The sequence below is a fragment of the Coregonus clupeaformis genome, chromosome 30 (genome assembly GCF_020615455.1).
Source record: "Coregonus clupeaformis isolate EN_2021a chromosome 30, ASM2061545v1, whole genome shotgun sequence".
NCBI classification, from domain to species: domain Eukaryota; kingdom Metazoa; phylum Chordata; class Actinopteri; order Salmoniformes; family Salmonidae; genus Coregonus; species Coregonus clupeaformis.
This window is the reverse complement of record NC_059221.1, coordinates 32,932,022-33,055,140: the sequence shown is the minus strand read 5'-3', so window position 1 is coordinate 33,055,140 and position 123,119 is coordinate 32,932,022. Positions and strand designations below refer to the sequence as shown.

The following is a 123,119-nucleotide window of genomic DNA, read 5'->3' as shown; positions in this document are numbered from 1 at the left end:
TATCTAAACAGCCTGTTATAACTGTGTGATAACACCTCTGTAGTTACCTCTAAACAAATAACACAACTCTATATTAAGAGACAGAGAAAATAAATCTCTCACACGTACGTTGACATGCGCACGCGCACACACGCATGCACGCTCGCACACACAAACACCTCTCTCTCCCTCTCACTTGTAATCGTATTCCTGAGGCCAGGCGATACTCCTCTCATCCTCTCCTAGATTCTGTCTGCAGACATTCTCCTCCAGCCTAATCACATTCCTTACCATGAGGGATTCACATGGAGGAGAGCATTAGAACACTAGAGTCTTTATACACACACCATGAATCAGATTCAGCCTCTGACTGCCCTCAGACTGCATCCTGCACACCAGATAGCAGCCTGCATATCATTGAACTTCATCATCATCATTATAAGCCATTGTAATCATTGTCATCATCGTCTTCATCATTGTAATCATTATCATCATCCTCTGCACTATCATCACCATTCATAATCTTCGGCAGCACACATCAGAAACCAACTCATCTCTACAGCTATGGATCTATCATGATCACATCATCACCCTCACCAACATCTTCGTCATGCTTACCATATCTCAGTCTATAACTCCCCTCAACATCCTGTCCAGCAGATACAGTGCATTCAGAAAGTATTCAGACCCCTTCCCTTTTTCCACATTTTGTTACGTTACAGCCTTATTCTAAAATGGATTTTAAAAAATCATCATCATCATCAATCAACACACAATACACCATAATGACAAAGCCAAAACAGGTATTTATACATTTTTGCAAATTTATAAAAAATAAAAAACGTAAATACCATATTTTCTTAAGTATTCAAACCCTTTGCTATGAGACTCGAAATTGAGCTCAGGTGCATCCTGTTTCCATTGATCATCTTTGAGATGTTTCTTGATTGGAGTCCACCTGTGGTAAATTCAATTGATTGGACATGATTTGGAAGGGCACACACCTGTCTATATAAGGTCCCACAGTTGACAGTGCATGTCAGAGCAAAAACCAAGCCATGAGGTCGAACAAATTGTTCGTAGAGCTCCAAGACAGGATTGTGTCGAGGCACAGATCTGGGGAAGGGTACCAAAAATGTCTGCAGCATTGAAGGTCCCCAAGAACACAGTGGCCTCCATCATTCTTAAATGGAAGACGTTTGGAACCACCAAGACTCTTTCTAGAGCTGGCCGCCCGGCCAAACTGAGCAATCCGGGGAGAAGGGCCTTGGTCAGGGAGCTGACCAAGAACCCGATGGTCACTCTGACAGAGCTCCAGAGTTTCTCTGTGGTGATGGGAGAACCTTCCAGAAGGACAACCATCTCTGCAGCACTCCACCAATCAGGCCTTTATGGTAGAGTGGTCAGACGGAAGCCACTCCTCAGTAAAAGGCACATGACAGCCCGCTTGGAGTTTGCCAAAAGGCACCTAAAGGACTCTCAGACCATGAGAAACAAGGGATGTTTTTCAGTGGTAGGGACTGGGAGACTAGTCAGGATCGAGGGAAAGATGAACGGAGCAAAGTACAGAGAGATCCTTGATGAAAACCTGCTCCAGAGCGCTCAGGACCTTAGACTGGGGCGAAAGTTCACCTTCCAACAGGACAACAACCCTAAACACACAGCCAAGACAACGTAGGAGTGGCTTCGGGACATGTCTCTGAATGTCCTTGAGTGGCCCAGCCAGAGCCCGGACTTGAACCCAATCGAACATCACTGGAGAGATCTGAAAATAGCTGTCCAGGCGACGCTCCCCATCCAACCTGACAGAGCTTGAGAGGATCTGCAGAGAAGAATGGGAGAAACTCCCCAAATACAGGTGTGCCAAGCTTGTAGCGTCATACCCAAGAAGACTCGAAGCTGTAATCACTGCCAAAGGTGCTTCAACAAAGTACTGAGTAAAGGGTCTGAATACTTATGTATTGTGTGTAGATTGATGAGGGATTAAAAAAAAAAACCCATCAATTTTAGAATATGGCTGTAATGTAAGAACATTTGGAAAAAGTCAAGGGTCTGAATACTTTCCGAATGCACTGTACATGTCATTTAAACATCCTCATCTCAAACATCCTCCCATCCTCCTCCTGTCTCCCTCCATTTGATACAACTGTTTCCCTGTAGCCTAATAATCATAATCAGACAAAACACATAGGATAAAATGAGGAGAGGGAACTTTACAACAAAGAATACATTCATGTCTGTGGAGCTGTGCTGTGTGTGTGTGTGCGTGTGTGTGTGTGTAGGCCTGAGAGAAGGGCTGAGAGAAGCATATGCGTCTGAATGCGTGGCACGGGGGCAATGGTGACGTCAGAGCTGCTGCCACTTGGGGTTTGGTACCGATTTTCCCCTCTTCTTGTCCCGTCAGCTGCCCAACGACCTTGAAGGTGTGTGTGTGTGTGTTATGTGTGTGACATTTCATTGAATGGTAAATATGCTGCTATGCAGCCTACTAATAACGAGAATCCTTTGTTGTTGAAGTTCGTCTTTCTCTCACAGACAAACTGCATTCGCTTTTAAAGTTGCATTATCCCTAATACAACTTTAAAAGCGAATGCACAATACAAAGCAGAAGTTTGCGCCAAAACAATCCCCCAAAACAAGACACAGTTTCTATTCAGAGCTGCAAAAATATAAAGTAGCCCAACCAACTGTTGGCTTACCAGTTGTTGGTGAAACCCCCTGCATCTTGCCGACAGTTATCCTGCTTGGCTGAACCCTCCCTCTCCGACGCTAGGCTCACAGGAGATTGGAAACAGTGCTAACGTTACAGTAACTCAAACGAAGGAGTGTCCCGACTCGAAGTCCTCTGCTTTTTCCCTTATCTTGGCAAAACGCTCTAGCCTCCGCAGTTGAACATAACGGGCATTTAGTGCTTCTCTCACGGAGATAGGAGGGTTTCCACGAGGCGCTTTTCCGGCATTAGTGCACTGATCCATTCACTCCTCACGGCTCTGCCCTCCTTGCAGCAAAACTATTCCTTCCTCTGAGCTCAACTCGGCAGTTGTAAAGGAGCTGCGCGTTCACGCTGATGTGAGGCGCGCTCAAGACTACCATGGTTATTCAGTAGGAAAAAATAACGGGACTACGAGTTTTCATTTATTTTGTGTTTATTGCCATTGCTTTGTTCTTTAAAGAAAAACTAAAAATATATTTTACACAATAACCTACAAAATAGAGAGTTGAGTTTGCTGTTCAATTGTCTACCCATTGATTTTTGTAGAAATAAACTTGTAAGCTATATTCCTTAGTAGCCTACAACGGTATTACCATATTATAAGCCCAAATCTAAGGTTGTTTTACCATTGGTTATGTTTTTCAGTTTTTGTAAACAGTGTTTCAAAATATGTTTAAACAAACTATCATGTCAATCTCAGCCCCATCCAGCCCCATCCGGCTTCTACCAAACAAAGTGGCTGGGTCAGGCTGTTGAAACACAGATTGTTGTGCCTTTAATACTCCTTATCCCAAAACATGTGTCTGTTTTGACCGTTAAGCAAGGTTATTATAATGGTACATATTCTAAAATGAGCATCACTGTAGGCCTACATCCATGCTCCATTTGGCCATTTGTCTAAGGGTCCCTGGGTTTGGTTCCATCACTGCATTAATGGTTATCGTTGGAGTTGGGGGAGTTTCTCTTCAGTTGCCTGACTGTATCCTCCATGATGGTAAAGGGGAAAATACACTGAAAAACAAATATTAACTGGCATTTCTATGTCACTGCTCAGGCTGTCTCTCTCCCATAAATGAGCAGTGTTTATTCCTTTTCAATTCTCAGCGTGCTCAATAAACCTTGTCAGCTGTCCCTGCGAGTTACTATTCAGAGGAACGAGAAATCGATAGGGGAAGAAAGCCAAGTCGCTTGACTTAATGTCAAATTCTATTTCTGCTTTATGACCTATTGTTCATTGACTCCTCAGAATGAAACTGCAAAGTCTGACAGTTTGAGTTGACGGTATGACCCCCTGAGTTATAATTCATTAAAAAATCTACAACGCTATTGTGTACAGTAGGTTTGCAAAGGCATAGGAACAAATATATGATGCTGTAGCCTAAAAATTGATGATGTATTATGCTAATCTTTTAACAGAAATGTGGTCTGATGTAATACTGTGGTAGGTCCTTCTTTCTCTCTCCCTCTCTCTCTCCCCCCCCTCTCTCTCCTCCCCTCCCCTCCCTCTCTCCCCCTCCCTCCCCCTCTCTCTCTCTCCCTCTCTCTCTCTCCCCCCTCTCTCTCTCTCCCTCTCTCCCCCCTCTCTCTCCCTCTCTCTCTCTCCCTCTCTCTCTCTCTCTCTCTCTCTCTCTCTCTGAGTTAACCCGTGTCAACCCAGCCAAGCGCCATTAACCCCTTTTGTGCCTGGTGCTGTAGCTGCACACTCCTCACTGCTGCAGATATTTAAAATCATATAATAATTAATGTATAATTACATTTTAGTCATTTAGCAGACACTCTTATCCAGAGCGACTTACAGGAGCAATTAGGGTTAAGTGCCTTGCTCAAGGGCACATCGACAGATTTTTCACCTAGTCGGCTCGGGGATTAGAACCGGCGACCTTTCGGTTACTGGCACAACGCTCTTAACCACTAAGCTACCTGCCGCCATATAATAACACATTTCATTCACTAAGTGTTTTAATTAGATGAAAATCTTAATAGTATAAATAGCAGGGTAACATACAGTAAATCTGTATTTCATTCCACCATGCTTGTGCCTCTGTAAGTCTTTGTAGAGAGCTGTCAGCCAGCCAGCCAGTCAGTACCACCCATGCTGGCCCAAAGAATGCACAACCACAGTCCCCTTCGACAACATCCTCCGGTCCCCTGGGTGCTCCGACAGTCACAACCACAGACCAGAGCTAAATAACACCATTCACTGAAGGAGAGAAGAGAGAGTGAGAGGGAGAGAGGGGAAAAGAAAGTCAGAGGGAGGGAGATGGAAAGAAGGAAAAAGGATGGGAGGACAGAAACAAAGAAAGAGTGAAAATTGGGGGAGGGAGTCAGAGAAGTGAAGATGATTGGGGGAAGAAGAAAGGAAGGCAGCGAGAGAAGAGAGAGGAGGGAGAAAGGAGGGAAGGTGTGAGTTGGGCCATCCACTTCTTTCACACCAATTTCAAATCACACCTGCTCTGTTATCGAACCACATCACTCATCATAGAGTGTGAACTTAAAAATAAAGTCTCCTGCTGATCAACTTGTAGGCATGGTTTTTCATGATTTCAATGAGAACAACGGTAGTACCTGCACATAACCAAATATTTTGGGTTCACACCTACAGATTTCAGATAGCTCACTTCTGGGGTATCCATTTCTCTCATAAGCCTAGGAGAGAAGACACACCCCAGTCCAGCCAGACTGTGTGGAATGTTTGGTGTATGATGAGGATGAGGATGATGTCATACAGTTCGTCAGACCTGCTGTGTGTAGAACTTCCTCTATGCAGACTGGAAGATACAGCCCAGCGCTAAAGTATTCGAAGCAGGCAGCCATTTAAGTGTGTGTGTGTGTGTGTGTGTGTGTGTGTGTGTGTGTGTGTATGCAGCAGTCAGAGACACAGGAGGCAGACATGGTGCTGCTGTCTGTTCAGCCGTGTGGTGCATGTGTGTTCTGTTGTTAATCAGGGTTCTGTGGACCACCTGATGTGTTCGCTGGTCCTTCAGGGTCCTCATGTGTTCAACTTATCACATGCTAGGAGGGACTGAGAGAGAGAGAGAGAGAGAGAGAGAGAGAGGGCTCTTTGTGTTAGGATACGGTTTAGTAAACCCACTCCACTGACAGCAGCACACACTCACCAACACATACACACTCATATACACACACGCACGCACCCACACACATACACACACACGCTTGGAAAATTCGAAATCAAACAAGAGTGAAGAATATCATTGGATTCAGACAGTCACTGATTACCGCTGTATTTGTCAGTGTTATCTTGACACCAAGTGGTCAGAGAGAATACTGCACCAGTTGCAAAAACCACAGTGAGAAGATGCTCTCACCTGCATTCTGTTTCAGGTGCTATCATACCACCTGAATTTTGAAAGGAGCAGTGGGGTAGGACATATTGCACTGACCCATATTCCTTGATATGATATGAACAGGAAAGGGGGGAGATTTATGACAATGGAGTGTCCTCTCATAGGCTGCATTTACACAGGCGGTCCAATAATTATATTTGTTTCACTAATCGATCTTTTGACCAATCAGATCAGCTCTGAAAAAGATCTGATGAGAAAAGATCTGATGTGATTGGTCAAAAGACCAATTAGTGGAAAGAATATCAGAATTTGGCTGCCATAGTATCCTGATTCTGCAACTCAGACCTTTTTCAGTTGGGGCAAGCATTAAGGATTTTCAAACAGTCTCTGGTATGTAGTGTGGTTTATTGGTAAATGGTACACTGTAGCCTAATTTTATGTGATTTTTTTGTGTATGAATAGTGTATATAATAGTTTTTATGTTTGAGCCCTACATGCAAACCCATTGATTGTCTTGATTAGAGCACTTCTTCCATCACTCAGACATCACACTAACTGTTGGCTACACACACTGCTTTTCATGTGACAGAATGTGTTCAGTACTAGTGGGGTTTCTTGGCCACCACTGCAGAGACACAAAGCCAGTCATCCTCATCAGCGCCCCACTACAGAGAGAACTAGAGGAGGAAATCAGGTGTTGAGAGCAGATCACTGCCTGCAGCAGTTTCTCCTCTCTCCCACCATCTCTCGCTGTCTCACACACACGCAAGTACACAGCAGAGATGAATACAAAAAGGGAGAGATTATTAAAAAACTTAATGAATGGTCCTTTTGTTTCCATTCTGCTTCTGTCAGATGGTTATTCATGATAATTGCAAGGTGGTTGGTTGCAGTGCAACTCAAAAAATGCAAATAATAAACTTGTCACAGACATTATAATCAGATTAGGCACACTATGCACTGAAAATAAATACTCCTTTTTGTAGCATGCCTGCATCTGAATGGGACCGTTTCTTGTATAATTTGTATGTGAAGTTTCAAAGTTGCCACGTGCACAGGTATTAAACAGTACAGTGGAATTCATACCTTGAGAGGTCTTTCCAACAATGCAGTGATGATAATAATAATGATAATAATAGAAAATAGAATAACAAATTAAAGTACGAATAAAAACCACACAAGAACTATGATGAGAGTTAAATAAATGCGAGAATGCAGGTATATACAGGTCAGTGCCAGAACCTTATTCAATGTACAGGGGTACTGGAGTGGTTGTATATACAGGTCAGTGCCAGAACCTTATTCAATGTACAGGGGTACTGGAGTGGTTGTATATACAGGTCAGTGCCAGAACCTTATTCAATGTACAGGGGTACTGGAGTGGTTGAGGTGGGTTTATACATATCAAGTGACTGGTAATAGGATATACACTGAGTGTACAAAACATTAGGAACACCTTCCTAATATTAAGTTGCACCGTCTTTTGCCCTCAGAACAGCTTCAATTCGTTGGGGCATGGACTCTACAAGGTGTCGAAAGCGTTCCACAGGGATGCTGGCACATGTTGACTCCAATGCTTCCCACAGTTGTGTCAAGTTGGCTGGATGTCCTTTGGGTTGTGGACCATTCTTGATACACACGGGAAACTGTCGAGCATGAAAAACCTAGCAGTTTTGCGGTTCTTGACACACTCAAACCGGTGTGCCTGGCACCTACTACCATACCCTGTTCAAAGGCAATTACATATTTTGTCTTGCCCCTTCACCCTGTGAATGGCACACATATACAATCCATGTCTCAATTGTCTGAAGGCTTAAAAAAATGTATTTAACCTGTCTCCTCCCCTTCATCTACACTGATTGAAGTGGATTTAACAAGTGACATCAATAAGGGTTCATAGCTTTCACCTGGATTCACCTGCTCAGTCTATGTCATGGAAAGACATGTTTTGTACACTCAGTGTACATGTAAACAGGGCTTAAAAGTGAATGGTAGCATAAATATTTAAATACTTATGGTAATATACTAATGGTAATATATACATGTAAACAGGAGTAATAGTGACTAGTATCAGGATAAATAGATAGATACTAATGGTTATGGTAATCAGTAATCAATGGACAACAATGTAATGGAGTAATACATCTAATCAATAATCATTTTAGCAGCAGTAGATTGAGTAGAGGCCTGTGGATGGGCATAGAGTCAGTGTGGGTAGTCTGTTGGAGAGGGAGAGCAGTAGTTGTTAACCATTTAACAGTCCTATGGCGAAGGGATAGACGCTGTTTAGGAGTCTGTTTGTCTGAGCCTTGAAGCACCGGTACTGCCTGCCGGACCGGAGCATGGAGAACACCGGTACTGCCTGCCGGACCGGAGCAAGGAGAACACCGGTACTGCCTGCCGGACCGGAGCAAGGAGAACACCGGTACTGCCTGCCGGACCGGATCATGGAGAACAGTCCGGTGGCTCGAGTCTTTGGCAATTTTTCGGTCATTTCTCAGACACCGCCTGGCATGTACGTCCTGGATGGCTGGGAGCTCGCCCCCAGTGATCCGCCTGCCGTCCACACCATCCTCTATAGGGACTTCCAGACGGTGCAGTTGCCATACCAGACAGGGATACAACCAGTCCGAATGCTCTCAATGGTACAGCTGTAAAAGTTCCTGAGGATCTGAGGGGCCATGCCAAATCATTTCAGCCTCCTGAGGGAGAAGAGGCGCTGCTGTGCCTTCTTCACGACAGTTCTGGTGTGAGAAGACCATGATAAGTCCTCAGTGATGTGGACACCGATGAACTTGAAGCTCTTGACCCTCACCACTGCAGCCCCGTCAATGTGGATGGGGGTGTTCACCCGCCCATTTCCTGTAGTCCACGATCAGCTCCTTGGTCTTGCTGACGTTGATGGAGAGATTGATGTCCTGGCACCACACTGCCAGTTCTCTGACCTCCTCCATGTAGGCTGTCTCATCGCCGGTGGTTATCAGGCCTACCACCGTTGTGTCGTCAGCAAACTTGATGATAGAGTTGGAGTCATGCGTGGCCAGATATTGTGTATCTGTGTATGTATTTTGTCTAAATTCTTATTTTCTGAAAATAAATAGAGCTCTACATATTCTTGCCATATAAAACCTACCATATGTGGTATAAAACTGTTGCATGATCGGACAAACAGGGCAAGTCTTTATGGCTCATGGAAACTGGTCCTAATGGAGCATGGACAGGAAGTGGCTGGGTGTTGAGAGGTCAAGAGTCACAGGGTTCGTTTGTATGTGGGAGTGTCCTTAATACATAGCAGAAAAATAATGGATAAGAAGGACAGAAAAATTAAGTAAATTAAGAAAGAGAGGGATAGATTTATCTAGAGAGTAAAATAGAAAGAAAGAGGGGGGAGAGGTAGAAGACAGAAAAAAAGATGGGAAATGAGAGGAAGAAGAGGGAAGACAAAGGGTGAGTGCAGGGAAAGAGGGAAAAGAGGGGGAGCCAGACGGAAGGTGGGGGTGGAAGTGTTTTGTGCATAGTGTGAAATTTGATAATGTCATGGAGACTTTACAGACAGCTGGGAAGTCCCCTCTCAGTTATCCCCCACCCCTTGCTTCCCAGCTGGGAATCTTCTGGAGAAAAAGAAGCCTGCAGCATCAGACTGGCTCCACAGTTAACTGTTCATTTACTTAGAGTGGGAGAGTTTGGAATGAAAATACACACAGGACACTGTGTCTTTTCAGTCACATTTATTGATTTTAGCCAGTATGACTACCTTTACACAGACATACCACCTCTCTATAGGAAAACAAAACAACACTTTCATAGGATTAGTTCAGCAGTATTACATTAGACTAAACTCAGTTTTTTCATAATTTTATTTTTTCACTTTTTCAACTCTCGACATCTTCAAAGTTATAGGTTTGTTTTCGATTCTGTGTAAAGGTTCCCATGACTGATGAGCATGCATATGACATTAAGTTGTAATCAATATGCCACTAATCATAATGCACATTATTGATAAGAATACCGTACTGCATGACAACTCAAATAAATACCAACATACCGATGAATTCGTTATTTCATATAAAGGTATCAAACTCTCAATATGGATCAATACTGAAACCCAATATGACAATATAAAGTTTACACGGCTAGTGTAATATCACAATGCTATCGCTTCCAGCAAACAGAAAACGTGTATTTTCTTTGTAAAACAACATTTAAATTGCACTTTATTTTCTTATTTTGTTTTTGCTTCCCAACCGTATTGATAACTTTTTACGCCTCAACAAACAAGCATTGGCTATAATGGCACGATTCAAGCTTGTTGATGCAAAATCTGTTTTCTGTTTCCTGAAATCACAACACTTTAATAAGATGTAAAAAAAAGATTCGAGAATACAAAATAAAATACAAACTTAAAATGGACAAACAAAAGAGGAAATGCACTCTCTGCACATTTGCCAACAATACTATTGATAGCACATTACCTTAACCAGACAAAGTTAGAGATCACCTAGATGTTTCCAATAGTACACTGATCTGCCCAAAACACAGCAGTTGTGTTTGGAACATTTTGTTCAATAGGAGGCCAAAGGGATATATTTTGGTTCCCAAAGTTTGATAAAAAAGCAACCTTTTCTCAATACCCCTGAATTTTCTGTTAGGATCACTGACCTGCAGAATTCAATACAATATCAGTTGAATTGAGCTAATTTCCAAACTATCATCTCACCCCTGCAAAAAGGGCTCATCTTTGCATTTATTGCTCCTCACAAAGTAGTTTTAAACCCAAACCTCCTCACCTATAAAACTAACAAAAATACTAGTCTACGATTCTCCCTTGAAACAATGAAAGGCACGACTGGTCAGAACGAAGAACAAAACAGACCCAAAACAAAACCCGGGCAGTGCTAGGACAGAAAGCCACGGCCCCAAACTATACCTTTCTCACTGATGTACGGCTTGTCTTTCTTTCTGATTCTTGATTCTTTTCAAACCTAAATGATGTACCAAGATTTGGCACGATAAACAAAGAGAGAATGAAACAATTCCAATTTGGAATTTAATCGTTGCACTTGCAGAGAATTCTGTGAGCCAGTGATCCCTTATCAGTGTGACACCCTGGTAAGAAGCTGGGAAAACCAAAATAATTTTGTCACTCCATTTCTTCCCCAAAGAACTTCTTACCATTTTTGGAATCAGAGTGTCGTCAAGTTTCTCCGCGTTATCTTTGAACTATTCCTAGGAATAATAAATACATGAAAACCCCAGAATTAGCTCACCCTGGATTTTGTTTAGAACATGGCAGCAGAACATACATAAAATCAGACCGACAGCATAATAATAATAATAATAATAATAATATGATGATGAGACATAACAATAAAAGGATGGTTATTCAGTTGGATAAATTCTCAGAATCTTAATAGTAGGACTCTGGTTTGCGGTGTGACTTTAGGAGAGTAAATGGTCTCTGTGGATGGTACAAAGAGACAACATATAGGAGGAAATATATTCCTATTCATATATGTGTATACTTGACTAAATAACTCACAAACCATAGCACTAAACCTTTCCTAGGTTAATAATATAAAGTTATAATCCTATAATAAAAGTGCACAGGTTAAAGAAAACAAAAAAACTAAAAAGATCAAACCAGACAAAACTGTTTGTTGATTTACATTGAGGAAAGATCCCGGTTCCCCTGGCTTCTCATGGGAGGGATAACTCAGCCAATCACAAACTCTGATAATAATTTCACTAGGAGGGCAGAGTTCACTGTACTTGTGAGCATCGGCTTCCGGCAGCAGCACTAGGAAATGTGAAATACCTATAGACGCCATAGAGGACATATAGCTCATGCTATATAGTGAGTTAAAGGGCCACTTGGAGGAATATTTCATATTCATATAAGAGATTTTATTTGGTATTTTTAGTCTTGAAGTGGGTTTTATAATTTCGGCCTCTTGGGCTAGCTGTTTTTGGCACACTGAATGTGACGTCGGCAGTGTTAGAGGATACTGTGTTGGAGGATCCTCATCCGGGCAGAATTAAATTACTGCAAAACGAAGAAACAAAGAAATCCTCAAAATTAGCATTATTGGTCAATTTAGATGTTAACTTGGTCAGCAATGATGCCATTCCAATCAAAAACACTAAATAAGAAAGAGTAAAAAGATGAACGCCGAAGCTCCAGTTAGTTATAGTAGCTACTAACTACAGGTAGGTGCAAACTGGGTTAGTTGTCTTGAAGCAGACTGTCATATCAACACCATGTCAATATGTTTCAGAGGAGCTGATGTAAAAGCGCTACTGCATGAGGAAGACCATGCAAGTGCAAGAAGCCGATGATCTCACAAGTACTATGACCTTTGACACATGCAGGCATTCAACCAATCAGAAATAAAATTAAGAGTGTGTGAGAGAACTCAAAGTTGAAGTGGGCAGAGCCTGCAGACAGAGGTAGGAGGAGCTTATTCTGGTGGCATTCTATTGATGACACCAGATAAACGGACATTGATTTCAAACTAGACCTAGAGAACTATGGGGGATCTCTCTAGCCACAATCACATCCTGGATTATTAAATCTATCTATTGCTCAGTGAATCCAAAGAGCCAAAACAAGGGAAGGGGGATAGAGGGTCAACTAATTTGAATCAATGTCCACTGGTAAGATACCACATTTAGAGACAAAGTAGTTAAAGAAAAACCTCATATAAAAACATTTGTCATTTTTTTAAATCACCAGGGGTTTAGAGCATCTCCCTCAGAAAACCCTGGAACCCATTTCTCCAAACATAGTATCAAAATCATGATCAGCATTGTTTAAACACTAGTATTACTCCTCTGTCCTCTCCCAGTCTCTACACTCAGCGCAAACTGATATAAACAAAGTGTGACTCTATCGCTGTCGCTTAAGTGGAACAATAACAGAAGAGTGATTTTCCCTCCGTGGAGGTGTTTGTCTGATGTGAGCGATAGCACAGTCTCCATACTGTGTGATGTGTCTAAAGGCCTCGTAGGGCAGCGCAGCACATACTCAACTCAAGCAGGGTTGGGGATGTCCCTCGTTCTGAGGAACCAAAGCTCTCCCTCTCTATATCAGAGAGAGGGGGCCTAGGAGGATCCTAGAAGATTTGAACCTGATTACGATCATATAATTAAGAATATATAGTTTTATATAGGTTACTGGTAGAAAAAGCATAATTTGATTAATCTTCAAGGATTTCCTTGCATCAACCCTGCTTTTAGCATCATAAAGCTAACAATGTGTGGTTATGTACTACATGGATTTATTTAACACAAGCCCCACATTCATTTTTTTAAATCTGCCTGGCACAAGCTTGCAAGGGTTAAAGCTTTTTTGGGATAATGAAGAAGTATATTGGTTTGTCCTCTCGCATACAAACAGCATCTCAGAAATGAACTACCCTCCATTTGCAATATTTTTAGAAAACAACATACACACACACACACACACACACACAGTCTTGTACAGCTAACCTTGTGGGGACACACAATTCAGTCCCATTCAAAATCAAATTTTACCTAACCCTTAACCCTAAACCTAACCCTAACCCTAACCTGTACTCTTACCCTAACTTTAACCCTAAACCTAACCCTAGCTCTTAACCCTAAAACTAACCCTAGCTCCTAACCCTTAATGTAATTCTAACCCTAACACTAATTCTAACCGTAACCCTAAAAATAGCATTTTACCTTTTGGGGACTAACAAAATGTCCCCAGTTGGTCCAATTTTTGTTTGTTTACTATTCTTGTGGGGACTTCTGGTCCCCACAAGAATAGTTAAACACGTCCACACACACACACACACACACACACACACACACACACACACACACACACAGAGGCAGGGTTCAGAACACGCATACGCGTGAGGACATTACCTAACAATATTCAGAGTTTTTTTTCCCACAATCCCCCTCTCTACTTAAAGGGAGAGCGGCGTTTCAGGGCGAGCAAGCTGCTGACAATCTAAAAGAGAGAGAGGGGTTGTCATGACAACCAAGCAACGACACACAGGTTAGAGACATGAGGAGGAGGACAGGGTTTTCAGCCACATAACCACACATAGTTCATTTGAGAGCTCAAAAGGGCCTCCAAAAGAGAGGGAGAGAAGATAGAGGGAGAGAGAGAGATCAGCATTAGGGTGATAGACACAAAGACGGGGCTTTACATCGACAGATAGATATAGTTGATATCAAGTGTTTGAGTCGACAGGCACTTTGCCGAGGGTTGTCGGTTTTGTTTGCAGAATTATGATCCGGATCTGGGTGCCATTGATTGTTGTGCTCTTTTAGGATATTTTCTGTTACAAAAATCACCATCAATCAAAACTATATTGTATCTGTTCACAGTTATTTGATCATTTTCTAATAGAAGTTAGAACCTGAGGCACCTATTCTGAAGTGCACTTAATTTAGGTGTAGAGACCGTTTTGTCTTGCTTTCGTTCTCTAGTAATATGGCTCTGAAAGAACACCAATATGACATATACTGGGTTACATGGAATAGCCCTCCGTTTGTTTCAGCAGACGTTAAATAACTGCTCTGGTTAAAATGTAGAGCCCTGTAGTACATAGCTTGTGCTGTGCCACACACCTTTTTACATAGACAAACTGTTAAAAGCTCAGTAGCATTCTCAGCTGCAATGCCATGCAATTGGCCTGAATGAATCTACCGTGTTGGTGTACTAGCATCACAGCTTAAAGGATCCTGAAATTAAACACCTGTGGTCTTAGGTGCTCCTTTACCACCCACCTCCAACATCACTAATCATCAGCCAACCCGCTTCGAGAGTTTTAAAATTCAGTTAGAGAACCCAGCAAATCACACTGGACTCCCCTAGCAACAGCAGGGGGAGTTTGCATATTATTTTGTTTCATTCGTTTATGTAAACATTAAAGAGTGACCTGATTGGTCAGCGGGTTGCTGGGGCTGGCTCAGTCCTGGGGGGCCAGGAGAGAGAGGAGGTTGGGGGGCTTTATCGAAGGAGCACCAATGCCAACAGACGAGCAACACGAGGAGAGGACGTCAACTTCAGTCACATGAACCCGTAAAGTGACGCCCTCTTCCCAAGTCCCCACCCCCCAAACGCATTACCGTTACCAGGCAACACACTCAGGGGGGTCAGAACACACAAAGCACAAAAGCTGCCACCTTTTACATCATCATAAGTACAGCACCCCATAATATCCACAGAAGCCCAACGGCGGCTGGTTGAGACCCTATCCACATGCCATAAATTATGTCTATAACAGTCCCAAACTTCTAGTGCACACTGTACGTCTGCATTCCCCTAAGCGTTTACACTAGCAGGCGTGAGCGGCCATACGTGGCCATGGGCATACGTATGTACTGTAGGTTAGACACACACCAGGCCCTATGAGGCTGCAGGCTGGGCAGGCAGGGAGCTAAGCGAGCGTAGTGGGGCTCTTTAACATGAATGCAGGGGAGAGCCTCGGGCTCCTCCCCTCTGTACACAGCAGTCCCGTGCTGACAACGCAGCCGCTTCAGTCGCAGTAGATCTTGTACTTCTCGCTGCAGAAGACCACGGGGCCTCCACGGATGCCGTTGGGCATGGCGTTGGGCTCGTTGGTGCGGCCGATGCCGGCACAGGTGAGGCCGTGACTTACGCGGGGGTTGTTGGCGGTGTTGGTCTGGCCGTTGGTGGTTCTGCCGTTAGTGGTTCTGGCTTTTGGTTTGCCTCCGCGGCGGGTCTGCTCGGTGTCAAACTCCAGGTCCTCCAGGCGCTGGGTCAGGGCCAGCTTCTGCTGAATGGCCATACGGAGCAGGGAGTTCAGGGTCTTCTTCTCATCCTCCGCCGCAGACAGCTGTCTCTGCATCTCATCCAATTGAGTCACATACTCATCACAGCTACAGGAGAGAAGGAGGGAGAGGGAGAGAGAGAGAGAGAGAGAGAGATAGTGAGAGATACAGAGATAGGGAGAGAGAGGATGGAGGGAGAGAGTCGGATAGGAGGAGAAAGAGGGATAGGAAGGGAGAGAGAGAGAGAGAGAGAGAGAGAGAGAGAGAGTGAGAGAGAGGGAAACAGGGTAGAGAGAGGGGGATGGAGGGAGAGTGAGAGAGGGATGGAAGGAGAGAGAGAGATAGGGAGAGAGAGAGAGATCACATTAGAATCAGGCATTTGTCTCCAAAGTAAGTGATATTCCAGTCTTTGAACTTGAAGGACACCAGAGATGACATTTGCTACATTTTCACTGGCCATCCAGTAGGTGGCAGTAGCAACCTGCATTGTTAACAGCCAAAGGTACAGTGACGCAGTGACTGTGGTCTGTATGGTTCGCTACCATTGGTAAAGGTCTGGCTCTCCATTCAGACTGTTCATATTGTCTGTGGCCATTTCTGAAGGATTTTACTGCCCTTTGCACCCTCTGAAAACCAATGCAAGAAACACGTATTGACATATATTCATCTTGACCTTTGACCTACGTCCCCAGTGCCTGTCTTCACCACCAGCTAGAGACCTTGAGGTGTCTATCAGAGCCTTGAAGGCACTCTACCATTTCACCAGACTATCTCTCCATCTCCCCCAGCACCTGAACTGTCATCATCCTGTAAAACAACAGGATCTCATTTCACCCCCACAAGATTCACTCAAGTGTTGCACTGGTACACTAGAGAATGTAGAGATGTATTTACTATTCACATTCCCCCCCCTTCCCCCCTTAACCAAACGGTACACTCTTCATCCCAAGGCCCAGCTACACATTAATCACTTTGTACTGCTAATATCCAAACACAGTATGCTAATATATGCAGAGTTTATTAGCTTAACATACAGCCCATTTGAATGTGTCCCAGGTTTTCATGTGGGCTATGCTGATGAGGACTAAAAACCCTATGGGTGTGATTAACATTCATTCTGAATGCAGCTCTACCGTGGGCCTCAGTCTGTCTGTCTGCATGACAATATGAGGAGTCAGAGCACGGAGTGAGTTAATAATAGGTCACACACAAAGGGGGAAAGCTTTAACCCAGGGGACGGCTCCAAGATCCCTCCTGCATCACCTTGGGAGTGGGCTAAGGGAGAGAGAGAAGACGAGAGAGGTACAAGTCTCGAGGAGATACTTCTGAGTTCACAGATCTAGATTTACTGTCCTCTCGCTATCTCTTATATTAATCTGTCTTCACCTTTTCTCTAGCATCTATGTAATATAACATACAGTCTAAACTCTGCCTCTCACATTAGTGTGAAATACCTCAAGATATTAACTACTCTTTCGCCTTTCTCTCCCTCTCTCTTTCTATCTCTTCATTAGTTTCACTGTGCTGTGAAGCTAAACCTACCCTTTCTATACCCTTGTGATCTGGTGTGTGTGAATGTGTGTGTGTTATGGCCAGGCAGGTGCGAAAAACTAGGTCATGCTGCCCGGAATGTAGAGGCAGGGGTTCATATCACTGTCTTTCATCTGCTACACCCCTCCTCTCTCATTATTAATCATTATGCCATTTTCTCTTTCACTCTCTCTCCTTTCCCTGCATCCTCATATTAAATCTCTCCATCATCTCCTTCCCTCCCTCCCTCCCTCCCTCCTTCTTTCAAGTATCTCTTTATCATCCTTCCTCCATCCTTCCTTCATGTATCTCTTTATCATCCTTCCTCCATCCTTCCTTCATGTATCTCTTTATCATCCTTCCTCCATCCTTCCTTCATGTATCTCTTTATCATCCTTCCTCCATCCTTTCTCTTGTTTTCCTCTTCTCTCCCTCCCTCCATCTTTCTCTAGCCTTCCATCAAACTCCTCTATTCTAGCTTGACATTCCCCAGTAATGATGTTAGCCACACCTCTGCAGAGATATCTGCGTCCTACCTTCCCCTCCAGCTGTCCTTTAGCCTAACCCACATTGGCACCAAAGAAATGGCATCTCAAAGCACTCCCTCAATCCTGCCTGCAGGGCTCCACACATTCTGCAATTAGAACACTCCCTGGCACTGAATTATATCAAAGGAATTACTGACTCTGAATCTAAACCGTGGGACAAAAAACACTGCCTGTTCTATCTGGTGGATTGGAATGTTTTCCTCTACACTTCCAAGTGTCAATAACAATCTATAAAACAACAACACGACAACTATGTTGCTGAGGTCTGTTGTGGTTCTTACCATTGCCCCAATCAATGGCTGAAAGCCTCTTCTTATTGCTCACATAAGAACTCATTATGTAATTGAGTCTCTCACTATTGGCCCGTTGAGGTGTTGTGTTATTGCTCCTGTGATGTGTACCCTCTCTTCCCCCACATACACAAACATAGTCCCCGTTTGCAGTCTGATTCCCACTGGGACACACACCCAGACAATGGGGATCAGTGCAGCTTCATTTGACCCAGTGTGAGATGGCGAATGGGGGGGGGGGTCCCAGGAGTCGCAGTGCACTTTAAGACGGACCAGCCATGCTGGGGGGAGGGTGTAAGAGGGCGTGGGTTTTCCCGGGAAAAAATACAGGGTTCCATTCTGGGGATGAGGGGTTACAATGGGGCTATTCTTGGCCTGATAGAGAGGGGCCCTGGGTGTCTGGGGGGCGGCTGGCCCTTTGTAGAACAACAGTCTCCACATTCAGAGTAGTGAGGAACAGAGACCCCACGTCTCAGATGATCTACAGTAGCCAGGGGTCACGAAACACACATAGGCTCACTGCACACACACATACGCTCAGAGTATACATAATGTGCACAGCATATACCCATATCCACACCCACACACGCATGCGCTTACTGAAATATGACGACGCGTTCATAGGGAGGGTATGGACTACACAGACAGGCGCATACGCCCTAAACATACCGACATATGCGTGCAGGCACACAGCACTACAGCACATTTGTTTGTCACATGGACTGTGTACTCAGACCCACACACTCCCTTCAACTGTTCTATGGCTATGTGGGAACAGCACTGGTCATGGTGGAGGATGAGAAAGAGGACTCAGGAGGGAGGAGGGGGGAGAGAAAGAAGGAATAACATAACCAACAATGAAAGTAATAACAACATGGAAATCAGAGGAAGACAAAGATACTCTGAACAAAAATATAAACACAACATGCAACAATTTCAAAGATTTTACTGAGTTACAGTTCATATAAACAAATAAATTAGGTCCTAATCTATGGATTTTACATGACTGGGCAGGGGCGCAACCATGGGTGGGCCTGGGAGGGCATAGGCCCACCCACTTGGAAGCCAGGTCCACCCACTGGGGAGCCAGGCCCAGCCAATCAGAATGAGTTTTTCCCCACAAAAGGGCTTTATTACAGACAGAAATACTCCTCAGTTTCATCAGCTGTCCGGGTGGTTGGTCTCAGACGATCCTGCAGGTGATAAAGCCGGATGTGGAGGTCCTGGGCTGGCGTGGTTACACGTGGTCTGCGGTTGTGAGGCCGGTTGGACGTACTGCCAAATTCTCTAAAACGACGTTGGAGGCGGCTTATGGTAGACAAATTAACTTTAAATTATCTGGCAACAGCTCTGGTGGACATCCCTGCAGTCAGCATGCCAATTGCACACTCCCTCAAAACTTTAGACATCTGTGGCATTGTGTTGTGTAACAAAACTGCACATTTTAGAGTGGCCTTTTATTGTCCCCAGTTCAAGCTTCTTGATATGCCACACCTATCAGGTGGATGGATTATATTGGCAAAGGAGAAAGGCTCACTAACAGGGATGTAAACAAATTTGTGCACAACATTTCAGAGAAATAAGCTTTTTGTGCGTAAGGAAAATATCGGGGATCTTTCATTTCAGGTCATGAAACATGGGACCAACACTTTACATGTAGCTAATTAAAATGCCTTTATTTGTATGGCATGTTCAGTGGAAACCAAGATTAAAAACTCTGATGCGTTTCGGCTGCATGGCCTTCGTCAGGGAGTACCTGTCTTGTCTTGTGTGTATAGAGCTGAGGGCTGCTGAGAGCAGGCATGTCCAGACATGTCTTAGGAATGTAAGAGCCAGGATCTTACTGTAAACTGATACCACAGCTGGAGTAAAGCGAGCGCACACACGCACACGCACACACACACATTGGGAGCTTGCATTATACAAAACGGTCACACAAAGACTTGTACATTCATTCAGTCTCACTCTATTCACTCTAACTTCCTCACTCTGAGGCCAAACACTCCAAACTGAGGCAGTCCACTGAAAGTCTCAGAAATCCAAAAATCTACCTTTAACTCGACAGAGTATGTCAAAAATGGAATTACCATGAGAAAGACTCAAATTAAGTCCCTGTAGAGAAGCTGAAATGAAAGACCCCTCCATCCATCTCTCTCTCTCTCTCTCTGTAGGATGTTTTGCTGTGAGGATGAAGGACGGATGAGGGCATGGAGGGAAGAAACAGGGGGAGTGTGGGAAACGTGGGTCAGTCACGTCCCTCTGCCTCTTAAAGCTTCTCAAAGAGGCCTCCACCCCTTCTCCTCCTGCCCCACCATCATTCTATAGGGCAAAATTAGCATACCAATACATACAGGCTCCAGCCAGTATACTGACTGGAAACCACCACCAACACCAAGGCTGTACACAGCCCTGAACATACTGATGCCGCGTTCAAAATGGCTCCCTATTCCCTATACTGCACTATATAGGGAATAACAAAAAACGTTACATTAAGTATATCTAAGACACATAGCAATCACCATACAAGGTTAAGACTGAGGGGGAGGTTAAGAGCCAATTTTCTGAGGCCCCCAGAGCAGAGCTGAGCTATGTTATGTTTTGTTTAGTTATCAGCATCTTCAGTCTCTTACAACAGCAAATGAGGACAGGGATGGAGACCAGGGAAATAAACATTTAACATGCCCCTCTCTGCAGCTGCCCTTTTCCACTGTATCATATCGAACACCCTCGTTCTGCTGATAATAGCCACTACCTCTTAACGGCCACTTGGTTTGAAACCCCTGATTGTTCAGTGCCAGCAGAGAGGAAGAGGCGAAGTGAGAGGGTCCAAGTCAAAGTACAGTGATAAGCAGACCGATAAGCAGACCGATAAGTAGACCGCCTGCCTTCCTGCCTTTGGGACAACAACTCCCATTGTTAGGGTGGAGACAAGACCATCTCGTCATTATATACAGTATCTCTGGTGCTAGCTATTCTAAGCACAATGTCAGTTATTTTCTAAATGGTTGCCTCTGAGGTGCTCAGTGAGAGCTGAACTCTTCTTATGTCTTCAGAGGGATGGTTTAACACCTGCATCATCAGACCATCTGGCCCTGCATTGCACCAAATCATTATGACAACAGAAACACTCATATTTACAGAGGAAGACAGTTTTCTCCACCATGCTAATCGATTAGCTACTGCAGTTATATAGAGTTTCTCAATAACACCAGCTAATGGACTGGTAGTGAAGATATAGCATTACCCTACTGTAAAGATGAGGGGTGCTGAGTACACACACTCTGTGGATGGCGCAGCCCTCCCCTCCTCTCTCCTCTACTTTCAGCACAGCATGATATGAGCTTTGCTGTAAGCTGGGGAGTCTTAAAGACAGAGAGAGACTGCCTCAGAATCGCCATCTGGTCCAGGGAGGTTTGCAGGAGAAGATCAGAGCAAAAAAAGTACAAAAATAATGTGCAGTACATTCATATAGTGTACACACGTGTACCGATACTCATAGTCATTGTCACACCCATCCACCCACCAACATAGACCCCCCCCCCCCACCCCAAAAACACACCCACTCCTTCAGGAGGAAGACTACTGTACAGGGAGACTACGTTGAGACTATGTTGAGACTGTAGTACAGGACAGTGTATCTGAGGTAGTAATCCAGTCTAGACTGAGGTAGGGATTATAAGGGAAACCCTTTGGCCTGCTTCTTATGGGAATCAGCAGACTTAGCCAGCAAGGGGTTTTAACATAGCCCCTTCATCTGATACACTGGTCAAAAACACTGCTTCTCCATCATAGTAATTATCATACAGATTAGAGATGTGTCCATCGTATGGCCATCCTCCACTGGCCCAGATTCACAGAGAAAAACAATACTCCTATTAAACCTGTCTGATATTAAAAGCATGTTATGGACACGTCGTTACCATATGGTAAATATGGCATGTGCTGTTAAACAGAGATTTAGCTTGTTGTGAGTGTGGTCTTAGGATGGTGTCTCTGTGGTGTTACTGGTAGGTTAACATATTAAAAGTGGCCAGATGTACACCGGGAGTAATAGGTGTTTTGGTCAATCAATCTTTCCATTTAATCTCATGGCAACAGCTTTTTAATACATGTACATGCTAAATACAGGATATGTATGTAAACAATATACATGTATGTAAACACCATATTGCAATGGTATTGATATTGTCATGCAGTGATATCGTAACTACTCTTGTAATGTAGATAAGAGCTGGTGCTTATCTTTTGGTGTGGTGGGTTTATTTCATGATATGTGTAGGTAAACTAGGTACTTGTCTTGTACTGTAGCAAACATAAAGCATACATACAGTCTCAAACCTGATCTCATGTGCACAGATTCATCTGTTACCATTGTATACAGGGAGAGCATATGTAAATGTCTGTTCTTGGAGCATGGTTGACTACTCTCTTACTGTGTGGCCAAGGAGTGTGATAACTTGTTTTTAACGTGTGTTTTAAACTAGGAGTGTGATAGTGTGTTCCTAATGTGTTTTAAACAGGAAGTGTGATAGCGTATTCCTCTTACCGTGTGGCGAACATGGCTCGGAGCGAGGAGAAGGTGGCGGCGTCCTCCTTCAGGGCCTTGAGTTCGTTCCTCAGCTTCATCATGGTCTCCGTCACCATGGCCTTCTCGTTCTCATATTTACTCTTCAGGTTGGCCAGCGCCACCTCAGCCGTCTGCAGGGGGGACACACAACACAACAACGAGTCACACCAACTGCAATAGGTCATTTTGAGTCTTTTTCCTGCATATTTATGTCATTATAGTCTGTTTTAGTGCTGTGACCTCTGAAGGTTTTCTTGCACAGCAGTTCATTGGGGAGATGGCTGGATTTAAAGACTACAGGTGTGTCTTTTTACGACAGGCTTTCATCTGAGAGTCTTTCCACAGGTTCAGGAGCTGAGGAACACACACCATCTTCAAAGAGCTGACACCAGCAACTGGACACACACACATTGAGGCTCTGGGCTGGCAGGGTGTGTCTGCTTTAGAGAGCATTCATCTTTTCCTAACTCTTTCACATGGAAACACAGATACAGACACACACCCACAGCCACCAGCTGTCTCTACATGGTGTTTTGTAATGACTCTTGGCTGCAGTGCATTTGCTGTGACAGCTGAACAGGCTTTAGACAGCCACGTCCCTGCCTCAGTCTCCTGACTCTGATTATTAGGGGAGGGGAGGGAGATACAAACAGAGAGATTCAGTATCTGACCTGCTTGTTGGCTTTGAGCACGGTCCTCAGGGTGGCGATCTGCTCCCTCTTGGTGCTGAGCAGGGACTTGAGTTTGAGGATCTCCCCCATGCAGGCCTCCTTGTCCTTATCAGCCACGGTGCCCAGCTCCAAAGAGGCCATCCTCTGACGGGACAGCTCTGTGGTGCGGTCCACCGCCAGCTGCAGGTGCTTGATCTGGTCCCGGATGATGGCCACCAGGTTGTACACGTTCATTGGCTCCCGTGGTGAGGGGGGAGAGGAGACAGGGGACGGGGCGCTGTCTGCAGCTTCTGGGACGGGGAACAGGCCCTTAGTGAGCAGTATGGGGGAGCGGCGGCCGCGACCCTCAGGACTGGTGCGCCCGCCCTTGCCCTGCTTGTAGAAGTCGAGCATGACGCGGTTGGGAGTCTGGTTGTTGCACATGCACACGTGGTTGTAGAGGGTGGCCAGCTCCTCGCTGAAGGTGACCAGCTCGTCCTGTGCCACGCTCAGGCTGCCCTGCGACTCACCAGCCACGTCACTCACCTTTACAGATAGAAAGAGAGAAACTTTGTCAATTAATAAACCAGTCATTAATATCTAAGTGAGAAATATGGTTTGCAAGTATGAGAAAAATATATATACACTATTCATACACAGAGAAAAGGAAAAAATCAACTACAGATAACCATTCACCAATATAACACAAAAATATATATATGTTTCTCACCTTGCGCAGCTCCTTCTCCAGCCTGGCCTTCTCCTCTCTCTCCACGTGGCTAGTCTTCTCCAGAGAGGCCAGCTTCTCTCCAAGGGCTGTGACATGAGTTTCCAGACGGCCTCGGTCCTCCTCGTAGTGTGACTGACAGGACTGGTACTCCGCCTTCAGAGTTTTCAGCTCCTCCTTTAGCTCACCTGCCTCCGACACCGCAACCTGAGTACACCAGAGGCAGAGTTTCAGGAATAGCTTCAACATCTGTGAGTGTGTATGTGTGTGTGTGTGTGATTTTGGTTTTACTATCTATGTGGAGACCAAAATTCCTCACAATGATAGTAAAACAAGGAAAATTCAGAGAAGTGGTGACATTTCGCCGGTCCCCACAAGGAAAAGGGCTATTTTAGGCTTAGAGGTTAGGTTTAGGGTTAGAATTGGGTTTAGGGGTTAAGGTTAGGGTTAGGTTAAGGTTTAGGGAAAATAGGATTTTGAATGAGAATCAATTGTTTGGTCCCCACAAGGACAGTAAAACAAACGTGTGTGTGTGTGCATGTGCTTGTGTGTGCATACAGTATACAGTACCAGTCAAAAGTTTTAGAACACCTACTCATTTAAGGGTTTTTCTTTATTTGTACTATTTTCTACATTGTAGATTAATAGTGAAGACATCAAAACTATGAAATAATACATATGGAATCATGTAGTAACCAAAAAAGTGTTAAACAAATCAAACTATATTTTATATTTCAGATTCTTCAAATAGCCACCATTTGCCTTGATGACAGCTTTGCACACTCTTGACATTCTCTCAACCAGCTTCACCTGGAATGCTTTTCCAACAGTCTTGAAGGAGTTCCCACATATGCTTAGCACTTGTTGGCTGCTTGTCCTTCACTCTGCCGTCCGACTCATCCCAAACCATCTCAATTGGGTTGAGGTCAGGGGATTGTGGAGGCCAGGTCATCTGATGCAGCACTCCATCACTCTCCTTCTTGATAAAAGAGCCCTTACACAACCTGGAGGTGTGTTGAGTCATTGTCCTGTTGAAACACAGATGATAGTCCCACTAAGCCCAAACCAGATGGGATGGTGTATCGCTGCAGAATGCTGTGGTAGCCATGCTGGTTAAGTGTGCCTTGAATTCTAAATAAATCACAGACAGTGTCACCAGCAAAGTACCCCCACAACATAACACCTCCTCCTCCATGCTTTACGGTGGGAACTACACATGCGGAGATCATCCGTTCACCCACACCGCATCTCACAAAGACACGGCGGTTGGAACCAAAAATCTCAAATTTGGACTCCAGACCAAAGGACACATTTCCACCGGTCTAATGTCCATTGCTCGTGTTTCTTGTCCCAAGCAGGTCTCTTCTTATTATTGGTGTCCTTTAGTAGTGGTTTCTTTGCAGCAATTCGACCATGAAGGCCTGATTCACACAGTCCCCTCTGAACAGTTGATGTTGAGATGTGTCTGTGACAAGAACTCTGTCAAGCATTTATTTGGGCTGCAATTTCTGAGGCTGGTAACTCTAATGAACTTATCCTCTACAGCAGAGGTAACTCTGGGTCTTCCATTCCTGTGGTGGTCCTCATGAGAGCCAGTTTCATCATAGCGCTTGATGGTTTTTGCGACTGCACTTGAAGAAACTTTCAAAGTTCTTGAAATGTTCTGTATTGACTGACCTTCATGTCTTAAAGTAATGATGGACTGTAGTTTCTCTTTGCTTATTTGAGCTGTTCTTGCCATAATATGGACTTGGTATTTTACCTAATAGGGCGATCTTCTGCATACCTTGTCACAACACAACTGATTGGCACAAACGCATTAAGAAGGAAAGAAATTCCACAAATTAACTTTTAAGAAGGCACACCTGTTAATTGAAATGCGTTCCAGGTGACTACCTCATGAAGCTGGCTGAGAGAATGCCAAGAGTGTGCAAAGCTGTCATCAAGTCAAAGGGTGGCTATTTGAAGAATCTCAAATATAAAATATGTTTTGATTTGTTTAACACTTTTTTGGTTACTACATGATTCCATATGTGTTATTTCATAGTTTTGATGTCTTCACTATTATTCTACAATTTAAAAAATAGTACAAATAAAGAAAAACCCTTGTATGTGTATGTATACATGTTCAATTACCTTGTACTTGCACTCCAGGATCTCGGGTCCGTTGATGTCAACCTCATAGTAGTCCCCGTCCTCGTTGCTGTCGCGCTCCTTCTCATTGTCCAGGGCTGACTGGCGCTCCTTGCTGGCCTGTAGCCTCCGGATGGCGTTGAGGTTCTCGGTGAGACGGCTGACCTTGTCCTGGTGCTCCTCCAGGGCCCCGTGGGCCTGCTCCAACTGCTTCTGGGAGTCCTGCAGCGTGGACACCAGAGACACCTTCTCACGCTCCATCTAGACGAGGGGAGACAGAACATAAGACATATTTATTAATTTGGTAAGGTAAGTGTCTGGACAGAAAAGTGACTGACACAATTGATAAACATTAGAATTCAGACATAATTATGCAGATATAATCTTCCCATTTCCTAGTGTTGCTCTATCCCTTTCCGTCTCATACTGCCTAATGCATATGAATGTCCTGAAGGATGATGAAGGTGGCTGTTTTTCAATATAACAGATAACATCTCTGGTGGTTTGAGGGGCTCACTAAGGACGCTACAGTATGTAACCAAAGACAGTGTGTCACTGTGCCAATTCAGAGCCTGGGTGACCTTGGAGAAGTCTGGAATGGGTTCAACTCTGTGTTGGCAGAGGGACCAGAGCTGGGTCCACTTACACACACAAGCACTCACACAGAGTAGTGCAGGCCTCAGAAGCACCCAGCTATTTTCAGGGGCTGGTGGTGTGTGTCAATAATAGATGAGCATCACATTCCTGTTAATCTTACTCTATTATTCAGCTGTGATGCCTCGATGACAGGACTCAAAAGGAGGAAATGGTTTAATAAATATCTATCTAGAATATTTAGACATGAACAGTCAGGAAAGGTACTTTTAGCTCTCAGCATACTGTATTTTTAAGTAAAGTATATACAAACTTCATTATGTGATGATACTGACACTAAGAATACAGCTTGCCATAACCCGCCCCCCTTGCCACACCCCACCCTCAATCTGTCCCCCTCCCTAATTCCTGTTGATGACCTTGACAAGCATCTTGGTAATGCCAAGCTTGAGGAGTGTCTTAATCAAATTATTTCCTCAGAGTAGATGTTTGGCATGTTAAAGATGCCTGCTGCTTACAGCTAGGACTCATCTTCCATCCTCTAATGCAGACGGACGTGACCTAAATGTGTAAAGGCATATAGGCCACTGGGCCTACTGTGTAAAAGGGCAACTGGTTCGCATGAGTGGGCATCATACTCCCACGGCAGCCATTTTGGATCTGATTGCACAGTGGGAGTATGGATTCTGCTGTAACTGAGGAGTAGGGTGACCTGCTGCGAGCGGATGTCTGGGATTGATTAATCAGTCTGTGATCGACAGGATGAGGAGAGAGAGAATGGCATCGGAGCAGTTTAATTATTGAGTAGAGGTTTGGGTTTCCCTGTTGCGATTCCGGCCAGAGGAGGAGACCCAAAGGGCTGGTTGACACTATGTTGGCTTAATGCTGAACACCAAGGCCTGCTGCTGCTGCCTCTGAAATTCAGTATCAAAGGACCGGATCGGGTTAAATGTCATGGTACTCATACCAAGACAATGCTATGGTAACCTAGAGGCATCCTGGTGACAACCTCATTGTGATGTGTGTTAGGGGGGAGGGGGGGACTTGAGTCTTTTCACCCACAGGTATCCAACCAGTACACACTGGTAACCATGGAGACATCTGAGGCGTTCTGATAGATGGCAGATCCACCGGTGGTGGCGCCTCATGTGTGTGGCATCCCGGGGGATTAGATCCCCCTAACATAATTGAGATGCGTGTAGCCTGCATGAGTAGCCACTGGACACACTTGTCTGACTGACTGACTGACCGAGTCGACCGACCGACTTCACATTCCAACAAGAGGCTTGGCTTCTAGAGTAGTCAAGGAAATCGTTCTGATTCCAATGGATGATATGTAGGCTCTAAGAGTTGATGAGGCTATACAGAGATCTATAGTACATGACAGCCTGAGATAGAAAAACCCTAATCAGTATTTGCTATCTGTAAACCTAAAGTATAGGAGTTCTATGGTGTTTTATTGCTTTTGGCTCTATGCTGTAATTGACTTTGATCTCCCTTTGGCTTGTCTGGACCAATGACAATTAATGAATCAGTAAGTGATAGACTGAGCCTTCTCAACAGCTCTACTATTGAATTAATATCCTTCTGGACCCTTCCGGGGGATGACTGATGTACAGCGTTCGGGTGGGCCTTCGCTTCAGCAAACAAAGGAAAAGAGGGTGCACAACAACAATGACAAAAGTCATGAGAACGGCTTACCAAGAAAAACTTCCAGAAGGACTAATTCGACGCAGAAAGGATTTGGAGCACTCAACAAAAAAGGCAGATATTTTTTTGGGGCTCACACTAATCCATTGTACAGGATGAGAACAGAATGAGAACAGGTGACTGACGTTTCGACGTCAAGCTGACGTCTTCTTCAGAGTGACCTGACCATTGCACTTAGCTCCTATTTGACCACTAGGCTATACATAGGAGCTAACTGCAATGGTCAGGTCACTCTGATGTACACCGTTATTGGATCTCAGAAGTGAATATTGATCGGATCGCCATAACTAATTTACATAACTAATTTATGTTAGTGTGTGTAGACTGGGCCTTCAAATACACTGGGAAAGTGTATATTAAGTGAGTCTACACACAGTGTGCAGTCAATAGTCCATTCTTCTATTCCCCACTGCCAACAAACACTTGAATTACGAGGGTGACTGAGGGTACTGGGCACTACAATAACATATTACGACATTCCCATAGGCTTTGAAGATATCAACGTTTGTTTTGAACATTTCAGTATCAATGTGTAATTCAAACCTTGACGTCATTCATATCATACACAGTGTAAACAGATTCACTGAATGAATGACCCGCTATGGTTATACCTGCAGCAGCTGGATATTCCTGACTGTTATCCCTATCATGCACAGTGAACACAGACATACTCAAATTAACTGTCTATGTACCTGCAGCAGCTGCTGTTTGAGTTTCTGGATCTCAGAGATGTTGAGTTCACTCAGCAGGTCGTCTACCAGGCTGGGGACGGGGCGGAACAGGTCATTCTTGGGCGTGGATGCACGGTTGTCCTCAGTGATGGCGTTGGCCAGCTTGCTGAAGCCGTTCTCGTAACCATGGAGAGCCTCGTCGTTGTTGGGTTCCGTGGCTGCGTCATCGCTGAACTTGAGACCATCCAGAGAGATGCTGAGGGGGCTGGGGAGAGGGAGAGGACCAGAACATGATAACATGAAAACATGAATTTCACAGTTATTCTCATAACTGTTTTTATTATATTGTACAGGGTTTTGATGAATGCATGAGGTGTTACAGATGGAATTGGTGCCTTTGATTGTGTGTGTACCTGTGGTACATAGAGTCTCCTATGCTCATGTAGTGGGATAGCTCTTTCCTCAGGGCGGCCTTCTGCTCGCGCTCAGTCTTGATGGTCTCCAGGGCTTCCCCTAGCTGTCGCTCGGCGATCTCCTTCAGGCGGATTGCGTCCTCCAATTGGCTGTTCAGGAACTGGGTGTCTTCCTCCAGACGACGAATCTCGTGCTTCAGACCCTCAAACTCCACCTGTAGGGGCGGGACAGACAGGTAGCTGTCAATCAAAGCATAAAGGCGGGCTTATATGGGGGAAATGCAAATAGAATACCATACTGGTTTAATCAACTCGTTTTGTCACCATAAAAAGAGGGCTTTTAAAAGGGCAAAATTGCCTTATGTCTTGTCTTTTCATCTAAATAGGATTTGGTACTGTAATCTTATATTGGCCAATTAAAACTATAGCCGACAGCCTTCTGTTTTAAAATCATGCCTTTAAATTTAACAAACATAATCCCTGGATATAGGGCATGTGAAGAGTGTTAGCAGTTCTGGTTTTACTCTTGCCATTGGTGTGAATTAAAATCAGAGTATTTGCTTTGCAACACCGCATCTCTCTCCGTGTCTCTGTGGTCTATGGAGAGGGAAAGCTGGCTAGAAGTGGGGATTACCAGAAACACACCCATTAAACACTGTCACATTCAGAGACGCTCATTCTCTCTCTGGGCGCAAACAGGCCTCCACATAAAGGCTTATCTCTTTATTAAATCTGAACGTGGTTTCTATAATCTGAATTAAATCAGTGTATTCAAGGTTGATGTGAGCAGCAGAGACTGGAGGATGCAGACAGACAGAGGTCTATGGTGTGTATACATGGAAAACTGGGAGTCGCACATAGACTGGGGTGTGTAGTAGACAGTAGCGCAAAGCCTAGGTTCAGAGAGCCTGGGTTAACTGGGCCTAGTGAGCAGGTTCAGCTATCTGCAGTGAGGAGGGGTTCATAATGAAGTGTGAGTGGAGGAGTAGCCCACAGAAGCAAGAGAGTACAGTGGAGGCTGCTGAGGGGAGGACGGCTCATAATAATGGCTGGAACGGAACAATTGCAATGGAATCAAACACATGGAAACCATGTGTTTGATGTATTTGATACCATTCCACCTATCCCACTCCAGTCATTACCACGAGCCCGTCCTCCCCAATGAAGGTGCCACCAACCTCCTGTGATGTAAAGATGGGTTGATCTCTTCTCATTTCCCCTCTGTTGAGCAAGGAGACCCGTTTCTTCAGGAAGATGTTACCTATTCTCCTTACTATCCCCCATCCCCACACCCCAACATAGCTAACCCCCCCCCCCCCCTCCCCAGTGAATGGTGTTGATCTTCACCTGGGTCTGTTTGAGCCCGGAGACCTGTTTCTGCAGGGAGATGTTCTCCTCCTCCAGCTCTGTGTAGTCCTGCAGCAGACGTGCCTCCCGGAACTTATACTCCTTGATGTCATCACGCAGACGGGTCCGCTGCAGCTCCACCACCTGGCTGTTCTGTAGGGGTGAATGACAGGGATAGAGGGAGAAGAGGAGGGAGGGATGGAGAGAAAGGGACAAAAAATGAGAAATTGTCAGTTAACCATATTTTGGGCTTTTGTGTGAGTGTGTTTTAATACAGTAAATCTGCCTGGATAAGTGGGTGTACCCATTTGGCCGTGCCCAGCGTACAGTGTGTGTGTGTGTGTGCGTGGTGTGTGTCTAGGTGTCTCTATGGGCGTTGGGCCATGGGATAAATGTCTACCAGCTCTGATGGCACCATGGTGAGAGTAACAAACTTATCTCCCATATAGGGACAAAAGCTCTGAGACAAGCAGGCACAGCAACTGAGTCTAACACTGAGTCTAATTCACAATGACCTACTTCCTTCACACACAGGAATCCCTGCATATCAACGTATGACGACTGTGATCTAATCCCAATACGGAAGTAATTCACAATTCAAAGCAACACATCTGATGAAAGTCCTTAAATTCATTTATGTTAGAACAGATTTGAGTGTAGTAGCCCACATGTATTGACACATAAAGATGTCGGAGCAGTACAGATGCTAGCATTTGTTTTCAATACATGACAGATGAACATGCTTACTGTAATACAGATACAGCTGAATGCAGAATCTCCCACCTTGCAGTGAGCATGGCCTTGTCTCCATTAATCATTTGAAGGTAAGAAAGTAACGAGGGAGGAGAGGAGAGAGAGAGCTCAGAGATAACTCCCTGTTCCCCTCCTCCGATGACAGACTGACAGGCTCAAAGCCAACAGGATCAGATACTGTAAGCCCTGCAGAGCGGCCAGCCTGTGTCCTCACTGTCTCTCTCTGTCCCCCTGTCTGTCCTTCTCCATACCCCTTCCTTCCCTTCCGGTAGCCTCGATTGCCTCCCCTACCACCCCTTAAACCTTCCCCTGTCGTCCCCCATCACTACCCATCCCAGCCAGTTGCCCCTTAGCTTACAAATGCAGGAAACATAAGTCTGAAGGTTAGGCTACAAAAAAGCTCTGCAGTAAGGAGACACTCAGTAAAGGCATGTGTGTGGTGCTTGATCTGAATGTATACGTGTGTGACTTTGAGAGAGAGCATGTGCAATCTGTTTTCTGTAGTTATCGGTGTATGAATCCATTAACTTTGAGAGTAAGTGTGAGTTCAGCCATGCAGTGTGGTCTCTTTCATTATGCGTGCATGTGTGTGTGTGTGTGTGTGTGTGTGTGTGTGTGTGTGTGTGTGTGTGTGTGTGTGTGTGTGTGTGTGTGTGTGTGTGTGTGTGTGTGTGTGTGTGTGTGTGTAGCGTGACACACAACCTGTAATCCTTTCAGGTGACCGAGTTGAGGTGACAAAGGAGTGTCCCTCAACACACACGTCACTCCAGTCACAGATCAGAGGGATCATTATGTCTAAGAACAGGTGCAGAGTGTGTGCGTGTGCGTGTGTGTGAGTGTGTGGAAAGAGTTTGAAATGTATTCTTCGAAAACATCTCAGTAATTTGACTCATCAGTTTAACCAATTTAATCAATTTAACCAATTTAACCAATTGAATCAACCAATTTGTCTTTATTACTCTCTATTACCCAGCTAATAGGACTTCATGCTATTATTAGCTTAGCTTGCAGATACCATTAAATCTTTAGAAAAATGTGTGTCCACCGTTAGCATGTTTTCAGAGTGATGCTAAATCCCTGTTGAAGGAAGTAGATGCTCCTTATTAGCTCTGTGTAATAATTAATTACTAAGCGCATAGCCCGATTAATGCTGATGGTTGGATGAAGACTCATTAATATTCATGAGCTTTAAGTAACATCAAAACAAATATGGAGTTTATTTGAGTTGATTTCTGGTGATTTTGGTCATGCCCCCATCACTAACATAGATTTTTAGCTAGCGGTGGCTAAAGTTAGCTGAAGATTGTAGTGACTGTTTAAAGAAAACCGAACTATGGATTACAATTTCTCTTGGCCCATAGACTACTTTCAGGGTGAGGAAGCATCTAACATCATGTTGTAAAATAGTGAACTACTCCTTTAAGTCCAGGAGCAGGCTAAATCTATGCTAGCGCAATCTAGGTCTGTTTCACTTTTCTCTACAGTGATTTGTCATGTTCAGGATAGACAAAGATAGCCAGGTGGTCCAGTCTAAGTCATATGGAACGGTTTCTTCCAGCCCACGGTCAGTTGCCTCAGCTGGAGGGTCAGTGCTGTCTGGCCTTAATGAATACAGACCACCACACAAACGGATTAGGATGCAAACAAGGGTTTTGACCTTCCACCCTGCTGTCCGTAAGAGCCCACTCTGCTCCCGCTATCACTGACCATGCAGAGGTCCTCGGGGGTGAAGGGGTGTCTGCCATTCTGCCGGACAGAAAAGGTGAGCCGTAGTTACACAGTGGGGGTTATGGTGGCTGAGTGCGTGGCTGCCGTAAAACGTGAATAACATTTCATCAGGCGAATGAACGAGCCCTCCCCTGGGGATTTCTGGTTTTGTTGACATTTGACGTGCCACCATTAAGGATCCTGTCAATTGGAGGTCTCTGATTAGCATAAAGAGATGTGTGGTTTATGAAGACTTACTGCCTGCTGTCACTACAGGCACACACCAACTGCCTCACTCAGACACACACACTCAAACCCACCTGACTGGGGAGTGTGTGTGTGTTTGGATAATACTTAAGAGCATTAATGTTAATGTGTGCAAACTGTGCTTAAGTACAAGCATAGCTGTAGTGTTAGATTAAGCCTAATGTGCAGTATACAGTATGTGTATATATCTGTGTGTCCTCTGATAAGTCCTTGACTGTGGTCTAATCCTCTCTCTGTATGGGATGCAGTGGGTGCTGCTGTAAAGGATATGAAAGCACTGGCTCAGTAGATTCTAGAGGTCATAGCTCCCTCCTCTGAGCTGATTCAGTCATACTGGAACTCTACCCAACACTTCACTTTCACATCTACAGCTCCAATTTCACAACTAAAACTGCCTTTGACGGCATACTGAGTCTTAACCAGCTCATGTCTCAGCAAAGCTTTGAGTTAGTGCCTAAAGTGTTTGAGCTTTTCACAATAACCGCTATTGAAAATAGCTCTATAACTCGGTAAGTCACTAGGCTAAAGGTCACAGCTTAATACCGCTGTAGATTAGGTGGGTTTTGAAACTGTGGTTAGACTCTGGCTTGGTCTTAATACTATGGGATATCTGGTGTGTGCTTCCATGAAAATCCCACATTTACTACCTTTTCCCATTTCCCTTCCCTGAAAAGAAGGTACAAGATTCCCAGATGGCACGAAGCGGGATTACTGATATGAAAGTGCTGTCTGGCTCACAATAATGTGATTTGTACTGCATACAAGGTAATGTATTGCATTCTTCCCACCCCACAGTAAAACATAACCCCATTTCACTACCTTTTCAAGCTTTTTTTTATTATATGAAAGCAAGCTTTGCTTTTATACTTACAGCACCATCAGGTCAGTAGGTACCCAACATAACAACACGGTCACTCATATAGATATAGAGGTCTATAGAGCCTGTCTGCATTCCTGATTTCTGTAACCGTTAGCTTACCTGTGTAATATTGACATAAGCTCAGAACCACTTGTTTTTCAAACATGGTCCTGTTTTATCAATTGCTGTTCTGAACAATGGACAGTTCATTACCTCAGTCAAATGACTATGTAGCTTAAAGTTGTGTGTATTTGTATTTATTTTTGCAATAAAGATGATGACGCTACAATAATAAAAATGTACAATAGCCTAATGATATACACATTATTTTAATAGCAGGATAATGTAAAGTCCATTATCCCTCTGAAGAGTATGAATTTGGCTGTTTGAGAAGGTTTTAATCCTAAGCAACCTGCCTACACATTGTTGGAAGTACAATACACCAACATAGCTACTGCAGTAGGTCAAAGCTGTGTGCTGGAAAACCTTGGTAGAGCATGGGTGAAGTATGCATTGTTTTGCTCATGTGAATTTCCTTTATTTTTCGGATTCATACCAATGCCTACTTCTCATTTAAAACATATTTATTTGTTTTTAATTTCCATGGTTTTTACACCGGAAGGTGATTATGTAATATTATTATACAACATTATATGATACAGCATAACACAGCAATACTGTAAAGTAAAGTAAAAATACACAATGACAAATGTCAACAGAAATAATGTAGTTATTAGTATTTATATTAACAGCTGATTTTACAGAGGGAAGCGAAAAACCAGAAACCCATTTAAGCAAATATGGAGTAAACTGGAAAATATTTCCCTGATCTCTTTTAACAAGACAATCGCGCAAGCTCCTGGAAAAGACACAAATAATCAACATGTAGCCTACCCAATAACTATTTACATACATTATTGACTGTCACATTAGGTGGCTCAGAGTGTAAGGCATGAAGTGGCACAAACTGCTTGGTGTTCTGCGCCATCAGAGGGTCTGTGCTACTTCTACCCCAGACATCCCAGTCATCCACCTTGGTAGAAACAACTTGGGATACACCAAGGGGACGGCAGATGTGCTGATTTAGAGTCAAAACTATACACAAAAGAGAATGGTCAAAATGTCTCCTCCGAGAGGCGAACTCAGGACCTTTAGATTCCCAGATTAACCATTACTCTACAAAACCTGTCTTGAATGAATTATCTAGACACTCTATTTAAATGGACAGTCTGGTGATGACAGGAAGCTTTAGTTGCACAATGTTTTTGTTGTTCTTTCACTCAGTACTGATTAAACGTTTATTTATCTTGCTTGGTTAAAATAAATTGTCTAAAACAGTTGATTTGTTGAAAACAGTCACATACTGTAGCTAACCAAGTTAGCAAGCATGGCATTTTCTTTTGACTGCGCAAAGGTCGCGCAAGCAATGATGTTGGTGTTGTTTAACCTGGGTACACCCGCACCCCCTGGCTACTTTTTACTTGGATGGCGACTTCAGGTTTTCGGGAATACATTGCAAAGTAACTTGACACTGTGTTGATCAGTCAACACACATTTTTATTATAATGACAAGAAGAAAATTGCATTGACAGAGAAGGGAGCGTAACCTGTGCCCCCTCACATTGATTCTGTACCGGTACCCCATGTATATAGCCTCGCTACTGTTATTTTACTGCTGCTCTTTAATTATTTGTTATTGACTTTTTTGGTTATCTATTTTTTACTCAACACTTATTTTTCTTAAAACTGCATTGTTGGTTAAGGGCTTGTAAGTAAGCATTTCACTGTTGTATTCAGTGCATGTGACAAATAACATTTTGATTTGATTTGAATTAATGAATAAGGTAAGGGCTGTAACGTTAGCTAGCTACATTGCTAAGCAAGCCAGATTACCTATTAGTGGGGCGAACACACTCAAGTTCACATTTAAAGCTTTGAATAGAATGCTTAAAGAAAAATAACATTAATATTTTACTGTGTGGGTGGGTGTGTTGCTCTGATCTCTCTAGTGTGGTCGTTTTTATGTGTAAGTCTAGAGGGGTGATATCGTGCATGAATGCACATAAATGTGAATTAGTGTTTCGGTGTGTGTCCAGGGGTCATATTTGTGTGAAAATGCGTAGGCACATGAGCATGTATGTGCATTAGTATGAGTGTACATTTGTGTTTGTGTGTGTATGTATGTGTGTGTGTGTGTTTGTACTGGAGCATGTACTGTAGTGCGTGGCTGCAAGCCTGACAGCCCAATCGATCCAACATGAACAACCACTTTGGTGTTACTGGAAGGGTGGCTTAAATCAGTGTGACACACTCTCAGAGCCTTGCCCTTTAAATCTGATACGAAAATACAAAAATAATTAGGAATCAATGACAGATCTTTTAAAGGTATTTAAGAAAGCCATGCTCTTTGTGACTATACAGTAAATAGCCATTAGTCTGAGAGACATACAGAACTGGGCAGCGTGGGGAATGGGGGGAGGATGAGGTACATGGAGCGGGGTGGGGAGATTACCCAGGGAACATCTGGAGGGCTTAGTGCCCCTGGTTTCACACCAGCTCTGGGGAAACAGGGTAGGTTGGCTCCTCGTAAACTGATCTATTACCACAAGGTCAATGTCATCAGCTGTTCTGCAATGGGGAGAATCTGTATCTGTCTCTTAACCCCATCCACCCTTCTAACTCTCCCCTTCTCTCGTCCCCTTCTTCTCTACCCTTCACACTCCTCAGCTTCCCCTTTCTCTCCCTTCATCTGTTCCCTTCTCATCTCGCTCTCTCACCCTCTTTCCCTACCCTATTTACCCCTCTTGTCCTCCTCGCTCTCTCCCTCCCTCCTTCTTCCCCTATCATAGTACAGGAGGAGGTCATTCATGATGACAGTCCTGTCAGAGAGACAATAACGTTGAAGACACCCATACCCCAGGGCCTTCTGGGAGCTTTATTATATTGGGCTCATGTCAGCTAATATTTAGGGGGAAGAAAGAACCGCCGCCCCTATCATCATTCTACAACCATACACCATCTCCTACAAAGAGCTACTCCTCTATTATAAAAACCCTACATCAGTGTAACCAGTGTACCCTCTGTCATTCTAGAACCTCCATTCTTTCTTGGCATTGAGGATTTTCTAGGTCTGAGGTTGTTGATTGTTTAAAAGAAGGTGTTCCTAACTGTGCAAGCTGCAGGCTACACGACTAAGACTGTCTATCCCCATCCTCTACTGGGTAACTGTAAGGGGATTTCTGCTACCATGTCCGCAGACACTAAATAGTGTAGTGATAACGAATAAGTCTTTCTGTGGCTGTGAGTGAATTAGTTAAAGGTAGAGTCTAATGGAGTCACGGCCATTACCGTGCACCTCCTATCTGTGTTACTGGCCCATTGTGTGGCTCTAATCCTGTACTGTAGCTCGCACCATGGCAGATAAATGTGGCTTATCACTGCCCAAGGCTCTTGGTCCCATTCCGCCCTGCTCCAACTTACTGGCTGGGAGTCGATGGGCCTCACAGATGGCAGACGCTTCTATATGTGACGTATGAATGCTGTATACTAGCAGTATGTTCAACATGATCAATAGAAAGTGAGGGGGAGGGAGGAGGCTACAGGATTGAGCATGCATTCGTGGGCTTTCTCAGATAGTTATAGTCATAGACAGCTGCTGTTTCAAATCAAATCAAATCAAATTTTATTGGCCACAGGCGCCGAATACAACAGGTGTAGACATTACAGTGAAATGCTTATTTACAGCCCTTAACCAACAATGCATTTATTTTTTAATTAAAAAGTAAAATAAAACAACAACAACAAAAAAGTGTTGAGAAAAAAAGAGCAGAAGTAAAATAAAATAACAGTAGGGAGGCTATATATACAGGGGGGTACCGGTGCAGAGTCAATGTGCGGGGGGCTAGTTTGAGGTAATATGTACATGTGGGTAGAGTTAAAGTGACTATGCATAAATTATTAAGAGAGTAGCAGCAGCGTAAAAAGATGGGGGTGGGGGGGGCAGTGCAAATAGTCCGGGTAGCCATGATTAGCTGTTCAGGAGTCTTATGGCCTGGGGATAGAAGCTGTTGAGAAGTCTTTTGGACCTAGACTTGGCACTCCGGTACTGCTTGCCGTGCGGTAGCAGAGAGAACAGTCTATGACTAGGGTGGCTGGAGTCTTTGACAATTTTGAGGGCCTTCCTCTGACACCGCCTGGTATAGAGGTCCTGGATGGCAGGAAGCTTGGCCCCAGTGATGTACTGGGCCGTACGCACTACCCTCTGTAGTGCCTTGCGGTCGGAGGCCGAGCAGTTGCCATACCAGGCGGTGATGCAACCAGTCAGGATGCTCTCGATGGTGCAGCTGTATAATATTTTGAGGATCTGAGGACCCATGCCAAATCTTTTCAGTCTCCTGAGGGGAATAGGCTTTGTCGTGCCCTCTTCACGACTGTCTTGGTGTGTTTGGACCATGATAGTTTGTTGGTGATGTGGACACCAAGGAACTTGAAGCTCTCAACCTGTTCCACTACAGCCCCGTCGATGAGAATGGGGGCGTGCTCAGTCCTCTTTTTTTCCCTGTAGTCCACAATCATCTCCTTTGTCTTGGTCACGTTGAGGGCGATGCTTTATATGTCTGAGCAGTGTATGGGCCACTACTAGTATACCAATATAGCAGTAGGTTAACTGAGATTGATGATTATTGAGCGGAGAAGGTCACAGAGTTGCAGTAAGGTGGGTTATTAAAGGCTCAATGTAGACGTTTTTATTTCAATATTAAATCATTTCTGGGTAACAATTAAGTACCTTACTGTAATAGATTTCCATTAAAATGGCAAAAATAGCTTTTTAGCAAAAAACTATTCCTCAAGCAAGAATTTTGCTTGGACTGTCTGGGAGTGGTCTGAGTGGGGAGGGAAAACTAGCTGGCAGAGAGGTTTGGAACTCTATTCATTATTGGTCTATTAAAGCAATTGTACACGAGGGGGAGTGCTAAACAACTTTTTTAGCACGGCTGTGCTGTGGTCATAGGTACGAGGTGGAGCCGAGTACCGTAGATCAGCACAGCAGTGCTAAAAAAGTTGTTTTGCACAACGTTGAGTGTACAATTAATTTTCTACAACGGGTTACCAATTAAATAAAAAACTCTGCTGGCTGGCAACGCTCTCATCCCTTGCTTGCTAGCTAGCCAACTACGGCTAACACAGTTACGTCAAACTGTGCAGCTAGAATAACAGCAAAGTAGCTGTATTTCATTTCGTTTGGCCTGTTTTTCTACTGACATTTCTTTGTATATATCCATAAAAATGATACTGTTTCATGATTTCGACTGGCATGTTAATTCTCAATAGGACAGTGGAGATCGAATTTCAATATTGAAACAATGTTGCAAATGTGGAGACAGATAGCAACGTTTGTACAAACTCCCATTGTTGCAACCCAAATGTTAGGCTAGAAGCATTTGGGAAATAATGTCTAGCTGCTTTTTACAGTGGAGATCAAGTTAATGAATTGGCTGGCTGGGCTGATGGGACAGTGGATGTGCAGAGATTTCTCAGATGGAACAGAAAACAAGATTCCCATTTTAAGTCATAGGCTGACCTGTGCTAAACAGGTTTTTTAGTATGGCTTAGAACACGTTTCAACCAATCACAATGCTTGTTTTGACCAACCCGTTGTAGAATAACCAATTTACCGCATGGTGATGTCACCATGGAAAACAGTAACTCCTGCTCATGCAAACCTGCTGATTAAAAGGCCCTGTGTAGATTGTATTTTCAACCAGAAACTATCAGGAAATAACACGTATAACATTTTGTCACACTTTCACATTGTTAGTTTCGTCATCTGTGACAATATGATATAAAACACAGGAAAAACAGCATTTTGACTGCACTGGTCATTAATGTCTATGGGACATCATGAAAATGACCTCTCACATGGTGTCTGAACCTGTCTGACACAATTATGTCTCATAAAAATATCTGCATCCGATATAGCAGACAGTTACTGTATCAAGGGTTGTTTAGGTGGTCTAGAGACTGCCACCAATCATTCACCTATTTTTCTATTTTAAATCTCTCATAGATAAAGAAGGTCAACAGTCACGGGGCAAAGCAAACAGTGACCAGTCTCATGACAGATCAACTGACAGAGGTTTGGATAAAATCATCCCCCTGACTAAATCAGGTTTGCCAAGCATTTCCAAGAAAAAGAAACAGACACATCACGATTAGGGGCTCTGTTTATTCTCATTAAACCTCTCTCGGATTTCCCCCTCCTATTCTCCTCTCACCACCCTCTCCCTTTCTCCCTCCTTCCCTAGCTGCCTAATTTGAAGGGTCCTTTCAGAGTCCACATCACAATGCCAGCCTCAGTGCCCTGGATCCACCCGCTGCCCAATTTCCGCCCGCTACCTCACCTCCCCTCCCGGTGCCCATAAAGTGCCAGTGGAGGGGTGTCACTATCTCCTGTACATAGTGAGATTTACACTCCAACCCCCTCCATCTAGCCAATTAGCCCTGGCCACCCGCCATGCCACTGCACCAGTCCCTGTGTGTGTGTGTGTGTGTGTGTGTGTATTCACAATGGAGTTGGCACCTGCAGGCAGACAGAGCCACACACCAGGACACCAGTCAAGCACCAGTAACAGCATTCTACTGAAGACTTGCTCCCAGCATTAATATGGCTCTAAAATCAGCTTCTCTGTATTCACAGAGAAAGAGTGATGTAAGTGGGGTAAGTACATAGGAATAAGTGGATTAATGTGTTCATTAAGTGGGGGCTGATTCTTGTGTTACTGCAGACAGGAGGTTTTCATGTGTTTACTCAGAAGGGCCTCGTATTTTAGACCTCAATCACACAGCCTAAGTATAAAAACATGTTAGCTACATTTTGGATAAGGCCATCTGGCTTCTAGAAAGCCAATCTTAAGACTCAATTCAGTCCCAGATGCTAAGTAGCAACTGGACTATATAATGAAGGAATCCAGGGTCTGTCGGAAATCGTAGTCCTTGTGAAGTAAATGTCATCTTAAGGACTTTATTTTCTTTGCCCTAATCTCCGTAATAAACACCAGTCTTTAGCTGACTGAAAGCAAAGTGTGGGGATTCATTTAGCTCTCAAGATATGTTTTTCCAAACAGATGAGGTGTCAAACAGACGGGGTGTCAAACTCACTCAGAGAGGGAGTTCTTCAGACCCTCTCCCCTCCCAGAACTGGAGTAATCGCTAAACTTGAGCAGCAAAACACTGTCGCAGAATTTAACCAAATCTGCTGAATCCCAATATGGAGGGATTTGAGGAGAGGCGTTAAACAAGGAAGGGCGAGAGAGAGAGAGAGAGAGAGAGAGAGAGAGAGAGAGAGAAAAAGAATGAGAGAGAGAAAGAATGAGAGAGAGAGGAGAGAGAGAGAGAGAGAGAGAGCGAGAGAGAGAGAGAGAGAGAGAGAGAGAGAGCGAGAGAGACAAAATGGGACAAACACCAAATTGAGACTGCAGTCTCCATGTACAGTGGCTTGCGAAAGTATTCACCCCCCTTGGCATTTTTCCTATTTTGTTGCCTTACAACCTGGAATTAAAATGGATTTTTGGGGGGTTTGTATCATTTCATTTACACAACATGCCTACCACTTTGAAGATGTAAAATATTTTGTCTTTTGAAACAAACAAGAAATAAGACAAAAAAACAGAAAACTTGTGCGTGCATAACTATTCAACCCCCCAAAGTCAATACTTTGTAGAGCCATCTTTTGCAGCAATTACAGCTACAAGTCTCTTGGGGTATGTCTCTATAAACTTGGCACATCTAGCCACTGGGATTATTGCCCATTCTTCAAGGCAAAACTGCTCCAGCTCCTTCAAGTTGGATGGGTTCCGCTGGTGTACAGCAATCTTTAAGTCATACCACAGATTCTCAATTGGATTGAGGTCTGGGCTTTGAATAGGCCATTCCAAGACATTTCAATGTTTCCCCTTAATCCACTCAAATGTTGCTTTAGCAGTATGCTTAGGGTCATTGTCGTGCTGGAAGGTGAACCTCCGTCCCAGTCTCAAATCTCTGGAAGACTGAAACAGGTTTCCCTCAAGAATTTCCCTGTATTTAGCACCATCCATCATTCCTTCAATTCTGACCAGTTTCCCAGTCCCTGCCGATGAAAAACATCCCAACATAATGATAATTCCACCACCATGCTTCACCGTGGGGATGGTGTTCTCGGGGTGATGAGAGGTGTTGGGTTTGCGCCAGACATAGCATTTTCTTTGATGGCCAAAAAGCTCAATTTTAGTCTTATCTGACCAGAGTACCTTCTTCCATATATTTTGGGAGTCTCCCACATTCCTTTTGGCGAACACCAAACGTGTTTGCTCCTTTTTTTCTTTAAGCAATGGCTTTTTTCTGGACACTCTTCCGTAAAGCCCAGCTCTGTGGAGTGTATGGCTTAAAGTGGTCCTATGGACAGACACTCCAATCTCCGCTGTAGAGCTTTGCAGCTCCTTCAGGGTTATCTTTGGTCTCTTTGTTGCCTCTCTGATTAATGCTCTCCTTGCCTGGTCCGTGAGTTTTGGTGGGCGGTCCTCTCTTGGCAGGTTTGTTGTGGTGCCATATTCTTTCCATTTTTTAATAATGGATTTAATGGTGTTCCGTGGGATGTTCAAAGTTTCAGATATTTTTTTATAACCCAACCCTGATCTGTACTTCTCCACAACTTTGTCCCTGACCTGTTTGGAGAGCTCCTTGGTCTTCATGGTGCCGCTTGCTTGGTGGTGCCCCTTGCTTAGTGGTGTTGCAGACTCTGGGGCCTTTCAGAACAGGTGTATATTTACTGAGATCATGTGACAGATAATGTGAAACTTAGATTGCACAGAGGTGGACTTTATTTAACTAATTATGTGACTTCTGAAGGTAATTGGTTGCACCAGATCTTATTTAGGGGCTTCATAGCAAATGGGGTGAATACATATGCACGCACCACTTTTCCGTTATTTATTTAGTATAATTCTTTTTAACAAGTTATTTTTTTTATTTCACTTCACCAATTTGGACTATTTTGTGTATGTCCATTACATGAAATCCAAATAAAAATCCATTTAAATTACAGGTTGTAATGCAACAAAATAGGAAAAACGCCAAGGGGGATGAATACTTTTGCAAGGCACTGTACAACGTAAAAGACCAAATAGTGCATGCAGAGCAGAATTAGGTCAATAATTATCAAAGAGCCGTTAAATTCTACAACCACCTAAAAGGAAGCGATTCCCAAACCTTCGATAACAAAGCCATCACCTACAGAGAGATTAACCTAGAGTAGAGTCCCCTAAGCAAGCTGGTCCTGGTGCTCTGTTCACAAACACAAACAGACCCCACAGAGTCCCTGGACAGCAACACAATCAGACACAACCAAATCATGAGAAAACAAAAAGATAATTACTTGACACATTGGAAAGAATTAACCAAAAAACAGAGCAAACTGGAATGCTATTTGGCCCTAAACAGAGAGTACACAGTGGCAGAATACCTGACCACTGTGACTAACCCAAAATTAAGGAAAGCTTTAACTATGTACAGGGGCGGCAGGTAGCTTAGTGGGTAAGAGCGTTGTGCCAGTAACCGAAAGGTCGCTGGTTCTAATCCCCGAGCCGACTAGGTGAAAAATCTGTCGATGTGCCCTTAAGCAAGGCACTTAACCCTAATTGCTCCTGTAAGTCGCTCTGGATAAGAGCGTCTGCTAAATGACGTAAATGTAAATGTAAATGTAATGTACAGACTCAGTGAGCATAGCCTTGCTATTGAGAGAGGCCGCTGTAGACAGGCTATGTGCACACTGCCCAAAAAATGAAGTGGAAACTGAGCTGCACTTCCTAACCTTCTGCCAAATGTATGACCATATTAAATAAACATATTTCCCGCTGATTACACAGACCCACAAATCCAAATTTGATAAACTCCCATATATAAAAAAGTATTTGATCCCCTGCTGATTTTGTACGTTTGCCCACTGACAAAGACATGATCAGTCTATAATTTTAATGGTAGGTTTATAACAGAATAACAACAAAAAAATCCAGAAAAACGCATGTCAAAAATGTTATAAATTGATTTGCATTTTAATGAGGGAAATAAGTATTTGACCCCTCTGCAAAACATTACTTACTACTTGGTGGCAAAACCCTTGTTGGCAATCACAGAGGTCAGACCTTTCTTGTAGTTGGCCACCAGGTTAGCACACATCTCAGGAGGGATTTTGTCCCACTCCTCTTTGCAGATCTTCTCCAAGTCACTAAGGTTTCGAGGCTGACGTTTGGTAACTCGAACCTTCAGCTCCCTCCACAGATTTTCTATGGGATTAAGGTCTGGAGACTGGCTAGGCCACTCCAGGGCCTTCATGTGCTTCTTCTTGAGCCACTCCTTTGTTGCCTTGGCCGTGTGTTTTGGGTCATTGTCATGCTGGAATACCCATCCACAACCCATTTTCAATGCCCTGGCTGAGGGAAGGAGGTTCTCAGCCAAGATTTGACAGTACATGGCCCCGTCCATCGTCCCTTTGATGCGGTGAAGTTGTCCTGTCCCCTTAGCAGAAAAACACCCCCAAAGCATAATGTTTCCACCTCCATGTTTGACAGTGGGGATGGTGTTCTTGGGGTCATAGGCAGCATTCCTCCTCCTCCAAACACAGTAAGTTGAGTTGATGCCAAAGAGCTCCAACACTTTCACCCAGTTCTCCTCTGAATCATTCAGATGTTCATTGGCAAACTTCAGACGAGCCTGTATATGTGCTTTCTTGAGCAGGGGGACCTTGCGGGCGCTGCAGGATTTCAGTCCTTCACGGCGTAGTGTGTTACCAATTGTTTTCTTGGTGATTATGGTCCCAGCTGCCTTGAGATCATTGACAAGATCCTCCCGTGTAGTTCTGGGCTGATTCCTCACTGTTCTCTTGATCATTGCAACTCCACGAGGTGAGATCTTGCATGGAGCCCCAGGCCGAGGGAGATTGACAATTATTTTGTGTTTCTTCCATTTGCGAATAATCGCACCAACTGTTGTCACCTCACCAAGTTGCTTGGCGATGGTCTTGTAGCCCATTCCAGCCTTGTGTAGGTCTACAATCTTGTCCCTGACATCCTTGGAGAGCTCTTTGGTCTTGGCCATAGTGGAGAGTTTGGAATCTGATTGATTGATTGCTTCTGTGGACAGGTGTCTTTTATACAGGTAACAAACTGAGATTAGGAGCACTCCCTTTAAGAGTGTGCTCCTAATCTCAGCTCGTTACCTGTATAAAAGACACCTGGGAGCCAGAAATCTTTCTGATTGAGAGGGGGTCAAATACTTATTTCCCTCATTAAAATGCAAATCAATTTATAACATTTTTGACATGCGTTTTTCTGGATTTTTTTGTTGTTATTCTGTCTCTCACTGTTCAAATAAACCTACCATTAAAATTATAGACTGATCATTTGTTTGTCAGTGGGCAAACGTACAAAATCAGCAGGGGATCAAATACTTTTTTCCCTCACTGTATTAGGTGAAATACCAGTGTGCCATCACAGCAGCAAGATTTGTGACCTGCTGCCACAAGAATAGGGCATCCAGTGAAGAACAAACACCATTGTAAATACAACCCATATTTTCCCTTTTGTACTTTAACTATTTGCACATTGTTACAACACTGTGCATAGCCATAAAATTACATTATATTCCTTTGAAACTTTTGTGAGTGTAATGTTTACTCTTCATTTCTGATTGTTTATTCCACTTTTGTTTATTATCTATTGCACTTGCTTTGGCAATGTAAAAATATGTTTCCCATGCCAATAAAGCCCTTTGAATTTAATTGAGCCAGAGAGAGAGAGAGAGAGAGAGAGATGGGAACTCACAGTATGTTTTGTGATTTTCTGTTGACAAAATAAGACTTTGAGAAACTACAAAAATAGGACAGGAGAGAGAGACAAGATCAGTTTTTGGGCTGGTGGTGGGGAGGGGTAGTAAGCAATTAATGGAAAAACACAAAACTATAATGACCTAAGCGTGTACTATTGTATCTTCCCATCTTGTACTGCAGTAGGGCTACACCCTGCCCATTTTACATGGAAACCAGTGGAGTGTGCGGAGGAGCGGGGTGACATGGGAGAACTTGGGAAGGTTGAAAACCAGGCGGGCTGCAGCGTTCTGGATAAGTTGTCTCCTCTTGGACTGCAGTAGGGCTACATCCTGCCCCTCTCCTGTCCCTCCTGTCCCTCTCCTGTCCCTCCTGTCCCTCTCCTGTCCCTCCTGTCCCTCTCCTGTCCCTCCTGTCCCTCTCCTGTACCTCCTGTCCCTCCTGTCCCTCTCCTGTCCCTCCTGTCCCTCTCCTGTCCCTCCTGTCCCTCCTGTCCCTCTCCTGTCCCTCCTGTCCCTCCTGTCTCTCCTGTCCCTCCTGTTCCTCCTGTTCCTCCTTCCCTCTCCTGTCCCTCCTGTCCCTCCTGTCCCTCCTGTCCCTCTCCTGTCCCTCCTGTCACTCATGTCCCTCTTGTCCCTCTCCTGTCCCCCTCCTGTCCCTCCTGTCCCTCCTGTCCCCCTCCTGTCCCTCCTGTCCCTCTCCTGTCCATCCTGTCCCTCCTATCCCTCCTGTCCCTCCTGTCCCTCTCCTGTCCCTCCTGTCTCTCCTGTCCCTCCTTCCCTCTCCTGTCCCTCCTGTCCCTCCTGTCCCTCCTGTCTCTCCTGTCCCTCCTGTCTCTCCTGTCCCTCCTGTCCCTCCTGTCCCTCCTGTCCCTCTCCTGTCCCTCCTGTCCCTCTCCTGTCCCTCCTGTCCCTCTCCTGTCCCTCCTGTCTCTCCTGTCCCTCCTGTCCCTCCTTCCCCCTCCTGTCCCTCCTGTCCCTCCTGTCCCTCCTGTCCCTCCTGTCCCTCCTGTCCCTCCTTCCCTCCTCAACAGCCTCCTCATTATTATCCCCTTCATCCCTCCTGCCAAGGGAACACAACCCTTCAGATCAAACAGGACAATCTAAACGTCCCCCTATCTTTCTTTCTCTTTCTGTCCCTCTCTTAGTGTCAGTCAGCCGGGCTCAGAGCTCCCCACCTCGCCGAGGGGGCCGGCCTCCTTTCAACCTGCCTGCTCCTCTCGTTATTTCAATCTCTTCACTGCTGGCTCAGCCATGACACGCACCCAGACAGTACACACAGGCAAATCCACGCATGTGCACACACACACACCCACCAACACACACTGTATACACATTCCCTGCTAATTGGCTCTTATCTGTCCCTCAGCAGACAAGAGGGCAGGCGGATGGCAAGGCTGGCGCTTTCAGGCAAGGGAGGGATGCCAGATCTGATGTGAGATGAGAGGCACGCCACTGACGCCAGGGCTGGGCGATGGGCACGTGCTGCCAGTCTCAGGACCTAGTGCCTGTACGTTGTGTAATGAATCCCAGTGCTGCAGCATAAATGCCTTGAGTTGCACCCATTACTAAAGCAACAACTTACCTGTAACCACAGTAGATATACTATAGCTAATGTCTGATATGTTTGCCTAGAGGCTATAAGTTTTACTCAAGTATGATCTGCCTTTCACCAGCAGCGGTTGTTAACCTTTCCCTCCATCATGCCACAGCAGACCCATGTTGACTACAATGCTTCCCACAGTTGTCAAGTTGGCTGGATGTCCTTTGGGTGGTGGACCATTCTTAATACACACGAGAAAATGTTGAGCGTGAAAAACCCAGCAGCGTTGCAGTTCTTGACACAAACCGGTGTGCCTAGCACCTACTACCATACCCTGTTCAAAGGCACTTAAATATTTTGTCTTGACCATTCACCCTCTGAATGGCACACATACACAATCCATGTCTCAATTGTCTCAAGGCTTAAAAATCCTTCTTTAACCTGTCTCCTCCCCTTCACCTACACTGATTGAAGTGGATTTAACAAGTGACATCAATAAGGGATCATAGACTTCACCTGATCAGTCTTTGTCATGGAAAGAGCACATAATGTTTTGTACACACAGTGTATATTCTTGTGCATATATATTTTTTTACGATGTGCATTTGTTTTATATGACAGTAGAACTGCATTGTTGAGGAAGAACTTGAAGAGCTTGCAAGCAAGCATTTCACTGTACTGTTTACACCTGCTGTATCCTGTGCACGTGACAAATAAACTCAGATTTTATTTGTGAAGGTGAAAGAGAGTGTGTGTGTGTGAAGTGTGCGCCAGTGATTGTGTAGCTGAGCATGTGCAAGTGTAATTTTTATTGCATTCATGCACATATTGTAGTCTACGTAAGGATCTGATCTCATATACCCAGTCTATACCTATTATCAAATCCAATCACGAATTGTCTAACAAACTAATCCAGTCATGGTTAGTGGTGGTTAACTAAAATCTAGATCCAATCAAGTTATGATTACATATACTGCCTTTAGACAGGCAGCCCAATTCTGATCTTTTTTTTCACTAATTGGTCTTTTGACCAATCAGATCAGCTCTGAAAAAGATCTGATGTGAAAAGATCTGATGTGATTGGTCAAAAGACCAATTAGTGGAAAAAGATCAGAATTGGGCTGCCAGTGTGAACGCAGCCAATGTGTCTTTTGTGCATATAGTCTACATGTAGTCTATATTAGTCTGTATGCAAACTTGTATCTACAGTATGATGTGGCAACTGAATCTATTCTTTCTCCCTCTTTTACTCGTCTCACCTCTCTCATCTCCTGGGTGATGGAGGCCAGGCGTTCGTTCTCTGACTGGGTGTTGGTGAGGACATTACGGGCCTGGCGGAGCTCCGTCTGCAGCTCCAGGACCCGCTGCTCGTAATAGGCCTCCTTACACACCGCCTCCTGGATCAGAGACTCCTCCCTGCTCTCCCCGTCTGCAGCCACCTTCTTATGGTTGGAGTAGACTTGTCCAAACGCCTGGAGAGAGAGAGAGAGGTTAGGGTTTGGTGAATGCAGTAGACAGGCTACTGTAGGCATATGTTGAGAAAAGCACATGCATGTGTACACTATTTCAGAGAGTTCTAGAATGTAGGATTTACTCAGCTGATCTCCTGAGCTATTTTTCCCATTTGGAATTTCGGCCATTTCGAAATGAGCCTAGTTTTACAGCTGAGGTTCAGCTGGGGACAGAACAGAGAGGAGAGAGAAGTGTTGCACCAATAACCCTGCCACCTAAAATAGTCTACCCTGGAGAGATAACCACTCAGTCATAGCAGTTTCCATCTGGATGCCGTCATCCCCCTCTCCCGTCTCTATCCCTCCTTCCATCATTCTCCTCTCCTGCCCCTACCGACCTCACTCCTCTCCCTCCCCCTTTCTACCCGCTGCACATGCTCACCAGAGACCCAGAAGAAGGCAGTTCTAACAAAACAGAAGATTTAGGCTATAGGACACCTCCTGGACAAATATCACCGTCCCTCTCTGATTATAGAATTTAGTCTAATGCTCTTAAGGTCATTTAGGAGTACAGGCAGATCAAATGAGGAAATCATCCAAATTCCCCAGATTGAAAGTAGCAGATGGAGTTTAGAAAGGGAAGATGACTACTACCTCAGAGACAATGTTAGCAGGTTGGCAATTATTAGGATGACTCATGTACTGGAGGCAGCTCTGCAGGGTAGTCACTAGCTGGCATAGCCACAAAGTCAGAAAATCTGATTTTAAACCTAAATCTAACCTTAACCACAATGCCAACCTTATGCCTAACCCAAATCCTAACTGTACATTTTTATTTTCATGATTTTTTACGATATATAATTTGGACTTTGTAGCTGGGCCATCTAGTGGAAATCCCTCAGCTCTGCCTCCAGGACAAGATTAATCCCAATAAACGTTGACCTGCGGCGTGTAGAGTGTGACAGTGTGAGAGGGCTTGTATTCACTAGTCTGTTTTGTTTAACTGATTCTATTGGGGTGTGTGACGGCGTGTTTATTCACTATTAATGGTTGCCGCTCTCTGGACTTTGACCTTAATTTCTTAATGGACCACGAGGCAGCCCTTTTACAGTGCCTGTTCAGAAGTGTCCAGCCACACAGAGACACTCTAGGTTAGGCGTCTCTCTGTCTGTCTCTCTGTCTGTCTCTCTGTCTGTCTGTCTCTCTGTCTGTCTCTCTGTCTATCTCTCCATATATCTCTCCGTCTATCTCTGTCTCTCTCTCACTGTCTCTCTCACTCTCTGAAAATAAAAATCATCTGATTACATTTCCAATGCTCAACAGCAGTGATCTAACCGACAGAGATTTTAATTTCTCAGCTGGACTACAATCCCCATGTCTGGATTCACCTGAGGCAATCAGACATTTGACCTCCCCCTCACTCTCTCTCTAACCCCGACACACACTCTACACATTCACTCTACAGTACACACACGCACGTGACTGCAGACGGATTTTCTAGTTTTACTGAGTTTTATTGTAATCCCAGTAATTCCTTCCTATAGAGAAAAAAGGAAATCTGCACTTTAAAATTACAATTATGAAATTGACCTAGTTACAGACAAAAAAACGAGTTCAGCGGTTACAGCCAGACATGACAATGACCTCATGTCTAGTGCATTTCTGTGTTGGGGAGAGATAGAGGGTGGAGGAAAGTAGATGGCATCGTTGATCAGATAAACATTTCAGTTGAGAACAACGGTATGCTTTCACTGGAAGCCTGGAATGGCTCTAGAATGGTGGAATGGTTCTTCTGGCTATAGCATGGAACAAGAAGTCACCTTAGCTAGCACACCCACCCACAGCCCTGGAGAGGCTTTAGAAGAATGTAAACACAGGACTCATGGAATTGGATGTCTCTTATGAACATGTCCCTTCATGCCCCTCTGAAGACCAGCACTGCGTTAGGTTTCCACACAGACTCAACACCAGAGACCTTGGGCTACCATAATTGATGATAAATGACCACACTTATAATACGTCTACATCCTGTATCCACACGCTATGAGTTATACCACACACACCATACAGTGTGCCCCAAATCTAGCCCCCCCCAAACCTCATCAACCGCACCCCCTCTTTGATTAGATTGTCATTAAAAGTAGGGATTAACCCAATCAGAAAGTAGGGGAATCCTATCACTATAATCTTGGTGTTTGTGGTGGGGATTGTGGGGGACACTGACCAGGGGGGCAGGCAGGCAGGCTTCAAACGGGGGGCACCCAGCCAATATCCGCTGACCCAAGCCCCTTAATCTCAACCCCTACGTCTTTAGTTACTTTTTGGGGGGAGGTAGGAGCGCACGCAATCCCTAATGTTAATGCGGCATCCCAGACACCCACCCTAAAAATGCATCAATACAGCACCATATGTTTTAGTTAACTGTGAGAGGATGTGAGTGGGAATTAGCACATTGTGATATGGCCAATAAAATGGGCATACATGATAACACACATAGATCTGTATGGTAGATGACAACTGACTTTAAGAGAAAAAATCAGTCCGATTTTTGTGGTACCATGTGAAAACGAGATACAAGCTCCAGCATGTTGAAAGGGAATGGGAGAAGACAGAAGCCACAAGAGGTTTGGCCCTATGAAGCCACAAGGGTCTGATTCCAGATGAACCCATATATTATGGGATGGATCTAACCAGACTACATGCTGGGTTCTGATCCCTATAGGCCCCCAGGCAGACCGCAAGGCACATCATCACAGTTAGCTTCATCATCATGTGATGTTCTGAGGACGCAGATGATGTGGTGTCATCTCTGACCTTCCTCTCAATCTGTCTGCTTCTCTTTCTCACCATCTCTCGTTCTCTCTTTCATTCCTTCCCTTTCTATAACAGACAGAATCACAGGGGATATGATTACTAGTCATATGAGAGAGAAACTTGTGACTGATCTTCAAAGGGTAGGAGATTCGTACAGCTAATGATTTCTGTCTGGACTCTCGTGAGTAAGATTTCTAATTAATTAATCACACAAACTTGAAACTGTAGTTACTGGATATAAAGATCTGGTGCGGACAGAGGCCTGTTTTTGGTATCAACTAGCAGGTTCCAAAAAATGTGGACTGAGTATGACAACCAGGAAATTGGAGAATATGATTGGCCAACAGATCAGCAAACAAATCCTCCATTGCTCAATAGTTAAGACAGAACTTATTTGGACTCTTTTGTTAGTCATATCTGTTATATGATCCTAGACACAGTTCCTGGTGAGGATGATTGTCTACAGGTTAGAGTAGGGTACTAGGGAGGGCAGGTTAGAGTAGGGTACTAGGGAGGGCAGGTTAGAGAAGGGTACTAGGGAGGGCAGGTTAGAGTAGGGTACTAGGGAGGGCAGGTTAGAGTAGGGTACTAGGGAGGGCAGGTTAGAGAAGGGTACTAGGGAGGGCAGGTTAGAGTAGGGTACTAGGGAGGGCAGGTTAGAGAAGGGTACTAGGGAGGGCAGGTTAGAGAAGGGAACTAGAGAGGGCAGGTTAGAGTAGGGTACTAGGGAGGGCAGGTTAGAGAAGGGTACTAGGGAGGGCAGGTTAGAGTAGGGTACTAGGGAGGGCAGGTTAGAGTAGGGTACTAGGGAGGGCAGGTTAGAGAAGGGTACTAGGGAGGGCAGGTTAGAGAAGGGTACTAGGGAGGGCAGGTTAGAGTAGGGTACTAGGGAGGGCAGGTTAGAGAAGGGTACTAGGGAGGGCAGGTTAGAGTAGGGTACTAGGGAGGGCAGGTTAGAGAAGGGTACTTGGGAGGGCAGGGTCAAAGAGCTCAACCTTGTTCTTCTACTCCAACAACCATCATCCCCTCATTTACATTTTTACATTTTAGTCATTTAGCAGACGCTCTTATCCAGAGCGACTTACAGTTAGTGAGTGCATACATTAAAAAAATAATAATAATTCATACTGGCCCCCAGTGGGAATCGAACCCACAACCCTGGCGTTGCAAACACCATGCTCTACCAACTGAGCTACACGGGACCTCATCCCCCCCTCTCACACACCATCTTCCTCTAAACCTGTGACTAAAGAGCAGGGTAGAAAGGGAACGGGTTGCTCTTCATGCTCTCTAACAGGTTTAAACAAATCAATATTTTAAACCTTTAAGAAGCAGAGCCTGTGATGTCAAACTGAACCCCAGCTGTCTGAGATACTCTATTTTTTCCCTCATGTTCCAATGGGAGAGAAGCAGGCTTCTTGTTAGAGAGGGTTGAGCAGGACCAACATTGCGGGTGGAAGAGGGGAGAGATCCTCCAGAGATACAGCAAGACCTTCAGAAGCAGAAGATCAAACTAGCAGAAGACTAAGTTAAGCCTCTTCTCTGTTCTCTCTCTACATGTGTATGCACTGCTGCAGTCCACTGAGAAAGGCCTGTGGTGAACTAATCAATGCCAGTTTTTTAACAAACATTGCCTCAGGACCAAACCCTGTTAGAGCCCATACTATCCAGATCAATCCTATTCAGGTTTGGATCAGCTTCCCCAATCTCTGACCTTGTGATGATCCTTAAACTCCTGTTTAACCCCACACTGCTATCCCCTCCATCTTCCATCACAAACAAACAGACAACAACAAATGAATGACAACCCCTGTCGTTCTCTGCAAACATCAAAGCAGTGACTTGCTCCTGCAGGTTCATGCTCTAAAACAGTGTTTCTCAAACTCGGTCCTCGGGACCCCAAGGGGTGCACATTTTGGTTTTTGCCCTAGCACTACACAGCTGATTAGAATAATCAACTAATCATCAAGCTTTAATTATTTGAATCAGCTGTTTAGTGCTAGGGCAAAAAACCAAATGTGCACCCCTTGGGGTCCTGTGGACCAAATTTGAGAAACACTGCTCTACAACGTCTGTGGAGTACGACCTTTCCTCACACAGGAAGCAGCACAGGTCCTAATCCAGGCACTTGTCATCTTCCGTCTAGACTACTACTCTGTTGGCTGGGCTCCCCGCTTGTGCCATCAAACCCCTGCAACTTATCCAGAATGCCGCAGCCCAACTGGCGTTCAACCTTCCTAAATTCTCCCATGTCACCCCGCTCCTCCGCACACTCCACTGTCTTCCAGTCGAAGCTTGCATCATCTTCAAGACCACTGTACTTACCTACGGAGCAGCAAGAGGAACTGCCCTTCCCTACCTTCAGGCTATGCCCAAACCAAACATCCCAACCCGAGCACTCTGTTCCACCACCTCTGGTCTTTTGGCCCTCCCACCCCTCCCTCCCAGCTGGCGCTCAGCCAAGTCAAAGCTCTTCTCTGTCCTGATGGAACAAGCTTCCCCCTAAAGTCAGGACAGCAGAGTCTCTGCCCATCTTCCAAAAACGTCTTAACCCCCCTTTGAAGAGTATCTTAAATAACTCTCATGGTGCCCCAGAGGTCAGACGGGCTAACCTTGGCTATCCTGTAAGCCTTTGGAACTCATTGACCCTTGGTGATCGTATTGACCATGTACTTGAACAATACTGGTGAAGAGACAGCCAGACAGACGGACAGAGATAAACAACAAGTGGAAATAGAACAAGAGAAAGAGTACAAAAAGCAAGAAAGAGAACACATATCTGGAAAATGTAAATCATAAAATAAAATACAATATTGACATCAAAAGGAAGCTAGCAAGGGGAAAGTGTTTAAAAGGAGATTGATAAAGAGAGAGAGAGAGAGAGACACAGACAGACAGACTGACTGAAAAACAGAGAGAGAGAGAGAGAGAGAGAGCAGAGAGAGAGAGAGAGAGAGAGAGAGAGAGAGAGAGAGAGAGAGAGAGAGAGAGAGAGAGAGAGAGAGAGAGAGAGAGAGAGAGAGAGAGAGAGAGAGAGAGAGAGAGAGGGAGAGAGCAAGAGAGGGAAGGAAAGATCTAAGTGTTTTCTGGCCCCTGCATTGCAGTCTCCACTGGGGCTGGATGGATGTGAGTAGCATACTGACCTAGAGAGTGGTCAGTCAGCACACACAACACAAACACACTGCTGTACTGCAGAAAAATAACACAGAAATAGCCTCATAAGCTTAACAACAAACCCAAGACTGTTCACTATGACAGTATCTCTATGCCAGATTATGATAGCTAAACGAATGGTACACACCCTGGCTGTATCAGATAAGACAGCATTGGGTACTCTCACAGGGCAATACCACACTGGCAGGGCACAACACACAACACACCCATCAGGCCACCACCACCAGCACCAACAGTACAGCCCAGAAACGTGAGAGAGAAGACCTTTGGACCAGCAACAGAGTGAGACAGAGAGATTTGAAGACAAACACACTATCAGCTTCAAATAGGTCTAGATTGATTATGGAAACAAAAATACTGACAACCAGGGTTAAACCAGTTAAATACTTTAATTGACACACACACTAACCAGTTTATACAGTAACACTCACTCACTCACTCACTCACTCACACACACACACACACACACACACACACACACACACACACACACACACACACACACACACACACACACACACACACACACACACACACACACACACACACACACACACAGCTCTGGCATGCAGAGGCAGTAGTGTTATATAATGAGAGAGAGGGCCTGTACTGGTTACTCAGACAGGCAGTCAGTCACACAGCAGTTGTATATCAATGATGTCGCTCTTGCTGCTGGTGACTCTCAGATCCACTTCTACGCAGATGACACCATTTTGTATACATCTGGCCCTTCATTGGACACTGTGTTAACAAACCTCCAAACGAGCTTCAATGCCATACAACACTCCTTCCGTAGCCTCCAACTGCTCTTAAACGCTAGTAAAACTAAATGCATGTTCTTCAATCGAATAGAATCACTACTCTCGGCAGGTCTGACTTTGAGTATGTGGACAACTACAAATACCTATGTGTCTGGTTAGAGTGTAAACTCTCCTTCCAGACTCACATTAAGCATCTCCAATCCAAAGTTAAATCTAGAATCGGCTTCCTATTTCGCAACAAAGCCTCCTTCACTCATGCTGCCAAACATGCCCTCGTAAAACTGACTATCCTACTGATCCTTGAGTTCGGCAATGTAATTTACAAAATAGCCTCCAACACTCTACTCAGCAAATTGGATGTAGTCTTATCACAGTGCCATCTGTTTTGTCACCAAAGCCCCATATACTACCCACCATTGTGACCTGTATGCTCTCATTGGCTGGCCCTCACTACATATTCGTCACCAAACCCACTGGCTCCAGGGCGTCTATAAATCACTGCTAGGCAAATCCCCGCCTTATTTTAGCTCATTGGTCACCATAGCAACACCCACCCGTAGTATGCGCTCCAGCAGGTATATCTCACTGGACATCCCCAAAGCCAACACCTCCTTTGGCCGCCATTCCTTCCAGTTCTCTACTGCTAATGACTGGAACGAACTGCAAAAATCTCTGAAGCCGGAGACTCTTATCTCCCTCACTAACTTTAAGCATCAGTTGTCAGAGCAGCTTACTGATCACTGCACCTGTACACAGCCCATCTGTAATTAGCCCACCCAACTACCTCATCCCCATATTGTTATTTATTTTGCTCATTTGCACCCCAGTATCTCTATTTGCACATCTTCTTCTACACATCTATCACTCCAGTGTTAATACTTAATTGTAATTATTTTGCACTATGGCCTATTTATTGCCTTACCTCCATAACTTACTACATTTGCACACACTGTATATAGATTTTCTATTGTGTTATTGACTGTATGTTTAGTTTTATCCCATGTGTAACTCTGTGTTGTTGTTGTTTTTATCGCACTGCTTTGCTTTATCTTGGCCAGGTCGCAGTTGTAAATGAGAACTTGTTCTCAACTGGCTTACCTGGTTAAATAAAGGTGAAATATATAAATAAATAAATATCAGTGACTTGACCCTGCATGCCTCTGTAGTGCCTCAGCTCCCTGAAGACTGCTCAGTGTTTCAGTGCAGTGCCGCCTCTGCCTATACGCAGACTATGCGGTGTGTGTAGGGCCCCACGGCCACTAGGGCCCTCCGAATTTGGTCGTGCATCAGCAGTTTTCCACTTGTTATGTCAGTCACTGACAGTCACTCAATTAGCCCATGTCAGCAGTGCTCTGCCAATTCGCAGAGGGGGCCCCTGATACGCATGCGTGGCCAACACATAGAGGGGGCCCTCTAATACGCAAAACCAAATCACACACCGGCTAAAGGCGACACTGTTTCAGGGTTATGAGTGTCTTCAGAGCAGAGCAGTGGAGAGGGGAGGTTATAGCTAGCCTCGTACGAACCATCCTGATCTTGCGAGCTTACATTCTGTTTCGCTAGCGGATGGTTCAGGATGGTCCGTACGAGGCTAGGTTATAGCCGGTTACAGAGAAAATCAGTCTAACTCAGTGGGTTCTTCCTGCTCAGTGGGTTCTTCCTGCTTCGTGGAACATCCACCCTCTCTCTCTCTCTCTCTCTTTCTCCTCTTCTCCCCCTCCCTCTCTCCCCCACTCTCTCTCTCATTCACGGAGCACTGCGCAGACCGTTTTTTTCTCTACCTCTCAAAGCTTCGAGGTGTGTCTGCAGTAGTTTCTATATTTAGTGCCCATTGCCAAATGCTTACAATTATGGATTTCTATGAGTGTGCTCTTCATAATAGACATACACACACAAGCACACGAACACACTGACCCTAGCACTAGAGGCTCTCTCTCATTCCCTCACTCCCTCTAACAGTATCTGAGGTCATTTCTATTTGTAAACGACAAAAGAGCTGACCCTATTTTTCCCTCATCTGCATGCTACTCCTATATAGCCTTGGTGAGGAATGTCAAGCCTTGCACATGTGTATGTGTGGTTCTGCTACTCATTTACCCAGCGAGCAGTGGCACTGACGGTTGATGTGCCACAGTGATCTCAAAGCCAATGGCAAAGTGTTCATGAGTGACAGAGAGCTAATTATCACTTCTGTCTGAACGAGCCTCTTCGCCAGCTCTAGAGAGAGAGATGTGGAAAGTAGATTCCTCACATCACAACATGGTTAACACTGTTCATTCCCTATAGTTCAAACCTCATCTCCTTCATCATGGAACACCTTCAGTAGGGTCTCATCATGTCACACATAAGACATGTGATCTTGGCTATGTTACTGCGACAACTGGGCCTGTTCTAAAGTACATGCAATTCTACAGATAGAAACCAAGTAACATATTTTCCCTCTAACCCTCAGCAGATCCAGACATGAGCCATCTATCAGGAGATAAACGATGATGATCTGATTAACGACGCGGTCCTTCATTGTATGGACCTATTTCAGAATGAGAGAATCATCATTTCCAAGAGCGAGAGGGGAACAGGGAGAGAGAGGGAGGAAAGGAACAGAGAAGCAAGGGGGACAACAAAGAAAGGAAAGAAAAAGGTGGGGCTAGAGGGAAGGGAGAGAGTGAAGGAGAGAGAGTGAAGGAGAGAGAGTGAAGGAGAGAGTGAAGGAGAGAGAGTGAAGGAGAGAAAGTGAAGGAGAGAGAGTGAAGGAGAGAGAGTGAAGGAGAGAGAGTGAAGGAGAGAGAGTGAGGGAGAGAGAGTGAAGGAGAGAGAGTGAAGGAGAGAGAGTGAAGAAAATTTGATAAACGGAGGCAAAGACATTAGCTATTGTCTGGCAGAAAGCCACATTGATTCTCTGCACTGAAAAGAGCCATTGGGCTATTATTCAAGCATGCACGCGCACACACACACACAGACAAACACACACACAGACACAGGCGCATTTTAATTTGTCCTATTTGCCCTGCAGTCAGGTGTACTGCAGCACCTGGTGCTCCATGTTGGGGCTCGCTCCTCCTCCAGACAGTGTTCAGAGTTCTCATAACTGCTGGAGTTTTGAAACATACCGTGATGGAAAGGAAAACTACACCAAAGAACCTAGGGAGCAGTGTGTGAGAGGTTAGACACAACTGGCAAACACACACTAAAGCATTGACACTCACAGACAAATAGCAGAATTAGGTTTTATTTGGCTGGGGATCATCAGAGTGTTTTTGGGTTTTCCTCTGCTCAGCATGAGACTAAACTGCCAGAAGACCTGAGGGCTTGAACCTGAGACATCTAAAATGCAACCCCTGAAAACAACTACTAATGTAGGCCTGGGAGGATACACACCTCCAGAGTAGTGCTGGGAATTGCCAGGGACTTCACGATACGATATTATCACAATAGTTAAGTGCCAATACGATAAGTATTGCGATTCTTATCAATACGATACTGCAATTTTATTGCGATTTGATGTTCAAAACATATTGCTCACCATATGTCTGCTGCAGAGAGAAAAGAGAGAGCCATGAGAAAACAAGTTTTGATCAGTCAGGGAAATAAAAGTGCTGAAAACATGTTGGCTCACTATTTAAAAAGAAGATGGAGAACAAGCTATAGGATGAAAAATACCAGAGTTTTGGCACAGGTACAGCCGACTAGCACTACCTACAGTAGAATATTATATATATACACTACCAGTCAAAAGTTTGGACACACCTAATCATTCAAGGGTTTTTCTTTATTTTCACTATTTTTTACATTGTAGAATAATAGTGAAGACATCAAAACTATGAAATGAAAAACAGTGTTAAACAAATCAAAATATATTTGAGATTTGAGATTCTTCAAATAGTTTCCCAGTCCCTGCCACCACCATGCTTCAATGTGGGGATGGTGTTCTCTGGGTGATGAGAGGTGTTGGGTTTGCGCCAGACATAGCGTTTTCCTTGATGGCCAAAAAGCTCAATTTTAGTCTCATCTGACCAGAGTACCTTCTTCCATATGTTTGGGGAGTCTCCCACATTCCTTTTGGCGAACACCAAACGTGTTTGCTTCTTTTTTTCTTTAAGCAATGGCTTTTTTATGGCCGCTCTTCCGTAAAGCCCAGCTCTGTGGAGTGTATGGCTTAAAGTGGTTCTATGGACAGATACTCCAATCTCCACTGTGGAGCTTTGCAGCTCCTTCAGGGTTATCTTTGGTCTCTTTGTTGCCTCTCTGATTAATGCCCTCCTTGCCTGGTCCGTGAGTTTTGGTGTGTGGCCCTCTCTTGGCAGGTTTGTTGTGGTGCCATATTCTTTCCACTTTTTAATAATGGATTTAATGGTGCTCCGTGGGATGTTCAAAGTTTCTGATATTTTTTTATAACCCAACCCTGATCTGTACTTCTCCACAACTTTCTCCCTGACCTGTTTGGAGAGCTCCTTGGTCTTCATGGTGCCGCTTGCTTGGTGGTGCCCCTTGCTTAGTGGTGTTGCAGACTCTGGGGCCTTTCAGAACAGGTGTATATATATACTGAGATCATGTGACAGATCACGTGACACTTAGATTGCACAGAGGTGAACTTTATTTAACTAATTATGTGACTTCTGAAGGTAATTGGTTGCACCAGATCTTATTTAGGGGCTTCATAGCAAAGGGGGTGAATACATATGCACGCACCACTTTTCCGTTATTTATTTTGTATAATTTTTTGAAACAAGTAATTTTTTTCATTTCACTTCACCAATTTGGACTATTTTGTGTATGTCCATTACATGAAATCCAAATAAAAATCCATTTAAATTACAGGTTGTAATGCAACAAAATAGGAAAAACGCCAAGGGGGATGAATACTTTTGCAAGGCACTGTAGTATAGCAATTATCATCCCAGGCCAGAGTTGAGTGAAATGTACACTTGCCATAAATAAACCATGTTCCATATTCAACATTTATATAAAATAACATAAATATGTGAGTTGAGGAGGTAGGGTAGTTTTCTGAGCGGGTTCGACCTGAACTGAGTTAGTGGTTTATTTACATAGGAAGAACACTGGAGGTTAAAAGTCTAGGGTACAGCAAAACACTTGTGTTATTTCTCCCTCCCAGAGAAAAAGCAGTTATTCTGCCAGGGTGCTGTTTCGCAATACAAAGGAGGGAAGGCACATTTCTCCAAGCTATTTTCTCTGCTTATTTGCCTTCGGTCTCAACAGAAAATTATGGAACGGGCAGGTTAAACTAGCAATACATACAGTCTATTGAATAGTGAAGGAGGGGCATGTTTTTTTCTAGTAGTGGTTTTAATCCAGTCTATTGAATAGTAAGGAACCATCTGTATAATATATATTAGAGGATGTTTAAATGCAGCAGTCTATAGAAAATAAGGCAAGCAGCTGTAGGGGCCTGTCCTCTAGAGGTTATTTATGCAGTCTATTGTTTGGCTGCTAAATCTACTATTGACCATGAGGAAAGGGAACTCTCTCAAGGGAGGGCACTGATTCTAAAGGTCCAATATGGACCATACATCAGGTGCACCTATCAGTGCCTGTCTCTGGTGTTGATATCATTACTCATATCAGAGACGCTCAGTGCAGTGCAGGCTTATTCAGGACTTAAGCTCTCTGTGATTTGCAATGCAAAGACAGCCTTATCTGGTGCCAGGCTGCGTGTCAGTTGGTCTCCCCGCCACTAAACAGAGTGAGAGCTGTTTCTCTGACAGGCTGGGCCCATACTCTGTGACATGATTTACAGTTCTACACCGATGAAGTGAATTAACTCTCCTCGGTGTATAACCTCTCCATTCCCCTCAGACTCATTCATCGTAATGTCACTGGGGACAGACTCAGACCAACAGATGACTTCCCCAGCTGACCCACTTCCTGTTTTCAGCCAAGACACACATGCACGCACGTGTGCCAGCACACACACACAGGCTTGTGGAGTGGGGGAATTGAGCTGGTACTTAACAGAGCTCATTTTAATATCAATCCAGAGTTCATAAAGCCAGCTGTCATTTAATCTTCATTATCTTACATTAGATGAATACTGTATACAAGACCTTAATACACTCTACTTCATCATCACAGCCCCATATATCACTACTCAGACATGTCTAATCAATTAGGAGGCGAGGAGGGGGGTGGGGTGAGGGTTAGGGAGGAAGGAAGGAAGGGAGGGAGGGAGGGAGGGAGGGAGGGAGGGAGGGAGGGAGGGAGGGAGGGAGGGAGGGGCAAACGATATACCAGATTTGCCTCTTGCTGTGCATCCCCACCACCTAACTCATTTATTCACTCACCCGATTTATCCCTCATTGCAAATCCCTTCCTTCCCTCTCTCTGCCCCCTTACGGCCCAAACCCCTCACCCTCTATTCCACACCCATCCACCCCTCACCCTCTATTCCACACCCATCCACCCCTCACCCTCTATTCCACACCCATCCACACCTCACCCTCTATTCCACACCCATCCACCCCTCACCCTCTATTCCACACCCATCCACACCTCACCCTCTATTCCACACCCATCCACACCTCACCCTCTATTCCACACCCATCCACCCCAATTCCTATCTGCTAACCCACCCACTCCAACCAACCCAGTCTCTTGGCTAGCCCCCCTACCACAGACAGAGAATAATGACCCTTTTCCCACTAGCAGTAATTGATCTCTGGGTGTGTGTCACGTATGTGTGTGTGTGTGTGTGTATGTCACTACTGCCCCCTCTCCCAGTGGGGTTAAATCTCAAGTCAGGAGGGTACAGCGCTGCCATGTGAGACCCACTCCGTCATACAGACAGACACAATGTTACATGCATTAACCATTCTGCATTACAATGACAAATGGCTGGGATTCATATGCACACTATTTGTCCTTTAAGAGAGAAATTAGTCCAAGCGAAATGCATAGACGTTCACTTCCAAGAACTGCATTGACTTTCTGTCAAACGATGGATATCTCAGCATTAGTCTCCCTCCATTAATATGCTCTAACTCTAACATACACAATGCAGTGAAATACAGTGCAAATGCAGGTCACAAATCCTCCTAACACAGCCTAACAATGGTTAAGCACTTCCCCTTTGAGTCGTGGATCTTTAAACTCATTAGGAAGACTGCTGGTGGGATCGAGCAGGGTTTTGCTCTCCTCTATTCACACCTAAAAGAGAGCAGGCTGGTTCCCACAGGAAAGCCTGTCACAGGCCCTGCCAGCTCCACCCCCCTCTCCCTCTCTCCATCTCTCCATCTCTTAGTCCCAGTTCTCAAGGACCCTTGAGAGACTGGCACACATCCAATTACAATCTCCCCATACCTACCCTCCTTTCCAAAACACACACAATCCCCCCACCCCCCACCTCACGGCCTACAAGTCCTTTGTGATCGGTCTTGATCCACCCCTCCTGCTTCACCCATTTTCTAGCACCATCCCTCCCTGCCTCCCCTGCCTCCCCTCCTACATGTCTGACATACAATAGCACATATAGCAGTGTTCCAGTGGGGTTTCCCTGACTATGGTCCGCTCTCTTCCACACCCACCCAGCCTCCACCCCCACCCAGGCTCCACATCCACCCAAGCTCCACACCCACTCAGGTGGAGAAAGGGGGATACTGGGGGAGAAAGGGGGATACTGGGGGAGAGATACTGGGGGAGAAAGGGGGAGGGAAAGGGGGATACTGGGGGAGAAAGGGGGAGATATTCGGGGAGTGAGAAGGGATCCAAATCGACATCATTATTCCTGCGCTCTGAATTATGCTAATAATACCCCCTCCCCTTGTGCCCCTCTTTTGTTTTTGGGCACCTCCCATACCCCAAGGGGATCTCTTATACACCCTCAGGGCCAATTCGCCCCCTATATGCCCCGAGGGTGTTCTCCTGGGGGAGAGGCTCAGGAGGGGAGGCGGATCCCCTCTCCCATACAGCACTGTGCACGTGTGTAATGGCCAGGTCAGTAGCACATTCACACACCCACATACTAGAGCGTGTGTACATGTTTGTTAGATTAGAAGATATTAGTAGATGCTGGTTAAGGACCACATCACAGCATCAGCTCAGAGGGGTAGGTATCCTCCGTTTCCTTGGCAATAGTCAGAACAGGAAACAGTGCATGTCAACTGTGTATGTAAACACCCCACTGAGAGGAAACAAGCACATTGCCTGATGACTCATACTGTATTGAATTCCTCTGCTCTATCTATCGCTATACATTCATTGTGGAGAATAAACTTTTGTGGGTGTGACGTTTGGCCGGAGCAATGTGTATGGATAGCCAGGCTACCATCTTCAGTCTTCAAAACATAAAGGGGGGTGGACAGGGATTTTAATGAACTCTATGCCTCTGCTCTGTACCTCCTATTCTCTCAAAGACGTCTGGTCTGGTCCATAGAGCCATATTTCAGCTGCTTCCGGACTCCTATTATTAACCAGCTAGGGCTGTGTTGAGGTAAACAGGATGCATGGCTGGACTGTAATTCAATAGAGGGAAGGATCTGTGAGGAGCAGCAGGGAGCTAGCTGAGGGAGAGCGGATGGCCTGGGAGTCAGAGTCAAGACGGCATGGGTTAGGAGTGAGGAAGCCAAGCAGGGTTGAGATGACTTGACGCATCTAGAGATGCCCTTGACGTTTGGCCTTATCTTTCTTCCCTTAACCTCTGAGGAGGGCTGGGGGCAGAAGCAGAGACATGATCCTAAGTCATTTGTTAAAGATATACAGTGCCTTCGGAAAGTATTCAGACCCCTTGACTTTTTCCACATTTTGTTATGTTACAGCCTTATTCAAAAAAATTAAAGAATCCTCAGCAATCTACACACAATACCCCATAATGACAAAGCAAAAACTGAATTTAATCAATGTAATCAATTTTAGAATAAGGCTGTAACGTATCAAAATGTGGAAAAAGTAAAGGGGTCTGAATACTTTCCGACGGCACTGTAGGTCTTAAATCACAAAATGGGGAGAGGGAAGGTATAGTGTTGCTCACAACAAATGGGGAGGAGTGGGGTAGGGTGGTAAGGTTATCTGTTTCCCTGTATCTGTTAGGGGTGTGTGGGTGTAAACTAAACTACTGTATCTCAGGTCGCCTGGAGCGCTTGGCAAGACAGAAAGCATAAACAGGGTTTGATGGGGATCCGATGATAGAGTTAATCCACACACTTTCATAAAAGGAACTGTGCAGGCGGGAGTCAAGTAAACACACACACACGTACACACACACATCTGATCCATTTATTTAACATACAGTATACTTGCAGAAACAGTATCACATAACCACCCTGACACTGACAGGCATTTACTCTTGACCAGGCGGAGAACAGAGAGCCTATCTCCAGAAACACTACATAACCAGGTGAGGGTCGGTGGAAGTACAAATAGTATGTATGGGTAAGTGAATCTAAGCTGAACACTAGTGAAAGTACCCAGTGTCTAGCCGAACACCAGTGAAAGTACCCAGTGTCTAGCTGAACACCAGTGAAAGTACCCAGTGTCTAGCCGAACACCAGTGAAAGTACCCAGTGTCTAGCTGAACACCAGTGAAAGTACCCAGTGTCTAGCCGAACACCAGTGAAAGTTCCCAGTGTCTAGCCGAACACCAGTGAAAGTTCCCAGTGTCTAGCCGAACACCAGTGAAAGTACCCAGTGTCTAGCTGAACACCAGTGAAAGTACCCAGTGTCTAGCCGAACACCAGTGAAAGTACCCAGTGTCTAGCTGAACACCAGTGAAAGTACCCAGTGTCTAGCTGAACACCAGTGAAAGTACCCAGTGTCTAGCTGAACACCAGTGAAAGTACCCAGTGTCTAGCTGAACACCAGTGAAAGTACCCAGTGTCTAGCCGAACACCAGTGAAAGTACCCAGTGTCTAGCTGAACACCAGTGAAAGTACCCAGTGTCTAGCTGAACACCAGTGAAAGTACCCAGTGTCTAGCTGAACACCAGTGAAAGTACCTAGTGTCTAGCTGAACACCAGTGAAAGTACCCAGTGTCTAGCCGAACACCAGTGAAAGTTCCCAGTGTCTAGCCGAACACCAGTGAAAATCATGGGACTAACAAGCCTTTCTCTCTCAGAATGTTTAATAATAATCATCAGCACAATCATTGATATAGGACACATTTGAAAGAGACAATTAAGAGACACAAGTTAGATAAAAAAAAATGTGCTGAAGAGTACATTCTGTGGTGAAGACAAAACGTCTAGCCTAATCAGCTAGTTGAGGAACAGACAGAATGTGATGACAGAGAGATAAAGAACAACAGGATGAGGAGGAGGACAGGAGAGGGGGGAGAAGAGGGGGGGAGAAGTGGGGAAGGAGAGGAATGAGAGGCCCCCCTGTGTCAGTTTACAGCACCAACTCTGTAACATACACACACACGCACACACACACACGGTCTCAGACGGCCCATTCACACACATTGGGTTCTTTGTGTTGAGGGATTTATGAAGGCGATGAGTGGAGGAGGCAGGAGAATGTCAGCTGTACACACAGAGACCAGAGCTCTTCTGTTTAAACCCTAACATCGTGACAGAGGATCTCAGGCCCGCCATGATGACCTCATCCTCTACTTATAGCCTGATTTGGCCATAGTGCTCCACTGACAGGATTACACTAGTGGAAGAATGACCCTGCTGGGCCACCGTAATGCTACTCTCAATGCACTGTGACTGGATTAATTAATTCAGAGCTGCCTCAATATAATGTTTGAAGAAGTAATCACTATTCCACACACACACACACACACACAAACAGTCAATCAGATCACACAGACTTTGTTTCTTTATGCCCTCCTGAATCCCAGGGGTACTCCGGGTGGGTGAGGAAAACCCCAAATTGCCGTTATCCTCAATCTAATACCCTCCGAAAGCTGAATACAGCTAATATGGCCCAAAGCTGTAATCTGGGGTCCATACTGCACTAGAGAGTGCAGATGGGAGTCTGGGATTTAACCCGCTCTAGGGTGGCATCCTGGGGGCGAGGGGCATGGCCCCGCCACAACAGAGAAGTGGCGGACTCATCAGGGCATGTGTTTAGAAACGTTGGCTGAAGTGAGTCAAAAACCCCACAACCATGAACTTCTAAGACTGAGAGACACGGTCAATGAGAGTTGGCCAGTGAGAGGGATATTGACGAGACACAGGTAAGCTGCTTGATCTCTGATCTGAGCGTGGCGAGAAAGCTCCCACTGCAGTCAGTGACGACATCATCCTGCATACTATATACTTAGCTAGGCAAGGGGGCGGTCAGTCTCCACATGCCATCCAGCATGTGTGTTGCCCTACAGTAAAGGCCAGAGAAGTTATCTAACAGACAGCTATACCCTGGAAATCTGAGAGGGACATAATACCAGGCACCCGAAATTCTAAACCTTTACCCTTGCTGATGTCATGCCTGCTGTCTCCCAAAGCACACAGCAACACTTCACTTGACTAACCCTCCCACCAGAGACCCACCTACACCAAACCTCATAACTGAAGAGAAACAAACACAGCTGCTCCCCCTGCCACACCACCCAGCCACCACCCTGCTTCACAAACACTCAGCTCCTGGCCTTAATGGCCATGTACTCTCATAATATCCACCCGGCACAGCCAGAAGAGGACTGGTCAACCCTCAGAGCCTGGTTCCTCTCTAGGTTTCTTCTTAGGTTCCTGCCTTTTCTAGGGAGTTTTTCCTAGCCACTGTGCTTCTACATCTGCATTGCTTGCTCTTTGGGGTTTTAGGCTGGGTTTCTGTATAAGCACTCTGTGACATCTGCTGATTTAAAAAGGGCTTTATAAATACATTTGATTGATTGATTGTTTCAATCCAGCCACCCTGGCCCTGTGCTCTGCTTCACTCAGCTCCTGTTTCAATCCAGCCACCATGGCCCTGTGCTCTGCTTCACTCAGCTCCTGTTTCAGTAGAGCCACCAGACAACCCACAGTTCTTCTACAGTACCTCAGACTAAAACAACCAGTGACAAACATACACTTGATCTGTGATTAATACAGCCTGCTGGTCCTTTATTCATCACTGAGGGTAGGAACAAAAGCCCTTTAGTCATCAAGGCTAACAGCAGTCGGGTCTTTGTACAGTCTAAGGCACCATATGGTAGCTCGGTCCAAGTGATTGTAGTTACACCAGATACAGAATGTTGGCTTCCCTTGACTTGAACCTTTGCCTCAAGTTCCACAAATCTAGAGTGGAACTCCTTTCTGAATGTTGTGTTGAGACATTGCTGACATTGCTTTCTCTTCTACTGCCCATTGGACCCACACATCCTCTGTCTAACTTCATTCCAGTTAGGCCTTATCTATGGGACACCAGAGAAGCAAGACAGACCCGGTGGAGACAGAAAGACAGACATACAGTCGAGTAGGCTAGCAGGGCACCAGGGCAAGGAGAGCACCAGGCAGGGGAGGGCAGGGGAGCGTCAGGCAGCAGCACCCAGACAGGCCCTCCCTTGCTTGGGCTGAGCGTGAAGTGTCGCTGGGCTCTGGCCTGGCTCCCAGACCTCTGTAAGCCCTGAGCACAGTGGCTGGGATTCATCCTCTTAGGCCCAGAAGGGAGGGGATTTGGGACTTTATTTAGTGCCATTTAGAAAAGATTACCCCTTAATTGCGAACAGGGTGTCCGGCGCAGGGCCGCCACAGATAAAAGGGCCTGTTTAATATACCCTCTAAAACAATACGGGGAGAGGGCGGCGAGAGGGACATAGTTTAGAGAAGCATCCCCATCAAACACACATGGTCTGATGGATCCAGGGAGGGAGGCCCTGTCCATCCCTGACCAACCCCACCATCAGGGCTCCATACTGGGGCAAACACCCCAGACCAACACTCCCTACTACCAGAGCCCAATCCAAAACGTTGGATTACAATCAAACTTTATGACATCTCTTCCCTTATAAGGCAGCAGATGGGACTGTGTTATCCTCCTCCTATTTTTAAAAGGCATCCAATAGGGATCCTAGGTCAAACACAGTGGAAGGGTTTAAAATCACACCAAACATCTTTGTTGAAGGACATAGCGATATGTGCGTTAGTGAATTGGCATTTAAAACTGACAAAAGTGACCAGTCCTTTCAAATATGGCCACAATAGGACGCCTCTCTCAATCTGTCTTTTGTTATCCTCTGCGTTCTGTGAGCGTTTAACTCTCCCTTCGTCTGTGACACCCAAGACCTGTTAACCCCACCGGGCTCAGGCACACAAAGACCAGCGAGTCAAGGACAGAGCGCCCAGTTTTTACTAAGCTTAACAGTGTCTTGGACTCCGATTGTCAGGGAGAATTCCACAGCCCAATCCACAGCTGCTTGAGAGAGAGGGAGCGAGAGAAAGAGGGAGAGAGGGAGGAGGTGTGACTGAATGACACCCCCCACAATGCCATAAGAACCCAGAGAACACTGGCCTTTGTTATGACAACAGTAGTGTGTATGTGTGTGTGCGTGCGTGTGTGTGTGTGTGTGTTGACTAACAGAGAGGTCTGGCATTGGAGAGAAACAGAGAGAAAAAGAAGGAAAGAGAAGGCTATGAGATGTTCTATGGGTCTGTTGTCTGGTCCCATAATAATTAGAGAATGCTGACATCTTTATGGCCACCTGGTCAACCTTGTGACATTCTGGGTGCTTTAGAGATGCTACATGTAACAGCAACAGTTGCTTGAGATAATGTCACATCATGCATCAACTTCACCACAAGACAAATATGCCACAATCAGTGAAGTTTCCCCTAACCACTCATCCCTGTAATAGTCATGTCACACCCTGGCCTTGAGAGGCCTGTTGTTTTTAGTTGGTTTGGTCAGGGCGTGAGAATCTATGCTGGAAATTCTATGTTTGTGATCTAGGTTTTGTATTTCTAGGTTTGGCCGGATGTGATTCCCAATCAGAGACAGCTGTCGCTCGTTGTCTCTGATTGGGGATCATACTTTGGTAGCCCAGTTGCCTACTATGTTTGTGGGATCTTGTTCCGTGTTAGGCTTGTATGTGTTTAGCCTGAGGACTTCACGTTACGTTGTTTCTTGTTTTGTTTAATGTTTATTTGGTTTAATAAACATGTTCGCATACCACGCTGCACCTTGGTCTGACCCGTCTCTCAACGACCGTGACAGAAGATCCCACCACCAACGGACCAAGCAGCGTGGCCAGGAGGAGCAAACACCCTGGACACAGGTGGGAAAGACGTGGTCTTAGGAGGAGATATTTGCGGGTAAAGGACCCTGGGCGAAGGAGGAAGCCCAGGCAGGAGAGGAGAAACGGCGACCCAAAAGGACTCGGCCGAGGAGGAAGCCCGAGAGGCATCCCCAATAAAAAAATGTTGGGGGGCTAAAGGGGTGGTCGGGTAGCGAGAGAGAAGAGTCCCGACCACTGCACCCGGTGGGTTTCCAGTTTGAGTCCCTACGACCATGGGAACAGGAATGGGAATAGTTTTATACTGAGGAGTCGGAGGATGACGACGACAATGAGTTTCTGTTCCCTAACTCATGGGGGCTCCCAGAGGAGTCCTCACTGGAGGAGGATTGGGCGCGGAGAGTAAAGGACTGGTACAGTCGTAGACCTCCAGCGCCGGTTCCCAGTCCGGAACGCCTCGTGCATGCTTCTCGCAGTGGTGCGTGCTCCCAGTCCGGTAAGATCCGTGCCTGCTCCTCGCACTAAGCCAGTGGTGCGTGTCGCCAGCCCGGTACGTCCCGTACCTGCTCCCCGCACCAAGCCAGTGGTGCGTGTTCCCAGTCCAGTACGGCCCGTCCCTGCTCCTCGCACCAGACCTGTGGTGCGTGTCCCCAGTCCGGTACGGCCTGTCCCTGCTCCTCGCACCAAACCAGTGGTGCATGTCGCCAGCCCGGTACGCCCCGTACCTACTCCCCGCACCAAGACAGTGGTGCGTGTTCCCAGTCCGGTACGGCCCATGCCTGCACCTCGCACCAAGCCAGTGGTGCGTGTTCCCAGTCCGGTATGGCCCGTGCCTGCTCCTCGCACCAGACCAGTGGTGCGTGTCCCCAGTCCGGCCCGGCCTGCTCCACCGGTGCCTGATCCGGCTCCGGTCGGTTGTTCCATTCCGGAGCCAGAGCAATCCGCTCCACCGGTGTCTGATCCAGCTCCGGTCAGCTGCTCCACTCCGGAGCCAGAGCAGTCCGCTCCACCGGGGTCCAGTCCAGCTCCGGTCAGCGGCTCCACTTCAGGACCAGACGTCAGCCCCTCTCCAGGGTCGGGGCCTCCCACACCAGGGTCCAGACAGGGCTTGGTGCATCGTGGGAGGAAGGAGAGGGGAAGCATTGCGCCAAGGTCCAGACCAGACCAGGGGCGCAACAGGGAGGCAGAGAGGAAGAGGTCGTCACGCCCAGAGCCGGATCCGCCTCCGAGGCTGAAAGCCCACCCGGACCCTCCCCTAATGAGTCAGGTTTGTGCGGCCGGAGTACGCACCTTTGGGGGGGGTACTGTCACGCCCTGGCCTTGAGAGGCCTATTTTTAGTTGGTTTGGTCAGGGCGTGAGAATCTATGCTGGAAATTATGTTTGTGATCTAGGTTTTGTATTTCTAGGTTTGGCCGGGTGTGATTCCCAATCAGAGACAGCTGTCGCTCGTTGTCTCTGATTGGGGATCATACTTAGGTAGCCCAGTTGCCTACTATGTTTGTGGGATCTTGTTCCGTGTTAGGCTTGTATGTGTTTAGCCTGAGGACTTCACGTTACGTTGTTTCTTGTTTTGTTTAATGTTTATTTTGTTTAATAAACATGTTCGCATACCACGCTGCACCTTGGTCTGACCCGTCTCTCAACGACCGTGACAAGTCATGATTAAGATTGGGGTTGTGGAAACCTACATTTCAGTTTTGGGCTAATTGTGTAACATTTGCAAATGTTTTGATGTCTGAGTGAGGGATATGCTGTAAATTAAGATGACTCAATGTATTTTGAAAGTAAGACATTGAGGATTATAATAAATACTGCTTTGACGTCATACAAGCAAGTCAAACACCGGTGAGTCCAAATGTGTACTTTACATTTTCAAATCATAAAACTCCTCTCACTCAAAGCCTTGTAATTTTTCTTTTCCTATGTTGCACCTACCCCACAGATTATTTTTATCATGTTACTGAATGTATCCAGAGTATTTTCAGATTTCGTTATCAACAAATTCTGCGAAAAGTACAGTAAAAGTAAAATGCACATAAAATCAACAGTGTAATGTTTGGATTCAGTCTTGTGTAAGGTGAACTGTTGTGTACTCACCTTTGGTCTAATAATTGTCCCATTATCTCCAAACTGTTCCCTTTCAATGGCTACCATTGTTGTGCATATGCTTTTCACATTTGTTCTGTAAGAAACATTTCTATCCATATAGGCCAATTCCCACGAGTAATGTCCAGTCTTATCATCACAGAGTGGCGAGTATAGCACCCACACTTTATAGGACTAAAGGAAGTACAAAACCTCCTCTTTTAAACCTACGCTATGAAAAAAGAAATGTATGTTGTGTTTTGATACGATCTGATCACTGGAGATGAAGGAAAGGAGAGGAATCCACTTTAAACTATTGAGAAACACCCCAAAACACCTCACAGGGCCTGGGGGCCAAGTGACCCAGGATGTAGGTCTCACGGAACAACAGATGGACACTCTAATCCTGCGTAGCCGTAGCGGCTAGCTCAGACTGCCACCCACTCCCCCTCTCTATGGGCTATCAACGGGTAGCTAGCAACAGTCACCAAGCTGTAAGCACCCTCTACCACTGTGAGGTGGGTGTAAGATTGGGGAGGGGAAAGTTAGCTTGCCACCGGTCCACTCACTCACAAACAGTGACAAGAGTCAAAGCAAAGCAAAACAGAGAGGTCACGACCTTATGTTATAGCTATGAGCCCTATGGAATGTAAAGAGATCGGCAATGAATGGCAATATACCAGTAGTAGGAATCTAAAGCCAGAGCAGTATGGGAGCAGTAAGTCAGGGCGACTAGCAATTAGCAGGGCAGGAGGATTCCTAGAAGACTGGCTACTAGAAAACGTGAAAAAACATGAGGGAAATAACATGTAAGGACTCAGTGGATGGACCTATAGAAAGACATAAAATATCCTCAGAATATACTATATCAAATCCATCCATAGTAATAGCCTCATGGATGGTTTCTGATGTTTCATTATATGCCATTCTGCAGCAGCAGGTAGCTGCTGTAAAGCCTTAATCTGCAGAGCAGCAGCCTCAGTCACACCCAGTCACAGTCATACTGCCTCCAAAGTGGTGTTGACTAGCGTGTGTGTGTGTCCTCTTCTGCAGGTCTGTCCTTGACTGCCCCCGGGGTTAGACCTACACCAGTGCAGCTGGACTTTGCTCACTGCCAAATATGATTTCTGACCCGCTTGTTCGACCCAGATTGGAACAAATGAGTAAAAAGAAAACTGTCATTTTAACGCACAACAAATATTAATTAGGTGCACACACAGAGACGTACACACAGGCTGAGTGTGTGTGGCATCTGGACAGGGTTCAGTGTTGGACAGACAGTACGGTGTAAATCTCCCAGGTCTTTTATTCCGACCTGTCTAAGTCCTCAGAGAGGACAGCCAGAGAGGAAAGAAAACCAAACATGGTATTCAGCAGGGTAAATAGTAACCAGGCACAACTATCTCCAGAGACAATGGACATTCAACATGACATTTACCTGACTAGACAGTAGTCCATCGGTCTTAAATACCACTAGAGACATTGACAGCCAACATTCTGTTTGTAGACGTCAGCTAGACCGTCTGCAGTCGCTAAAGAAAACTAAGATTAGCAGTAAACCAGAATTGCTCCTAATAGCACTGCCCTAACTCAACACACAGTGGCAGGCAAAAATAAATGAGCTATTTGAATTCAGACAACTGAAGTACTATAATGACATGAGTGCACTGTACTTCTAGAGGCCATCTTAGCTAAGAGTTTGTTTCAGCAGATAATTCTATTCAAGCATCCTGTATAATATCAAAGATGAAGACATTTTGAATGATTATCGTATTTCCCACGGATATAGATAAGGTGTATTTTTAGACACCAGTCTGACAGGCCTCTTTTGTCTCTGACCATGTTAACCAGGTACACAGCTGCTTTCCCACAGCGAACTAGAGGAAGTCAGAGTTGAAAGGTATCAGTTTTTTTTCACCATCCTCTTTCCTGATAACAGAGCTTCCTGCCTCCACACACCACCACAGAGGGAGAGGAGGGCTGGGAGAGAAAGCGTAGGGCGGATGGGGGAGTGGGAAGACAGAGGAGGGGGAGGGGGAACAAATAATTTATTTTAGGGTCACCTTTTGCAATGAACCCTGACCAATGACCTATGGCCAACATTTAACCCTAAAGGCACAAGACCAGACAACACAACTAATCCCGGATATCATTGCCCTCTGGTTATTATTGGGGTTAATGGCTACATAGATGGGACATTTCTTACATTTAAATTTTTTTTTCATTTTAGTCATTTAGTAGACACTTATCCAGAGCGACTTACAATTAATGGATTTATCTTAAGACAGCTAGGTGAGACAACAACACATTGCAATCGTATCATGTACATTTTCCCTCAGCAAAGTATTTATCAGCAAAGTCAGTGCTAGTGGGAAAAGAGAAGTGGGGAGGGGGGCGTCGGGGGCATCGTGAGAGTTAAGATACTCTTCAAAGAGATAGGGTTTCAGGAATTTTCGAAAGATAGGCAGAGACTCTGCTGTCCTGACTTTAGTGGGAAGCTTGTTCCATCAGGACAGAAAAGAGCTTTGACTGGGCTGAGCGGGAGCTGACCTCCCGTAGGGGTGGGAGGGCCAAGAGACCAGAGGTGGCGGAACGGAGTGCTCAGGTTGGGATGTAGGGTTTGAGTATAGCCTGAAGGTAAGGAGGTGCAGTTCCCCTTGCTGCTCTGTAGGCAAGCACCGTGGTCTTGAAGATGATGTGAGCTTCGACTGGAAGCCAGTGGAATGTGCGGAGCAGCGGGGTGACATGGGAGAACTTAGGAAGGTTCAACACCAGGTGGGCTGCGGCATTCTGGATAAGGTGCAGGGGTTTGATGGCACAAGCGGGGAGCCCAGCCAACAGAGAGTTTCAGTAGTCTAGACGGGAGATGACAAGTGCCTGGATTAGGACCTGCGCCACTTCCTGTGTGAGGAAAGGTCGTACTCTACAGAAGTTGTAGAGCATGAACCTGCAGGAGCGAGTCACTGCTTTGATGTTTGCAGAGAACAACAGGGTGTTATCCAGGGTCACACCAAGGTTCTTTGCACTCTGGGATTTCTAATACTAAAAAAGTAGTGTTGGACAGAAGGCTAGTATCACCCAGGACTTGACCATACATCTAACACTAGCAGTAATAAAACCATTGTGTCATGCATCTACCAAGCTGCCAAGAGGAGAGGAAGAAACACATTTATCATGGCAATGATGTCATCTCCTCAGCTAGACTATATCGAGGGTAGGTCACTAAAATGGCAAAGTATCAATTCAATTTCGAAACAGCATTCGGTCCAGGCATGACTCAATGGAAATCTCAATGTCCACAATAGGCCCACAAATGGCAGCCGGTCAAACAATGAACTGATTTCCAGATGGACAAAGTCTGACTGATCTTCAAACCAGAATCACTCAAACAAACAGTGAATATTGGACATTTGTCCATAACACCATTGTCAGTAACAAAGTCAACAAGTCACTAACTTCATAAGTCAGACAAAAATGCAATGATTCAGACTTCTTTTTGAAACAATTGTTGGCTTGGAAAATAGTAAAGAAAGCAGAAGAAAAACAAAAGCACCACTATCTGTATCTTGGAGCAACCAGTTTATTATATTCTCTCTCTTTTACTGCCATGGTTACCATTCTCGCTTGTTTCCAGTCTGTTTCCTCTATTCAGAGGGTTTCATGTTGTTATTCTGAGATTCTGGCCAGGGGAATGCATGGGAACACATAACAGAGGCTGCTGAGACAGCCCCAAGAAAACCTCTCTAAAACCCAGCCACTATGCACAGAGGAAGAGGGGGAGAAAGGGGTGGGGGTGAGAGAGAGACAGAGATATGCAATAGGGAAAGGGAGAAAAAATGAGATAAGACAGAGGAGAGGGGTGATAGAGAGAAACAATGAGCTCATTGCCTTCAGCTTTTACTGCGTCATGTCTGTTTAGCCAAGGGTACCTCTCTCTCTTTCTCTGCCTCCCTCCTCTCTCTTTCCGTCTCATTCCTCATCCCACTCACATATTCACAGAGGGGGGGTATTGCAAATAGTCCGGGTAGCCATGATTAGCTGTTCAGGAGTCTTATGGCTTGGGGGTAGAAGCTGTTGAGAAGTATTTTGGACCTAGACTTGGCACTCCGGTACCGCTTGCCGTGCGGTAGCAGAGAGAACAGTCTATGACTAGGGTGGCTGGAGTCTTTTACAATTTTGAGGGCCTTCCTCTGACACCGCCTGGTATAGAGGTCCTGGATGGCAGGAAGCTTGGCCCCAGTGATGTACTGGGCCGTACGCACTACCCTCTGTAGTGCCTTGCGGTCGGAGGCCAAGCAGTTGCCATACCAGGCGGTGATGCAACCAGTCAGGATGCTCTCGATGGTGCAGCTGTAGAATCTTTGAGGATCTGAGGACCCATGCCAAATATTTTCAGTCTCCTGAGGGGGAATAGGCTTTGTCGTGCCCTCTTCACGACTGTCTTGGTGTGTTTGGACCATGATAGTTCGTTGGTGATGTGGACACCAAGGAACTTGAAGCTCTCAACCTGTTCCACTACAGCCCCGTCGATGAGAATGGGGGCGTGCTCAGTCCTCTTTTTTTTCCTGTAGTCCACAATCATCTCCTTTGTCTTGGAGGTTGTTATCCTGGCACCACACGGCCAGGTCTCTGACCTCCTCCCTATAGGCTGTCTCGTTGTTGTCGGTGATCAGGCCTACCACTGTTGTGTCGTCGGCAAACTTAATGATGGTGTTGGAGTCGTGCCTGGCCATGCAGTCATGGGTGAACAGGGAGTACAGGAGGGGACTGAGCACGCACCCCTGAGGGGCCCCCGTGTTGAGGATCAGTGTGGCAGATGTGTTGTTACCTACCCTTACCACCTGGGGGCGGCCCGTCAGGAAGTCCAGGATCCAATTGCAGAGGGAGGTGTTTAGTCCCAGGATCCTTAGCTTAGTGATGATCTTTGAGGGTACTATAGTGTTGAATGCTGAGCTGTAGTCAATGAATAGCATTCTCACGTAGGTGTTCCTCTTGTCCAGGTGGGAAAGGGCAGTGTGGAGTGCAATAGAGATTGCATCATCTGTAGATCTGTTGGAGCGGTATGCAAATTGGAGTGGGTCTAGGGTTTCTGGGATAATGGTGTTGATGTGAGCCTTTCAAAGCACTTCATGGCTACAGACGTCAGTGCTACGGGTCGGTAGTAATTTAGGCAGGTTATCTTAGTCTCCTTGGGCACGGGGACTATGGTGGTCTACTTGAAACATGTTGGTATTACAGACTCAGTCAGGGACATGTTGAAAATGTCAGTGAAGACACTTGCCAGTTGGTCAGCACATGCTCAGAGTACACGTCCTGGTAATTTGTCTGGCCCTGCGGCCTTGTGAATGTTGACCTGCTTAAAAGTCTTACTCACATCGGCTACGGAGAGCGTGATCACATAGTCATCTGGAACAGCTGGTGCTCTCATGCATGCTTCAGTGTTGCTTGCCTCGAAGCGAGCATAGAAGTGGTTTAGCTCGTCTGGAAGTCTTATGTCACTGGGCAGCTCGCGGCTGTGCTTCCCTTTGTAGTCTGTAATAGTTTTCAAGCCCTGCCACATCCGACGAGCGTCAGAGCCGGTGTAGTATGATTCAATCTTAGTCCTGTATTGACTCTTTGCCTGTTTGATGGTTCGTCGGAGGGCATAGCGGGATTTCTTATAAGCGTCCGGGTTAGAGTCCCGCTCCTTGAAAGCGGCAGCTCTACCCTTTAGCTCAGTGCGGATGTTTCCTGTAATCCATGGCTTCTGGTTGGGGTATGTACGTACGGTCACTGTGGGGACGACATCATCGATGCACTTATTGATGAAGCCAGTGACTGATGTGGTGTACTCTTCAATGCTATCTGAAGAATCCCGGAACATGTTCCAGTCTGTGCTAGCAAAACAGTCCTGTAGCTTAGCATCTGCGTCATCTGACCACTGGTGCTTCCTGCTTTAGTTTTTGCTTATAAGCAGGAATCAGGAGGATAGAGTTATGGTCAGATTTGCCAAATGGAGGGCGAGGGAGAGCTTTGTATGCGCCTCTGTGTGTGGAGTAAAGGTGGTCTAGAGTTTTTTTTCCTCTGGTTGCACATTTAACATGCTGGTAGAAATTAGGTAGAACGGATTTAAGTTTCCCTGCATTAAAGTCCCCGGCCACTAGGAGCGCTGCCTCTGGATGAGCATTTTCCTGTTTAGTTATGGCCTTATACAGCTCATTCAGTGCAATCTTAATGCCAGCATTGGTTTGTGGTGGTAAATAGACAGCTATGAAAAATATAGATGAAACTCTCTTGGTAAATAGTGTGGTCTACAGCTTATCATAAGATACTCTACCTCAGGCGAGCAAAACCTCGAGACTTCCTTAGTATTTGATTTTGTGCACCAGCTGTTGTTTACAAATATACACAGACCGCCACCCCTTGTCTTACCGGAGCCAGCCGTTCTATCCTGCCAATGTAGCGTATAGCCCGCTAGCTGTATGTTGTCCATGTCGTCGTTCAGCCACGACTCGGTGAAACATAAGATATTACAGTTTTTAATGTCCCGTTGGTAGGATAACCATAATCTTAGGTCATCCAATTTATTCTCAAATGATTGAAGATTGGCTAATAGGATTGATGGGAGAGGCAGTTTACTCGCTCGCCGTCGGATCCTTACAAGGCACCCCGTCCTACGTCCACGATATCTCTGTCTCTTTCTCATGCGATTGACGGGGATTTGGGCCTTGTCGGGTGTCTGTAGGATATCCTTCGCGGCCGCCTCGTTGAAGAAAAGATCTTCGTCCAATACGAGGTGAGTAATCGCTGTCCTGATATCCAGAAGCTCTTTTTGGTTATAAGAGACGATGGCAGAAACATTATGTACAAAATAAATTACAAATAACGCGGAAAAACACACATAATAGTACAATTGGTTAGAGGGCTGTAAAACGGCAGCCATCTTCTCCGGCGCCATTCTTCATTATTCACAGACCCAAGGGAGCTGTGCACATGTTAAGCGAGGCAAGGAGGAGCGCAGCATCATGGGGTACCCGACCTACTGAGCACTAATGATTGGTCTTTTCTAGTCATGTGGGAGGAAAGAGGGATGTAAGATCTCAGAGATGGTCGTCACTAGCTTCTATACACACAAAGTCATAAACCCCGCCCATTTCTTAAAATGTGATTTGAAACCTAACCCTAACCTTAAACTAAAAAGCGAATGTTTGTTGCCCATTTTGACTGTGGCTGTGGAATCTGACTTTGTGGCTGTGCTAACTAGTGGAAACCCTCAGAGAAGGGTTCCACATTGCAGGAAGCGACTCATCCAGGCCATGAAGTGACTCTCTGGGCAGAAATCTCCTCAGTGCTAAAAAGGACATCCCCTTTTTCTACCAAACTGCTCTGGGACACGTGAGCTGTTCAGCAGCTGCAGCGGTTCACTCTGACACTCTGACTCCCTAACATACTTCTTACCCTGCTCTCTCTCTCCTAATCAAAATCACAAGGCTGCTGAAACCTCTGCCAGGAAAGGGAAGACAGAACTAGGACTGGTGTGTGAAATTTAAGGGGTTTTCACCGTTTGGAAACACAGGACAGTCCTTTATCCTGTCTCCCTGCCCTGACAAACAGTCAGCATTCCTCACATTCCAGAATGGTCATAACTCGTTTAGTTTCCTCCATGAATAAGTTACTCATTCTTCCTCTTTTTCAGGCGGGAACTTTCAAAATTCAAAAACCACATGCCCGCCTCTTTTTCTAACCGGACTGGAAATACCAGATGATTTAGGTCCTCTGGTTTGGGAGACTGCTTTAGTAAGAGTACTGTCTTAATGAGCATTACAAAGGTCTTTCATGTGTGTGTAAATTAGAAATGAAACAAGATCAATCAAAAGCAATGGAGTGAATGTCCACTTTTTAATTAGTTACAAATTAATAATAATAATAATTTATTACATTTCTATAGCGCTTTTCATAGACTCTCGAAGCGCTTAATAAGCAGGGTGTCAGTGGATAACCATTACTCAAATACATTAGTGATGATAGAACTTTCAGCATTTGTCAGATAACTCATCTTCATCCTCTTGGAGTACGCCTATAATATTTCAGCGGTGCAATGTATTCGAATTCACATTTCAAATCCCACAGCAAATGACCATACACAGCAAACACTGTATGGGCATGCAAATAAGAGAAAAAAACATCATGCATTTGCCTCTAACCCCAATACCTTAAATTAGAAAAAGCAAATTCCCCAGCAGCTTGGCAAAATATTACTAAGCATGTAGCTAGTGAGAAGAGGTAGTATGGCAAGAATATTAATGCACCCATAGAGGGGAGGGAAATCACTGATAGAGCATATGGCAAGGTTACATATACATCATCATCTCTTCACCCCCTACAGTTGACCTTGTGGGATGGGGAGCTCTGATCAGAATAGAATAGAATGTTTTAAAAAATACTACATTTCAGGACATATCATAGGCTAGGCCTACAGCTGCCAATAATAAATAAGCACAGGGCCTACATCATTCATGCAAAAATATATGGCATTTTATAGCAGTGTACATTTAATGCAGTAAATAGACACCAGTAAAACACTACTACATATGCCTACCTCTTTGAGCATGTCCAATTCCTGGCGCACGGTCTCGTATTCGATCTCCATGTCATCATACTGCTGTTTCAGCTGCTGCTTCTCCTCCAGCACCGCCAGCCCGTACTCCGCCGCCTGGATCTTCTCATGGGTAGTCTCACTCAGCTCCCGGGAAAGGCGCTCGATCTCGGCTCGCAGCCACTCCGGTCCGGCCTCCAGCACCAGCATCGCGTCGGAATAGCGTTGCTCCTCCACGGACATACTATGGATGATGGTGATGGATCAACCGCGTCCGATGCGCCAGCTGATGCTACGACGAACAATGTGGGGACGGGACGGCTTGAAGGATCGCGGAGAACCCTTTCGTTGGAATAGATTATTCGATTCTTCTGTATTTGAACTGCATTATTATCTTGTGTTTCTCGTTTGCCGCTTTGGGTATTACGTTTTCGGTCATGTAGCTGTGGTTTATTTGCTTTCTTCCGGAAGGAGAGGCTTGTCCGTTATCCCCTACAACTGCTCCATGATTGCGGTTCCTTTGCCCTTCGCCTCTCCCCGGCAGCTGAGCGATTGGGGAAGAAGCGGTCAGTCGCTGTCAGATCACTCAGCTGAGAGTACTAGATAAGAATGGTGGTTGATGGGAAACGTAGTACTACAATACACAAACACCAACGCATAGCACGTACAGCTGTCAGGCAAATGCACTCATATCCCGGAGGAAGATGGAGGAAACGGATGTTCTGTTCGAAACTGATGGCGCGTCAGATGAAGATGAGAGTACAGAGAGTACAGAGAGTGAGAACGAGTGGGCTACAGTCGTGAAAAAGAAAGGAAACAAAATAAGTTATGTTGAGATGGAATCTAAGAAATCCCTAGATTCGTTTATAGTAGGAGTGAGGATTTTGGATCAATTTTACCTGGGGGAGTATCATGGAGGCATTGGGAATATTGGCATCTGTGAGAGTGAAGAGCTGGGGGGCCTATGTAGGCATAGCAAACATCTCAAAGTAGCAGTACTGCTGATTTAAGACCAGTTTAGCCTTTTAGATCACAATAAATAAGATTACTAGACCAGCACTCCTACTCTAAAAGGCTTGATACACATACCACCCCTGGTCTTATTCAGATTATTTGTGTGTATTTCAAATGTATTTCGATCCCCGGGACCACCTGTACACAAAAAAATTTATGACTGTAAGTCGCTTTGGATAAAAGCGTCTGCTAAATGGCATATTATATTATTTTATATTAAAGTGACCAGATGGTTAATATTATAACACAACAATGTAATACACACAATTTCAAATTTCAAGCAATTTACTTGACAAGGTTCACATTAATAAGCATTTCATTTCACACATAAATGTGGGCCTAAATGTTTTTTTTTCAAGTTAAAAGTTCAAAATAATTCATATTCCATACATGAATGTTCCCGTCTCATGACATATTCCATGTACATATTCCATATTCCATGGTAGATACAGTGGCTTCTTTAGATAGCCTACTTTTTTGTCAAGTGTCACTGGACTGTCTCTTGCAACAGACCATTTCACATGTACAGTACTTTCACTTGTCCCTTCACATGACATACTGTAGCCTAATAGTATTCCATGTTCATATTCCATGCTATATAGATACAGTGGCTTCTTTTTGACATAAATGTAAAAAAATAAAAATAAAAAAAGATTCATATTCTATACATTTATGTTTTAGACTCATGACATATTCCATGTACATATTCTATATCCCATGCTAGATACAGTGGCTTCTTTTTGACTTTTTAGTCAAGTGTTACTGGACCATCTCACATCTATTCACAAAAAATAACATAAAATAAACTTTCAGCTTGGTGGTTTGCATGAACAAACATTTACATTTAATTATAGAAACAGGAATTGCAGTTCAATTACCAAGCGTTTTCGTGACAGGTTCAAAATAAGATGGGTTTGCGATGGTTGAGCAGAAGTTGTGCTTTCTCTTTGCAAAATATAGTATTTTGTGCCCATAGGCTGGTAAGGTTCTCTGCATCCAAAATGTTTTAAGGATTTGCAAAGCAACTCCTTGAGAGCTCTTGACCATATCTATCAGATTTGCATTATACAACACGAAAACAAAACTGGAATGTGTCCAGAGAGGACCCCAATTGTGAACACTTCTTGGCAGGTGGAGGCGAAGATGCACGTTGAAAGAAACATTACCCACCCCATAAAGACCAAAATCTTCAAGCAAAACCTCTGACTCAGAAATATGACTTTCGGTAATGCTCTTGCCATGTAGTAGAGATACTCCCTTAACAAGTTTTAACCAATGAGTTAGGTAATGATCTGGCAAGATTCCTTTAAGTAGTGGAACAGTATAGTACAGGAGCCATATGTACCATTCGTGTGCCTTCCAAAATGTTCTTTGGGTGATTGAATGTGGTACACATGAGACGTTGCATGGTGGCTTTATATTCAAAAGCATGTCATCTAGATGTTGAGTTGATCTACCTATAGTATATACCATGACATCTCATGATTTTAGCTGTTTAACCATAAACTGGTCATGCTTCTGGCAATCCTCAATAGCAAATTGTGCTTATAATCAGGGATAGGTCCCTCTATTATGTCAAAATGTTCAAGCCGAGATAAAATACTAGGGCCTTTAATTCCCTTTACAGCTTTGCCAGACTCTAGTGCTGAATCTACAAATAGATACAAATGATTTCTGAGTTGACTGTTTTCCTCGAAAGGATATGCATGCGTATGCCCTCTTCCCGTTGCTACTACAATACCTTTTTGGAGACCAAGAGCAGCCAAATTCCCCATTCAAGTGTTTAAAGTTTTGAAGAAGAGGTCTGGCAACTGAGTCACTGACTAAAATTAAAGGACAGACTTCGCTAGTCACAATAGCACCTTCAGGATTTTTCCATTTGATACATTGAGTGTAATACATTAATCTACAAAAGGATTGAAGTACATGTTCATGTGTGGCTTTTGGGGCCCAAACCATAAGCGTGCTTTGCGCCTAAAAAATATTTTTGGGGGGAATGTTTTGTGTATGGATTTCTGAAGCAGGGCGCCTGTCAAGGGGGTTATTTCTGGGGATGCAGATGATAAGCCTATACCTGAAGTATATATTTTTTTGACATTTTAGATGAAGTGATTGGTGCAGGTCGACTGACCTGCATGGTGAATGGAGTAAGGAAACCCACTTTTTTTATGAGTCTCTCCCTTCTCATGTAAAGCTAGGCTTTATGAGATACCCTGTAAGAGCGTTTGTGCACAAGACCCATAGCCGCGGGAAGTAGGGGTGCTGGAGGTGCTGCAGCACCCCCTGGTGGTTAGATGGTAAGACTGCAAGAATGGGTGGTGTTGCAAAAAAAACAATTACAAAATAAATCCAGTTGCATTATTGATCTAAATGATCATGGGAAGGGGAGAGAAAAAACATGGAATATTTGTATATGGGCCCCATTCTGCATGGAGAGCTATCGGCTCTGCTTTGTAAGCGGTGTGCTCATGATATGCTCTTATCTATTTAGTTGTGGGGGTTTGGAGTTAGACACGCGCTCTGCTGTACAATAGACAGTTTAGTTTGAGTTGAGTCGGGTCTCTCTCTCTCTCCCTCTCCCTCTCTGTCCCTCTCCCATAGGCGGCATGTGAGTTTCAAGTTTGGGGAAGCTAATTTTCACCATAAAAATGCACCTTTATAGTAAAGCATTCCATGCATCTATCATCACATTTGCAGACTTATGTAAGCTAGCCTACTATTCCTAAGGTGATGAGTATATTGGATAGTCATAATTTAGGCTAATAATATAACTCAATAACTGTTCGCAAAAAAGACTGCAATGTTCAATGCATGGCTGAGCGTGTAGAGTAGGCCTAGGCTATAGGCTATATCATATCAATTTCTTCTCCTTTTGTGTTTATAAACACATTTCATGCAATTCTAACAGACTTTATGTCTGGAGACATTAGCAGAATCCTATTTTTTATATTACAAAAAATGCAGGGTAGTATAGGCCTATAGGCTACTGCTGACACTGACAAACAGATAAATAAAAGCAACCTTGTCTGCAACCATATAATCTATGAAAAGGGGAAACACAAATTGTACAATATGAAGTCCATGTAACCTGGAGGAGGAAATGATTGTCCAAAAACAACGTTTCAAGTGGCACTGACCCAACAATGGCCAATTTCCATGTTGTCTGTAGCTTGTGAAACGTTGATTAATGTGCACTGTCCCTGTAAAAATAAAAAATAAATGTAAACTTAATCTTAATGATAAATAGCGCCTTTTGGAGCGCATTCTTCTCTGTCTCAATTGGCTCAACAGCGAAATGACTTACAACACTGTCAGCCAATCCGATGTCTAGCCAGTCCCAACTAGCGGAAAGCCACTAAAAGCCACCAATGGGAATGCAAGACAGTCTCAACTAATTGTATCCAACCACTATCGCCCGTTTGACATGTGGTCCAATCATATTCGCCCTTTGACTTTAGCCCCGGCCCCAACTCGAATTTTCAAAACAACTAACGGCGGCCATGACAGTCTTTATGGCTTGGGGGTAGAAGCTGTTAAGGAGCCTTTTGGATCTAGACTTGGCGCTCCGGTACCACTTGCCGTGCGGCAGCAGAGAGAACAGTCTCTGACTTTGGTGACTGGAGTCTTTGACAATTTTTTGGGCCTTCCTCTGACACTGCCTAGTATATAGGTCCTGGATGGCAGGAAGCTTGGCCCCAGTGATGTACTGGGCCGTACACACTACCCTCTGTAGCGCCTTACGGTCGGATGCCGAGCAGTTGCCATACCAGGCAGTGATGCAACCGGTCAGGATGCTCTCGATGGTGCAGCTGTATAACTTTTTGAGGATCTGGGGATCCATGCCAAATCTTTTCAGTCTCCTGAGGGGGAAAAATTGTTGTTGTGCCCTCTTCATGACTGTCTTGGTGTGTTTGGACCATGGTAGTTTGTTTGTGATGTGGACACCAAGGAACTTGAAACTCTCGACCCGCTCCACTACAGCCCCATCGATGTTAATGGGGGCCTGTTCGGCCATTATTTTCCTGTAGTCCACGATCAGCTCCTTTGTCTTGCTCACATTGAGGGAGAGGTTGTTGTCCTGGCACCACAATGTCAGGTCTCTGACCTCCTCCCTATACGCTGTCTCATCGTTGTCGGTGATCAGGCCTACCACTGTTGTGTCGTTAGTAAACTTAATGATGGTGTTGGAGTCGTGCTTGGCCACGCAGTCGTGGGTGAACAGGGAGTACAGGAGGAGACTAAGCACGCACCCCTGAGGGGCCCCAGTGCTGAGCACTTGTTGGCTGCTTTTCCTTCACTGCGGTCCGACTCATCCCAAACCATCTCAATTGGGTTGAGGTCGGGGGATTGTGGAGGCCAGGTCATCTGATGCAGCACTCCATCACTCTCCTTCTTGGTAATATAGCCCTTACACAGCCTGGAGGTGTGTTGGGTCATTGTCCTGTTGAAAAACAAATGATAGTCCCACTAAGCCCAAACCAGATGAGATGGCGTATCACTGTAGAATGCTGTGGTAGCCATGCTGGTTAAGTGTGCCTTGAATGCTAAATAAATCACCAACAGTGTCACCAGCAAAGCACCATCACACCTCCTCCTCCATGCTTCATGGTGGGAACCACACATGCGGAGATCATCTGTTCACCTACTCTGCGTCTCACAGAGACACGGCGGTTGGAACCAAAAATCTCACATTTGGACTCATCAGACCAAAGGACAGATTTCCACTGGTCTAATGTCCATTGCTTGTGTTTCTTGGTCCAAGCAGGTCTCTTCTTCTAATTGGTGTCCTATAGTAGTGGGTACTTTGCAGCAATTCGACCATGAAGGCCTGATTCACACAGTCCCCTCTGAACAGTTGATGTTGAGATGTGTCTGTTACTTGAACTCTGTGAAGCATTTATTTTGGCTGCAATTTCTGAGGCAAGTAACTCTAATGAACTTATCCTCTGCAGCAGAGTTGACTCTGGGTCTTCCATTCCTGTCGCGGTCCTCATGAGAACCAGTTTCATCATAACACTTGATGGTTTTTGCGACTGCACTTGAAGAAACTTTCAAAGTTCTTGAAATGTTCCGTATTGACTGACCTTCATGTCTTAAAGTAATGATGGACTATCGTTTCTCTTTGCTTTTCTCTTTGCTCACAGACACTGTGGTCCTCTGTAGCTCAGCTGGTAGAGCACGGCGCTTGTAACGCCAAGGTAGTGGGTTCGATCCCCGGGACCACCCATACACACACAAAAAAAAAAATGTATGCAAGCATGACTGTAAGTCGCTTTGGATAAAAGTGTCTGCTAAATGGCATATTATTATTATATATTATTCTTTGAGCTGTTCTTGCCATAATATGAACTTGGTATTTTACCAAATAGGGCTATCTTCTGTATACCCCCCCTACCTTGTCACAACACAACTGATTGGCTCAAACACATTAAGAAGGAAATACATTCCACAAATTAACTTTTAAGAAGGCACACCTGTTCATTGAAATGCATTCCAGGTGAATAACTCATGAAGCTTGTTGAGAGAATGCCAAGAGTGTGCAAAGCTGTCATCAAGGAAAAGGGTGGCTACTTTGAAGAATCTAAAATCTCAAATATATTTTGATCTGTTTAACACTTTTTTGGTTACTACATGATTCCATATGTGTTTTTTCATAGTTTTGATGTCTTCACTATTATTCTACAATGTAGAAAATAGTTTTAAAAAATAAAGAAAAACCCTTGAATGAGTAGGTGTGTCCAAACTTTTGACTGGTAGTGTAACTTAGGCTACAGTGATACTGTTACCGAATCTTGTCCTATGGTTAGGCTAGTCATCGCATTAGGAATTGGATTTTGTTAAGTCTGCATAGACACATGCAATGCTTTATTATAAAGGTGATCGGTCAGCACCCCTACTCAAAACAACTTCCCGCAGCTATGCCTTTGTCACGCCCTGACCTATAGAACTCTTGTTTGTTGAGTCAGGGTGTGGAAATCTATGTTATATATTCTATGTTTATGTTCTAGTTATTCTATTTCTATGTCTGGCCGGGTATGATTCCCAATCAGAGGCAGCTGTCGCTCATTGTCTCTGATTGGGGATCATACTTAGGTAGCCCAGTTGCCTACTGTGTATTGTGGGATCTTGTTCCTGTTAGGCTGGTGTGTGTATAGCCCTTTGGACTTCACGTTACGTTGTTTCTTGTTTTGGTTTGTATGTTTATTGGGTGAATAAACATGTACGCTTTTCACGCTGCACCTTGGTCCGACCCATCTCTCAACGATTGTGACAGAAGATCCCACCAAACGAGGACCAAGCAGCGTGGCCAGGAGCAGACATCCTGGACATGGGAGGAGATCCTGGATGGTAAGGGATCTTGGACATGGGAGGAGATCCAGGCTGGGATGGATCGCCGTCCTTGAGAACGGACAGAGGAAGCCCAGGTAGGAGAGGAGCAACGGCGACACCGACGGCGCCGGCCGAGGAGGAAGCCCGAGAGGCAGCCCCAATAAAAATGTTTTGGGGGGCTAAAGGGGTGGTCAGGAATCGAGTGAGAAGAGCCCCGACCACTGCACCCGGTGGGGTTCCAGTTGGAGTCCCTACGACCATGGGAACAGGAATGGGAACAGTTGTACACGGAGGAGTCGGAGGATGACGATGACGATGAGGTTCTGTTCCCTAACTCGTGGGGGCTCCCGGAGGAGTCCTCACTGGAGGAGAATTGGCGAGAGAGAGAGAGAAGGACTGGAGCAGTCTGAGAGAGGAGGCCACCACGTTACGGGGGCTGTTAGCTCAGAGGGAGCAGGAGTTATCCGTTCAGAGGGAGGCGCTACAGGAGGCTCAAAGGGAGAAGGAAGTAGTGGAGGCACGGACAGAGGAGCTGGTCAGGCAACAGAAGGAGCGTGTGTTCATTGAGGAACCTAGGTATGCGGAGATATGCACTGTGTCGCCAGTGCGCATTCACAGCCCAGTGCGTCCTGTGCCAGCGCCCCGCACATGTCGTGCGAAAGTGGGCATCCAGCCAGGACGGGTTGTGCCGGCTCAACGCTCCTGGTCTCCAGTGCGCCTCCACGGTCCAGTATATCCTGGGCCAGTCCTACGCACTGTGTCGCCAGTGCGCGTTCACAGCCCAGTGCGTCCTGTGCCAGCGCCCCACACGTGCCGTGCGAAAGTGGGCATCCAGCCAGGACGGGTTGTGCCAGCTCTAAGCTCCAGACCTCCAGTGCGCCTCCACAGGCCGGTACGCCCCATACCTGCTCCCCGCACCAATCCAGTGGTGCGTGTATCCAGTCCAGTACGGCCCGTACCTGCTCCCCGCACCAAACCAGTGGTGCGTGTCACCAGCCCGGTATGCCCCGTACCTGCTCCCCGCACCAAACCAGTGGTGCGTGTATCCAGTCCGGCACGTCCCGTACCTGCTCCCCGCACCAAACCAGTGGTGCGTGTCTCCAGTCCGGCACGACCCGTGCTTGCTCCTTGCACCAGACCAGTGGTGCGTGTCGCCAGTCCGGCACGACCCGTGCATGCTCCTCGCACCAGACCAGTGGTGCGTGTATCCAGTCCGGCACAGCCCGTGCCTGCTCCTCGCACCAAACCAGTGGTGCGTGTCTCCAATCCGGCACGGCCCGTGCCTGCTCCTCGCACCAGACCAATGGTGCGTGTGCCCAGTCCAGCTCCGGTCAGCGGCTCCACTCCGGAGCCAGAGCAGTCCGCTCCACCGGTGCCCAGTCCAGCTCTGGTCAGCGGCTCCTCTCCGGAGCCAGAGCAGTCCGCTCCACCGGTGCCCAGTCCAGCTCCGGTCAGCGGTTCCACTCCGGAGCCAGAGCAGTCCGCTCCACCGGGGTCTAGTTCAGCTCCGGTCAGTGGCTCCACTTCAGACCCAGAAGTCAGCCCCTCTCCAGGGTCGGGGCCTCCCACACCAGGGTCCAGACAGGGCTTGGTGCATCGTGGGAGGAAGGAGAGGGGAAGCATCGCGCCGAGGTCCAGACCAGACCGGGGGAGCAACGGGGAGGCAGAGAGGGAGAGGTCGTCACGCCCGGAGCCGGATCCGCCTCCGAGGACCCTCCCCTGTCATGTCAGGTTTGTGCGGCCGGAGGCCGCACCTTTGGGGGGGGGGGGTACTGTCACGCCCTGACCTATAGAACTCTTGTTTGTTGAGTCAGGGTGTGGAAATCTATGTTATATATTCTATGTTTATGTTCTAGTTATTCTATTTCTATGTCTGGCCGGGTATGATTCCCAATCAGAGGCAGCTGTCGCTCATTGTCTCTGATTGGGGATCATACTTAGGTAGCCCAGTTGCCTACTGTGTATTGTGGGATCTTGTTCCTGTTAAGCTGGTGTGTGTATAGCCCTTTAGGCTTCACGTTACGTTGTTTCTTGTTTTGGTTTGTATGTTTATTGGGGGAATAAACATGTCCGCTTTTCACGCTGCACCTTGGTCCGACCCGTCTCTCAACGATCGTGACAGCTTTGTATGCAACCATTTAATATAGGCCTACGAAAGGGGGACTCAAATGTACAAAATGACATCTATCTAATCTGGAGGAGGAAATTATTGTCCAAAGACAAAGTTTAAAGTGGCACTGATTGACCCAATGATACAGTGGAAATACATGTACTCACCAGGGATATGATGATGCTCTCTGCTGGTGCCAATAAGATAGGCTACTATTCGCTCAAGTTGAGAGTTTTGATAACTAAAAGACAGATTAGTCTTTTCATTTTCTTCTCTTTACAACAATAGCCATTTGCTTTCCCGCGATTGTATTTTTAAATATTGCGATATGCCTGGGCCTATTTCAGCTGCTTTTCACTGACAGTTGCAACTCAACGATCAGCTATTTGGTATTTGTCGCACGCACTGCCCAAATTGCATGACTTCCAACTGTAGGCTATGCGCTTGTGATTTAAAATGATCTACAGCTTATTTTTTTAAAGAAGCGAATGATCATCTGGGGCCAAATCATGTAAACTAATTGTAAATCACTTGCTGGTGTACTAGCCTATTATGAATGATTTTATTTATTTCTGTATAGACAGGAATAAATATATAATTTTGGCAATTTAATTAAATGTACTTTGAATTAAATTGCCTTTTGGACGCACTGCCCTGTGTCTTGGAAATTTCAGTACTGAGAGAGACTTGTCATTTCTTCAACAATCATCTTTATTCAATATTGATTTAATTATTGCAATAATGAGACAGGTCAAAGACGGGTCAACCCAACACTCTTGACTGTTGGGCGAGTAGCCTAACCCTTACAGAAATGCAGAGTTCTTTATATAGCTGACACTAAGAATGCTTAGTCATGGCTAGTTCCACCCCTCCCATGCAGATTGGGGGCACCATAAGCCACTTTGGGTTCATCTCCTGGTCATCTGCCTCTGGTGTTATTTTTAACCCCACCTCATCTTAGTTTCCCAGATGCCAGGATAATTAGGAATACTGAGGCCCAGATGCCAGGATAATCAGGAATACTGAGGCCCAGATGCCAGGATAATCAGGAATACTGAGGCCTTTGTTCTGTTCCTCCAGGATCTCTCTATCTGGTTAAACATACACCACATCTTGTCTATGGAATGCAGGCTGTAAATCAATTTTCAGCTCAAGCTACAGTGGGGAGAACAAGTATTTGATACACTGCCGATTTTGCAGGTTTTCCTACTTACAAAGCATGTAGAGGTCTGTCATTTTTATCATAGGTACACTTCAACTGTGCGAGACGGAATCTAAAACAAAAATCCAGAAAATCACATTGTATGATTTTTAAGTAATTAATTTGCATTTTATTGCATGACATAAGTATTTGATCACCTACCAACCAGTAAGAATTCCGGCTCTCACAGACCTGTTAGTTTTTCTTTAAGAAGCCCTCCTGTTCTCCACTCATTACCTGTATTAACTGCACCTGTTTGAACTCATTACCTGTATAAAAGACACCTGTCCACACACTCAATCAAACAGACTCCAACCTCTCCCACAATGGCCAAGACCAGAGAGCTGTGTAAGGACATCAGGGATAAAATTGTAGACTTGCACAAGGCTGGGATGGGCTACAGGACAATAGGCAAGCAGCTTGGTGAGAAGGCAACAACTGTTGGCGCAATTATTAGAAAATGGAAGAAGTTCAAGATGACGGTCAATCACCCTCGGTCTGGGGCTCCATGCAAGATCTCACCTCGTGGGGCATCAATGATCATGAGGAAGGTGAGGGATCAGCCCAGAACTACACGGCAGGACCTGGTCAATGACCTGAAGAGAGCTGGGACCACAGTCTCAAAGAAAACCATTAGTAACACACTACACCGTCATGGATTAAAATCCTGCAGTGCACACAAGGTCCCCCTGCTCAAGCCAGCGCATGTCCAGGCCCGTCTGAAGTTTGCCAATAACCATCTGGATGATCCAGAGGAGGAATGGGAGAAGGTCATGTGGTCTGATGAGATAAAAATAGAGCTTTTTGGTCTAAACTCCACTCGCCGTGTTTGGAGGAAGAAGAAGGATGAGTACAACCCCAAGAACACCATCCCAACCGTGAAGCATGGAGGTGGAAACATCATTCTTTGGGAAGCTTTTCTGCAAAGGGGACAGGACGACTGCACCGTATTGAGGGGGAGGATGGATGGGGCCATGTATCGCGAGATCTTGGCCAACAACCTCCTTCCCTCAGTAAGAGCATTGAAGATGGGTCGTGGCTGGGTCTTCCAGCATGACAATAAACCGAAACACACAGCCAGGGCAACTAAGGAGTGGCTCCGTAAGAAGCATCTCAAGGTCCTGGAGTGGCCTAGCCAGTCTCCAGACCTGAACCCAATAGAAAATCTTTGGAGGGAGCTGAAAGTCCGTATTGCCCAGCGACAGCCCCAAAACCTGAAGGATCTGGAGAAGGTCTGTATGGAGGAGTGGGCCAAAATCCCTGCTGCAGTGTGTGCAAACCTGGTCAAGACCTACAGGAAACGTATGATCTCTGTAATTGCAAACAAAGGTTTCTGTACCAAATATTAAGTTCTGCTTTTCTGATGTATCAAATACTTATGTCATGCAATAAAATGCAAATTAATTACTTAAAAATCATACAATGTGATTTTCTGGATTTTTGTTTTAGATTCCGTCTCTCACAGTTGAAGTGTACCTATGATAAAAATGACAGACCTCTACATGCTTTGTAAGTAGGAAAACCTGCAAAATCGGCAGTGTATCAAATACTTGTTCTCCCCACTGTATCTCTAGTGACCATATGCCCAGATTAGCTGCATGGAGTTAGAGTGGAGACCATGAAACACAGCATTAGTAGAACAGAAATGTCTTACTGTTTGTTAACCCAGTTGTTAAATATCCAACAAATAAGGTAAATACGTAATTTTTCTGTCACACCTGCCTCTCTCCTCTCTCTCTCCCCCCCTTGTGGTGAATATCAAGTGATCTGGAGCAGTGCTCGCAAAAGTCTTCCAGTTCTATTTTCTATTAGTTTACAATTCTAAACTTGGCGAAAAGGGAATGGGAACGATATCACATAAGGAACATGGTATTCTCTCACCCTCGGCTTGCAGGTCTGCTCCTGCCCATGTCAAACACGTAGGCGTACTAGCCCACTAGTCTAGCAAGCAACACAGTGTTGGGCACAGCCCAGCGAGTGCCGGCTGTGCTTTCCTCCGCTGGTGCTGGAAATGAAATACTCAAATACAACTTTGTGAGCCATAATATACATGGTTTAGGAAGCACTTTGAAAAATAAAGAAATAAAGTCTTATTTGAATAAAGAGAGAGTAGACATAGCTTGACTACAAGAGACTTAATTTGTATTTTGATAAATCATCAACTAACGTCCAATTATTGTCCAATATGTCTACTGCACTTGTCCATAACACTCAAGATTTGGTATTTGAAGAAGTATAGAGTACAACACATCCTAATGAAAGGTGCTTTTCTTTTTATTCCCATGTACACAAAGCTGCCAGTTGAGGACCTACGAGGCGTCTGTTTCTCAAACTAGACACTCTAATGTATTTGTCCTCTTGCTCAGTTGTGCACCGGGGCCTCCCACTCCTCTTTCTATTCTGGTTAGAGACAGTTTGCGCTGTTCTGTGAAGGGAGTAGTACACAGCGTTGTACGAGATCTTCAGTTTCTTGGCAATTTCTCGCATAGAATAGCCTTCATTTCTCAAAACAAGAATAGACTGACGAATTTCAAAAGAAAGTTATTTGTTCTGGCCATTTTGAGCCTGTAATCGAACCCACAATTGCTGATGCTCCAGATACTCAACTAGTCTCTAGAAGGCCAGTTTTATTGCTTCTTTAATCTGCACAACCGTTTTCAGCTGTGCTAACATAATTGCAAAAGGGTTTTCTAATTATCAATTATACATTTGGATTAGCAAACACAACGTGCCATTGGAACACAGGACTGATGGTTGCTGATAATGGGCCTCTGTACGCCTATGTAGATATTCCATTAGAAATCAGCCGTTTCCAGCTACAATAGCCATTTACAACATTAACAATGTCTACACTGTATTTCTGATCAATTTGATGTTATTTTAATGGACAAAAAAATTGCTTTTCTTTCAAAAACAAGGAAACTGACCCCATACTTTTGAATGGTAGTGTATATACAGTTGAAGTCGGAAGTTTACATACACCTTAGCCAAATACATTTAAACTCAATTTTTCACAATTCCTGACATTGAATCCTAGTAAAAATTCCCTGTTTTAGGTCAGTTAGGATCACCACTTTATTTTAAGAATGTGAAATGTTAGAATAATAGTAGAGAGAATGATTTATTTCAGCTTTTACTTTGTTGTCCTTAAGCCATTTTGCCACAACTTTGGAAGTATGCTTGGGGTCATTGTCCATTTGGAAGACCCATTTGCGACCAAGCTTTAACTTCCTGACTGATATCTTGAGATGTTGCTTCAATATATCCACATAATTTTCCTTATTCATGATGCCATCTATTTTGTGAAGTGCACCAGTCACTCCTGAAGCAAAGCACCCCCAAAGCATGATGCTTCCACCCCCGTGCTTCACGGTTGGGATGTTGTTCTTCGGCTTGCAAGCTCCCCTTTTTCCTCCAAACATTACGATGGTCATTATGGCCAAACAGTTCTATTTTTGTTTCATCAGACCAGAGGACATTTCTCCAAAAAGTACGAACTTTGTTCCCATGTGCAGTTGCAAACCGTAGTCTGTATTTTTTATGGCGGTTTTGGAGCAGGGGCTTCTTCCTTGCTGAGCGGCCTTTCAGGTTATGTCGAAATAGGACTCGTTTTACTGTGGATATAGATACTTTTGTACCTGTTTCCTCCAGCATCTTCACAAGGTCCTTTGCTGTTGTTCTGGGATTGATTTGCACTTTTCACACCAAAGTACGTTCATCTCTAGGAGACAGAACGCGTCTCCTTCCTGAGCGGTATGACGGCTGCGTGGTCCCATGGTGTTTATACTTGCGTACTATTGTTTGTACAGATGAACGTGGTACCTTCAGACGTTTGGAAATTGCTCCCAAGGATGAACCAGACTTGTGGAGGTCCACAAATTTTTTTCTGAGGTCTTGGCTGATTTCTTTTGATTTTCCCATGATGTCAAGCAAAGAGGCACTGAGTTTTAAGGTAGGCCTTGAAATACATCCACAGGTACACCTCCAATTGACTCAAATTATGTCAATTATTCTATTAGAAGCTTCTAAAGCCTTGACATCATTTTCTGGAATTGTCCAAGTTGTTTAAAGGCACAGTCAACTTAGTGTATGTAAACTTCTGACCCACTTGAATTGTGATACAGTGAATTATAAGTGAAATAATCTGTCTGTAAACAATTGTTGGAAAAATTACTTGTGTCATGCACAAAGTAGATGTCCTAACCGACTTGCCAAAACTATGGTTTGTTTACAAGAAATTTGCGGAGTGGTTGAAAAACGAGTTTTAATGAGTTCAACCTAAGTGTATGTAAATTTCCAACTTCAACTGTATATACATATTTACAAAATAAAATATATGGGTGTTTGGAAATGATGCAGACAATTACATTGATGGAAGCCACAATACATCTGCTCAGCTGTGACGTGATAGGCCACTCAACGAAGTGGTAGGCCACACAAGCTCATAGATTGGGACCGCCGAGAGCTAACAATGTTCTGTCCTCGGTTGCAACACTCACTACCAAGTTCCAAACTGCCTCTGGAAGCAACGTCAGCACAAGAACTGTTCGTCGAGAGCTTAATGAATTGGGTTTCCATGGCCAAGCAGCCGTACACAAGCCTAAGATCACCATGTGCAATGCCAAGCATTGGCTGGAGTGGTGTAAAGCTCGGCGTCATTGGCCTATGGAGCAGTGGAAACGCGTTCTCTGGAGTGATGAATCACGCTTTACCATCTGGCAGTCCAACGGACGAATCTGGGTTTGGCGGATGCCAGGAGAACCTTACCTGCCCGAAAGTATAGTGCCAACTGTAAAGTTTGGTGGAGGAGGAATAATGGTCTGGGGCTGAATTTCATGGTTCAGGCTAGGCCCCTTAGTTCCAGTGCGGTACCTGAGCACCAAGTCTAGGTCCAAAAGGCTCCTTAACAGCTTCTACCCCTAAGCCATAAGACTGCTGAACAGTTAATCAAATGGCTACCTGGACTATTTGCATAGACTTTTGTTTTTACGTTGCTGCTACTCAATGTTTATTATCTACAGTGAGGGAAAAATGTATTTGATCCCCTGCTGATTTTGTACGTTTGCCCACTGAAAAAGACATGATCAGTCTATAATTTTAATGGTAGGTTTATTTGAACAGTGAGAGACAGAGTAACAACAACAAAAATCCAGAAAAACGCATGTCAAAAATGTTATCAATTGATTTGCATTTTAATGAGGGAAATAAGTATTTGACCCCTCTGCAAAACATTACTTAGTACTTGGTGGCAAAATCCTTGTTGGCAATCACAGAGGTCAGACGCTTCTTGTAGTTGGCCACCCGGTTTGCACACATCTCGTGAGGGATTTTGTCCCACTCCTCTTTGTAGATCTTCTCCAAGTCATTAAGGTTTCGAGCCTGATGTTTGGCAACTCGAACCTTCAGCTCCCTCCACAGATTTTCTATGGGATTAAGGTCTGAAGACTGGCTAGGCCACTCCAGGGCCTTCATGTGCTTCTTCTTGAGCCACTATTTTGTTGCCTTGGCCGTGTGTTTTGGGTCATTGTCATGCTGGAATACCCATTTACAACCCATTTTCAATGCCCTGGCTGAGGGAAGGAGGTTCTCAGCCAAGATTTGACGGTACATGGCCCCGTCCATCGTCCCTTTGATGCGGTGAAGTTGTCCTGTCCCCTTAGCAGAAAAACACCCCCAAAGCATAATGTTTCCACCTCCATGTTTGACGGTGGGGATGGTGTTCTTGGGGTCATAGGCAGTATTCCTCCTCCTCCAAACACAGCGAGTTGAGTTGATGCCAAAGAGCTCCATTTTGGTCTCATCTGACCACAACACTTTCACCCAGTTCTCCTCTGAATCATTCAGATGTTAATTTGCAAACTTCAGACGGGCCTGTATATGTGCTTTCTTGAGCAGGGGGACCCTGCAGGCGCTGCAGGATTTCAGTCCTTCACGGTGTAGTGTGTTACCAATTGTTTTCTTGGTGACTATGGTCCCAGCTGCCTTGAGATCATTGACAAGATCCTCCTGTGTAGTTCTGGGCTGATTCCTCACTGTTCTCATGATCATTGCAACTCCATGAGGTGAGATCTTGCATGGAGCCCCAGGCCGAGGGAGATTGACAGTTATTTTGTGTTTCTTCCATTTGTGAATAATCGCACCAACTGTTGTCACCCTCTCACCAAGCTGCTTGGCGATGGTCTTGTAGCCCATTCCAGCCTTGTGTAGGTCTACAATCTTGTCCCTGACATCCTTGGAGAGCTCTTTGGTCTTGGCCATGGTGGAGCATTTGGAATCTGATTGATTGATTGCTTCTGTGGACAGGTGTCTTTTATACAGGTAACAAGCTGAGATTAGGAGCACTCTCTTTAAGAGTGTGCTCCTAATCTCAGCTCGTTACCTGCATAAAAGACACCTGGGAGCCAGAAATCTTTCTGATTGAGAGGGGGTCAAATACTTATATCCCTCATTAAAATGCAAATCAATTTATAACATTTTTTACATGCGTTTTTCTGGATTTTGTTGTTGTTATTCTGTCTCTCACTGTTCAAATAAACCTACCATTAAAATTATAGACTGATCATTGTCAGTGGGCAAACATACAAAATCAGCAGGGGATCAAATTCTTTTTTCCCTCACTGTATGCAAAGTCACTTTACCCCACATGTAGATATTACCTCAGTTACCTCGACTAACCTGTACCCCCGCACATTGACTTGGTACCGGTACCCCCTGTATATAGCCTCGTTATTTTATTGTGTTCCTTTTTTTTTGGGGGGGGGGGCTTTACTGTTTCAGCATGACAATACCCCCGTACACAAAGCGAGGTCCATACAGAAATGGTTTGGTGTGGAAGAACTTGACTGGCCTGTATAGAGCCCTGACCTCAACCCCATCGAACACCTTTGGGATGAATTGGCACGCCGACTGCAAGGCAGGCCTAATCGCCCAACATCAGTGCCCAACCTCACTAATGCTCTTGTGACTGAATGGAAGCAAGTCCCCGCAGCAATGTTAGTGGAAAGCCTTCCCAGAAGAGTGGAGGCTGTTATAGCAGCAAAGGGGGGACCAAATCCATATTAATGCCCATGATTTTGGAATGAGATGTTCGACGAGCAGGTGTCCACACCTTTTTGGTCATGTAGTGTGTACTGAGGTTGATCTTATAATGATTGATGGACATGATATACTGACTTGGGTACAGGGTAAGAACATCAGAGAAGGGAGTGCGCACTGATGGTTAACAGATGTGTTGAAGAAACGTGTAATCGAAGCTACAGTGGGGAAAAAAAGTATTTAGTCAGCCACCAATAGTGCAAGTTCTCCCACTTAAAAATATGAGAGAGGCCTGTAATTTTCATCATAGGTACACGTCAACTATGACAGACAAAATGAGAAAAAAAAATCCAGAAAATCACATTGTAGGACTTTTTATGAATTTATTGGCATATGATGGTGGAAAATAAGTATTTGGTCAATAACAAAAGTTTCTCAATACTTTGTTATATACCCTTTGTTGGCAATGACACAGGTCAAACGTTTTCTGTAAGTCTTCACAAGGTTTTCACACACTGTTGCTGGTATTTTGGCCCATTCCTCCATGCAGATCTCCTCTAGAGCAGTGATGTTTTGGGGCTGTCGCTGGGCAACACAGACTTTCAACTCCATCCAAAGATTTTCTATGGGGTTGAGATCTGGAGACTGGCTAGGCCACTCCAGGACCTTGAAATGCTTCTTTCGAAGCCACTCCTTCGTTGCCCGGGCGGTGTGTTTGGGATCATTGTCATGCTGAAAGACCCAGCCACGTTTCATCTTCAATGCCCTTGCTGATGGAAGGAGGGTTTCACTCAAAATCTCACGATACATGGCCCCATTCATTCTTTCCTTTACACGGATCAGTCGTCCCTGGTCCCTTTGCAGAAAAACAGCCCCAAAGCATGATGTTTCCAACCCCATGCTTCACAGTAGGTATGGTGTTCTTTGGATGCAACTCAGCATTCTTTGTCCTCCAAACATGACGAGTTGAGTTTTTACCAAAACGTTATATTTTTGTTTCATCTGACCATATGACATTCTCCCAATCCTCTTCTGGATCATCCAAATGCACTTCAGACGGGCCTGGACATGTACTGGCTTAAGCAGGGGGACACGTCTCGCATTGCAGGATTTGAGTCCCTGGCAGCGTAGTGTGTTACTGATGGTTGGCTTTGTTACTTTGGTCCCAGCTCTCTGCAGGTCATTCACTAGGTCCCCCCCGTGTGGTTCTGGGATTTTTGCTCACCGTTCTTGTGATCATTTTGACCCCACGGGGTGAGATCTTGCGTGGAGCCCCAGATCGAGGGAGATTATCAGTGGTCTTGTATGTCTTCCATTTCCTAATAATTGCTCCCACAGTTGATTTCTTCAAACCAAGCTGCTTACCTATTGCAGATTCAGTCTTCCCAGCCTGGTGCAGGTCTACAATTTTGTTTTTGGTGTCCTTTGACAGCTCTTTGGTCTTGGCCATTGTGAAATTTGGAGTGTGACTGTTTGAGGTTGTGGACAGGTGTCTTTTATACTGATAACAAGTTCAAACAGGTGCCATTAATACAGGTAACGAGTGGAGGACAGAGGAGCCTCTTAAATAATAAGTTACAGGTCTGTGAGAGCCAGAAATCTTGCTTGTTCGTAGGTGACCAAATACTTATTTTCCACCATAATTTGCAAATAAATTCATTAAAAATCCTACAATGGGATTTTCTGGATTTTTTTTTCTCAATTTGTCTGTCATAGTTGACGTGTACCTATGATGAAAATTACAGGCCTCTCTCATCTTTTTAAGTGGGAGAATTTGCACAATTGGTGGCTGACTAAATACTTTTTTTCCCCACTGTATATAAGCTGAGATATGTTCTTTGTTCAGTAGTTCGGGAATGGCAAGAAGCAAAGCACTATATTTTGTTATAACGAACCATGGTACCTATTAAATATTTATATGAACTCCCCAGCTAACTGTTAAATATCTTCTTGCATCATGAATTACTTGATACCCGAGAAACTCATCATAACACTGGTTCTGAGGGAGGTGACATGGCCACAAACAATGCATGGGACAGCTTCCAGCGCTACCGCTGTCTGGACAACAGTCAGAGGGTGGTCAAGACATCTGCAACTTCATCTTTAGTGTGTCAGCTCTGCTGCACCTGGGAGATAAAGGTATGGCACCATACTCCCAACAGTCATGTATGCTTAAACATTTACATTTACATCATTTAGCAGACTTACAAATTGGTGCATTCAACTTATGATAGCCAGTGGGACAACCACTTATTTTTCTTTTTTTTTTCTTTTTTTCTTTTGTCGTCTTTTTTCTTTTTCTTTTTTATGGGGGGGGTGTAGAAGGATTACTTTATACTATTCCAGGTATTCCTTAAAGAGGTAGGGTTTCAAGTGTCTCCGGAAGGTGGTCAGTGACTCCGCTGTCCTGGCGTCATGGGGGAGCTTGTTCCACCATTGGGGTGCCAGAGCAGCAAATAGCTTTGACTGGGCTGAGTGGGAACTGTGCTTCTGTAGAGGTAGGGAAGCTAGCAGGCCAGAGGTGGATGAACGTAGTGCCCTCGTTTGGGTGTAGGGTCTGATCAGAGCCTGAAGGTAAGGAGGTGCCGTTCCCCTCACAGCTCCGTAGGCAAGCACCATGGTCTTGTAGTAGATGCGAGCCGCAACTGGAAGCCAGTGGAGTGTGCGGAGGAGCGGGGTGACATGAGAGAACATGGGAAGGTCGAACACCAGACGGGCTGCTGCGTTCTGGATAAGTTGTAGGGGTTTAATGGCACAGGCAGGGAGCCCAGCCAACAGCGAGTTGCAGTAATCTAGATGGGAGATGTCAAGTGCCTGGATTAGGACCTGTGCCGCTTTCTGTGTAAGGTAGGGTCGTACTCTGCGAATGTTGTAGAGCATGAACCTGCAGGATCGGGTCACCGCTTTGATGTTAGCGGAGAACGACAGGGTGTTGTCCAGGGTCACACCAAGGTTCTTTGCACTCTGGGAGGAGGACACAATGGAGTTGTCAACCGTGATGGCGAGATCATGGAGCGGGCAGTCCTTCCCCGGGAGGAAGCGCAGCTCCGTCTTGCCGAGGTTCAGTTTGAGGTGGTGATCCGACATCCACACTGATATGTCTGCCAGACATGCAGAGATGCGATTCGCCACCTGGTTATCAGAAGGGGGAAAGGAGAAAATGAATTGTGTGTCGTCTGCGTAGCAATGATAGGAGAGACCATGTGAGGATATGACAGAGCCAAGTGACTTGATGTATAGAGAGAATAGAAGAGGGCCTAGAACTGAGCCCTGGGGGACACCAGTGGTGAGAGCACGTGGTGCGTAGACACGCCACCTGGTAGGAGCGACATGTCAGGTAGGACACAATCCAAGAGTGAGCAGCGCCGGAGATGCCCAACTCGGAGAGGGTGGAGAGGAGGATGTGATGGTTCACAGTATCAAAGGCAGCGGATAGGTCTAGAAGGATAAGAGCAGAGGAGAAAGAGTTAGCTTTAGCAGTGCGGAGAGCCTCCGTGACACAGAGAAGAGCAGTGTCAGTTGAATGACCAGTCTTGAAACCTGACTGGTTTGGATCAAGAAGGTCATTCTGAGAGAGATAGCAGGAGAGTTGGCTAGAGACGGCACGCTCAAGAGTTTTAATAAATGAGGATCGGATGTCGTCAACCTTCTTTTCAAAATGGTTGACGAAGTCATCCACAGAGAGGGAGGAGGGAGGGGGAGGAGGAGGAGGATTCAGCAGGGAGGAGAAGGTGGCAAAGAGCTTCCTAGGGTTAGAGGCAGAAACATACATGTATGCTCATTTATGTGTTTCTTAAAGTGGCAATCAGCAGTTGAAACAATAATAAAGCGTTCTCACCGGCCCTGTTTCGGTAAAAAGCTGAGGAATGGGGCTGGAGTAATGTAACCACTCTCAAATTCATAGACAGAGCTATGGATGCAAGGACTGACCATTGCGCCTCCTTCTAAAACCCCATTGGAGGAGACAACCAAAGGTTCCTCGCCTCAGACTTCCTCCAATGGGTTTTGAGAAGGATGCTCATGTCATTGTTTTAGGTGGAAATGTATTCTGTTTGCACCACAGGAGGTTGGTGGTACCTTAATTGAGGAAAACTGACTGGAGCGTAATTAGTGGAATGGTATCAAATACACTGCTCAAAAAAATAAAGGGAACACTTAAACAACACATCCTAGATCTGAATGAATGAAATAATCTTATTAAATACTTTTTTCTTTACATAGTTGAATGTGCTGACAACAAAATCACACAAAAATTATCAATGGAAATCAAATGTATCAACCCATGGAGGTCTGGATTTGGAGTCACTCTCAAAATTAAAGTGGAAAACCACACTACAGGCTGATCCAACTTTGATGTAATGTCCTTAAAACAAGTCAAAATGAGGCTCAGTAGTGTGTGTGGCCTCCACGTGCCTGTATGACCTCCCTACAATGCCTGGGCATGCTCCTGATGAGGTGACGGATGGTCTCCTGAGGGATCTCCTCCCAGACCTGGACTAAAGCATCCACCAACTCCTGGACAGTCTGTGGTGCAACGTGGCGTTGGTGGATGGAACGAGACATGATGTCCCAGATGTGCTCAATTGGATTCAGGTCTGGGGAACGGGCGGTCCATAGCATCAATGCCTTCCTCTTGCAGGAACTGCTGACACACTCCAGCCACATGAGGTCTAGCATTGTCTTGCATTAGGAGGAACCCAGGGCCAACCGCACCAGCATATGGTCTCACAAGGGGTCTGAGGATCTCATCTCGGTACCTAATGGCAGTCAGGCTACCTCTGGTGAGCACATGGAGGGCTGTGCGGCTCCCCAAAGAAATGCCACCCCACACCATGACTGACCCACCGCCAAACCAGTCATGCTGGAGGATGTTGCAGGCAGCAGAACGTTCTCCACGGTGTCTCCATTTACATTTACATTTTACATTTTTAGTCATTTAGCAGACGCTCTTATCCAGAGCGACTTACAGTTAGTGAGTGCATAAATTTTTTCATACTGGCCCCCTGTGGGAATTGAACCCACAACCCTGGCATTGCAAGCGCCATGCTCTACCAACTGAGCTACACGGGACCTCTACTACTAATGTTTGCCAGCTATATATCTTATAACTATTAAGTTAACCATCTAAGATGTGCCAAATAAATTCTCTCCAGCTGGGTTTTGCTAACGTTAGCTCAGTAGCTAACGTTAGCTTGCAAGATCAAGCTTCTTGGTAACAGCAGCAGAGAGAGAGCTCGCTGCTGTCTAACATTTGTTTTGTGTGTGTTGCAAACTGCGTTTTGAGATACTTGCATAACTTTATGAGCTGGGTTGTCTTAGTAGACTCTGTCACGTCTGTCACATGTGCTCAGTGTGAACCTGCTTTCATCTGTGAAGAGCACAGGGTGCCAGTGTCGAATTTGCCAATCTTGGTGTTCTCTGGCAAATGCCAAACGTCCTGCACGGTGTTGGGCTGTAAGCACAACCCCCACGTGTGGACGTCGGGCCCTCATACCACCCTCATGGAGTCTGTTTCTGACCGTTTGAGCAGACACATGCACATTTGTGGCCTGCTGGAGGTCATTTTGCAGGGCTCTGGCAGTGCTCCTCCTGCTCCTCCTTGCACAAAGGCGGAGGTAGCGGTCCTGCTGCTGGGTTGTTGCCCTCCTACGGCCTCCTCCACGTCTCCTGATGTACTGGCCTGTCTCCTGGTAGCGCCTCCATGCTCTGGACACTACGCTGACAGACACAGCAAACCTTCTTGCCACAGCTCGCATTGATGTGCCATCCTGGATGAGCTGCACTACCTGAGCCACTTGTGTGGGTTGTAGACTCCGTCTCATGCTACCACTAGAGTGAAAGCACCACCAGCATTCAAAAGTGACCAAAACATCAGCCAGGAAGCATAGGAACTGAGAAGTGGTCTGTGGTCACCACCTGCAGAACCACTTCTTTATTGGGGGTGTCTTGCTAATTGCCTATAATTTCCACCTGTTGTCTATTCCATTTGCACAACAGCATGTGAAATTTATTGTCAATCAGTGTTGCTTCCTAAGTGGACAGTTTGATTTCACAGAAGTGTGATTGACTTGGAGTTACATTGTGTTCCCTTTATTTTTTTGAGCAGGTTTCCAGGTGTTTGATGCCATTCCATTTGCGCCGTTCCAGCCATTCTTATGAGCTGTTCTCCCCTCAGCAGCCTCCTGTGGTTTGCACTTACAGTGGGGAGAACAAGTATTTGATACACTGCCAATTTTGCAGGTTTTCCTACTTACAAAGCATGTAGAGGTCTGTCATTTTTATCATAGGTACACTTCAACTGTGAGAGACGGAATCTAAAACAAAAATCCAGAAAATCACATTGTATGATTTTTAAGTAATTAATTTGCATTTTATTGCATGACATAAGTATTTGATCACCTACCAACCAGTAAGAATTCCGGCTCTCACAGACCTGTTAGTTTTTCTTTAAGAAGCCCTCCTGTTCTCCACTCAATACCTGTATTAACTGCACCTGTTTGAACTCGTTACCTGTATAAAAGACACCTGTCCACACACTCAATCAAACAGACTCCAACCTCTCCACAATGGCCAAGACCAGAGAGCTGTGTAAGGACATCAGGGATAAAATTGTAGACCTGCACAAGGCTGGGATGGGCTACAGGACAATAGGCAAGCAGCTTGGTGAGAAGGCAACAACTGTTGGCGCAATTATTAGAAAATGGAAGAAGTTCAAGATGACGGTCAATCACCCTCGGTCTGGGGCTCCATGCAAGATCTCACCTCGTGGGGCATCAATGATCATGAGGAAGGTGAGGGATCAGCCCAGAACTACACGGCAGGACCTGGTCAATGACCTGAAGAGAGCTGGGACCACAGTCTCAAAGAAAACCATTAGTAACACACTACGCCGTCATGGATTAAAATCCTGCAGCGCACGCAAGGTCCCCCCTGCTCAAGCCAGCACATGTCCAGGCCCGTCTGAAGTTTGCCAATGACCATCTGGATGATCCAGAGGAGGAATGGGAGAAGGTCATGTGGTCTGATGAGACAAAAATAGAGCTCTTTGGTCTAAACTCCACTCGCCGTGTTTGGAGGAAGAAGAAGGATGAGTACAACCCCAAGAACACCATCCCAACCGTGAAGCATGGAGGTGGAAACATCATTCTTTGGGGATGCTTTTCTGCAAAGGGGACAGGACGACTGCACCGTATTGAGGGGAGGATGGATGGGGCCATGTATCGCGAGATCTTGGCCAACAACCTCCTTCCCTCAGTGAGAGCATTGAAGATGGGTCGTGGCTGGGTCTTCCAGCATGACAACGACCCCGAAACACACAGCCAGGGCAACTAAGGAGTGGCTCCGTAAGAAGCATCTCAAGGTCCTGGAGTGGCCTAGCCAGTCTCCAGACCTGAACCCAATAGAAAATCTTTGGAGGGAGCTGAAAGTCCGTATTGCCCAGCGACAGCCCCGAAACCTGAAGGATCTGGAGAAGGTCTGTATGGAGGAGTGGGCCAAAATCCCTGCTGCAGTGTGTGCAAACCTGGTCAAGACCTACAGGAAACATATGATCTCTGTAATTGCAAACAAAGGTTTCTGTACCAAATATTAAGTTCTGCTTTTCTGATGTATCAAATACTTATGTCATGCAATAAAATGCTAATTCATTACTTAAAAATCATACAATGTGATTTTCTGGATTTTTGTTTTAGATTCCGTCTCTCACAGTTGAAGTGTACCTATGATAAAAATTACAGACCTCTACATGCTTTGTAAGTAAGAAAACCTGCAAAATCGGCAGTGTATCAAATACTTGTTCTCCCCACTGTATATCTTTGATCTACTTGTGCTCTTTCCACAGATGGCTCTTGCTTGCTGATGAGACTCCCTGCGATTTGACTCCTGTCTAACTGACAGTATTCAATAAAACTTCCAATGCCAAATTGAAATAATTTGAGATTCTGTAATTGATAGACAATGATAGTTCCCAATCAGAAAATTACTATAAAACAAATCTGTTTTCCTCAGTGCAGTTCTAAACAACCATCATCGAGTCCATCCTCACCTACACATTGCTCTTTGCACTTTCTGCACATCTCTTACATGCATCATTTATAATTTAGCTTATAGCGTTCACAGTGTACATACTGTATGTGGATCTGTGGAGATTCTGCATCTATATATATTTTTGTCTGTAAATTCTGTTTATCGTCTGTATATTCTGTTTATTGTGGCAGCACCATTTCACAGAGTCAAATTCCTGTACATGCAAATGTATTTGGTGAATAAAGCTGATATGTTAACATGAGTTTAGCTGGTTTATCATATGTCAGTTTACATTCTATTATTTGGGACTGGTTATGTACTGGATGAACTGTAGCAGGTAGCAGATTCTTCCCTTTGTGTCTTCATGTAATTCAAAATCCTCCATGTGCTGTGTGCGTGTCCTTGGGCTTAAAAACCTAAGTATTGACTCCTGCCTGCAACTAGTGGACTTGTTTTATGGTGTTTGCTAGAGCTGACTGTCTGCTTTTACAGACAAACATTGCTGGTGTAGTATCTTAAGAGTCTAGGATTGTGCTGACGTTTACAAAATTGTGTAACAGCTGAACGTGGCTCTTTTTGCTGAAACATCTGTAAAGCATTACTAAATTCCTGGAAAAGAGGATATGTAATGGCCAGGGATTGGATGTTAGAATCACGCCATGCTCTGGCCATGTACGATATAAAACCATGTCTTGAACAATAGAAGGAGGGAATAGCAAATTACTGATTGGCTGTGCTGTCTCACAGATATCTGCAGAATCTGTCAAATTCTGATGCTGGAACCTTTGTTATAATAAACCTTTGAAAACAGAGTACAGTGTCGGCGGATCTTCTTATCATCACAAGCATGGACCAGCAAAAGTGTTTCTTTTAGGCACTACATTAATGGCGACGAGGTAGTTTTATTTTATTTTTATTCTTTTTGGGACGTGCTACGTCTCTTCTTTGCATTCCATTCCTGGGCTACAAAACGACTACCGCTCAAAGAAGCCGGCAAAAATAAGGTGAGTTTAATCCCTTACATTGGACGCTGGCCGTTTTGTGAGTCCAGAGAGTGTGTGCGTTAGAGATGTACCGTTAAATTACTTATGCGTGCATTTTGCTGGTTCTTTTTGCTGTGTGATAGGAATTCCGTTCTAAATTTTCTAAATTAGTTTGAGTGTCTGTAGGACACACCGACAGGACACCGATGTTTTGGCTTGAATAAAAGTGCAAGGAGTGTCCAATGAAAGGCTTAGAGGATAACGTTTGAAATGAGTTAACAGTATACTTTTAGGGCGCCGTTAATTTAAGCAAGCCCTTGAGACCAAGGCATCCATATGATGGCCATAAATCTTGATAGTTATTAGAATTAACTTTCAAGTCAGTTCTGGGGACTGCTGGTTTAAGACAATATGTTCAATTGTACGTTTACCGCTCTGAATTTGTTTGACGAAACATCTGTCTGAAGTAATCCTCTCTTTTGAATGTCTAAAACCTGAAGGTAGCAGAAATTTAGCAAAAGAATTTAAAAGACAAAAGGAACGGCGATGAGCAAGTTTGCTTTGTATTAATGGATCCTGTATGTAACTATGTGTGTGTCTGAGAGGAGGAAAAAGCACATTTCTCTGTCAGCGAGTGTGTGTGTGGAACGGAGTGAGTGTGGCTGCGGGCTTGATGACTTCCAGATGTGTGTCGACTAAGGTTTTGAGCAGAGTTTTTAGTCTCTTGTAAATAAATGTGTTAGGTATCTTGGTTTTCAAATGTTAAGCCCCTAGAGTAAAAAGTTGAAACCCCTACAACACAGTTAAGGTTAAATATCTTATGAGTCTCTGTTTGTGAGAACGTTTGTAATTCTTAAACTATATAAACTATGAGCCCCCTGGAAGGACTATAAGTTTAAAGATCTTATGAGTCTCTATAAAAAGAGAACGTTTACTAACGAATCATGAGCCTACAGGGAGGACTTTTTAAGAGTGTATAGAGATGTTTTGTAATTGATAACAGCATAACTATAAATCTGCAGATAAGTGAAAGATAACAAGCTTGGTAGTGGGTTTGTGTTCTGTGTTCTGTATGTTCTATGTGTTCAGTTTGTGAGCTCTGTTAAAGTCTTAAGTGTTATTGTCTATGGGAGGAGAGAACGGAGCAACAGTCTGCTCTGTCCGCTCCTACCACTCTGAAATCACATTGGTGACTGAACTGCGCACGCGTAGGATTTGTGAGTTTAGCCACTCCCCTGCACTGGACTGGAGAGAGAACGGGAGAGTCCGTTTTCAGTGCAGACAAAATAGAAAACGGGAGGGGGAATTTTGCACACAAGTGAAATCTTCTCTTGAATTAACTATTGCTTGACTGTAAAACTGTTTGGTTGATAATCGGTTGAGTTGGTGAATGACAGATATATTGACGGATTAATAATAATAATAATAAAATAAATGAATAAAATAAAATGTTATTGAGCTATTTATAATATTCCTGAGTTAAGCTGTTTGCTTATTTCTTAGCGTGAATGTGGGAAAAAATATATACACTAAACTCTTCTTTGTGCTTTTGTCTTTCTGTCATACGAGAGACGAGAAGGAGGAGACAGAGAGAGAGAGAGAAAGAGGAGGGGCTGACATCAACTGACACCAGTGACGGCAACCCTGTCCAAATCAAGGCCAGTGCTGTTATTATTCACAAATCTACTTTCCCTTACAGGATATAATTGATACATTGTGTTTACATAGAATATTTCATGTTGTGACCATTTCGCAAGAGCTTGGCAACAGACTGATGAATTTATGTAATTGATAATTGCACATTACAGTTTCCGTGAATGACTTGTATTGATTAGAGTTGTCTTGGAAATCCAGCATTAACATTATTCTGTAAAATTAAGGTAATTAGGTGCTTATTAAGCAATTGGGTTGTGAGTTGGTACAGATCTTTTATTTTTTTAATTGCTCTGGAGTTGACTACTTTCCTTTACCTTTCCTGATCGGATGTGGTAAGACTGCCACCAATCAATAATTTGGTAAAATAAAATTCACAAACAAATTGATATATTGATTGAATTGATGGATTGAATTAGTTGATTTAGTTGGTTAGTTGATTGATTGATTTAGTTAATTGATTGATTGTTTGATTGATTGAGTTGGGTTGATTATTGTTTGATCAGATTAGTTGATTGGTTAAATTTGTTGATTGAAGTAATTAGTTGATTGATTGATTGGATTGATTGTTTGATTGATTTAGTTAGTTTATTGATTGATTTAGTTAATTAATTAATTGACTGGTTGATTGATTGATTTCATTGATGATCGATTGATTGATTGATTTGATTGGTAATCAATTGATTGATTGATTAGTAGTTGATTGATTGATTTGGTTTAATTGGTTCATTGATTGATTGATTGGTAATTGATTGATTGATTTCATTGGTGATCGATTCATTGATTGATTGATTTGGTTTAATTAGTTGATTGATTGATTGATTGGTAATTGATTGATTGATTTGGTTTAATTAGTTGATTGATTGATTTCATTGATGATCGATTGATTGATTGATCTGATTGGTAATCAATTGATTGATTGATTAGTAATTGATTGATTTATTTGGTTTAATTGGTTGATTTATTGATTGATTAGTTGATTGATTGATTAGTAATTCATTGATTTGATTGATTAGTTGATTGATTGGATTAATTGATTGATTGATTTGATTAGTAATTGATTGATTGATTTTGTTTAGTTAGTTGATTGGATTGATTTGATTGATTGATATAATTAGTTGATTGATTGATTGATTTGATTGATTGATTGAATTAGTTGATTGATTGATTTGATTTTTTGATTGATTGATTGGTTGATTTTTGATTGATTTAATTGGTTAATTGATTGATTTGATTAATTGATTAATTATTTTTAATTAAAAAAAAAAATAAATAAAAAAAAAAAAGAGGGAAACAAGAGGGAAACACATAACATAGTCATTACAATGGGGAAAAAGGACATCAAAACTACAAAAGCAATTACTCCTCTTCATGTAGTACAGAATAGTAATCCTCTAGTTAATGGTATAGCAAAACTATCTGAGAAATGGAATAAACGTTGGCCTGACATTGAACAACCATGGCCATTGGAAGGCACTTTTAATCCAGACGTCATCAAGATAATGCAAGTGCTTGTATCCACGTATAAGGCAGAACAAAAGAAGGGGAAGAAGGGAAAACTTCGCAAAGAAAAAAGACAAAGAGAGCTGGATGTTCTTAAGCTGTTTGAAAATGAAGGACAAAAACTGATAAAAGATACAAAAGACAGGAGAGACAGAGATACAGAGAAAATGGCAAAAGAGGTGAAGGTGACAGAAAAACTGATTGCAGAAGTCAATACACCTTTCTCATATATGGATTCAACAAAAACACCCCCACCTTATGAGAAAGAAGCCAAGTTTAAGGACGTTTATCCTCAGCTTCCAGTGATCATTCAGGAAGGTGATTATTGCATCAGAGATGAGGATGAACGAATAATAGAGAGGGGACAAGCAGAAACGACCATAAAGATGAATCCAAACTCCAAAGGCAGGAAGACAACGAGATGTCTGGAGACTAAGGGTAGAGTGAGATCAAGGAGGATGGAACTTGATGATGACGATGATGATGATGATGATCAGAGTGATTCAGAAGAGATCATGGGTGGATATGACCCTGTCATCAGACAGAGGTTGGCCAGAGCGGAAAGAAGGGGTGATGGAAGTTGGAAGAAGAAGAATACAAGCGATTCAAGCCCTGATGAAAATGAAGATGGAGACAGCGATGAAGATTTGGAGACTAAAGGTGCTTCATATTCAAGAGGATTTTATCCTCCAATGACTAACACAGAAGAAGTAGAAAGAGATATAGACCGATGCGTATCATACCTGTATAAGGCCAATAACTTAGAAGAAGTAAAAGAACTGGAAGAACGACTCAAAAAGCTGAAGACAAAGGAAAAGAAGCTGCTGAGAAAAGAATCCCAAGAATCTGAGAAGAGATATACATTGAGGCCAAGGAAAGATGGCACTAGTAAGAAAATTATGCCGGTGATCATTCGAGGACAAAACCTAGAATATAAGCCTTTGCAGAATACCGATATGTCAGATATACTTGAGAAGCTGCCTACTCTTCAAGATGGAGCATATCCTTGGATTTCAAAGTTGGAAGAAATTACGGTGGGAACACAGTCTGCCATAGGAGACATCAAGAGACTTTTGGCTAATCTCCTTGGGATTCCAGGCATGGAAGAAATTTTTCAGAGAGCTGGACTTCATAGATATGTGGGGACTGCAGTGAACGATCCTGAATTGTTGGCTGCAAGTAGGAATCGGCTGTGGAGAGCACTGAAGGATACGTTTCCAACAAATGTGCATCCTGACAACATTCTGATTGACCCACTAGGACAACAAGAAAATCCAAGAGCCTACGTGTCAAGAGTTCATCAAGTGTGGAGAAATATTACCGGAAATGATCCAGATGTGAGTCAAATTGAGCAGTCAATCTTGAGAGCTAAACTACAGATGGGACTGCCCTTACCGGTAAGGAGCAAACTGGCAGAAGTGGTTGGACTTGGGAGCATGACAAAAGGTGTCTATACAGATCATATAGCCCATCAAGTGGATCTGTACCGGAAAAAGGAACACAACCAGAAAGAACAGGACCAAGAAACTCTCAGAAAACTCAATCAAATACAATTGGTGGAGAAGAAGAAGGAGAAGAGAAGCTTTGGTTATGCAGAATCAGTGTGAACCAAATCAACAATCACTGCTACAGTTTCAACTGAACAAGGTCAAATGCAACTGTACCAGCCACAACTAGTGGTACAAGTTGTTTCATATCCATAGATAGTTTCTGGAAAGAAATAATTTCAGAGGAAGATACAGGAGCAAGTGAAGATCATCTGGAGGACAGGTGAACCCTTTAGAGGAAAGGAGCAAGAATTCTGGAGGTGCCCAGAAGATCCGAAAGGAGGAGTTTCAGCTGATAGCACCGATTAGAGAAGAAGAGAAAAAGATCCAACAATTGAAGTGAAAATAAACAATGGACTATGGGAAGTGATGATGGATAGCAGAAAGGCTTTTATCTGTGTTCAGCCTGAAGAGGTTACACATCTCACTATGTCAAATCAACTAAATTAGGAGAAGGATTTGGAGGAGTGAAGATCACGATTTCTGAAAATGATGATTTTGCCTCAAGGACAAGGAGAGTCATAAGCTGTACGGATAACACACAAATCTATTTGAAGTGTGAAGATGGATTGAGAATCTATGGAAGAAGAGATGTTGAAAAAAGTTCAAGAATGTTTGAGATATCAAAGTAGTACTGATATTGGATTTGTGAAATCAGCCCAATTGAGGTGAAAGTTGAGGAGCCAGACCTCCTTGGAAGAATCAGTATCCATTGAAAGATGAAGCAATCCAAGGAATTGAACCAGAAATTGAAGGACTTTCGAAAGCAAGTGTTTTGAAGACAATAGAAAAATCGTTAGAGTAGCAATCAATTATTGTTTTGGAGAAACCAAGATGATTTAGTAAGCTATGGGTTAGCTAATGTTGTAAAAGGGGAGATTAGGATAAAGATCACAAAGGAGTAGAGTTTTTGGGAACCATATTTTCTTGAATAGATTGACTATGTCATAGGTAGGTGCATAATCTGTCCGAAAAATAATGTGTGACTGTTATTCTTGGTTACATTCATATACCAAGAGGTTCATAAGATGTTCAACTAAGCTAAAATATGCTCAGTCGGTTGCAAAGTTATTGTGTAAAGAAGTCATCAGCAGGTGGGAATTTCCCGATTTAATATCCTCAGAAAATGGGAAAGAGTTTTGTGAATAAATCAGTGAAATGGGTTTTTGAAAAAAAAAAAAAAAATTAGAGAAAGATAAAATTGGAAAAAGTCAGACTAAAATGTTATGAAAACTAGGGTTGAAATAACTCTAGGAAATTTGGAATATCTGATTGTGGGATGATTATATTATTGTGATGAATCAAAGGGGGGAAATGGAATGTCATTCATTTTATATCTAATTTTATACATCAATTTTAGTTGACATTGATATTTTAATTTGCATGTGTTGTTTTGCAAAAGATACTGTTTGGTATTTTCTTTTCTTCCAGAAGCATATGGGGGAATATGTAGAGGGACTCAAATACTCAAACATGGACAATATGAATGGACTGGAGGAAGTGGAACAAGGAAGGAGTGGAAATGTTCCGATTCCATCATCAACGTCGCATTGAAAGACGACACTGTGGAGGAAATGAAGTGTTGTGGACTACATTCCAGTGTTATATTCTTTCTGTATTAATTTTTGAAGAATTATGTTTTCTGTGTTGGGTACATGTGGGGACCTCAGATGTTTTTGTTTATTTCGTTGAAGTTTAGGGATATGGGGTCTAGGCAAGGACAGAGAGAATCCACAGGAGGGTCCGATGGGTCGACCAGCCTGAATGTGGACATTTTGATTGTATTTTGTTTGCTGGGGTTTTCATATGTATTCAATTGCATCATAGCTTAAAATGTATTCATGAAGATGTGTGAATTGATCTGGAGTACTTAGGTGGTCGCCTAGGGCAGAGGGGCCGTGAGAGAATTTTCCTGTCTTGACTGACTGATGGATATTTGGAATGAAAGCTGCCAGACAGGTTTTTCGCTCTTACACTCCATGACAATTTACTTACACTCCATGACAATTTACTTACACTCCATGACAATTTATTTACACTCCATGACAATTTATTTACACTCCATAATAATGTATTTACACTACATACAAAAATGTGTCTATATAAACATGTGTTTAATCTCCATTAATTTTGGTTTATTGTTAAAGTTACTCAAGAGCAAGAATTGTTATTTGTCATAATCCTATTCTTTTTGTTTTCGAGACTTAATTAGTCTCGAAGGGGGGAAATATGTAGTATCTTAAGAGTCTAGGATTGTGCTGACGTTTACAAAATTGTGTAACAGCTGAACGTGGCTCTTTTTGCTGAAACATCTGTAAAGCATTACTAAATTCCTGGAAAAGAGGATATGTAATGGCCAGGGATTGGATGTTAGAATCACGCCATGCTCTGGCCATGTACGATATAAAACCATGTCTTGAACAATAGAAGGAGGGAATAGCAAATTACTGATTGGCTGTGCTGTCTCACAGATATCTGCAGAATCTGTCAAATTCTGATGCTGGAACCTTTGTTATAATAAACCTTTGAAAACAGAGTACAGTGTCGGCGGATCTTCTTATCATCACAAGCATGGACCAGCAAAAGTGTTTCTTTTAGGCACTACACTGGCAAACAAGTAATAAGCTATAGCTGACTTTAGCAAGTAGATTCCACTTAACTCAAGGTATAGTATACCTATTAGAATTTATTTATCAAGCTGCTGGGTTTCCCAAGTTGTTCTGCACTTACTGCTCAAACCTGCTAGCTAGCTAAAGAGAGGGCTCTTCTTCTTCTATGGTATATTGGCGATTGCACAATTTAATGTGCATCCCGCCACCTACTGTGCGGGATGGAAACAGGACCCCCCCCCCCCTCAAAAAACAGAACAATCTACCAAAAAAACTACCAAACTACCAGATCTGATCCCTACACAGGCTCAAGGGAGCCTGGGACGGCAGGCCGTCTTCCAGTGCCAGTACCCTTTGCAAGTCTTCAGATGTAAAATCCTTATGTCCCAAAAACTTTTCTGCCGCAGCCACAATAATGTCCAGTTTCTTAGACTTCTTTGAGACTTGAGCCTTATAGTTTATAACTGTGGCAATGAATGACACAAAATCCACCTTTTAAACACACAGGGTATCTTTTGACTGGCAGGAAACATTTACTACAGGCTGTGTTGCATCCACTAACATATCTTCAATAGCATCACTTATTTTCTCAATTATTTTAATTGCCTCCGCATAGGAGATTCGATTGGTCGCTCTAAGTTTTCCCACCTCAATCTCCAACACCCTTACAGGGCAATCCAGGAACTCAGGATCATGATCCCCACCACAATTGCAACACTGTTGTTCTTCTACACATCCTTTACATTTCTTAATAATAATAATAATATGCCATTTAGCAGACGCTTTTATCCAAAGCGACTTACAGTCATGTGTGCATACATTTTTACGTATGGGTGGTCCCGGGGATCGAACCCACTACCCTGGCGTTACAAGCGCCGTGCTCTACCAATTGAGCTACAGAGGACCACTCTTACACTGCAGTGGTTTGGGAACGAAAGCTCTTACAGCGTATCTTACATAACCAAGCTTCACATGCGTAGGTAGATGCTCTTTATCAAAAAACAACAGGACCGACAGACTTTCTTATTTTTCACCATTCACCCAGCGGGTCAGATGCCGGGCAGAAACCACACCAGGAGGTCCACTGCAATCTTCCTCTGTTCTTCAGAAATACAATGAATCAAAAATAAGACCACTCCTGGTCACTGACAGACTTCACTTTTCCCAGTGCATACTTCACCATTTGACACCTCAAAAGGTTTTCCCACATGCATCCTTACTCAACAAACGCATCCCAACAAGAAGTGAATCATTATCATTCATATAAGTATCCTCCACTCCAATTTTAGACAATTTCCTTTTTGTTCCAGTTTTCAACACTACTGTTGTCAATTCGGGACATTCATTTTCACCAACTTTGCTCGATGCGCTGCTTGATTCAAACTCAGCATCCACTTCCGGCATTTTACTCCCTCTTCCCCACACCTGTCTGTCCGAAGCTTCATTACACACAAGACCTGCGCCCCGACCTCTACTGTATTCTTAGTTTTTTTTCTTCCACTCTTCTGCCCGCTTTTTGCAATGCACCAATCAACTCAAACAGATGGCTCTGCAGTGCATCACAAACAGAAGGCTCGTAATAGCCAATCACAACACAGGACTGGCCAATGACAGGAATTTGTTAGTTTGTCCATCACTCCAGTGAATGTGACCAATCTAAGGTTTCTAGACACGCACCCGCCTTTAAGCCAGACCCCATCAGCCTGAAATCCAAGCCCAAAGGTGCCAAGACTTTTTTTTTTATATACTTTGTTTATTGAATTTTCAGTACCAGCATTTAGTAAATAATTGAACTTGAAAGTTATTTGGTATGAATATGGAACAACAATTTGAAGACAACGATACAGCAAAACATGGAGAGACAGACATGAAAGAAAAAATAGACATTAAGTACATAAATAAGATAAAACACAAAAAAAAAAAAAAAAAAAAAAAAAAGGAAGAATATCTGTTTTGATCCAGTTGTTATAGGTCAGCTAGCACAGTTATTACCGTCCTTAACATCCGAGAGTGTCGTATATGCACATACCAGGCTTCTTACATCACCAATATATAAATATACATCACTCTGGAACTGCAGGGAAATGTATTCTTTTGACATAAGAAAAGAAGGGAGCCCACTTTGCATAAAATTTGTCTACAGACCCATTGAGTGTCTGTTTTATTTTCTCCAACTTTATGCAATTCAAAATAGATTTAATCCAAAGAGCATGAGAAGGGGCTGCAGAGGATTTCCATCTAAGTAAAATTAATCGTCTCGCTAACAACGTGACAAAGGCAATTACATCCTTATTCATTTTGGTCAATTGTATTGTGGGTAAGGAAACTCCAAATAATGCAATGAGAGGGTCTGGCTCGATCTGTGTGCCGCTTAATTCTGAGAGTGTGTTAAAGATGTCTTTCCAGAAACCAACCAGAGATGGGCAGCACCAAAACATGTGCACATGATTAGCAGGGGACTGGTTACATCGAACACAATTAGGGTTCACATCCTTGTAAATTTTTGATAGTCTTGCTTTGGTCCAGTGGGCCCTATGAATGAGTTTGCATTGGATGAGGCCGTGTCGGCGCAAATAGAAGAGCTATGTACCCTTTTGAGTGCCTCTTCCCATAGTTCATCAGATATTTCCTCACCCAGTTCCTCCTCCCAAGAGGATTTGATATTGTTTAATGAGATGGCTTGTAGTGAGCAAATTTGACTATAGATTATTGACATTGTGCCTTTCTGATTAGGAAGAGGGGTGAGAAATGTGTCGAACTGTGTTCCACTAGAAAGGTTGGGGAATCCTGGATCTATGCTGCGGATGTAACTCCGGACTTGTAAGAATCTAAAAAAATGATGTCTGGGGAGACCAAATTTAGCTGATAGTTGTTGAAACGTACTAAATGTATTGTTAGTATACAGATCTCTGAATCTTTTAATACCGAGATTAGACCATGTTGAGAAAGCACCATCAATCATAGATGGGGAAAAGCTGGGTTTGAGGCTACCGGAGCCAAGGAAGAGGTTGTTTGAAACCCAAAGTGGCGCCTAAATTGATTCCAGATCTTCAATGTTGTTTTGACACATGTATTGTTGGTGAAGGAGGAGTAAGGGCCTGTAATAGAGGAGTGAGCGAGGGAAGACAGTGATGCCGGTGTAGACGAGGCAGCCTCCATCTCCAGCCAAGTTGGGGGTGGGAATATTACTCTGCTCTGCAACCAGTACTGAATGATCCTAAGGTTAGCGGCCCAATAATAGAATCTGAAATCTGGTAGAGCTAGACCGCCGTCTGGTTTGGGCCTCTGCAAGAGCTGTTTTCGCATCCTAGGGGGCTTTTTGTCCCATATAAAGGGTAGAATTAGGCCGTCGATCTTTTTGAAAAATGTATTGGGTAGAAATATTGGAAGGCACTGATAGAGGTATAAGAATTTAGGGAGAGTATTCATTTTAATAGAGTTAATTCTAGCAACTAAGGAGAGGTGTAGCAAAGACCACCGTTCCAAATCGTCCTTAGTACGGGTTAAGAGAGGAGCAAAGTTGGCTTGAAAAAGGTTTTCAAACCTAATTGTGACATGTACCCCGAGATAAATAAAACTGCTGTGTGCTATTTTAAATGGCAAGTTATGTAAAGGGGATTTTTTTGCAGCCATGTTAAGTGGCATCAATTCACTTTTACTGAGATTTAGTTTATACCCTGATATGTGACCGAAGGATGCGAAAGTGGCAAGGGCAGCAGGGACAGAGACAGAAAGATTGGATGTGTATATTAATAAATCATCTGCATATAAAGACAGTTTGTGTTCGTGCCCGTATCTGACTATGCCTTTGATGAGGGGGTTGGAGCCGAAGTGCTATTGCAAGTGGCTCTATGGCGAGGGCAAACAGTAAGGGACTTAAAGGGCAACCCTGACGTGTCGATCTTTGCAGAGGGAAGCGATCTGATTGAGTGTTATTAGTCCTGACAGAGGCTTGGGGGGATGAGTACAGAAGTTTTATCCAGGTCATGAATTTTGAGCCAAAGCCAAATTTATTTAGAGTGTAAAGGTATTTCCATTCCACCCGATCAAACGCTTTCTCCGCGTCCAGGGATATAATGGCTTCAGAGGTATTGTTGACAGAAGGATTGTATATAATATTAAATAATCTTCGGAGATTGAAGAATGAGTGTCTATTTTTTATAAATCCTGTTTGATCCGGAGAGATAATTGATGGGAGGACTGTTTCTAGCCGCGTTGCCAGAATTTTGGCTAGAATTTTATAGTCCACATTTAGCAGGCTAATTGGACGGTATGATGCACAGTCAAGAGGGTCTTTGTTTTTTTTTAAGAATAACACAAATGGTTGCTTGAGTGAGAGTATGTGGGAGAGCACCATTTACAAATGCATCATTGTACATTTCAATTAGAATAGGGGCTATTTTGGTGATAAACTTTTTATAAAACTCTGTCGGGTAGCCATCAGGCCCTGGGCTTCTCCCAGATTGAAGGGATTTGACAGCGTTAGACAGTTCTTCAACAGTGATCGGCTGCTCTAATTTTTTTACCAAATCCCGGCCGACCGAAGGCACAGATAGTGAGTGGAAGAAATTATCCAATTCCAGTGTATCCGCTTTACTTTCAGAGGTATATAGAGACTGGTAAAATCTCTTGAACTCTTCATTGATCCCCCCAGGATCTAATGATATCCCAGATGATGTACGAATTTTTGTAATCTGAGATGATGATGATTGTTGACGTAACTTGTGAGCTAATAATTTACTGGCTTTCTCTCCTTGTTCATAGTAAGTGCTCCTAGACTTGACAAGCATTTCAGTAACCTGGTCTGTTAATAGTGTGTCAAATTCTGCTTGCAGAGTTAAACGTTCCTTATAAATATCTGGGGATGGTGAAACGGCATAAATGTCATCTAATTGGGCAATACAGCGTGTTAGCATAGATAACCTATTCCTTTTCAATTTGTTCTCATGTGCGGTGTAGGAGATAATTTCACCTCTGATATAAGCTTTCAAAGTTTCCCAGAGGTAGACGCAGAGATGTTTGGGGTTCTATTTGTAATCATGAAAAAGTCGATTTGACTCAAAACAAAGTTGACAAAGTGTTCATTACTGAGCAGTTGGGTTTTTAGTCGCCAAGGCGGTCGCTGATTGTCAACATTTTGAAAAGCTACTTCCATAGTAACAGGGCGTGGTCAGATACAACAATTGGGTTATATGAACATGAAGTTATGGAGTGGAGGAGCCGGTCATCAACAAGGAAGTAGTCTATGCGCGTAAAAGTGTGGTGGACCGATGAGAAAAAAGAGTATGCTTTCCCAGCTGGATTAACCATTCTCCAAGGATCTGAGACTGCGAATTCAGACATAAAGGTTCGAACAACTCTAGCTGAGGTTGATAGGGTGGTAGGTTTAGTGGAGGATCGATCCAATTGTGGGTCTAACCAACAGTTAAAGTCACCTCCTAAAATCAACATATGGGTGGACATATCTGGGAGTGTAGAGAAACCGATTTGAAAAAATCACCGTTGTCCCAATTAGGAGCATAGATATTAACAAGAAGAACCTTTGTATTGAGCAGCCTACCACTGACAATTATATATCTACCATGGGGATCTCGATCACCTTAGAACATGTAAAAGGTACCGATCTGTGAAGTAAAATAGCCACCCCTCTCGCCTTACTCTGAAATGAGGAATGGAACACCTGACCCACCCATCTGCACCTAAGACTTGGAGTGTTGTGATACCTTCAGATGAGTTTCTTGGAGAAAGATGATGTGAGCTTTCAAATGATGAAGATGGTGTAGTACCTTACTACGTTTAACTGGGTTATTTATGCCCCTGCAGTTCCAAGTAAGAAAATTAAAGCCATTCCCTCCAGCAGTATGGGCTACACTAGGCTGAGTCATATCTTAAGAGAGAGAGAGGATGTGTAAAGGACAAGGTACAATGTAAACTGAAGATCTTAGTTGAACCTAAAAGCGCAAATGTAAAAAACAAAGACAAACGAAGAGGCACAAAAAACATATACAAACTATATACATGAACAAACCCTTCCCTCACACCCGCCCTTGCCGAAGCATCTCCCCAAATGAGATGCAAGCAAAACCCTAAATACGAAGAAAGTTTAGAGCTAAGCATGATAACTCTTACTCTGTGCTACCTAAGATTAGTGACCATTTAACTAGAGTAAGCCAAACATGAATAGAATGGTCCCCAATAGAGTCTAAGGAAAACTATCCTCGATTAAGAGAGGTTTAACCTCGACGCAGATGGTAAATAATCAGACTGAAACAGCCATGCAGACCCCCAGATATTGGCATTAGAGGCGGCAAACCTGGGCTGGAAATAAAAAGATAAAGAAGAGAATGACATTCATATGTCGATGAACCCAGCAGAGATGGCTTCGTTAGTCACCCATTCGGCCTGCTAACTAGCCTGCTAGGAAGACCAGCTAGCCAACCATTTGTTACAAACCATGCGGTACAACAGCCGCTTTCACGTTCTTGTTGATGAAATCTGCCGCTATAGCCGGGTCCTCGAATCTGTGCATGGAACCGTCCGGTAAAGTCAGTCTCAAAACCGCAGGGGTAGATGAGGCCGAACTTCACGCCCGGGCAGGTGTGTAGTTGGCGTTTCACAGCTCCAAAGCTAGCCCGCCTCTTAGCCACAGCTGTTGTGTAGTCCGCAAATATCGAGACTCTTTTACCCTTATGTAGAAGAGGGGATGCTTCTCCCGATCTTCTCAGTATGTCGTTACGGACGTGAAAGAAATGCACCCTGATGACAAATGGTCGTGGGGGTTCTCCATCCCTGGGTCGGCTACGCAGAGAGTGCGGTGAGCCCGGTCTAGCAATGGCTTCTCCTCTAGCCCGAGCAGCTCCTGAAGTAGCTGGGCCATGTACTCCGTGGGTCTTGGGCCCTCCACTCCCTCCGGTATTCCCAGTAGACGAATGTTGTTCCTCCGCATTCTACTTTCCATATCTTCGCATCTATTATCGAGGAATGCCACCCTAGTTGTCAATGAGCCGACGCTAGCCTCTAGCTCGCTAATGCGAGTGCCGTGGTCTGTAGCCCCTCGCTCCAAATCCGATAAAGTCACCCCATGTGCGTCGAGCTTATTCTGTATACTCTCGATAGATTTTTTAAGCTCGTCTTTGATCGTTGATATCTCTGACCTGAGGTTGGTAGAGAGACAGTCAATTTTTCCGAAAATGTCGGCTTTGAGGGTGCCTATCACGGATTGTAGCATCTCCACAGTCAGTGTTTCCGTGGGGCCAGCATTGGTAGCGTTCGGTGGCGGGGGTGAGTCGGGAGAAGTTGCAGGCTTGTTGCGGCCTGCTCTTGCAGACTCTGTTTTTGGTCGGGTTGATGTCATTACGAATTTAAATTTATTAAACTTGAACTGAGTTGTTTATGGGTCTCTTCAGACGCCTGGGCAAACAGAAATGTATGCAGTTTTGCAAAGTTAAATATATACATTTGGTCACTAACTCAGGAGCGATAGGGAGACGCGTGCTACATCCTTGGCTTCCAACAGCGCCCCCCAAAGGTGCCAAGACTTGAGAGAGAACAATTTGAGAAATTGAGAGTGAAAACGTGACAATGATAAGTTACTATTGCTGGTGGACAATTGAATGCGTTCAAATAAAGTTTTTACATGTTTGAATCACGTTTCTTTGATTACAGTTCTATATGTACTGTTTAAGACATTTTAATTTTTGATCTGTGACAATTATGTTCTGCTCGCTCAAAGTCACACTTGCAACCTCTCAAGTTTACTTTGCGCTCTCGGCGGGCCTGTGCCCTTCTGGGACACGTCCTGACCTCTGCTCGGGCGACCACATTTCTTGTCGCCTCTGTTTGCTCGCGCAATGATGTTTCATCTTGCTCGCGCGCGCCATCTAGTGCTCGTTTATTTATTGAATTGGATTTGACACCATACCGGCGATGCTGTAGAAGTGATCATGAACCAGTTACGCACCCTGAGGATATTGCAACATTCTGTTTGTGCTGTTGGCACGCTATGTCACAATATGAACTGTGGTCTGCGCTTGCCGTTGTTACGTTTGTATTATTATTTTTTTTGCGTCTCTGACGAGTCAAATCGTTACATTGAATCTTTCTGACCGTTGAGGAGTACTGCACTCTGCCTCTAGGTTGTGTCATTGATATACATTTAGGTTGTTTGGTGCACACTGCTCTCACACGGATTCCAAAGATTTGTATAAA

General features: G+C 44.5%; 2 protein-coding genes across 2 annotated transcripts in view; both read right to left on the bottom strand.

Moving 5' to 3' along the window:
* The window catches only part of LOC121545394 (FYVE, RhoGEF and PH domain-containing protein 3), a 124,236-nt gene extending 121,236 nt beyond the window's left edge, over positions 1 to 3,000 (bottom strand). The window contains exon 1 of the mRNA XM_041855886.2: positions 2,679 to 3,000. Within this exon, the coding sequence (XP_041711820.2) occupies positions 2,679 to 2,703 (25 nt within the window). The 5' untranslated portion in view covers positions 2,704 to 3,000. The remainder of the gene's footprint in view (positions 1 to 2,678) is intronic.
* Positions 3,001 to 13,786: 10,786 nt separating this feature from the next.
* Positions 13,787 to 81,471, bottom strand: LOC121545396 (protein bicaudal D homolog 2). Its single transcript, XM_041855889.2, has 10 exons — positions 80,905 to 81,471; positions 49,193 to 49,405; positions 30,952 to 31,104; positions 29,605 to 29,819; positions 29,213 to 29,456; positions 26,220 to 26,477; positions 24,087 to 24,290; positions 23,378 to 23,902; positions 22,686 to 22,837; positions 13,787 to 15,879 (listed from the first exon to the last, which is right to left on the bottom strand). The coding sequence occupies exons 1-10, from the start codon at positions 81,142 to 81,144 to the stop codon at positions 15,516 to 15,518; spliced, it is 2,568 nt and encodes an 855-aa protein (XP_041711823.2). The 5' UTR covers positions 81,145 to 81,471; the 3' UTR covers positions 13,787 to 15,515.
* Between the last annotated feature and the right edge of the window lie 41,648 nt (positions 81,472 to 123,119).

What these genes read in the sequence shown, in the direction of transcription:
- LOC121545396 (XM_041855889.2), bottom strand. Translation starts at nt 81,144, where the DNA reads ATGTCCGTGGAGGAGCAACGCTATTCCGACGCGATGCTGGTGCTGGAG. An exon ending in AATTGGACATGCTCAAAGAG is followed by an intron (nt 49,406 to 80,904) that starts GTAGGCATATGT and finishes CTCTCTCTCCAG; the next exon opens with GCGTTTGGACAAGTCTACTC. An exon ending in CGAGCCATGTTCGCCACACG is followed by an intron (nt 15,880 to 22,685) that starts GTAAGAGGAATA and finishes TCTCTCCTGTAG; the next exon opens with CTGTGATGAGTATGTGACTC.